The 134,193-nt window shown below is 48.6% G+C and overlaps 7 protein-coding genes and 1 pseudogene across 9 annotated transcripts; 3 read left to right on the top strand and 5 right to left on the bottom strand.

Annotated features, from left to right (window-relative positions):
- Window positions 1–21,342: 21,342 nt before the first annotated feature.
- On the top strand, window positions 21,343–23,980 carry LOC125530632 (endonuclease 4). Its single transcript, XM_048695013.2, has 8 exons — window positions 21,343–21,540; window positions 21,628–21,799; window positions 22,609–22,701; window positions 22,824–22,963; window positions 23,065–23,157; window positions 23,256–23,323; window positions 23,412–23,482; window positions 23,573–23,980. Exons 1-8 carry the CDS (start codon window positions 21,430–21,432, stop codon window positions 23,689–23,691), a joined length of 867 nt encoding a protein of 288 aa, XP_048550970.1. The 5' UTR covers window positions 21,343–21,429; the 3' UTR covers window positions 23,692–23,980.
- Window positions 23,981–27,551: 3,571 nt separating this feature from the next.
- LOC125534268 (endonuclease 4) lies at window positions 27,552–32,421 on the top strand. The gene is made up of 8 exons (XM_087545101.1): window positions 27,552–27,852; window positions 27,980–28,151; window positions 30,797–30,889; window positions 31,255–31,394; window positions 31,507–31,599; window positions 31,699–31,769; window positions 31,871–31,941; window positions 32,067–32,421. The coding sequence occupies exons 1-8, from the start codon at window positions 27,742–27,744 to the stop codon at window positions 32,186–32,188; spliced, it is 873 nt and encodes a 290-aa protein (XP_087401227.1). The 5' UTR covers window positions 27,552–27,741; the 3' UTR covers window positions 32,189–32,421.
- Window positions 32,422–33,201: 780 nt separating this feature from the next.
- On the top strand, window positions 33,202–36,914 carry LOC125539998 (endonuclease 4-like). Its single transcript, XM_048703561.2, has 8 exons — window positions 33,202–33,356; window positions 33,462–33,633; window positions 35,519–35,611; window positions 35,797–35,936; window positions 36,039–36,131; window positions 36,253–36,320; window positions 36,407–36,477; window positions 36,599–36,914. Exons 1-8 carry the CDS (start codon window positions 33,246–33,248, stop codon window positions 36,715–36,717), a joined length of 867 nt encoding a protein of 288 aa, XP_048559518.1. The 5' UTR covers window positions 33,202–33,245; the 3' UTR covers window positions 36,718–36,914.
- Window positions 36,915–37,063: 149 nt separating this feature from the next.
- Window positions 37,064–41,372, bottom strand: LOC125539997 (uncharacterized). Its single transcript, XM_048703560.2, has 7 exons — window positions 40,870–41,372; window positions 40,701–40,759; window positions 38,307–38,366; window positions 38,140–38,209; window positions 37,644–37,713; window positions 37,522–37,548; window positions 37,064–37,416 (listed from the first exon to the last, which is right to left on the bottom strand). Exons 1-7 carry the CDS (start codon window positions 41,257–41,259, stop codon window positions 37,367–37,369), a joined length of 726 nt encoding a protein of 241 aa, XP_048559517.1. The 5' UTR covers window positions 41,260–41,372; the 3' UTR covers window positions 37,064–37,366.
- Window positions 41,373–41,894: 522 nt separating this feature from the next.
- LOC125534272 (uncharacterized) lies at window positions 41,895–103,724 on the bottom strand. Of its 3 annotated transcripts, XM_087545097.1 has the most exons (8): window positions 103,365–103,719; window positions 102,514–102,687; window positions 102,350–102,402; window positions 101,649–101,702; window positions 100,241–100,400; window positions 100,067–100,135; window positions 44,321–44,446; window positions 41,902–43,604 (listed from the first exon to the last, which is right to left on the bottom strand). In XM_087545097.1, exons 1-8 carry the CDS (start codon window positions 103,521–103,523, stop codon window positions 42,633–42,635), a joined length of 1,767 nt encoding a protein of 588 aa, XP_087401223.1. In that variant the 5' UTR covers window positions 103,524–103,719; the 3' UTR covers window positions 41,902–42,632. The 3 variants fall into 3 exon arrangements, with proteins under 3 accessions (XP_087401225.1, XP_087401224.1, XP_087401223.1); XM_087545099.1 differs by lacking the exon at window positions 44,321–44,446 and having other exon boundaries at window positions 41,895–43,604; window positions 103,365–103,724; XM_087545098.1 differs by lacking the exon at window positions 101,649–101,702 and having other exon boundaries at window positions 41,896–43,604; window positions 103,365–103,723.
- Window positions 103,725–112,324: 8,600 nt separating this feature from the next.
- Window positions 112,325–114,144, bottom strand: LOC147987085 (heat shock cognate 70 kDa protein-like). Its single transcript, XM_087540245.1, has one exon. The coding sequence runs from the start codon at window positions 113,292–113,294 to the stop codon at window positions 112,413–112,415; it is 882 nt and encodes a 293-aa protein (XP_087396371.1). The 5' UTR covers window positions 113,295–114,144; the 3' UTR covers window positions 112,325–112,412.
- On the bottom strand, window positions 113,412–115,656 carry LOC125534271 (heat shock cognate 70 kDa protein-like). The gene is made up of 3 exons (XM_087542272.1): window positions 115,443–115,656; window positions 113,504–114,018; window positions 113,412–113,453 (listed from the first exon to the last, which is right to left on the bottom strand). Exons 1-3 carry the CDS (start codon window positions 115,654–115,656, stop codon window positions 113,412–113,414), a joined length of 771 nt encoding a protein of 256 aa, XP_087398398.1.
- A 13,002-nt stretch (window positions 115,657–128,658) lies between these two features.
- LOC125534270 (heat shock cognate 70 kDa protein-like) lies at window positions 128,659–132,616 on the bottom strand (annotated as a pseudogene).
- Window positions 132,617–134,193: the final 1,577 nt, after the last annotated feature.

Raw genomic sequence — 134,193 nt, 5'->3', positions numbered from 1 at the left:
TACTTCCGCTGATGAAGGAAGAAGCCATCCGGACGGCGCACCACCTCGACACCGAGGAAGTAGTGCAAAGGACCCAAGTCCTTGATGGTGAACTCGGCGCGAAGACGAGCCGTGAGCTGACTGAGGAGATCAACTGTACATGCCGTCAGGATGATGTCGTCGACATAGAGCAGCAAGTAGGCCATGTCAGAGCCCTGATGATAGACAAAGAGCGAGGCGTCCGAGCGGGTAGAGCGGAACCCAAGCTGGTGGAGAAACGCCGCGATGCGCTGGTACCAAGCGTGCGGAGCCTGCTTGAGTCCGTACAAGGACCACGAAAGCAGGCACACGTGGTCGGGAAGCGTCGGGTCAACAAACCCAGTGGGCTGCTGGCAGAAGACCTGCTCCTCGAGGTGACCATGGAGGAAGGCGTTGGAGACATCCATCTGGTGCACAGGCCAAGCACGGGAGACCGCAAGGTGGAGAACCGTGCGTATCGTGTCGGGTTTGACGACTGGAGCGAAGGTGTCGGTGAAGTCGATGCCAGCACGTTGTCGGAAGCCACAAACGACCCAGCGCGCTTTGTGGCGATCCAGGGTACCATCAGGACGGAGCTTGTGTTTAAAGTCCCACTTCCCGGTAATCACGTGGCGTGCCGGGGACGGGGAACAAGCTGCCACTTCCGGTTGCGCAACAGGGCGTCAAACTCCTATTGCATCGCAGCCATCCAGAGCGGGTCACGAAGAGCGGCTCGAATGGAGGACGGCAACGGCGACGGCTCAAAGGTGGACGCCGCATGGACGTAGTCATCCGAGGCATAGCGCGAGCTCGGGCGAAAAACGCCCGTACGGGCGCGGGTGACCGGACCGGCCACAGGCGCCGAGGGGGCCGCGGGCACCGGAGGCGCCGGGGGGGCCGCGGGCACCGGGGGCACCGAGGGCGCCGCGGGCGCCAACGTCGGGGGTGCCGGGGGCACCGCGGGGGCCGCGGGCGCCAACGTCGGGGGCGCTGGGGGCGCCAGCGCCGCGGCTGTAGGAGGCGTCACATGCGGAGAGCGTGCCTCAAAGCCAGACGGCCGGGCCAAGAGAGGCGCGCGAGCGCCCTGGGAGAGGCATCGAGGAGCCCGCATCACCAGTGGCGGGAGGAGCAGCCGGGGGTACCTGGTGAAACGGAAACACATGCTCATCAAAGTAAACGTGCCGGGAAGTGAACACACGGTGGGAGATGGGATCGTAGCACCGATATCCCTTGGAGTTGGAGGGGTACCTGATGAAGATGCAAGCCACAGATCGAGGTGCAAGCTTGTGAGAAGCAGTGTCGGCAGTGCTGGGATAGCAAAGGCACCCAAAAATACGCAAGCCATCATAAGACGGGGGGTACCAAAGAGAAGATGGTGAGGTGCTTAGTTCCACCGTGGGCGGCAAGGTCTAATGTTAAGGAGAAGTGATGCAGTGGCGAGTGCGTCCGGCCAGAAACGAGGCGACACGTTAGCATGAAACAGGAGCGTGCGAACGCAGTCGTTCAGAGTGCGAAGGACGCGTTCGGCTCGATCGTTCTGCTGTGAAGTATACGGGCATGTGAGACGAAAAACTGTGCCGTGATGCGACAGAAAAGTGCGGAAAGCAAGGTTGTCGAACCCTTTTCCATTGTCAGTCTGAAGAGCAAGGATGGAACGCCCAAACTGCATGCTGACATAGGAGTAAAAAGTCGTCAAAGTGGAGAGTGCATCCGACTTTCTGCGCAAAGAAAAAGTCCACACATAATGACAATAATCATTAAGGATAACCAGATAATATAAATAGCCCGAATTACTAGGAATCGAAGAGGTCCACACATCGCTATGAATCAACTGAAAAGGAAAAGAAGCGATGGTGGTGGAGTTATTAAACGGGAGGCGAACATGTGTGCCGACACGACAGGCATGACAGGTGTGATCCTCTATCTTATGGCAACTGAAACTGAAACTCCTAAAAATATGACGAAGTGTGACGGGGTTGGGATGACCCAAACGAGCGTGCCAGAGATCGACGCCGGCGGAGAGAGCAACCGGTGCGGTGATGGAGTTGGACGACGAATGCACCGAATAGAGCTCGTTGAGGCTGTCACATCGGTGAAGTACCATCTTGATGTGAGCGTCCTTGACACAAAACCCAAGCTCGTCAAATTCAGCAATAACAGGATTTTCACGAGTTAAATAATGAACGGAAACAAGATTTTTAATAAGATGAGGTGACACAAGTATGTTAGACAAAGTAATAGCCATGGAATTAGAAGGAAAAGAAGTGTGCCCGACATGTGTGATAGGGAGTGTGGAACCATCACCGACAATGATGCGACGGTCGGTGGTGACGGGAGTGAAGGAGGCAAGATTGTCAGGATGAGCAAACATGTGAGCCGTAGCCCCGGTGTCCATGTACCAATCATAACCTCCGGCGTAGTTGTTCGGCGTAGGAGCGGCATGCAGTGCGGGAAGGAGCACCGGGTCCCAGGGCACCGACGGCAGAGCCGACGAGGGGGACGGAGACGCCATGGGGAGGCTGTAGCCACCGCTCGGCAGTGGCGGTGGGTACTCTCCAGGCGATATGGGAAGCAGCCTTGGCTGCGACTGCGGTGCCAGGTAGGCTGAATGGCCCGCCGAAAAAATCTACTGGCCCGCTGACAGATGCTGCAGGTGCTAGGCGCCATCTGGCTGCGGCCCAGCGGGCGAGTGTTGGCCGGCGGACGACCCCCACCAGTACCCGGGAGCCCCGTATGCCCCATACGTAGGATACCCGTACATGGGAATAGGCGCGTCGAACACCCCACGCGACAGCAAGGGGTCGACAAGCAGAGTCGACACCGACGGTGCGGCGACAATGGACTAACCGGAGAACGCCGGCAGTGGGGGGGCCGCGCCGTAGGGCGCCGGCTGCAAGACGACAGAGGCAGCGACAGACGGGCCGGTGGATGCCATTGCTGGTGTGGGCACGCGGCTGGCGTGCGGGATCGAGACAGCAGGCGGAGGAAACTGATGCGGCTACGCAGGCGTGGCAGCAGCTGCTTGCGGGCGATGCGGCGGGCGGCAAGTGACGCGGGAAGCTGCAGCGCATGAGCGGGCTAAGCGGGCGGGAAGCAGCGGCGATCAGGCACGCGCGTAGTGCAAAGCTAGCACACACACAGGCAGCTGGATGGATTTCCAGCCGTACGTGATCTAGCCCGTACGTACCTCGCATATGTACGTGAGCTAGCTGATCGATTCTATCGATCGTTTCGGCGGAACTCAGATAAACTCAGCGAACTAAGGGCATCTCCCAGGGGTGCCTAAAATCGCCGTCTGGGGGTGAGCCGGTATAAAAATTGGGCCTGGGGGCGAGTTAGACCCTAGCCGCCGGCTCCAGGGCCGCCCCAGGCATGTTTTAAAATAAAAAAAGTTCGGCGAAGTTCGGCTTAAACACGATAAAATTCGGCCAAAAATGATAAATTTGGGCACATTTCGGCGAACTTCGCGGATTTTCATTACATAGCACATATACGTAAACTAATTTAAAGGAAAAACTGACTGAAGTCGCCGCCGTCGGCCTTCTCCTCCTTGACGCGGACGCCCCTGCTGGACCCCTGCCCGGCGTCGCCATGGCGGACTGGTGGCGGCGCATCGTCGTCGTCGTCGCTGTCGCAGATGACAACGACTCCGCCTTCGTCGCGGCCGCGTCGACGCTCCGCGAAGCGAAGCAGGGCGGCGCACTGGCGCTCCTTCGCCTTCTCCAGGCGCTCCTTCTCCATCGCTATGGAGTCCCTGCGCGCCCAGCCGCGTCATCGTCGTCGAGCTCCTTCGTCACCGGCGCGGCCGGCTCCTTCTTCACCGGCGCGAGCCCTGGCTCCGTCTTTGGCTTGACGAAGCGCGGAGGAGGAGCCGACGAGTAGGCGCGCCGGCCGCCCTCGTTGATGACGATGCCGGTGCTGCGAGTGCGCCGGCCGAGCGGCGTCTCCGCCGCGGGCTCGGACTTGACGCCGAGCAGGGCCGGAGTGCCGGAGGAGTGCGATGAAGATAGGGAAGAGGAAGAAGAGGAGGAGGACCCGAACTTCCTTGGCGCCCATGGCCCGGCGCGTCGGTGCTGCGCCGGGGCGGCCGCCAACGGCGGGTCGTTGCCGCCCTTGAGGTACGTCAGCACGCCCTCGAGTGTGCGGCCGGGGACGCCCCACCACAGGTGGCGCCCCTCGCTGTTCTGCCGGCCGCCAACCATCGGCGTGCCGTTGATGGACGCCAAGCGCTGCTGCTGGCGGCGCTTGTCGTGGTTCTAAGTCTGACAGTAATGTAGGGGGGTAAGTATGGAGAGGCGAGGTCTTAGCTATGGAGAGGTTGTAAGGATGCAAGGTTTATGAGTTCAGGCCCTTCTCGGAAGAAGTAAAAGCCCTACGTCTCGGAGCCCAGAGGCGGTCGACTGGATTATGTGTGTATGAGTTACAGAGGTGTGAACCCTTGTCTCGGAGGAGGGGGTGGCTTATATAGAGTGCGCTAGGACCCCGGCCAGCCCACGTTACGAAGGGTTCAATGTACATTAAGGTAGGGCGTTACTGATAACGCTAGTAATAAAGTGCTATGATGACCATAAAAGCTACTTAATGACCGACCGTTAGCGTGCGGAGTAACTTTAGGTCTCCTGGCCGTCGAGTGGTTGGATCTTGGTCGAGTAATTGCTTCTTGGTCGAATGTCTTCGAGTCTGTCGAGTGGAACACCTCCAAGTCGATTGAAAGGTGATTTATTATAGAGGTGTCCTTGGATAGGGCAGTTAGGACAGGTCCGTGACCCTACCCTAGGTACATAGCTTCATCATTAGCCCCCTGAATGGATCGAGGTTTGAGTGGGGAATGAGTTGAGGACTTCTCCGACTCGTTTTCTATGCCGTGAGCATATCTTGTTTCGGATCAACGGACCTGAGTGATGACAGCAACTCCCTTTTCAGTCGCCTTGATCCATTCTTAATTCTTCGCCGAGTGAGTTTCTTTACTTGTAAGGCTCCGAGTGATGGTGTGGAGGAGATCTTTGGTCTGACAAGTTATTTGCTGCCCGCGGATTTAGTGGGATCCAAATTTTGGGAAGCGCGTGGGACGGGGGAGGCTGCAGTAATCGGACGAGATAGAGCGGAGCCGCCTCGATCCCCGCGCCACCTTTTTCGCCACGTATCGCTCGTGCGGTTGTATACGAGATTTGACAAAGCCATCTGGGCCTACCTGTCAGCCACTCGGAAGCGGCCTCATATAAGGCGTTGGACCGGAGTCTCCCGAACAGTGTGCCCCATTATCTCTTCTCCTCCTCACGCCTCTCCTCTGCGCTCGCTCTCGCTCCAGCGCCACCGCGCCACACGCGTCTCGTTGGCGACAATGGTGAAGGATAAGACAGCGGCTCTGGAGTGGGCAAAGAAGGCGACGGCGAGGTCAAAGGGGAAGGCGACGAGCCGGGGCGGATCTTCCTCGCGGACTGGCCTGCCGAAGGGTTGGATCCAGGGCAACTGGATCCACTCGAGGATCTCCCAAGAAGACCTCGACGACCTGGCCGAGGGAGGGCTGATCCCCTACGACTCGGCGTGGCTTCCGGGGAAGGAATCCGAGCCGCAACCCCGGGAGGGTGAGCGCGTTCTTCTTGCCACCCACGTCGAACGTGGGTTTTCCTTGCCCCCTCATCCTTTCTTCCGAGGGTTTCTGAACTTCTTTGGGTCTCAACTCCACCATTTTACCCCCAACTCAATCGTTTATCTTGCCGCGTTCATTTCCTTGTGTGAGAACTTCTTGGGTTGTCGACCTCACTGGGGTCTTTTCAAGCATATTTTCACTTGTCGCTCCCAGACAGTGAAAAAGGCTAATCCAAGTGACGAGAGGACCCAAGTGATCCAGATGTGTGGGGGTCTTGGCATCCAGACGAGGGGAAAAAGCTCCTTTCCGGCCATGATTCTTCCCGATTCAGTTCGCGGATGGCAGTCGACCTGGTTCTACTGCAAAGACCAGTCGACGCCAGGGCAATCGACTGGCCTCCCTCCCTTTACCATGGACCGAGTGGAAAAACCCTCCCCTTGGAAGGTGCTCCCAGAGGAGAAGGCGCGCGTGAAGGTGTTGGTCAACCGAGTGGTCCAGCTCATTCGTGACGGGGTCACTGGTATGGATCTCTTGGAGGTCTTCCTTCAGCGGCGCATCCAGCCTCTCCAAGCCCGAAACCACCCGATGTGGATGTATTCGGGTCTAGAAGACTCCACTCGGATCCACCCGGAGGAGGTCGATGACGACACGCTGGAGAAGTGGCTGTCGAGCATTACCGGGAACAAGGACAATCCCAGAGGAGCCAGGAGAGTTCCCCCATTCGACCAGTCGCGTGCACCAGAGCAGGTCTGATTCTGAGTTTTTGCTTGTAATCTGAATTCACTCGCGCAGCTGTCTGTATTGCGTCGACTGACTTTGTTCTCCCTGCTTTCTTTCAGGCCATTATTGAAATGTATTCGATGCCCAACGGGGAGCAAGAGCAAGCTCTGGAAGGCGAGGCGAGTGGTGGCGAAAGTGGCGAGTGGACTTTCGATGGTGAAGGGGATGGTGGAAGTGACGACTCAAGTGATGGGGAAGAAGTCGAGTCGCCTCCTCGCATAGATAGACGATCCAAGCTTGACCAAGAACGGCCAAGTGCCCGCGACAAGGCAACTGCTCAGGCTGGTCAGTCTTCGAAGCGTCCTCGGGTCTCTTCACCAACCCCGACTGAGAAGGCGCCAAAGCACCCCAAAGTTGCAGAGTCGAAGACTCGGAAGGCGCTGCCGAAGATCAAGATCGATATCCCTGTCGCCTCCGCGTGAGTGTCTCTCCTTGTATTCACTCGACGCTCCGCGCTGTTTGTTTTTCTTGTTTTTAACTGGACGAACTTTGGAATTGTTAGCGCTGCCACTTCCGAGACCTCAGCTTACAGGGATGATGATGAGGTGATGGAGGATGCGGTCACTTCTAATCCGGGTATGATTTCTGCCATACTATCTTTCTTTGGTCGATTCAACTGCATCGTGCATCATTGGGTGACGTGATTTTGGCAATTTGAACTTTGCACATCTCCCAACATTATTGACCTCCCTGATGATGATGAAGAGCCCGAGAGGTCTTTGACGAGGAAGAGTAGGCGAGCTCCTGTAAGTGAGGCGCTACAGTCGACGCCGAGGGCAGAACCAGTCGTTCAGGACACTGGTGACGTCAATCGGGGTTCTGTTACCTTCGCGGAGCCCCTGTCGAGTGCCTTGCCTTCTTCTTCGACTGCTCAGGCCCCTGTCGACCCGCCTTCAGTTTTTGCGACCCATCATGTCCCAGAGGATGAGGTGAATGCTGCTAGGGAAGCCATACGCCAGGCGGGCATTATGATGGAGAAGATGAAGATGGTGCGGGACGCTAGCCAAGCCGCCTATGATGCCAGCTCGGCTCTCCAGAGAAACGTTTAGGTTAGTCGGCTATCTGAAGATTCTTTCCGAAAATCTTTGCGTCTGTACACCCACTGGGTGCGTCGATTGAAGTTTTGGACTAGTGGAGACTATGGTGGACTACTGGCAGTCGACTGTAGTCTTTGTATTTTGGCGAATGTATAAACCAAACTGGTAGTTTGTCTCTTCCACTCGACTTCAGCGGTCCGGTCGAGTGGGATCAGAACCGGTGGGGGCACGCTAAGTGCACCCACTGGGTGTAGTCCCCGAGACTATGGTGGACTGCTGGCAGTCGACTGTAGTCTGAGTTCTACTTTCTTTCTCTCTTTTTTTGGACTCGACTTCGGCGGGCCGGTCGAGTGGGATCAGAACCGGTGGGGGCACGCTAAGTGCACCCACTGGGTGTAGTCCCCTGAGACTATGGTGGACTGCTGGCAGTCGACCGTAGTCTTAGTATTTATTGCCTTTGTTGTTGTTTTTTGCTGTAACGATAACTTCTCCCCTTTGATTTCAAAAATCTTGCGATCTTGGAGCTCGCTTTGCTGACTTGGAGAAGCAGTAGATTCAACTGAACCTTGATTTGGAGCTGGCCAGGACAGAGCTGCAAAAGGTCGGCACCGCAGGTAAGACGATTTTGTCGACTGGTTATTTTAGGCTTGAGTACCCTTCTGCTATTTCCGAATCAATCATCATTTCTTTGCAGAAAAACTAAGAGAAGCTCTGGCAAAGAAGGATCAGGACTTGGCTGCTGCCCGTAAAGAGGCTGACGACAGGACCGCTCTGGCCGAACAGAAGCTGACTTCGGTCGGCCAGTTAGAAGAAGAGAATACCAGGCTGAAGACCGCTCTGAATGAAGCCAACAGGGAGTGTACACGTTGGAAGAAGGATAACCTCAACCTGAACGAAAAGATGGAAGGCATCGCTCGCAGGAGGGACGATCTGGAGAGCTACTTGAGGAGCCTCGCCAAGAAGTTGTACATCAAGCTTGAAGGTGCACATTTAGTTCCGACTGGTGTTTTTTTTGTGTCGACTCAGTGTATGAAAATTGACTTATCCTTGGATCGTGAATGCAGAGTTTTGCCAGAACTTTGAAGAGGAGACTGGGCGGATCGAACCAGGTTTGGATCCAATCAACTCTCCCGTGAAAGATGAAACTGCCATGAATCTTCTCCGACTGGAATCTCGCATTGACGGTGCCGTGGACTACTTGGCTCGACTGAAGGTCGCCATGTCACGGATCGACCCGACACTTTGGCCAGAGGCTACGCTCCAGAACGATCTCGAGTCTCTGATGACTTGACTTAACGGAATCCCTGACCGAGTGCAGGAGTGGAAGAAGTCTTCTGCTCGGTGTGGCGCTGATGTGGCTCTGTCCTCGGTTCATGTCCACTGCAAGGAGGTGCGACAAGACAAGCTGGCAGCAATCAAGGTCGCCAACACCCAGAAGCATGACTTCCGAACCTTTATGGAGACTTTCATCGTTGCAGCCACTCGGATAGCCGACGGCGTCGACCTGGATGAGTTCGTCGAGCCTGCCAGCCCTCCTCCCGTGGAGTGAACAAACTCTTATGTCCCACCTTAAATTTGCCTCGGAATGCTGAGTGGTTTTTGTAACCGTTAAACTTTTTCGGGCTGCATGCCCGAGTACTTCGATCTGTGGTCTGGAACCTTTAGAATTTATCTGAACTTGGTTTACCGTTGAATATCTTTATGAATCTCCTGCTGAGTGAACCCATTCTTCATTCGAGACAACTTTTGCACTCGCAGCGCATTTTCGAAGGAGAGGGAAGCAGTCGACCCATGTCTTGTATTTGTGGCGAAGCTCTCCAGGAGAAGGTGGCAGTCGACCCACCCCTCGTCGTCCTTGAGGATTGAGATGTGTTTCGTACTTAGGCGAGTACTGGACTGCAGCTAAGCCCCCGAGTGGGAGGATCGCTCTCCACTCGGTAGGATTTTTTTCAGACTTACGCGAGTGCCGGACTGTAGCTAAGTCTCCTAGTGAGAGAACCTAGGCGAGTACTGGACTGCAGCTAAGCCCCCGAGTGGGAGGATTGCTCTCCACTCGGTAGGATTTTTTTCGAACTTAGGCGAGTGCCTGACTGCAGCTAAGTCTCTAAGTGGGAGGACTTAGGCGAGTACTGGACTGCGGCTAAGCCCCCGAGTGGGAGGATTGCTCTCCACTCCGTAGGATTTTTTTAAACTTAGGCGAGTGCCTGACTGCAGCTAAGTCTTCTAGTGAGAGAACTTAGGCGAGTACTGGACTGCAGCTAAGCCCCCGAGTGGGAGGGTTGCTCTCCACTCGGTAGGATTTTTTCAAATATAGGCGAGTGCCTGACTGCAGCTAAGTCTTCTAGTGAGAGAACTTAGGCGAATACTGGACTGCAGCTAAGCCCCCGAGTGGGAGGATTGCTCTCCACTCGGTAGGATTTTTTCAAACTTAGGCGAGTGCCTGACTGCAGCTAAGTCTTCTAGTGAGATAACTTAGGCGAGTACTGGACTGCAGCTAAGCCCCCGAGTGAGAGGATTGCTCTCCACTCGGTAGGATTTTTTCAAACTTAGGCGAGTGCCTGACTGCAGCTAAGTCTCCAAGTGAGAGAACTTAGGCGAGTACTGGACTGCGGCTAAGCCCCCGAGTGGGAGGATTGCTCTCCACTCGGTAGGATTTTTTCAAACTTAGGCGAGTGCCTGACTGTAGCTAAGTCTTCTAGTGAGAGAACTTAGGCGATTACTGGACTGCAGCTAAGACCTCGAGTGGGAGGGTTGCTCTCCACTCGGTAGGGTTTTTTCAAACTTAGGCGAGTGCCTGACTGCAGCTAAGTCTTCTAGTGAGAGAACTTAGGTGAATACTGGACTGCAGCTAAGCCCCCGAGTGGGAGGATTGTTCTCCACTCAGTAGGATTTTTTCAAACTTAGGCAAGTGCCCGACTGTAGCTAAGTCTTCTAGTGAGAGAACTTAGGCGAGTACTGGACTGCAGCTAAGCCCCCGAGTGGGAGGATTGCTCTCCACTCGGTAGGATTTTTTCAAACTTAGGCGAGTGCCTGACTGCAGCTAAGTCTCCAAGTGAGAAAACTTAGGCGAGTACTGGACTGCAGCTAAGCCCCCGAGTGGGAGGATGGCTCTCCACTCGGTAGGATTTTTTCAAACTTAGGCGAGTGCCTGACTGCAGCTAAGTCTCCAAGCGAGAGAACTTAGGCGAGTACTGGACTGCAGCTAAGCCCCCGAGTGGGAGGATTGCTCTCCACTCGATAGGATTTTTTCAAACTTAGGCGAGTGCCTGACTGCAGCTAAGTCTCCAAGTGAGAGAACTTAGGCGAGTACTGGACTGCAGCTAAGCCCCCGAGTGGGAGGATTGCTCTCCACTCGATAGGATTTTTTCAAACTTAGGCGAGTGCCTGACTGCAGCTAAGTCTCCAAGTGAGAGAACTTAGGCGAGTACTGGACTGCAGCTAAGCCCCCGAGTGGGAGGATGGCTCTCCACTTGGTAGGATTTTTTCAAACTTAGGCGAGTGTCTGACTGCAGCTAAGCCCCCGAGTGGGAGGATGGCTCTCCACTTGGTAGGATTTTTTTAAACTTAGGCGAGTGCCTGACTGCAGCTAAGTCTCCAAGCGAGAGAACTTAGGCGAGTACTGGACTGCAGCTAAGCCCCCGAGTGGGAGGATTGCTCTCCAGTCGGTAGGATTTTTTCAAACTTGGGCGAGTGCCTGACTGCAGCTAAGTCTCCAAGCGAGAGAATTTAGGCGAGTACTGGACTGCAGCTAAGCCCCCGAGTGGGAGGATTGCTCTCTACTCAGTAGGATTTTTTCAAACTTAGGCGAAACGGATTCGCAGCTAAGCCCCCGAGTGGGAGGCTGGCTCGCCACTCGGTAGGAAATTGTTTTTACAAACTTAGGCGAAGCGGATTCGCAGCTAAGCCACCCACTGGGGGATTTCTTACACAAACAAAAACAATAATAATCACTGGGGAAATTATAACGCTCTTGTCTTTGATAAATAAACTACAGGAGTTTTTCTTATTACATCTCATCCGAGTGAGAATTCAAGTATAAAAGGGGCGGAGTAGCTCCGCATTCCAGGCTCGTGGCTCATCAATCTGGCGATCGACATTGTAGAGGCGGTATGCTCCATTGTGGAGAACTCTGGTGACTATGAAGGGGCCTTCCCAAGTAGGAGCGAGCTTGTGTGGTTTCTGCTGATCCACTCGGAGGACTAAGTCTCCTTCTTGGAAGGCTCGGCTCTTCACGTTTCTGGCATGGAATCGACGCAAGTCTTGCTGATAGATGGTCGATCGAATCAAGGCCATTTCTCTTTCTTCTTCTAGGAGGTCGACTGCGTCCTGCCGGGCTTATTCTGCCTCATCTTCTGAGTAGAGCTCGACTCTGGGAGCGTTGTGAAGCAGGTCACTCGGTAAGACTGCCTCGGCTCCATAGACCAGAAAGAATGGGGTTCTTCCGGTCGATCGATTCGGGGTTTTGTCCTCAATCCCCGAAGGACTGATGGAAGCTCGTCGACCCATGCACCTGCTGCGTGCTTGAGATCGCGCATCAATCGGGGTTTCAGTCCTTTGAGAATTAGGTTGTTTGCTCTTTCTGCTTGCCCATTCGACTGGGGGTGAGCGACTGAAGCGTAGTCGACCCGAGTGCCCTGAGAGGCGCAGAAGGCCCTGAATTTGTCGGAATCGAAGTTTGACCCGTTGTCGATGATGATGCTGTGTGGAACTCCATATCTGAATATCAACTCTCTGATGAAACTGATGGCGGTGCAAGCATCAAGATTCTTGATAGGCTTGGCTTCAATCCATTTGGTGAACTTGTCGACTGCTACCAGCACATGAGTGAAGCCGCTCCTGCCTGTTCTCAGTGGTCCAACCATGTCCAACCCCCAAACAACGAAGGGCCAAACGAGTGGAATGGTTTTCAGGGCTGACGCGGGCTTGTGCGGCATATTGGAGTAATACTGACATCCTTCACATTTGTCGACTATCTCTTTCGCCATCTCATTGGCTCTTGGCCAGTAGAACCCCGCTCGGTATGCTTTAGCCACAATGGTCCGAGAGGACGCATGATGACCACAGGTCCCCGAGTGGATATCGTTAAGGATCATCTGACCTTCTTCTGGTGTAACACACTTCTGGCCGACCCCAATCGCGCTTTCTCTATATAATTGTCCCTTTATGACTTTAAAGGCCTTGGATCGACGGATGATCTGTCGAGCCTCTTCTTCGTCTTCTGGGAGTTCTTTCCTTAGGATGTACGCGATGTACGGTTCTGTCCAGACGGGAGTGATAACCAAGACTTCCATGACCAGGTCGACCACAGCTGGAACTTCAACTTCACTCTGATCCGTGGCACTTTTTGGCTGCGGGGCCTCTTCAGCGAAGGGATCCTCCTGGACTGATGGTTTGTGGATATGTTCCGGAAACACATTGCTGGGAATGGCTTCTCTTTTGGAACCTATTTTTGCCAGATCATCAGCTGCTTGATTTTTCAGTCAGGGTATGTGGTGAAGCTCTAACCCCTCGAATTTTTTCTCCAGCTTTCCCACTGCATTGCAATAACTAGTCATGGATGGACTTCTGACGTTCCATTCCTTCATCACTTGATTGACCACCAAATCTGAGTCGCCATAGACCATGAGGCGACGGACGTCGAGTGAAATGGCCATGCGCAACCCATATAAAATTGCTTCGTATTCTGCCTCGTTGTTAGAGGAATCAAAGTGGATTTGAAGAACATATCTGAGTTTATCTCCTCTGGGGGAGATCAACACCACTTCGGCGCCGGAACCATTTAGCATCTTGGAACCATCAAAGAACATGGTCCAATGCTCCGAGTGAACCTGAGTCGGCAGTTGTTATTCAATCCACTCGGCGACGAAATCCGCGATTGCTTGGGACTTCATAGCTTTCTTTGCCTCAAACTTGATATCTAGGGGAAGGAGTTCGATCGCCCATTTTGCCACTCGACCGGTTGCATCCCTGTTATGCAGGATCTCTGACAATGGAGCGTCGCTGACGACTGTAATGGAATGATCAGAGAAGTAGTGAGCAACTTTCTTGGTGGTCATATAAATCCCATATACAAGCTTCTGATAGTGAGGATATCTTTGCTTCGATGGGGTCAAGACTTCAGAAATATAATATACTGGGCGCTGAAATTTTAAGGTTTTCCCTTCTTCTTCCCGCTCGACCGTAAGTACCGTACTGACGACTTGTCCTGTGGCTGCAATGTAAAGCAGCAAAGGCTCTTTGCTGATTGGGGCAGCAAGCACCGGCTGGGTGGAGAGCAGAGCTTTGAGCTCTGCAAACGCTGCATCAGCTTCAGGAGTCCACTCGAACTTGTCGGACTTCTTCATCAATCGGTAAATAGGTAATGCCTTTTCACCGAGACGAGATATGAATCGACTTAGGGCGGCCAAACAACCAGTAAGCTTCTGGACGTCGTGCACTCGCACAGGGCTTTTCATTCGGAGTATAGTGCCAACTTTTTCTGGATTGGCGTCGATTCCCCATTCGGAAACAAGAAAGCCGAGTAACTTTCCGCCAGGGACTCCGAATGTACACTTTGATGGATTAAGCTTGATATCGTACCTCCTGAGGTTGGCAAAGGTTTCGGCAAGGTCAGTCAGCAGGTCGGAACCCTTCCGTGACTTGACCACAATATCATCTATGTATGCTTCCACGTTCCGACTGATTTGAGTGAGTAAACACTTCTGAATCATCCTCATGAATGTGGCTCCGGCATTCTTGAGGCCGAACGGCATGGTAACATAACAGAAGCACCCGAATGGAGTGATGAAAGCTGTCTTGATCTCGTCAGGTCCATACAGACGGATCTGATGGTACCCGAAATAGGCGTCTAAGAAATATAGTCGCTCACATCCCGCAGTCGAGTCGACTATCTGGTCGATGCGGGGGAGAGGAAAATGATCTTTCGGGCAGGCCCGATTGATATGTTTAAAGTCAATGCACATGCGAAGTGACTTGTCCTTCTTGGGGACCATGACAACGTTGGCGAGCCACTCAGAGTGGTAGATTTCTCGGATGAACTCCACTGCTAAGAGCCGATCCACCTCGTCACCAATAGCTTTTCTCTTTTGGACGGCGGACCGTCGAAGATGTTCCTTGACAGGTTTTACTTTTGAGTCGACTCTCAGGCGATGCTCAGCCAGCTCCCTGGGAACACCTGGCATGTTAGAAGGCTTCCATGCGAAGATGTCCCAGTTCTCACGGAGGAACTGGATGAGCGCTTCTTCCTATTTGGAGTCGAGTGTTGTCGAGATATGAGTCGGGGCGGCGCTGGGGTCGGTCGGGTGGATGTGAGCTGTCTTCGTGTCGCCAGTCGACTGGAAAACTGACTCTGTAGCGGGCTTCTTGGCTCGCAACAGATCACTCGGGTCTGCAGTCTTCTGGTATTCCTGCAACTCCACCACTGCCATCTGTGCGTCGGCGATCTTCAAACCCTTCTGAAAACATTCTTCCGCTTTCTTCCGATTGCCCGTAATGGTGATCACACCTTTGGGGCCAGGCATCTTCAATTTGAGATACACGTAACATGGTCGGGCCATGAAGCGTGCATAAGCCGGCCTGCCCAAAATAGCGTGATAGGCACTCTGGAAGTCTACAACTTCAAATGTCAACTTTTCTTTGCGGTAATTCTTGGAATCACCGAAAACCACATCAAGAGCAATCTGACCGAGTGATTCAGCCTTCTTCCCAGGAATGACTCCATGGAAACTCATGTTGTTGGCGCTGAGTCTGGACATCGGAATGCCCATCCCCTTAAACGTCTCAGCGTATAATATGTTCAAACCACTGCCACCATCCATCAGGACTTTGGTCAGTCGAGTGCCTTCAACAACTGGGTCGACCACCAAAGCTTGCCTCCCAGGGGTGGCGATGTGCGTTGGGTGGTCGGACTAGTCAAATGTTATGGCAGTCTGAGACCATTTCAGGTAACTAGGTGTCGCCGGAGCGACCATATTCACCTCTCGGTTAATAACTTTCAGTCGGCTTTTGCTCTCAACATCAGCAAAAATCATCAGGGTGGAATTGACTTGAGGGTATCCGTCATCACTGTCCTCTTTGTCCTCGACCTTGTCTGACTCCTTTTCCTTACCCTTGGGCTGCTTGCCCTGGAACTGCTGGATCAAGAGTCGACACTGCCGAGTGGTATGTTTCGGGTAAATAAAATTACCCTCTTCATCTTTCTTCGTGTGGACGAGACACGGTAAGTCCAACACATTATTTCCCTCCTGGTCTTTAACCTTTTTGGGGTTCCAAGGCCCTTTAGGTTTCCCTTTAGACTTTCCTTGGGCCAAAGCTAAGGCTTCCCCGGGAGCCGCTGGCTCGGCTTTCCGCTTCTGTTTCTGATTGGAATTGCCTCCGGTTTCTTGGGCGACTGACTTGAGCTTGCCACTCCTGAGTCGATCCTTATCTTCGCCATTAGCGTACTTGGTGGCAATCTCCATCATCCGATTCAGGGAAATATCTCCGGTTCGACCGAATTTCAAATTCAGTTCTCTGTACTTGACGCCTTCCTTGAAGGCACAAACTGCTTGGTGGTCAGGCACATTCTCCACCGAGTGATGTAACGTGATCCATCTCTGGATGTAATCCCTCAAAGTTTCATTCGGCTTTTGCACACAGGACCGCAGTTCCGTCAGTCCCGCCGGTCGCTTGCATGTGCCTTCAAATGTGGTGACAAACACTCAGGAGAGATATTCCCAAGTGTAAATGCTGCTAGGTGCTAACTGGTTTAACCACGCTCTGGCCGAGCCCTCCAACATGAGAGGCAGGTGCTTCATGGCCACTTCATCATTGCCGCCGCCAATCTGGACGGCCACTCGGTAGTCCTCAAGCCAAGTATCGGGCTTGGACTCGCCAGTGAACTTACTGACTCCAGTCGCCAACCTGAAATTGGAAGGAATCACAGCAGCCCTGATGGCTCTACTAAAGCACTCTAGCCCCGAAACATGTACTCTGCTGCTGGCAGGCGCATCTCTGTCGTGTCCTTCTCGGTGAGCCCTGTTCCTGTCGACCAGACCTTGGACGAGGATGGATCTCGCGTCAAAGCCTGGCCCTCTGGGGTCGACTAGAATCCTTCGCCCACCACTATGAGGGCGCCTGTCATCCTGCTGGTGAGGCACATACGACCCGCTCCTTGGGGGAGGCGTGGGCACTCGACGTCGACTGTCACGATCGATTTGGTGATCATACTGCTCATGGTTCCCATACTGGTCACGCCGGTCTCCACGTCCCTCACGCCTCGGGGGTGATCTCGGGCTGTGAGCCGACTGGACTGTGTCCGCAGCAACGGATCTGCTGTGAATTCTGTTCCGCGACTGAGAAATGGCAGAATTCTGATCTCCTGCTGCCCGGAGTAACGCTCTGATCTGCAGCAAGCCTCTGCCAGCCTCCGACTAGGAAGGCTGAATTGACTCCGCTATACGGGCCGCAGCTGCTAAATTCTGAATCGGAGTCCGATATACCTGCGGGGGCGGGAAGAGCTGACGTCGACTGGACTCGGGAACCCGTTGTCGCGCCCGCTCGTTGAGTGCTCGCTAGAGGTTCTCCAGTCGAGTGTGCTCGGCCAAGTTTGCCAGGCGCACGTCCTCCAAGGCGCGAGCCTCGGGGGTTTCTCCAACGATAGGAGTGTGCAGCGCATCCATGTTCCGGCGGCGAAGTTTTTCTCTCTGCAGCGACGTGAGAGGCTCGGGAAGATACTCCTCATGGGGACGCGACGGGTCGCCTCCTCCTGCGCCTCCGTCGGTGCGGGTAAAACCGGGGGGACTGGGCGGTCCATCGACCATCAAAACCTCCGCCGCCGGATCGCTGCTGTCGCACTCAGATGCAGTCTCTTCAGAGCCAGTCGACAGGTCGAACAGGCCGTAGAGGGATTCGTCGGGCTCGATCGCCGCGACTTGAGGGGTGGCCGACTGACGGACCACCGCGTGTCTCACCCACCGCCGAAGCCTCGACCGACCGGAGCGCTTGCACCGGCGGGAAGCGGGGAGGGAGGACAACACAGGAGCCGACCGGTAGGGGGTCGACGGTTGCCGCAGGAGAACGCCGCGGACGCACGCGCTAAAGTGCGTTGCCCCGCGGACAGGGAGCGCGTCCACGTCGAGCGGAGCCTCCTGAAGCCAGGTGGAGTCGTCGGCGATGAACGTGAGCGCGCCGAGACGGATCTCGTGGCCCTCCACCAAAACTTCGTCGAAAACCATGATGATTCGGGTCGGAAAAGATCGCAACTCCTCCAACAAAACGCTAAAACACCGGCCCCAAGGTGGGCGCCAACTGTCGTGGTTCTAAGTCTGACAGTAATGTAGGGGGGTAAGTATGGAGAGGCGAGGTCTTAGCTATGGAGAGGTTGTAAGGACGCAAGGTTTACGAGTTCAGGCCCTTCTCGGAAGAAGTAAAAGCCCTACGTCTCGGAGCCCGGAGGCGGTCGACTGGATTATGTGTGTATGAGTTACAGAGGTGCGAACCCTTGTCTCAGAGGAGGGGGTGGCTTATATAGAGTGCGCCAGGACCCCGGCCAGCCCACGTTACGAAGGGTTCAATGTACATTAAGGTAGGGCGTTACTGATAACGCTAGTAATAAAGTGCTATGATGACCATAAAAGCTACTTAATGACCGACCGTTAGTGTGCGGAGTGACTTTAGGTCTCCTAGCCATCGAGTGGTTGGATCTTGGTCGAGTAATTGCTTCTTGGTCGAATGTCTTCGAGTCTGTCGAGTGGAATACCTCCAAGTCGATTGAAAGGTGATTTATTCTAGAGGTGTCCTTGGGTAGGGCAGTTAGGACAGGTCCGTGACCCTACCCTAGGTCCATAGCTTCATCAGCGCTCGAAATACACCGCCCAAGCCGCGTGGTTGTCGGCGGCGTACTGGGGGAGGGAGAGTTGGGCGTCGGTGAGGGAGGCGCGCACCACCTCGACTTCCTCGGCAAAGTACTTCGGCTTCGCCACGGCGTCGGGCAACGGGGGAATGGGCACTCCCCCGGCGCTGAGCCTCCACCCCGTCGGCCTGGCGCGCATGTTCGGCGGCGCCGGGATGTTCGCCTGGAACAGGAGCCAGGACTCCTGTTCGTGGAGTGAACGGCGCCGAAGCCGTTGGCCGCCGCCTCGTCTCCGGGGAAGCGTTCCGCCATGGCGACGGGCTCGGGAGAGGTAGAGAGATAGAGGGAGGGGCTGGGCGGCGGCGCTCGGGAGAGGTAGGGAGAGGGAGGAGCTGGGCGGCGGCGAGGGGCGGGGCTGGTGTGGGCATAAGCGAGTGCAGGCCACCGGCTATATAGCCGCGCCGCACCCATGTGTATGCGTGCGAGGGAGGGGAGGCGTCGGCTCGCCGTCCCGTGATGCGCCGCCCGTGAGGAATCAATGGCAAGGCTGACCGGCGGCAGCCTTGGCATTGATTCCCCGCGGGAACCGAGGCCGTTGGGGGAAGACGAGGCGCCGTGTCGCTAACGCGGCGGGCCCGCGGCTGTTTCGCGCCAAAACAGTTCGCCCCGGCGCCCCCGGGCGCCCCCCAGCGCGCCGGGTTCCGCCTGGGTCCGCCGACGCTGTTTTCGGCCTAGGCCGGCGAAAATCGGGCTCCTGGGGGCGCGACTGGGCCGTTTTTTTTTGGCGCCGGCGTGAAAAAATCGCCTGAGGAGGCATTCCTGGGGGCGCGGCTGGAGATGCCCTAAGAAAACAGATCGGTAGTAGCTCGCGGGAAGCAACGGCTAGAGGAGCACGCGCGCAGGGAGTCGAAGGAGCGGCGGCCGGCACAGGAGGCGCGCGAACGGCGGCGACAGCGCGGAGGAGACGCACGGCGGCGGCGGCGGCACGGAGGAGACGCGCGGACGGCGGCGGAGGAGGCGGAAGCGAGAAAGAGACCTAGGAAACTGATACCATATATGAGATATGATTACACGATGTATTGCTCTCGTGCATAGACACGTATATATGATGTATAAAGATGGGCCACGGACTTTAAATATATAAGGAAATAAGAGACGGACCCAATACACAATATGCACATAACATATATACTCAACACATTAGATCTTACCGGCTCTAATTGACTGCACAAAAATCGAAAAGAATGTGGTGTTACACCTGCCGTTGCATCTGGCAATCCTACGGCTGCTGTTTAAGGCATTCGCCATGAGGCCCACCATCCGGCTGCCGCCTGCCATATGACCACGCTTCAGTCCAGATCATTCTACTGTGAGCTAGACTGCACAGTACACACATGCTGCTCTCAACAATAAAAAAATCCTACGCGCACGCACCTGGTAGAAGCGTGCATGTCAGCCTAGCAATTACAGTGTTGTATGTGTGGTGACCTTCTTTTGTTGTTGTGAAACAATTAGCAGTAGGGTACTTAGGATAATTAGAATGAGAAAAAAGTGCGTGAGCCTAGAAAGAGCAGGTTTGACTCCTTTTATTTTCTTAGTTGACATGAGTTTGAGAAGGTGAAATTATATTATTAATCAGACTTCTTTTTTTTGCTTCATTTTTTCCAAAAAATGAGTTTGAATTTTATAAACTAATGGACTTCGTAAAAACCTTTCTTTAAATAAGTAGGCAAAGCCTTCGCCTAATTTGTCATAAAGAAAATCAATGACATTTGTGGAATCTTTTTGCGAGATAGTTGTATTGCTTTTGTGTGAAGCACAAAAATGATTCCACTAATACGTACTGAAAATCTCCTGTTCAAAACTTCTAAGAAATTTATCACACAGGTTCTTTACTTAAAAGTAATAATCTACTACCATGCTGTTACATAATAAGATGACGTGCAAAGCACGTACAAATTACTAGTATGATAAAAATCATAAAACTTTCTTGGCCATGCATGTTAGTTTCATCAGATCACAAATCACGGTTATTAACTGTATTAATCAGTACGTACGGCTGTTGTCAGGCCCAGTGTTTTTGTTTTGGAGTAATTTTAACATTTGCTCGTGCCTGTTTTGTTTTCGTCCATGTTGTTCCGATCCAAAACTGGAATTAACTACCAGCGTGCAGATCATGCGTGTATTGTCCTTGATGCTGTTCTCAGATTGTTTAGGACGGACGAGCTGAGCAGCCATCAACCGGTGCTTCCCAGACACTTCCTTTAGTCGTCGTTTGTTGCTGCTGAGCAAGTACCAAGTCAGCATTCAGAAACCGGATCATGTAGCGTTGGTTGGGAGTGGACAAGGAGTGGCACTGTGGCAGGCTAGCTCGATCTGATCTAACTTGCTCTGATTTAGCAATTGCGACCCGGCCCGGGGGAGACGACACTTGTAAAATATAGGGGAAACACTGCAAACACTGTCTGACGGAATATATATACAGCATATGCTGCCTGTTGTTGGTGAAATGCGTCAGTCCTTATCCTCAGATTGTTTACGACGAGCAGCGATCGATCGGTGCTTTGTTTAATTATTAGTCGTCGATCGTCAAGTCGTTCATCTATAGTTTTGTTTCATGCAACCGATCGGGGGAGAGAGATCGATCGTTGGGAGCTCTGAAACTCGACGAATCTCGCACGCACGGCACGTACACACCATGCCGCCAATCAGAATTCAGAAACCGGCCGGAGCAGTAGGCGTTCGTCCGTTGGGAGTGGGCAAGAAGAAGCGCGCTGCGCGCGTGGCAGCAGCTGCTCTGCTCTGATCCTTCCTTGACATTGCCATTGCAATGTGTGAAACGGAGCCAGCGGATAGGGATGGGAGCTTGTTGCGTGCCGCACATGTGAACCACGCCGGCATAATTGCGCATCATGACCGGAGATGCTCACATGGCGCAAGCAACTCCAGCCATCAGCTCACATGGATGTACGACCTTCAGGGCTTCAAACTCCTCTGGTTGTTGTTGCCTTGTTGGGACAAAAGGCATCGGATCGGATGAAGGAATCTTCCAAGTCCAGAACGCGGCCATTGGTTGGCAGGTTGTTGTAAGTATAAATAGACGAGCAGTACACAAGGCAGATGAGACAAGAAAGAAAGCAACACATCAACAAGAGACGCAGAAAGAGAGAGGGCGAAGCTTGAGCTGAGCTAGGATGGGGTTGCTCCTGCTGCTTCACGTCCTGCTCGTCGCGGCGGCGGCGAGGGCCCCGGCGGCGCTGGCGTGGGGCAAGGAGGGCCACTACATGACCTGCAAGATCGCCGACGTACGTGAACCGCCGACCCGTCGTCTTTTTCCACCGCCGCCGGAGGTAGAGGCCGCCAAGCTGAGCTGAGGTGCCGTTTCCGTGCAGGGTTTCCTGACGAGCGAGGCGTCGACGGGGGTGAAGGCTCTCCTCCCGTCGTGGGCCAACGGCGAGCTCGCGGAGGTGTGCTCGTGGGCGGACAGCCAGCGCTTCCGGTACCGGTGGTCCAGCCCCCTCCACTTCGCCGACACCCCCGGCGACTGCGAGTTCAGCTACGCCAGTACGTGCTCTCTCTCTCTCTCTCTCTCATGTTTGCTCTGAACCTTCCATGCATGCATGGCGCCGGGCATATGCATGCATCGATCGATACAACTTCAGCTGTTGTTTACTTTTATTTACTCTCACAACAACCAAATACGGTAATTTTTAAACTTTTGTACTACCCTAGTAACAGCATGCAGCATGTCACGATCGGTAGTTAAGGCGCGCTTTGACCTTTGAGCCCGTACGTACTACGTGCCTAATTAGAGGCCCGTCCCGATGGACACGTTACGTGCGTCCACCTGCTACTGAGCTAGCAACCCATCCATCCATCCATCCATCCATGTGTCTGGTGAGTGGCGGTTAGAGCTAACTGCATCAACATCGTTCAAATAAAAAGGCATATGCCAACAGTTCCCATCTTTGATGGATCGCATCGCATCTCACAAGGAATATTATCATGCATTTGGGGCGAGTCATTATCAGCTTGACTGGACGGTGAAATGTTTTTTTTAGGGAATGGACGGTGAAATGTTGACTGGTGGCTGTCCTGCCAATCGGGTATGGGTTTGCTTGGCTGATTGGGCAAGGGAGTTGGTAGGTGGTGGTAGGTCCTCGTCACCGAATGACAGTTAGAGTGCATGCACCACAAGCTAATGTAACAGTCCTGGAGTTCCACACCGTCGGCGTCGTGGCAGCATAGCAAGATGCGGCTAGCTAGAGTTCCACAAGCAACAACAACTACTGAAAGCCAAGCACATACATGATCGCATATGAGAATTACACACGTGTCTCACGTTATGCTTCGATTGCACTGATTTTGGACAGGGGACTGTCATGACACCAAGGGTAACAAGAACGTGTGCGTGGTCGGGGCCATCAACAACTACACCGCCGCGCTCCAGGACTCGTCAAGCCCATGTAAGCATCACTGATCGACACCCCGTGTTCATCAGTTAGTAACATGCATGCTGGTAGCTAGAATGCCATGGATGATCTTCCCGGCCTCATGCATGCGTTGTATACATTGCCATCGATGGCAGTTGACCCGACGGAGAGCCTGATGTTCCTGGCGCACTTCGTGGGCGACGTGCACCAGCCGCTGCACTGCGGCCACGTCGACGACCTCGGCGGCAACACCATCAAACTCCGCTGGTACAAGAGGAAGAGCAACCTGCACCACGTACGCATACCAGGACACTCGTCTCAGCTCCATGCATGATTCAATCCTAGCTACTCACTGTCCAGCTAATTGACTTGGGTGTTGTGTTTCCAAACTACTAGGTGTGGGACTCGGACGTGATCACGCAGGCCATGAAGGACTTCTTCGACAAGGACCAGGACGCCATGATCGAGTCCATCCAGCGCAACATCACCGTAAGCTACCTCACTAGTCACCTCTGCACCGCATTTCACTCCATTGCTTCAGCTTAATTTCACCTCGAGCAACTTTTGATTGAGTTGATCTCTTGCAGGACGACTGGTCCAGCGAGGAGAAGCAGTGGGAGACGTGCCGCAGCAAAACCACCACCTGCGCTGAAAAGTAAGCTCAACAGTCATCACGATGATGCAATCCAATCTGGTATGTTCAGAGGCTGAATCTGACGGCTGAGAACGACCGAATGCTGCAGGTACGCCCAGGAGAGCGCGTTGCTGGCATGCGACGCGTACGAGGGCGTCGAGCAGGACGACACCCTAGGAGGTACACCAGATTAATAAGATTAGATTAGATGCTTATATGCGTGATTCTTTGGGATAAGTGTGATGAGATCTCCTTGAAACTGGACTGCAGATGAGTACTACTTCAAGGCGCTGCCGGTCGTTCAGAAGAGGCTCGCCCAGGGGGGCGTGAGGCTGGCGGCGATCCTCAACCGGATTTTCAGCGGGAACGGCAGGCTGCAGAGCATCTGATCGACACAGTTTCGAAGAAATTGAGGAAGAATAATAATAAGATCATCGTGTTTGACCAGCGTTATATCTTCGGCAAAATCACCGAATTCACGATTAGATTTGTATTTGTTATCGGTCCACCAAAGCAGCTTAGAGTCGCTGCTGCAGGCCTGCAGCAAATCATTGTATCTGTATGTATGCACGTATATGCCGGTGTCTTGAACTCTTGATTAACTACATTGTATCCTCTTGGTCGAAGGGGCTTAGAGTTGCGGCAGCGAATCATTGTATGTATTATTGATTGACACCATCTTGTCATCTTCGTTTCCTCTGTACGATAGCGATCTACTTTCATGTGATTGTGACCTTTTCGTTTATGCTAAAATAATCTACTTGAGCTACACAAAAGACTGTCGCCGACGTGTCGCATCATAGCCAGTTGGATAGATTGGTCTCTATTTCAAGCAAAAGGCAAGGCAAATACCCAGCTATGCTATGAGTTAGCCGGTAGATAAAACCGTGTCCATAATCCAGACTTGCATTCAGAGTGCAAAAGCAGGTAAGAGGTCAGTTCAGATCAATAACACTAGAGTCACGGACAATCATGGGCGTTTTACGGGGCTTTTACGGGGCTTGCTTCTAACAAATCTCTCTGCCCCCCCCCCCCTCCCCCCTGATTTTCAGGGGTGTGTGGGGCCTTCCCCTCCTAATCTGCAATTCTACTGGTCCACCTCATGTAGCCCGTGAATCCCGTATTAAAACACCCCGTTGATGTAGCATTGTTCAGATAGATTGTTCATGAAGGAAAACACAACATTTATCCTTTTCATGTCTACAGGGTTAAAGATTGACTTTCATAAAAGCGAATTGTTCTATTTTGAAAGAGCTAATGACGAACAAGATGCGTACAAACAAATGTTCAGGTGCGAATTGGGGGCTTTACCTTTCACGTATTTGGGTACACCAATCCATCATCGTAAGCTGACAAACAGAGAATGGAAGTGCATTGAAGATCGATTTGAGAAGAAACTGAGCCACTGGAAGGGCAAGCTGATGTCATACGAAGGCCGATTAATTCTCATTAATTCGGTTCTCACGAGTATGCCCATGTTTCTCTTGTCCTTTTTCGAGGTCCCAATTGGAGTTCGGAAAAGGCTTGACTTCTATTGATCACATTTCTTCTAGCAAGTAATTGTGCTGACAAGTAATTAAGCTCTCGTCATCATAATCCCTGATCTACATGCATGGATCTACTCATGGAAACTGCATACAATTCTAAATCTTCAGTCCACGTGTCTTTTCTTTAAAGGACTTTTATAACTATCAAACGTTCGGATTTTAGCAATAGGCAAGAGCGATTTTTACTTCACTCTAATTATATACATGCATGCATTACAATGACTAATTTTTCTTTCACGTGCACTCCTCCCTCTAATTACATGCATATATGCACTAAAGGACGAAAAACTGATGTTATCCTAGATTCTTTCTTTTTTCAAACTTTAAAATGTTTTGTAGCTCCGCCGCTCCGATTGAAAAACCGTCTTCACAAAAAAAATCGTCTCAACGAGATTTTCAAAATTAGATCCCATGTTGATATGTTTTGATAAATTTTTTTTCGAACCAAAAGTTACCACATCTGGTCTACGTAAGTTATCTTGTCTGTAATACATTAATTACCGTGTCATTTACACAAAGTTTCTCGTGGTATGTTTTCAACAAACTTTTATCCCAGGGTTAAAAAATGATTATGATGTTTGCAGTGAGTTATCAGCTTTGTTGTTTATATTACCATGTTCCGCAAAAGTTATCGAGGTATGTTTTTCAACAATATCCATTCCCTCGGTCAAAAAATTACCGCGATATTTGTATATGAGTCATCAACTCTCATGTGCGTGTATTATTATATTGTTTACACATGAGTTATTGGGAGGCATTTTTTAACAACATTTTTCCTTGGTATATTCTGATGACTTTTTTTGGACAAAAAGTTATCATGCCCATACTACGTAAATTATCACATCTTTGGTACATAAGTTATCAGCTTGTTACCACAAAAACTACCAGGGCATAAAAATGATTTCTCTTACCTTCTCCCCACATGCATGCATACACTAGAGGACATAAAAAGCTAATGTCGTCCTACATTCTCCTATTTCGAAACTCAATTTTTTACCTCAAAAAACGTTGGTCTGATCAAAAAGCCGTTTCAACATAAAAAATTTGACGCGGCCAGAAATTCGAAAGTAGGTCCCATGTTGGTATATCCCCGATGAGTTTTTTTGGTCAAAAAGTTATCAGGCTTGGGTTAAGTAATTTATTAGCTCTATTGTCCGTATATTACCATGTTATTTACACGTGAGCTATCATGAAGTTTTTTACAACTTCTTTTCAGATCAAAAAGTTACCACGCCTTGGCTAAGTAAGTTATCAGCTCTGTTGTGCTTATATTATCATGCTAGTACACATGAGTTATCGAGGGTGTTTTTCAATAACTTTTTCCCGAGTCAAATAGTTACCACATATTACTCTGCTAGTACACATGGGTCACTGGGTTTTTTTTTCAATAATTTTTTTTCCATGAGTCAAAATAGTTACCACGCCTGGGCTAAGTAAGTTATCAGCTCTGATGTGCGTATATTACCATGCTAATACACATGAGTTATCAGCTCTATTTCAACAACACCCCCTCCCTCCTTCAAAGTTATCACAATATTTGTACCTAAGTTATCAGTCTTGTTGTGCGTAAATTATCATCATATTTACAAAAAGAAGTTATGTAAGTCTAGGAGGCGAAACATTTATATAGGAGGCGAAACACTTATGTCTTTAAAATTTGATCATCGGTACAAAAAATTAGACAAGTACAAAAACACAGCACATCGTTCCTTAAAAAACTTGGTCCAGATGGTTCTTCTCATTGTGGAAAGCATTGTTGTTTTCCCACTTTCGAATAAAGTATAAATATCAGCTAACCTATAGCTAAAACAAAAGAGGCAGGCTTAGCCGAGGTGGTAGTGCATTGGTATCGAACAGCAGTCAGATTGTTCCGATCTATTCCCTAAATCCGAACGTTCGGAATTTACAAATTCCGTTCTTTAAAACATTGTTCTGTGATTGTTTAGGACGAGCAGCCATCAATCGTCGACCCATGGTTCGTAGACACTTCGTCGTCCGTTGCGGCTGAGGAAGTGCCAACTCAGAAATTGGAGCACGTAGCGTTGGTTGGGAGTGGACGAGGAGCGCGCGGGGATGGCAGGCATGCTCTCCGTTGGTTTGGCGGCTGCAACGGAGCGGCAGCAGCGACCCGGGGGAGGCGGCGCTTGTTGCGTCACACACATGTAGTAAATGACTAACCACTGCGTGCAAACACTGTCGACGGAATATATTACACGAGGCATTGGGTATATGCTGCCTGTCGTCGTTGGTGAAGGCGTCAACCCTTATCTTCCGATCGTCTAGGACGAGCAGCTATCGGTGGTTTGTGTAAGTGGTCGTCGTCAAGCCGATCATTTATTCATGGTTTTTGTTTGGTTGGGAACCCTGAGTCTGAAGCTCCACGAATCTTGCACGCCTGTGCCAGCCTACCGACCATTCGGAGTTCAGAGGCCGGCCGGAGCCGTAGGCGCTCGTTGGGGGTGAGCAAGAATCAAGCGCGCACGCGGCGTGCAGGAGCTGATCGGCCGGTCGGCCAATTCTGCGGCGGAGCTAGCGGATGGCGACCAGAGTTTGTTGCGTGCTGCACATGTGAACCACGGCGACATAGTTTGCACATCATGGCTGCAAAGCTGGGTGAGGCGCAAGCAACCCCGTCCGTCAGTCTCACATGGAATGGAAGTACCGCTCCCTTGAAGGCTTCAAACTCCTCCGGACATAAAAGCATCGCGGATCAGAACAAGGAATCTTCCAAGTCCAAAACCCGGCCATCTGTTGGCCGGTGGCCGTCTGTATAAATAGGGGAGCAGTACACAACGTGCATGAGACAAGGAAGGAAAGCAACACAATTACACAACACTACAGAAAGACACGAAGAAGCAGAGAGAGAGCAAAGTAAGCTCGAGCTAAGCTAGGATGGGGTTGCTGCTGCTGCTTCAGGTGCTCCTGGCAGCGGCGGCGGCGAGGGCCCCGGCGGCGCAGGCGTGGGGCAAGGAGGGGCACTACATGACCTGCAAGATCACCGACGTACGTGAACCACCCACCGATCGTCGTCCCACGTGATCGATCGATCAATTCTGCTGTACATATCTCCGCCGTAGAGCTAGCTAGGTAAGCTGAAATGAACTGGAGTTTTTCTTCTTCTTACGTGCAGGGTTTCCTGACGAGCGAGGCGTCGGCGGCGGTGAAGGAGCTCCTGCCGTCGTGGGCCAACGGCGAGCTCGCGGAGGTGTGCGCGTGGGCGGACAAGCAGCGCTTCCGGTACCGGTGGTCCAGCCCCCTCCACTTCGCCGACACCCCCGGCGACTGCAACTTCAGCTACGCCAGTACTTACGCTCTACCATCATGCTTGTTCTGAATCAACCTGCCAACCATTTACAATTTCAGCGCCAACCATCATGCTGTTTCTAGGTTTCACCCATGCACACAGCGAAAAAAACACTTATTTTTGTAACTTAGAGAAGAAAGAAAACTTGTTTAGATAGATAGATAGTTTGCTAGGGCTACTGCGCTAGTAACAGCAGCATGTCGCGATCGGAGGTTAAGCCGCGCTTTGACTTTGAGCCCGTGCGTGCTTAATTAGAGGTTCGCCACCACACGTTATTTGCCGTGCTCACATTACTTGCGTCCACCTATTAGACACCTGCTACTGAAGCAACCGGTCCATCTGTTTGGTCAGTGGCAGTTCAGATAACTGCATCAGCATCGTTCAGATAAAAAGGCCGGCATATATGCCAACAACTTCCCTCTTTGATTTTTTTTAAAAAAATTGACAAAGAGTTTCCCTCCTTGATGGATCGTCTCCGAGTCTCCAAATTATCTGGGGCGAGTCATTATCAGCTTCATTGGACGGTGACATGCCTGGCCCGCCAATCAAGCAAGACCTTGTACGATGCAAGATATTTAGGGGAGGTGTTTGGTAAAATAAATTGAGTTTTTCTCAAGCATCACTGCTTATCTCCACAGTAGAGCTACACGTGTGCGGAAGGGAAAGATAGCTACACAAGATCCCCTTTCCTCTGCTCGCCCGAGCCGCTCTCGTGGGCGGCAGGGCGAAAACCTAGCCGCCGCCCGCCAGCTCCCCCTCCCCGCCGCCGCCGGAGGGCGCCACCGGGCGAAGCCCGGCTGGCGTCGGTGGCGGCGGGGTTCCTCTCCCACCTCCCCTGGGGCCCTGTGGCGCGAGACACATGGGTCAGGCGAGGTGCGCGGCGCTGGCGCAGGGCGGCGCGGCGGCGCCCCGGGCTGCTGCGCGACGGGTGCAGCGGGTCGACGGCGCGGCGGCGGCTGCGTGGACCTGGTGGCGGGGCGTGCTGGCTTGGGGGCGGCGGGGCAGCAGTGGCTGCTCCGTCGGATCCGGTGGCCGGCGACGAGGGCTGCGGCGGCGCGGGCTGGGGGCGGCTGCCGGCTTGGCTGGGCCGGCCCCTGGCGTGGTGGAGCTGCTCATCCATGGGGTGGCTGCGTCGGGCGGATCGCGCGGGATGGCCCCGGTTGGATCCCGCGGGATCTGGTGCTGGGGTTCCTTCCAGCGGCGAGGGCTGGGGTCAGCAGGAGCCGCGGGCGGCCGGCGTTGCCGTGCTTAGGAGTGGCAGTGCTGGTGGCATGGTTGTGGCGGTGGCGGGGCGTGTGCGTCCTGGGGTCCGGCCAGGTCTCCTTCCCGGCTTGGGCGTGCGGCGCGGGCAGGCTATTTGTGGCTCTTCCTTGGATGCGGTGGCGGCGGTTCTCTCCCCTTCTTCGACGGACGCACGCTGTCAGTGGCCTCTCGCTAGTTGGTGCCAATCGCCGTGGTGGGGCGAAGCAGAGTGCTTCGGGTGGGAAGGCCGGTAGGATGGGGGCTTCGACGAGGTCGAGCCGCCCGTCGCCGGTCGGGGCCGTGGGCCGCTCCTTCCTTCCCACTTCCCCAACCTGGTGCTTGTTGGTTGCTGACTCGGTGTTCTGAGGCGGTCGTTGCAGTTTTCGGCGATGGTTGGGGTTTGCACTGGCCAAAGCTTGCTCCTTTGATGATTCCAGGACGGTCTGGATGCAGGGCGGCGGTGGGAGGCGTGTTGATCTTGGGCGGATTGCGCGGCTCGGGTGCGGGCGGGCAGACATGGCTGCTCGGGCGGCATGGATGCGGGTGGTTGGCGGAGTGAGGTTGCGTTGGAGGGATTGGTACACCGGGGTACATCACTTGTCCAGTCTCTGTACTGGCCGACGGTGGCAGCGTTCGTGGACGTCGTACCCTCCCTGCAGGCTCCGTCGCGGTGCTCCCTCTCCCTTCAGGTTACTCCGGGTGAAAACTTGATCCGCCGGATCGGACGGTGGCGGCTTTGGTCGTTCCCTTGTTGGAGGCATCGTTTTGGAGTCCTCACTCCGCCGTTGGCCGTCTCATTTCTCTTCGGTGGATTGCTCATGGTGATCTCCGTCGGCTCTAAGCGACGCTTCTTTGTTCATCTTTTTGGTGCTTTGTAGTCGTTGGAGTGGTGGGTTGATGCCCGGCACCCTTGTATCTAGCCTTGGGTGTGTGGTGTGTGTAGTGGGGTGTGTGTTTGTATCGGCTCGCGGTTGTAATCGGTGGTGCTTTATAATATAAAGCGGGGGAAAACCCTTTTTTGTATCTCCACAGTAGAGGCGTTTAATAAAACGTCTACCATCTATAAATAACCATCGATGCTTAAGAAAAAATAACTTATTTCTCTAAATACCTTCCCTAAACGCCTCATATTGTACCAGGCCTAAGTATATAGGTTTGCTTGGGCAAGGGAGTTAGTAGGCCCTCGTCAGCTGCCGACTGAGAGAGTAAGAAGGCATGCACGACAAGCTAAGTTTCACAGGTTAGAGTTTCACAAGCAAGAACAACAACTGATAAAGCCCAACACGTCAATACATATTCCTTTTTACCCGCAAGAAAAAAACACCAGAATTATACAGCCGTCTTAGTTACATAGTACGTCATGCGTGCTTCGATGCCCCTACTGATTTTGATTTTGGGCAGGGGACTGCCACGACACCAAGGGGAACAAGGACGTGTGCGTGGTTGGAGCCATCAACAATTACACCGCCGCGCTGGAGGACCCGTCCAGCCCATGTAAGTACTCCCTCTGTTCACAAATATACGATGTTCTAGTACAGTAACTTTTTTCCTATACTGATGTACTCCCTCTGTAAAAAAATATAAAAGCGTTTAGATCACTACTCTTATATTTATTTACGGAGGGAGTATATAGTTGCTTTTTAGTGTGTTTGTTCGTTCATTTCAGTCTATATGCAGTTCATAATGAAATATTAAAAACATCTCATATTTGTAAACAGAGGGAGTAGTACATACGTGCATGTACGTAGTATCATTTTCTTCACGCATGGTATTGTGTACTGAACATAGAACGTGCACATGCACTGAATGGTATGTATGTATGTATGTATGCATGTATAAATTGTATGTGTATCATCCAGATGATCGGACGGAGAGCCTGATGTTCCTGGCGCACTTCGTGGGTGACGTCCACCAGCCGCTGCACTGCGGCCACGTCGACGACCTCGGCGGCAACACCATCAAACTCCGCTGGTACAGGAGGAAGAGCAACCTGCACCACGTACGTCCTACAGTTCCCGATCGATCACCATTTAGACTTATTAGACCCACTGATCGATCTGTATTAACTGTTCACTGTCTAATCAAACGTTGGTGTGTCTTTCCAAACCTAGGTGTGGGACTCTGACGTGATCACACAGGCCATGAAGGACTTTTACAACAGGGACCAAGACACCATGATCGAGGCCATCCAGCGCAACATCACCGTAAGCTACCTAGCAATTCCTGCACTGTCTTGACTTGCAGTCCATTACCTCGGCTTAATTTCACCCTGAGTAAACTCTGATTATGTTGATCTCTTGCAGGAGGAGTGGTCCAGCGAGGAGAAGCAGTGGGAGGCCTGCGGCAGCCAAACCAAGATCACCTGCGCCGAAAAGTGAGCTTCAAGATCACGATGATGATGAGCCAATCCAACCGCAAAACTGAAAATGTGTATATTCAGAGCTGGATCTGACGGCTGAGAATGGTCGAATGCAGGTACGCCAAGGAGAGCGCATTGCTGGCCTGCGACGCGTACGAGGGCGTCGAGGAAGGCGACACCTTAAGAGGTAGGCGTTGTATGAGATTAATAACTCTAAATCATATGTTTCTTGTCTTGTGTAAGCTTAATTAGTAGTTGGTTAGGGTTCCATTGCAACAAGTGTGACGAGATCTTTTCGACACTAAACTGCAGACGAATATTACTTCCGGGCGCTGCCGGTTGTTGAGAAGAGGATCGCTCAGGGGGGCGTGAGGCTGGCGGTGATCCTTAACCAGATCTTCAGTGGGAAGAATAGCAGGCTGCAGAGCATGTGATTGATACACTGTAGTAGTAGAAGAAGAAATAAAAGAACCGGCTACACAAAAATCACGAATTCGCGATTAATTTTTTTATATCAGTCCACCAAAGCGGCTTAGACTCGCTGTGGTGGCAAATCATTGTATTTGTATGTATGTATGTATGTGGTGTTGTATTTATTGACACCATTGTATCATCTTCATTTCCTCAGTGGGATAATACTAGTGATCTAACCTTCTTGTGATTGTAACTATTTTGTTTCATCAAAGTGATGTGTGCATTAGAACCAGTTGGATAGATTGGTTTGCTTTTCAAGCAAATTCGGAAGAAAAAAACGTGGCATTAACCCAGCCTTGCATCCAGAGTTGGAGAGACGCGCGAGTTTGCGCCATCTCTGTGGTTTCCCATGCATCGTCCGAGTCTGCCTGAGGGGAAATGGCTGAATCAGCCGTTCCTAACGGGCATGGCTGAGAGGTGCTTTAAAGTTCCTGCTATGCAAGCAAACACATCCATTATCTATGTTCGTAATGTTGAAATATATTGTCCACCTTTCTTCATTAGTTTGGATTTTTGGATGAGTTGATTGGTGCATGAATTCAATATAGTATCCGAGCGAAGAGGTCTTGAGTTCAAGACCCTGCCAACGCATCTGCGGCCTACATCCAGCCCACGTCTAAGGACTAAAATAGTTAGACTAAAATAGCCTAGATATAAGGGGGAGTGTTGAAATATATTGCCCTCCATCAGTTTGGATTTTTTGATGAGTTGGCAGGTGCATGAATTCAATACGTAAGATCTTCACACCGGACGCGTCATACAAACTATATATATCCCCATAAGAAGCTTTAGTTCCACTTTAATATCAATAAATAAATAGCTTAACACCATATATAGAGTATTTTCCTGCTAATGTCAATAAATAAATGCTACCGGTTCAGACAAAAAGCAGAACGCGGCCATGGGTTGGCCGGTGGCTGTTTGTATAAATATAGGGGAGCAGTACACAAGGAGACATGAGACAAGACGGAAAGCAGCACAACAACAAGACACGGAGAAGGAGAGAGCTAAGCTAGGATGGGCTTGCTGCTGCTGCTTCACGTCGTCCTGGTCGCGGCGGCGGCAGGAGTCCCAGCGGCGCAGGCGTGGGGCAAGGAGGGGCACTACATGACCTGCAAGATCGCCGACGTACGTAAACCACCGATCCGTCGTCTGCCCAGCACTAGTGATCGATTCCATCTGTTTTCACCGGCGCCGGCCGTAGATCAACTCAGCTGATGTTTATCAATGCAGGGTTTCCTGACCAAGGAGGCGTTGGCGGGGGTGAAGGCTCTCCTCCCGTCGTCGGCCAACGGCGAGCTCGCGGAGGTGTGCTCGTGGGCGGACACGCAGCGCTTCCGCTACCGGTGGTCGAGCCCCCTGCATTTTGCCGACACCCCAGAAGACTGCAAGTTCAGCTACGCCAGTATGTACGCCGGATCTCTCTCTCTCTCTCTCTCTCTCTCTCTCTCTCTCTCTCTCTCTCTCTCTCTATCTATCTATCTATCTCTCTCTCTCTCTCTCATGCAGTCAAGCTTGCTCCAAATCTGCCTAGTACTTCCTCTGTTCCAAAATGTAGGTAGTTTTAGCTTGCTACAACGACATGATGCATCTGCACAATCTCAGCTGTTGCTTAGTTTTATTCTCACAGCATAAAGCACTTAATTCTAAAAAAAGGATGCTAAATAATAGGGTGCATCGATCGCTCTCCCGAGATCCCAATGCGACTAACCGTTCACGCGCTAGCGCTCCCCATGACAGAGTGATCAGCGCTACGCTGTTCGCGCGTCAAGCAACCCCCCCTCCCCCGATCTCTTTCTTCATCCTTCCCGTGCTGCCTGATCTATGGTGTACAAAATCTACATAAAGTTGCCATGTGAACTTTACAAAAAGATTGCCATGTGAGCAGTACAAAAATGTCTAAAGTTGTCGTGTGACCAGTAAATACATTTGTAAAAGTTGACATGATTGTGGAGAACAAAATTATTTGAAGTTGTCATGTCGCGATTACAAAATCTCTACAAACTGCCATGGTTTTAGCAAACACAAAATAGTAATTTTTTGCTACATTAGTTTTTTTTTGAATTTTTTTGGCTACATTAGTCATGATCTAGAGAGGAAAAATTTGTAGAGTTGCCATATGACCAGTACTAAAAATTTATATATCTTCCGTGAATTATAGAATGAATTTGTAAAAATTTCCATGATATGTAAAAATGATGATGATGTATGTATAGCTGCCATGGGGTTATACGGTTACATTCTATGGTAAAAAAAAAGAGTTCATGCACAAAACATAGAGAAGTTGCCATGGTATAAAAAAACTAGGAGACGGGGGGAGGTGGAGTTGCAATTAGGTAGATAATAATTTTCCATGTGATAAGAACAAATATTTTCAAAAATTGATATGTTTTAGATAGAAAAATCGTAAATTTACCATGTGAATATTACAAAAACAATATGTCAATTTGCCATCATTTTGGAGCGAAAGTTTTCTAAAGTGCCATGTGACCAGTACAAACATTTTCTAAATATATAAATTTGCCGTCATTTAGGGACCAAAAGTTTATACTTGATTTTTCATGTTTTAAGGAGCTAAAAATCATAAATTTGCCATGTGACCATTAGATATTTACAAAAAAAATGTTGTCATGTTTCATAGAACAAAATTCCTAAACTTGCCAGGTGAACATTTCAAATTTTTCTAGATTTGCCTTGTTGTAGAAAATAAATTTGTAATTTCCATGTGACCATTATAGTTTTTCTAAATTTGTCATGTTTTGGGAAACAAAAAATTCTGATTTTTCATGTGACCATTACAAACATTTTTGAAAAACTTCCGTGTTTTCGAGAAACACCTTTTCTTAAAACTGCCTCTCGTGCGTCCACCTGCTACTGAAGCAACCAACCTATCCATGTGTCTGGTGAGTGGGCGGTTACAGATAACTGAATCATCATCATTCATTCAGATAAAAAGGCCGGCAGTTTCCCTCTTTGATGGAGAAGGAATATTATCATTTGGGGCGAGTTATTATTAGCTTGACTGGACGGTGGCATGCAATCGAGTATAGGTTCGCTCGTCTGATTGGGCAAAGGGAGTTATGCCCTCGTCACCCGCTCAAGCTTGGAGGCATGCATGCACGACGCGTTTGCCTGAGCAATCGTTGATGCCGCCAAGCTAATGTAACAGTTGTAGAGTTTCACGAGCAAGGACAACTAAACGCCCAACACAAGATCTCATCAGAATTTATGCAATTGGTCTTATTATTATGCCATGCTTCGATGCTCCTTTTGATTTTGATTTGTGGCAGGGGACTGCCACGACACCAAGGGGAACAAGAACGTGTGCGTGGTCGGGGCCATCAACAACTACACCGCTGCGCTGCAGGACTCGTCAAGCCCGTGTAAGCAATATAAGAGCATTTAGATCACTGTAGTGCATTATCAATTTCTTCACAGGTGGCGTATATTGGTTTTTTCAATAACGCTTGATAAGTGTATCATTGCATTGATAGAGGGAAACGGGGGCATATATTGGAGTATATGCAAGTACTAATACTGGATGCATGGCATGTATATCCTCGTCCAGATAATCGGACGGAGAGCCTGATGTTCCTAGCACACTTCGTCGGCGACGTGCACCAGCCGCTCCACTGCGGCCACGTGGAAGACCTCGGCGGCAACACCATCCTCGTCCGCTGGTACAGGAGGAAGAGCAACCTGCACCACGTACGTAACGTACCACCACTAACAGTCGTCTCATCTCCATCCACGATGATTCATAGTAGAATCATCAATAATCATATGCTTACCTGACTATATAATCACTAGGTGTGGGACGTGGACGTCATCGAGCAGGCCATGAAGGACTTCTACGGCAAAGACCAGGACGCCATGGTCAAGGCCATCCAGCGCAACATCACCGTAAGCCAAAGCCAGCAGCTTCTGCACTGCACTGCACTGTCTTGCACTGAATTGCAGCATCACTTCAGCGTAATTTCACCTTGAGTGATTTTGACTGAGCTGTTCTCTTTCTTACCCACAGGAGGACTGGTCCAGAGAGGAGAAGCAGTGGGAGGCGTGCCGCAGCAAAACCAAGACCTGCGCTGACAAGTAGGCTCATCAGTCATGACGATGATCCATTCCAGATGCAAAACCGAATATAGGTTCAGAGGCTGACGGCTTGAAAATGAGTGCAGGTACGCTCAGGAGAGTGCGGTGCTCGCCTGCGACGCGTACAAGGGCGTCAAGCAGGACTCCACCTTAGGAGGTACCGTAGGAGATCGTCAATAAGAATGAATTAGATACATACTTTCGTATGCTTAACTAGTGATTGATTGTGGTTCATTTGGAACGAGTGCGATGAGATCTTTGTTGGAACTGAACTGCAGATGACTACTACTCCGCGGCGCTGCCGGTTGTTGAGAAGAGGATCGCTCAGGGCGGCGTCAGGCTGGCGGCGATCCTCAACCGGATCTTCAGCGGGAACGGCGAGCTGCAGAGCATCTGATCGATGCAATTTCGTCGAAATTAAGGGGGGGAGAATACATCCTGCACTGTCTGACCATGTTATAGCTTCACCAAAATCACGAATTCGCAATTATATTTGGTATATATCCATCCACCAAAGCGCCTTCGAGTCGCTGCTGCAGCAAATCATTGTATCCGTATGAACAGACGTATATGGTGGTGTACTGATTAACACCATTGTATTGTATTGTGTTGTATCCTCTTCACTTTCAGTATAAGTACTATGGTGATCTACTACTTCCAGTGTGCAAAATCAGACAAGAGAGTTCAGATAGTTTTTATTTTTCCTTTTCTTTTTTGTTTTGAAGGAGTTCACAAAGTTCATGGAAGGGAAACACCACATTTATCCTTTTCAGATTTGTATCCTACACATGGAGAACGGTTCATTAACTACTCTGCCCCAAATCCAGAGAAAATTTACTTAAATCAGAGAGGTCTCCAAAGACAGCAGTCGTCGATACAAGTAAAAGTGGACAAAACCTCCTTCCAAACAAATCCTGGAAGAACGATATCAAGTAAACCAACAAAGCCAAGGTTCATTCTTCAGCAGGAGACCAGTGGAAGTATCATCGCTTGCAAAATTCCAGCATTGCTCTTTGAACTCCTATGTTTGAGATGTTGAAGTGGTGTTATAAGAGCTTCAGACCACCAGTGACATCGTCAACCATGTCAGCCGGCCCTGCTCAAATGAAACAGCACAATCAGCAGCGAGATATCAGCTCACTACAAGCCCACAAATTCTGAAAAACATGATACACTTGTGAAAATCATGCATGTAACTTACCAAGTATAGCCATGACTGTTCTGGAATCTACAGGATCGCAAGACAAAAAACAATTCAAGTCATAAACAGACATAATTAAACTGGATGAAGATAATTGAACAAATGAAGGTGAAAGAACTCACTAGGTGCAATCTGTGTTCTTCCAGCATCAATGGTAATGTGAGTTGGCAGATTCATAGATTTTGCTCTCCCCTGCACCCAAAAGTGGGCCCACATGTGATGGGACAAATAACATTGTTCCAAATGATAAGCATGTTTAAGATATAACCGCAAACTTACTTCCATTTTGTTTTAAATACATAGATTAAATAAACGATTTGTAAAGCAAGAAAATGGAGGATAAGACCAAGTAAGAATCAAATGTTTCAAGTTTCTGAAAAAATGGGAAGTGATGAAATTGTTGTTGATGTTTCAGGACAGGACACATTGACCTACAAAATTTCCAGTTTTTGTAAGATGTTTTTTTAATACTATCTTTTTAGTAATTTTAATTCCTCTGATAATTGTTTAAATGGAGATTATCTGATAAGAGCAAATTGTTTAATGACTGGTTTCGTTGATATACCCAAGGTGGTTCCAAGATTAATGTGCCAGTGAACAATAACGCAGAATACTTACTTGTAAAACAAGCATATCTTCCTCGCTTTCTACTTTCACAACCACCTTAACTTGGCCACACCTCTCCCATCTGTACAAGATAAAAATGAACGGAAATTTGTTTTCCCGTTTAGGACACTTGATTATGTACTAGTACAAACAGCAGAAGTAGCTACTGATAACGATACCTTCGTAATGACTTTGGTGCTCTCTGCTGGAGTTTTTTAAACAAGCCCAGTGTTGCATGGCTGAGCAAACAGAAAAAGGAAACAACCAACCATAATTAGCCCACCACTCCCTTGTATTGAAAATAACAAAAAGCATAGTAAAATAAAAAGTGATCACTCATCCACTTCTAAAAACACTCTGAAGCAAAGATACACATGCTTTCTTAATTGAAATGCCACATGTTTTCATATACAGCATGTTTACCATTGTTCAAATATGTTGAATAACCATGATGAGTTCAAGCAACCACCTAGTGTTAGATTGTTAGGTTAACTGTTTCTAGTTCTAGACGAGTAGTCGAGTAGTCCCAATGAGGATTGGTGAATGCCATCATAGGGGTGAAAAATGAGTTTACTTTGGTACCTAGAGTGCTCCCTCACTGTCTGGCCAATCAAATCTGATGGAAACTATATTGGCTTGTTGGCATGGGTACAGAGATCAACATTTGGACATTGCAAAGGTTATAACGCAATAAGCATTAAATTTGCCATGATTTTTGGAGCACCAAATGAAACCTTATCTTTGATAAAGAAGTAAAGCTGGCTTAGGTATTACGGGAGACACTATAGAATATACCATCTATCTATTTTTCAAAAGAAAATGACAATTCCAGTTTGGGATTAGGAGAAGCAGCCAGCTGGTTTGGGCATCAGATCAAACCAAAATAGTCTTCCATTCCCTCACCCCCTCCATCTATATGCCTTTTTTACGTAAGACGTAAGGAATACAGATCACATTCATGGATTGTATACTAAAGCTGCAGGATATATCAGAGTCTTGGACGTAACCTATCCGTCTTTCTGGTCAGTGGCAGTTACAGCTAACTGCTTCATCATTCAGATAAAAAGGTATATGCCAACAGTTTCTCTCTTTGGTGGATCACATCTCACAAGGAATATTATCATTTCAGGTGAGCCATTATCATCTTGACTGGATGTCGACATGCTGACTGGCCTGCCAATCGGGTATAGTTTTGCTTGTCTGATCAGGCAAGGGAGTTAGGCCCTCGTCGCCTACTCAAGAGAGCATGCACGACACATTTGCCCGAGCAATGATGTCCAAGCTCTCCCTGATAAGTGTTGATGCCGTCAAGATAATGTAACGGTCGTATACGTGCTTTTCTTTCCCCTCTTGTAAGGTGACTAGGGCAAAGCCTTCCTCCCCTTGATCTCTGCCGATGAGCCGTGGATTCGCCTCCCATCTACATGCCTCTCCGGCGGCCGGTGGCGGGGAGGGGAATCCTGGTACCTCAGCTTTGGCGCGGCTAGTAGATATGCAGTGTTTCCTTGCTGTCTGATCAAGGAAATCTGATGGAAAATATATAGGGTGGTTGGTATGAGTACAAAGATCAACATCGGGACATCGCAAAAGTTCTACCGCAATAAGCATTCATGCAGCCATGATAAATTTTTGCCTCGGTTTTTGGGAGGACTGAATACTGGTGATCAGAAACCTTGGGTGTGTTTGGATGGTGGCCAAAATCAACCCTACTAAAAAAATCATGACCAAAATTTTGGTCTATATTTGGATGGCAACCAACTTTTTGGCATGCCAATACTTCTTTTACCAATCTAGTTCACTTTTCTTGCCAATGTCGGCCAATTCGTGGGCAAGCAAAAAACTCCACCAAAATTTTGGCCACCCAACTATATGCTAGGGTAAAGCTAGGCTAAAAGCAAACATACCCCTTGTCTTGGATAAAGAAGCCAGCTGGCTTAAGTGTTATGGAAAATACTACCATCTAGTTTTCAAAACAAATAGCAATTGCGAAGAATTAGGTGAGGCGGCTACCTGGTTTGAGCATCAGGCCAAACCAAAATAGTCTTCCATTCCTTGAACCCCTACACCCCAATACTTTTTGTAATGTAAAAGTAAGATGTAAAGAATGCCAATTGCAGTCATGAACTGTGTACTATAGCTGCAGGATAGTTCTAAGAAAGGACATGACATGCACCATTGGCACTTAGCAGACATGTTCATAGAAAACAAGTAGCAAGAAAAATAACAGATTGCCACATGGCTTTGGCATGAACAATTTGTGTGCAACTGCATTCATTCCAGAAAAACATCTATATTAACAGAAAGGGAAATTTTGTCTATTTCATAATCATTGTTCAATTTGAAGCTCATAAAAATATGTCATGATCAGCTGTAACAACAATCTAAAGTGTCAAACAGGTATGCCAGCCCAATATCGCCTGTTGTAAACAGTAAACATGGGCAAACTTAACAAGACATCAACTCTTAACAACATGATACACTGACCATTTCATCACTCTGTGTTAACCATCGATATCGGTTCCCAATCTAGTAAGTTTCTATTCTTAGCCAATCCTGATACTGAAATGTGTTACCTGCATTGCGCAGCGATTTTCCCCTTTCCCATCTTTAGGTCGTTTCTCACCACAAGCACCTGCACCAGCAAGAACATCAGCCAAGTTATTTCCCATTCCCTCCCCCAAATGAAAATTACCAAAATCCGAGTAAAGGGAAGAAGTGTTGGCTAGAAAGAAACTCCAATACCATCTTGAAATCCTCTATTATCTTGGCGAGGTTCTCGATCTCCAGGGGGGCGGCGGCGGTCTGGACCTGCGCCCTCTCGGCTTCCCTGGCGGAGTCGGACTTGGTCACCACGTTCCGGGACCAGAACAGCAGCCTGAGCCCGGTCCGCTTCCGCCCGGCGGCTCGCTTCGCCGGCCGGGCGCGGCCGGAATTTTCGTCATCATCTTCGTCCGAGTCGTCCTCGGAATCGTCGTCGCCGGAGTCGGGGGCGGCGGCGGCGTGGATGGGGAGGCGGGCGAGGGCGAGGAAGTAGCCGAGCGCGAAGCAGCCGGCGGCGCCCGCGATAGCGGTGGCCGCGCCAGGGAAGGAGACGGCCACGGGAAGAGATAGGACGGAGGCGGAGGCGCCCATCGGGGTCGCCGTCGCCGGTGGCGGCGGCGGCGGCGGCGGGGCGATGGGGCGAGGGGTAGGGGAGAGAGGAGTGGGAGGTGGTTTGGGTGTTACGACACCGTGGGGTTTGGGGATTGGTGGTTTTGGCGAGGTGAAGCTGACACGCGGGGCCCACGGTTCAGTGGGTGTGTCCTGCCCAGCGGCGTGGTTTTTTTTTTACAGGAAAAAAAAACAAAGCCGCTGGGCAGGACACACGGTTCAGTGGGTGTGTCCTGCCCAGCGACATGGTTTGGTGAACGCGCCGCATTGATCGATTGAAAATTTGTAATTAAGTGTTCGATGTTGTTTTTCTTTGGACAGCGAGCGTGCAACGCTGCTTGATTTTGCTTGTCAATTTTTGATAAGCTTAGAAAATGCCAAATGTTTTTGGCATCAGTCATGCTCTCAGCACTACATAATACTAGTTGGTTGTTTTTCACGTTAAGATGTGTATTGTCAGAGTCCTTATTTTTAGAAAAAGACATCGTCCGAGCCTAAGAAAAGGCTCAAACCTAGCCCGACTTACAATTACCAAAACCCCAGACAGAATTACAATGATCAACCACTTACAAGCATCAGAAAGAAATAAAAAAGAAACCATGATCAAACAACCTCAGACGACAGATGCATGCTGCAAATAAGTTTGTGCACAGACCGAATACAACACAAGCAACTACCAAGATGAACCAAGGAAATGAACTTGATTCGTCGGGGTCTTCGTCCGCTAAAGCAGCTAGCACTAGACAAGCAGCACAAAACTTGTTGGGGGCTCCAATGTGAAAGGTGACGGCCCAAGTCCATTCCTGAATGATGAATAACATGGGCACATTGACATCCTTCCGGATCAAAAGGATGCCGCACCATCGGAAGGAGAAGTGGTTCCCCCAAGAATCCGAATGGACGTGTGGCAACCGGGAGCACCATGGGAGGGCCACAAACAAGCAGGTCACAGTTAGCTCCACCAGAGGTCTGCCGACGCCATTGCACGACCACGAACCCGCACTTCAGAAAAGGAACGCGAACCAAATCGACACGGCGAGAAAGGTCGACACCGCCACATTATCAACCCTGAAGAACGAAGCCGCATAATATAATGATAGGAGTAAACATACATACTGACGGATCAAGGCGAAATAGTGTGGAGACCCCCTCCAATAGGGGTGGATCAATACGATAGAATTAAATGTCATTATATTATTTATAGAAAACAAAAGGAAATATGTTCGGGTGAAACACAAAATGCCACGTGATTATAGATTATATAATATATAGTTTTTTTTTTAATTTGTAGCAACACATGCTGTTGTTGAACTTGTATATGTAGGCAATAGCTTAAATTCAACACATAGTTGTGTCTATTCATAATGACCCTTTGGTGGAGGCGCCGAAGATGTCGTTGCGGTCGTTTTTATCCGCCACACAGTGGGTTTTTTCACGCCAGAGTCTTTGGTTGGAGTTGCCGATGGGGTCTCCACAGTTTGTTCATTCTTCTTGTGACTTATGCCTTGTAATTTCCCCTTCACGTTTTCGACTCCAACGGTTTCCAATCCCTTATCTGGCAAAGTAGCTCCCTCCTCCCCCTTCTTATCCAAATCCATGTTTACGGCTAGAACACTTTGCAATTTCCTTTTACTATTATTAGCAAAGGCGGTAATCTCTTTATTTAACTTATTTAATTTTTGAATCTGACCGCTTAGTTTCACATTGTCATCCAGAACAGTTTTCATCTCCTTCTCTGTCTCCTTGGCTTGCTCCTCGGACATTTTATTCTTCTCCTCTGAACCCTCCAGCTTATGGTGCAAAACTATGTTTACACTTGCAACCTTTTCACAAAAAAATTTCAGCTTCACTGCTTGGCCCTCTACTACCTGGAGCTGATCGTTCAATTTCCTGTTCTCAGCCACAACACTCTCCATTTCACTTTCTGCCTCCTTTGCTCGGTCCTCGGCCTTTTTATTCTCATTTTCTAAAACCTCAATCTTATTGTGCAAATCCATGTTTACAGCTGCAACACTTCCTGAGAAGAAATCCAACTGTAAAACTCGGTCCTCGGCCTCCTTTTTATTAATTTCAGATTCCTGGAGCTGAGCATTCAGCTTCATGTTGTCAGCCACAGCACTTTCCATTTCCTTTTCTGCCTTCCTAGCACGTTCCTCAGCCTCCTTCTTATCTCTCTTTAACTCCTGGACCTGATCGTGTAGTTTCATGTTCTCAGACACAAATTTTTCCAAACTCCCTTTCCATTTCCTACCCAGATCCTCCATATCTTTCATTATCAGCAATGGTAGAGCTATACTGCTCTCATTGACCTGGTTCTGCGGTTCTACCTGCAAGAAATTTAATTAGCCGTAAAACAATCTGTTGGACTATCTACAAGTGCATTATGAACACATAGAAATAACGTACAATTTATTTATTTTTGAACCATGCACGAGGACTCTATGTGAATACTCCCTCCGTCTCATAATATAAGAATGTTTTCCAAGCTAACATAGTTTGAAAAACGTTCTTATATTAGGGAACAGAGGGAGTAGATAGAAACATAAAGTCAGATTACAAGCGACCCAAGGAGAAACGAAAACAGGCTCTTTGAAGACTGCTAATCTAGCTACAACCAAAGTAGAAGAGCAGTTGCACAGCAGGGAAGAAGTAGCATGTCATTGGCTAGCACCTAAATGTTGAAAAACATGCTGATCTAACTACCTGCTTGTAACAACAGAGCATGCTGAAAAACCCGCCACTATCCAATACCCTGCTTGTTACTAACTGAAAAACCCGCCACTTATTCACAAACTAGAAGTTGCTACCAGGGACTTTATGTTCGCCACATGGGTGGCGTTTTAGACATAGTCTCTATTCTTCCTGGTTATTTCAGGCACCCTATTTGTTAACATTCTTATCACTATGAAACTACGAACAATCCTAAACTGTTGGATGTGCATCTATCCAAAAAGCCAAAGAGCGCGCATCTGGGTGAAGCTCTTGGTAACCTCACGCCAAAACCATGCTCTTGGATCATTAAAGAACGGGAATTTTCGCTAACCTGAATGTCATCTGCATTCCCCTTCTTGTTGTCGATGCGTGGATTATCTCTCCTCCAAATCCATGGTTTCTGTGGTTTATCTAACGACCAAAGCCCTCGGCGTGCCTTTTTCGCCTCTCTCTGCCACTGAACAAAACAATTGATTAAAATGTGAGCCAGAAACTCATGCCATGTATAATTAAGGATGAGAAAATCACACATTATAGGCATTCGCTTTGGAGTTTTTTTTTTAGGATACACACAAGCGTGTGTATCATATATTATAAAGAGGAAAAGGGGTAAAGAGCCCCATCCGCCAGAGTCTTACATGCCGTTACAATACATGCCGACTCCTCATCCACCCACAAGCTAACCAACTATTCACCCGCTACCCACCTAGCTAGGGACCCAAGGAAGGAGGAGAGGTCGCCTTTTAGCAAACCAGCCGCACTCCAAGCCCTGGCCTCACACTCGATCCTAGCAATCACCACCGCGGCAGAAGGGGTCACCCTTTCAAAGACGATCGCATTCCGATGCTTCCAGAGCTCCCAGAAAACTAGCGACGCCATGGTCCGCATATCCTTCGCTTCCTTCCTGGAGGGGGTTCTCTGGGCGCAGGCATTGCACCACTCCACCATCGTATCGCCAGCCTCCGGAGTGAGCTCTGGTGTGCCAAGCGCGACAAACACCCGATGCCACACAACTCTAGTGAAAACGCATTGTACAAGCACATGGTTCAAAGTTTCCGGCTCTTGGTCGCACAGGGGGCAAGCTGCCTGGTGGGGCAGGCCACGGCGAGCTAGACGGTCGGAGGTCCAGCATCTATTTCTTCCCGCCAGCTAGGCAAAAAATCGTCACTGCCTCGGCGCTTTCGAGGTCCATGCCATCTCCGCAAACGAAGCAGTTTCCATTCCCCAAAACTTGGCCGCATATGCCGATCGGGCAGAGTATGTGCCGCTCGCCTCCCAGGCCCATGCAATTGAATCATCTAAGGCAGGCCAGAACTCCACCTCCGTGACTCTCCCCCAAAGCTCAAACACCTCAGCGAGCAGCGCAGGGTCTAAGTCTGGCCCAATATCCTGGGCCCATGCCCCATTGCTCATAGCTTCAGGGACGGTGCGAGTAGCACAGACCTTCTTGCGCACCCGCTTGTATAGGCCTGGCGTGAGATCCTGCACCCTCATGCCCTGGATCCACCTGTCTTCCCAGAACAACGCATTGTTGCCATTGCCAACTCTCGTGATCGTCGCGGCCTGAAAGATCTGGCGGGCCTCAGAGGAAACCTCAATGTCAAACTCCGCCCATGGTCGTGAGTCGTCTGTGCACTGAAGCCATGGCCAGTGTGCTTGGAGGGCATAGTTGAGCCATGAGAGGTCCGGAATGCCAAGCCCTCCCACCCACTTGGGCGCACAAACCGAATTCCACGCAACCTTGCATTGACCACCATTAGCCTCTGCTTTCCCGCACCAAAGAAAGCCCCGACAAATCTTGGAAATGGCCTTTATCGTCTTCCGCGGTAAGTTGAGTGCCAGCATCGCATAAATCGGGATGGCACAAAGGATAGACTTGATGAGCATAAGCCGGCTACTTATGGGCAGCGTCGCCCCCTTCCAGTGGGGCAGCATGCGTGCCACTTGGTGGACCAAGTCAAGTAGCTGTGAGGCCGACAACTTTCGGATGCTCAGCGGAAGACCCAAGTACTTGCATGGGAAGGCCCCCATCTTGCATCCCAAAGAAGCTGCAATGAGTTGTGAATCATCCTCTGAGCATCTTATTGGCACGTCCGAGGTCTTGGCCAGATTCACTTGAAGGCCCGACGCGTGTCCAAAGGCGTCCAACAGATCTACACAGAGCCGCATCTCGTTCTCCACCGGCTTGATGAAAAGAATGACGTCGTCCGCAAAGATTGCCATTCTCTGGTGCAGTCCGGATCGCGCAAGGGGGGCGAGTAAGCCTTTTTCAGCGGCAAGGGAGAATAGCCGTTGCAGCGGCTCCATCATCAGGATGAATAGCATGGGAGAGAGAGGCCCACCCTGTCTGAAACCTCTTCTATTGCAAATCTGCGTGCCCGGCACCCCATTCACAAGCACCCGCATGGAGGAGGTAGAGAGCAAACCAATGATCCAATCAATCCACCTACGTCCAAAACCCAGAGAGGAGAGCACCTCCATAGCAAAGGGCCACTGCACCGTGTCAAAGGCTTTGGAAATGTCGAGCTTGACCATGACAGAGGCATTCTTGAGAGTGTACAGTTTCCTTATGGTCCCTTGAACCATCATGAAGTTATCGTGAATCGAGCGCCCACGGACAAAAGCACTTTGGTGACATCCCACGAGCTTGGGCAGATCGTCTGTAAGCCGGACCGATAGGATCTTATCAAAGATCTTTGCCGCGCCATGCACCAAGCTGACAGGGTGAAAATCCTTGATCTCTTCTGCGCCATCCTTCTTTGGGATGAGCGTGACGTATGCCCTATTGATGGCCGCCAGCCCACGCATGTCCCCTCTATGGAAGCTATCCAAAGCTCGCATAAAATCTCCTTTGATGATGTCCCAACAGCTGGCATAAAACCGTCCCGTGAAACCATCCGGCCCCGGCGCCTTGTCCCTTGGCATAGATTTGATTATCTTCGCAACCTCATCTTCAAGAAATGGCAGCTCAAGGTGCACGAGCTCTAAACGTGGGAGGCCCAGAAGGTCGAGGTTGAGCCCATGAGCACGCTGCGGGGCCAGGCCAAGGATCTCCTCATAGTAACCATCTACCACCTCCGCAATTTCCTCCTGGCCCGATAAGAAATTGCCATTGCACTTGAGACTCATAATGGTATTGCAACGCCTCATGTGGCTGGCGTGCTGTTTGAAAAACGTCAAACTAGCATCTCCATCACGAAGCCACGTCAACCTGGAGCGGTGGCGCGCGATGGACCTCTCCAGAGAGCACAAGCCGAGGAGCTTTCTCTTCATGGTCCATCTAAGGGCAATTTCCCCTTCCGAGAGTGACCTCGTCTCCATCGCCACATCCAACCGGAGGATAACCTCAAGAGCCAACACAATCTGTAGCTTAACGTTTCCAATCCACCTATCACTCCAGCTTTGCAAAGCTTTCGCAGTTGCTCTGAGCTTGCGATCGAGAACCACATAGGGGTTGCCCACAGAGGGCACTGAATTCCACGCCTTTTGCACCACATTGCGAAACCCCTCGGCCTTCGGCCAAAAGGCTTCAAAGCGAAAGCGCTTGCCCACCTTAAAATCAGCATGCAGGTCCAACAGAAGAGGACAGTGATCCGAGACAGCCGAACCCAAAGCTGAGAGGAAACAAGACGGGTGCAGCTCCTCCCAGTCCACGGTGGTGAAGATATGATCTAGCTTCTCAAGGGTGGCCTGCCCACGCTCATTCGACCACGTATACCTCCGACCATTGAGGTACACCTCCTTCAGCTCAAGGGAGTTGAGCTTAGACCGGAACCGCGCCATCATGCGCCTGTTAATGTGATCGTTGCTTTTGTCCTCCGGGTTCATAATGAGGTTGAAGTCTCCCAAAACCGCCCACGGCCCGGCAATGAGCTCGCGAATGTCAGCCAGCTCTTGCAAGAACTCAACCTTTTGCGCATCCAGAGTAGGGCCATACACCCCAGAGATCCACCAATGCGAGGATGTCCCGACCGGCGTGACGAGCGTAGTGACCGCGTTCTCCGTGTAGTGCGGATTGGAGAGTTGGACCACGAGTGGGTCCCAGGCCAAAAGAATCCCACCACGAGTACTAGAGGCCGGGAGATAATAAAAATTCACTAGTTTATTGCCCAAACAATGCGCCACCACGCCCTGAGATACAACTTCCATCTTCGTCTCCTGAAAACACACTATGCTAGGGTTGGCCGCCGTGACCACCTGGTAAATCACGCCACTCCTAACCGGGTCATTAAGACCGCGGACGTTCCACACCAGCACCTTGATGAGGTGTGTAGCCATGGGAAATGCCTGCACCGCACCCCACTTGCTGCCACAGCTCAAGCCGATGCCTCCTCTAGCGCCGGCAACTCCACCATTGGCAGCACCGAAGGCTCCCAACCAAACAGTGCCAAGATGGCAGCAATGTGGGCCTCCGCCAAAGGCCTATTGAACAAGTCGACGTGCATCTTCAACGCCTCCTCCCCGATCATCTCTCCTTCATTAGCTAGGCAGAATTTGCGAATGAGAACTTGTTGCTGCTTGGAGGCCACTGAGGGCCTTTTGCTCTTAGCAATTCTGGCGCTTCGCCGTGGGGAACCTGCCTGGACGTTGCGCTTCCGCGGCCGGTGTGACTTGGGGGCCTCAGGGGCGGCCAGGATGGGAGAAATCTGCCTCTGAATTTCCTCACAAAAGGCATGCGCCGCTGCCCTGGGCGACACAGGGAGAGGGGTAGACGACCGGGCCCATCCGCATGCGCATGCAAGACAGCACCGCTCGGCGAACCCCCACAGGCCTCAACAGGGCCGCCGCCTGGACCTGGTGCATGAGCCAGAGGGATCCTCTCCCTCTCTACCAGCTGGGCTCCACCTTGTTCCGGCCCCAGGACCGCATGTGGGGAACTGCATGGGAGTAGGCCCAGCGTGGGGCTGGCCGGCACACGCGGGCCCTCATCCGGTTCTGGCGACAGACTGACCAAGAACCAATCCCCAGAGGATTGATCCGATCCCACCCCCTGTCTCTGCGGCACGCCCGCCTCGGAAGGCGAGAAAGCCGACCACGGGGTCAAAGAAAGGGACCGCGGGGTCAAAAAGCCTCCTTCAGAAAGCGATCGACCACTCCTGGCCAAGACAACCGGGGTCCCCGACAGAATCTCCACCGAGCCAATGAGGAGCGGCCCACTCCCCCAATCTCCGCCAACACCCAATTGAAGGAAATATGCCCTAGAGGCAATAATAAAGTTATTATTTATTTCCTTATATCATGATAAATGTTTATTATTCATGCTAGAATTGTATTAACCGGAAACATAATACATGTGTGCATACATAGACAAACAGAGTGTCACTAGTATGCCTCTACTTGACTAGCTCGTTAATCAAAGATGGTTATGTTTCCTAGCCATAGACATGAGTTGTCATTTGATTAACGGGATCACATCATTAGGATAATGATGTGATTGACATGACCCATTCCATTAGCTTAGCACCCGATCGTTTAGTATGTTGCTATTGCTTTCTTCATGACTTATACATGTTCCTATGACTATGAGATTATGCAACTCCCGTTTACCGGAGGAACACTTTGTGTGCTACCAAACGTCACAACGTAACTGGGTGATTATAAAGGTGCTCTACACGTGTCTCCAAAGGTACATGTTGGGTTGGCGTATTTCGAGATTAGGATTTGTCGCTCCGATTGTCGGAGAGGTATCTCCGGGCCCTCTCGGTAATGCACATCACTTAAGTCTTGCAAGCAATGCAACTAATAAGTTAGTTGCAAGATGATGTATTACGGAACGAGTAAAGAGACTTGCCGGTAATGAGATTGAACTAGGTATTGAGATACCGACGATCGAATCTCGGGCAAGTAACATACCGATGACAAAGGGAACAACGTATGTTGTTATGCGGTCTGACCGATAAAGATCTTTGTAGAATATGTAGGAGCCAATATGAGCATCCAGGTTCCGCTATTGGTTATTAACCGGAGACGTGTCTCGGTCATGTCTACATTGTTCTCGAACCCGTAGGGTCCGCACGCTTAACGTTACGATGACAGTTTCATTATGAGTTTATATATTTTGATGTACCGAAGGTTGTTCGGAGTCCTGGATGTGATCACGGACTTGACGAGGAGTCTCGAAATGGTCGAGACATAAAGATTGATATATTAGACGACCATATTTGGACACCGGAAAGGTTCCGGGTGAGATTGGGACAATACCGGATCACCGGGAGGTTATCGGAACCCCCCGGGAGGTATATGGGCCTTATTGGGCCTTAGTGGAAAGGAGGGGAAAGGAGCAAGGGAGGGGGCGCGCCCCCAAGCCCAATCCGAATTGGGAGGGGGGCCGGCCCCCCTTTCCTTCCTCCCTCCTTCCTCTTCCTTCCCTCTCCTACTCCTAATAGGAGAAGGGGGAGTCCTACTCCCGGTGGGAGTTGGACTCCCCCCCCTTGGGCGCGCCACCCTCCTTGGCCGGCCCCCTCCTCCACTCCTTTATATACGGGGGCAGGGGGGCACCCCAGAGACACAACAATTGATCATTGATCTCTTAGCCGTGTGCGGTGCCCCCCTCCACCATAGTCCTCGATAATATTGTAGCGGTGCTTAGGCGAAGCCCTGCGACAGTAGAACATCAAGATCGTCACCACGCCATCGTGCTGACGGAATTCATCCCCGATACTTTGCTGGATCGGAGTCCGGGGATCGCCATCAAGCTGAACGTGTGCAAAAACTCGGAGGTGCCGTAGTTTCGGTGCTTGATCGGTCGGGCCGTGAAGACGTATGACTACATCAACCGCGTTGTTATAACGCTTCCGCTTCCGGTCTACGAGGGTACGTAGACAACACTCTCCCCTCTCGTAGTTGTGCATCACCATGATCTTGCATGTGCGTAGGAAATTTTTTGAAATTACTACGTTCCTCAACAGTGGCATCCGAGCCTAGGTTTTATGTGTTGATGTTATATGCACGAGTAGAACACAAGTGAGTTGTGGGCGATATAAGTCATACTGCTTACCAGCATGTCATACTTTGGTTCGGCGGTATTGTTGGATGAAGCGGCCCGGACCGACATTACGCGTACGCTTACACGAGACTGGTTCTACCGACGTGCTTTGCACACAGGTGGCTGGCGGGTGTCAGTTTCTCCAACTTTAGTTGAATCGAGTGTGGCTACGCCCGGTCCTTGCGAAGGTTAAAACAGCACCAACTTGACAAACTATCGTTGTGGTTTTTGATGCGTAGGTAAGATTGGTTCTTGCTAAGCCCATAGCAGCCACGTAAAACTTGCAACAAACAAAGTAGAGGACGTCTAACTTGTTTTTGCAGGGCATGTTGTGATGTGATATGGTCAAGGCATGATGCTAAATTTTATTGTATGAGATGATCATGTTTTGTAACCAAGTTATCGGCAACTGGCAGGAGCCATATGGTTGTCGCTTTATTGTATGCAATGCAATCGCCCTGTAATGCTTTACTTTATCACTAAGCGGTAGCGATAGTTGTAGAAGCATAAGATTGGCAAGACGACAACGATGCTACGATGGAGATCAAGGTGTCGCGCCGGTGACGATGGTGATCCTGACGATGCTTCGGAGATGGAGATCACAAGCACAAGATGATGATGGCCATATCATATCACTTATATTGATTGCATGTGATGTTTATCTTTTATGCATCTTATATTGCTTTGATTGACGGTAGCATTATAAGATGATCTCTCACTAAATTTCAAGATAAAAGTGTTCTCCCTGAGTATGCACCGTTGCCAAAGTTCGTCGTGCCCAGACACCACGTGATGATCGGGTGTGATAAGCTCTACGTGCATCTACAACGGGTGCAAGCCAGTTTTGCACACGCAGAATACTCAGGTTAAACTTGACGAGCCTAGCATATGCAGATATGGCCTCGGAACACTGAGACCGAAAGGTCGAGCGTGAATCATATAGTAGATATGATCAACATAGTGATGTTCACCATTGAAAACTACTCCATTTCATGTGATGATCGGTTATGGTTTAGTTGATTTGGATCACGTGATCACTTAGAAGATTAGAGGGATGTCTTTCTAAGTGGGAGTTCTTAAGTAATATGATTAATTGAACTTAAATTTATCATGAACTTAGTCCTGGTAGTATTAGCATATCTATGTTGTAGATCAATAGCTCGCGATGTTGCTCCCCATTTAATTTTTATATGTTCCTAGAGAAAACTAAGTTGAAAAATGTTAGTAGCAATGATGCGGATTGGATCCGTGATCTGAGGATTATCCTCATTGTTGCACAAAAGAATTATGTCCTTGATGAACCGCTAGGTGACAGACCTATTGCAGGAGCAGATGCAACATTATGAACGTTTGGCTAGCTCAATATGATGACTACTTGATAGTTTAGTGCACAATGCTTAACGGCTTAGAATCGGGGCTTCAAAGACGTTTTGAACGCCATGGAGCATATAAGATGTTCCAAGAGTTGAAATTGGTATTTCATACTCATGCTCGTGTCGAGAGGTATGACACCTCTAACAGTACTTTGCCTACAAGATGGAGGAGAATAGCTCAACCGGTGAGCATGTGCTCAGATTATCTGAGTACTAAAATTGCTTGAATCAAGTGGGAGTTAATCTTCCAGATAAGAGAGTAATTGACAAAGTTCTCTAGTCACTATCACCGAGTTACTAGAACTTAGTGATGAACTATAATATGCAAGGGATGACAAAAGTAATTCCCAAGCTCTTCATGATGCTGAAATCGACGAAGGTAGAAATCAAGAAAAGCATCAAGTGTTGATGGTTGACAAAGACCACTAGTTTCAAAAAGGGCAAAGGGAAGAAAGGGAACTTCAAGAAGAACGGCAAGCAAGTTGCTACTCAAGTGAAGAAGCCCAAGTCTGGACCTAAGCCTGAGACTGGGTGCTTCTACTGCAAAGGGACTGGTCACTAGAAGCGGAACTGCCCCAAGTATTTGGCGGATAAGAAGGATGGTAAGGTGAACAAAGGTATATGTGATATACATGTTATTGATGTGTACTTTACTAGTGTTTATAGCAACCCCTCGGTATTTGATACTAGTTCAGTTGCTAAGAGTAGTAACTCGAAACGGGAGTTGCAAAATAAACAGAGACTAGTTAAGGGTGAAGTGACGATGTGTGTTGGAAGTGGTTCCAAGATTGATATGATCATCATCGCACACTCCCTATACTTTCGGGATTAGTGTTGAACCTAAATAAATGTTATTTGGTGTTTGCGTTAAGCATAAATATGATTGGATCATGTTTATTGCAATACGATTATTCATGTAAGTCAGAGAATAATTGTTGTTCTGTTTACATGAATAAAACCTTCTATGGTCATACACCCAATGAAAATGGTTTGTTGGATCTCGATCGTGGTAATACACATTTTCATAATATTGAAGCCAAAAGATGCAAAGTTAATAATGATAGTGCAACTTATTTGTGGCACTGCCGCTTAGGTCATATTGGTGTAAAGCGCATGAAGAAAATCCATGCTGATGGGCTTTTGGAATCACTTGATTATGAATCAGTTGATGCTTGCGAACCATGCCTCATGGGCAAGATGACTAAGACTCCGTTCTCCGGAACAATGGAGCAAGCAAAAGATTTGTTGGAAATCATACATACTAATGTATGTGGTCCGATGAATATTGAGGCTCGCGGCAGGTATCATTATTTTCTGATCTTCACAGATGATTTGAGTAGATATGAGTATATCTACTTGATGAAACACAAGTCTGAAATATTTGAAAAGTTCAAAGAATTTCAGAGTGAAGTGGAGAATCATCGTAACAAAAATAAAATTTCTACGATATGATCGCAGAAGTAAAATATTTGAGTTACGAGTTTGGCCTTCAGTTAAAACAATGTGAAATAGTTTCACTACTCATGCCACCTGGAACACCACAGTGTAATGGTGTGTCCGAACGTCGTAACCGTGCTTTATTAGATATGGTGCGATCTATGATGTCTCTTACCGATTACCACTATTGTTTTGGGGTTATGCATTAGAGACAGTTACATTCACGTTAAATAGGGCACCATCTAAATCCATTGTGACGACGCCGTATGAACTATGGTTTGGCGAGAAACCTAAGCTGTCGTTTCTTAAAGTTTGGGACTGCGATGCTTATGTGAAAAAGTTCCAACTTGATAAGCTCGAACCCAAATTGGAGAAGTAAATCTTCATAGGATACCCAAAAGAAAATGTTGGGTACACCTTCTATCACAGATCCGAAGGCAAGATATTCATTGCTGAGAATGGATCCTTTCTAGAGAAGGAGTTTCTCTCGAAAGAAGTGAGTGGGAGGAAAGTAGAACTTGATGAGGTAATTGTACCTGCTCCCTTATTGGAAAGTAGTTCATCACAGAAATCTGTTCCTGTGACTACTACACCAATTAGTGAGGAAGCTAATGGTGATGATCATGTAACTTCAGCTCAAGTTACTACCGAACCTCGTAGGTAAACCAGAGTGAGATCTGCACCAGAGTGGTACGGTAATCCTGTTCTGGAAGTCATGTTACTAGACCATGATGAACTTGCGAACTATGAGGAAGCGATGATGAGCCCAGATTCCGCGAAATGGTTTGAGGCCATGAAATCTGAGATGAGATCCATGTATGAGAACAAAGTATGGACTTTGATTGACTTGCCCAATGATCGGCGAGTCATTGAGATTAAATGGATCTTCAAGAGGAAGACAGATGCTGATAGTAGTGTTACTATCTACAAAGCTAGAATTGTCGCAAAAAGGTTTTCGACAAGTTCAAGGTGTTGACTACGATGAGAGTTTCTCACTCGTATCTATGCTTAAGTCTGTCCGAATCATGTTAGCAATTGCCGCATTTTATGAAATCTGGAAAATGGATAAACAAAACTGCATTCCTTAATGGATTTATTAAAGAAGAGTTGTATATGATGCAACCAGAAGGTTTTGTCAATCCTAAAGGTACTAACAAAATATGCAAGCTCCAGCGATCCATCTATGGACTGGTGCAAGCATCTCGGAGTTGGAATATACGCTTTGATAAGTTAATCAAAGCATATAGTTTTATACAGACTTGCGGTGAAGCCTGTATTTACAAGAAAGTGAGTGGGAGCACTATAGCATTTCTGATAAGTATATGTGTATGACATATTGTTGATCAGAAATAATGTAGAATTATTCTGTAAAGCATAAAGGAGTGTTTGAAAGGAGTTTTTCAAAGAAAAACCTCGGTGAAGCTACTTACATATTGAGCATCAAGATCTATAGAGATAGATCAAGACGCTTGATAAGTTTTCAATAAGTACATACCTTGACAAGTTTTTGAAGTAGTTCAAAATGGAATAGTCAAAGAAAGAGTTCTTGCCTGTGTTACAAGGTGTGAAATTGAGTAAGACTCAAAGCCCGACCACGGCAGAAGATAGAGAGAGAATGAAAGTCATTCCCTATGCCTCAGCCATAGGTTCTATAAAGTATGCCATGTTGTGTACCAGACCTATTGTATACCCTGCCCTGAGTTTGGCAAGGGAGTACAATAGTGATCTAGGAGTAGATCACTGGACATTGGTTAAAATTATCCTTAGTGGGATAAGGATATGTTTCTCGATTATGGAGGTGACAAAAGGTTCGTCGTAAAGGGTTACGTAGATGCAAATTTTGACACTGATCCAGATGACTCTAAATCTCAATTTGGATACATATTGAAAGAGGGAGCAATTAGCTAGAGTAGCTCCGTGCAGAGCATTGTTGACATAGAAATTTGCAAAATACTTGCGGATCTGAATGTGGCAGACCCGTTGACTAAACTTCTCTCACAAGAAAAACATGATTACACCTTAGTACTCTTTGGGTATTAATCACATAGCGATGTGAACTAGATTATTGAATCTAGTAAACCCTTTGGGTGTTGGTCACATGTCGATGTGAACTATGGGTGTTAATCACATGGCGATGTGAACTATTAGTATTAAATCACGTGGTGATGTGAACTAGATTATTGACTCTAGTGCAAGTGGGAGACTGAAGGAAATATGCCCTAGAGGCAATAATAAAGTTATTATTTATTTCCTTATATCATGATAAATGTTTATTATTCATGCTAGAATTGTATTAACCGGAAACATAATACATGTGTGAATACATAGACAAACAGAGTGTCACTAGTATGCCTCTACTTGACTAGCTCGTTAATAAAAGATGGTTATGTTTCCTAGCCATAGACATGAGTTGTCATTTGATTAACGGGATCACATCATTAGGAGAATGATGTGATTGACATGACCCATTCCATTAGCTTAGCACCCGATCGTTTAGTATGTTGCTATTGCTTTCTTCATGACTTATACATGTTCCTATGACTATGAGATTATGCAACTCCCATTTACCGGAGGAACACTTTGTGTGCTACCAAACGTCACAACGTAACTGGGTGATTACAAAGGTGCTCTACAGGTGTCTCCAAAGGTACATGTTGGGTTGGCGTATTTCGGGATTAGGATTTGTCGCTCCGATTGTCGGAGAGGTATCTCTGGGCCCTCTCGATAATGCACATCACTTAAGCCTTGCAAGCAATGCAACTAATAAGTTAGTTGCAAGATGATGTATTACGGAACGAGTAAAGAGACTTGCCGGTAACGAGATTGAACTAGGTATTGAGATACCGACGATCGAATCTCGGGCAAGTAACATATTGATGACAAAGGGAACAATGTATGTTGTTATGCGGTCTGACCGATAAAGATCTTCGTAGAATATGTAGGAGCCAATATGAGCATCCAGGTTCGCTATTGGTTATTGACCGGAGACGTGTCTCGGTCATGTCTACATTGTTCTCGAACCCGTAGGGTCCGCACACTTAACGTTACGATGACAGTTTCATTATGAGTTTATATATTTTGATGTACTGAAGGTTGTTCGGAGTCCCGGATGTGATCACGGACTTGACGAGGAGTCTCGAAATGGTCGAGACATAAAGATCGATATATTGGACGACTATATTTGGACACCGGAAAGGTTCCGGGTGAGATTGGGACAATACCGGATCACCGGGAGGTTATCGGAACCCCCCGGGAGGTATATGGGCCTTATTGGGCCTTAGTGGAAAGGAGGGGAAAGGAGCAAGGGAGGGGCCCGCCCCGCCCAAGCCCAATCTGAATTGGGAGGGGGGCCGGCCCCCCTTTCCTTCCTCCCTCCTTCCTCTTCCTTCCCTCTCCTACTCCTAATAGGAAAAGGGGGAATCCTACTCCCGGTGGGAGTTGGACTCCCCCCCTTGGGAGCGCCACCCTCCTTGGCCGGCCCCCTCCTCCACTCCTTTATATACGGGGGTAGGGGGGCACCCCGGAGACACAACAATTGATCATTGATCTCTTAGCCGTGTGCGGAGCCCCCCTCCACCATAATCCTCGATAATATTGTAGCGGTGCTTAGGTGAAGCCCTGCGACAGTAGAACATCAAGATCGTCACCATGCCGTCGTGCTGACGGAACTCATCCCCGACACTTTGCTGGATCAGAGTCCAGGGATCGTCATCGAGCTGAACGTGTGCAAAAACTCGGAGGTGCCGTAGTTTCGGTGCTTGATCGGTCGGGCCGTGAAGACGTACGACTACATCAACCGAGTTGTTATAACGGTTCCGCTTCCGGTCTACAAGGGTACATAGACAACACTCTCCCCTCTCGTTGCTGTGCATCACCATGATCTTGCGTGTGCGTAGGAATTTTTTTGAAATTACTATGTTCCCCAACACCAATGGACGAGCGCTGTCATCGCAAGCCGTTGCCTCGGATCCTGCCCAGCGGGCCAGGCAGACCGAAGCGGGCGACCGGTCCAGCAGCAGCTGTTGCGGATCCTGAGACACCGCCGTGGCCCCAGGTCTGAAAAGTTGCGCAGGAGCTTGGGGCGACCGCACCTCCACCGTCCTGGATGCCAGCCCATCGTGGCAGAGCATATCCTCCTCGACTGCCTCACCAACCGCACTTTCCACCTGTCGCTCCACGATAGGATCCTCCGCCATGTCCGAAGCAGCGACGTCAGGGGTGGCCCGGACCTGCGTCAGCGCATGCAGGGGTGTCGCCTCTCCAACCCTAGTTTGAAACTGTGTCTGCCTGACCGCCGCCGGCGCCGCCGCCGGTGCCGCCACTGGCGCGGAGGAGCCAACATCGCCCGCCCCCGCACAGTCAGCGCCTCCGAACCTAGACCGCCTTGCCGAGCCAGAGCCCGGCGAACGCCCACGCCCAGGCCCCGAGTCCTCCTCCGACGGCGGCGAGGCAGGCGGCGGAAACGTCGCCTGAGGCTCATCACCATCCACCAGAACGGGCTTGTAACGCACGGGTAATTAGGCTACAGTAAAAATCTCCTAATGATGCCATGTCATTGGTGATTACTGTTGCTAAACCTTCGTTAGTTCAAACCGATCCAAAAATCAATTCAGAAAAATGGCAAACAACAAAATTTTTTAAAAGTTGAAACAAAAATGTTCGGTGGGTGCCAAATATTGCACTGGTAATTATGGTCTAGAGGACACAATTTTACAAAATACCTAAGTGCCCTAAACTAAATAAAACAGAGAAAAGAAAAGAAATAAAAGGAAGAAGTGAAAATAAAACGAAAGGAGAACCCCCCTCCCCACTGGGCCAATCAGCCCAGCTTCTAGCCAGGCCGGTCCCAAACCGGCCAACCCACCCGCACGGCCACAGCTCCTGCCCCCCTGGCCCGCAACCAGCCTGGTCGGCCCAGCCGGCCCAGCTCCCCGCACCGCACCCCCCTTCCCGTTCCTCGGTCGTGCGCCGCTACAGGGCGCGGTCGCCACCGGACCCGCTCGCCGGCGTCGAGGTGGATAAGGACGCCGACGCCGCGCCCCCTCGGGCTCCCCTCTCACTCGCCCCACTCTCGCCTCGGTTCCTGTGCCTTCCCCCCTCAGATCCACCGCGCCTCTCCCCCCTCGTTCCCCTCCGCTTCTGAGCGCCACTGACGCCATGTCTCCGGCCTAGCCATGGCCACCGAGCCCACCTCGCCGCCCCACGGTGTCTCCAAGGGCCGCCGTCGTCCGCTGCTTCGACTGGTGCAACCCGTTGGAGACCGGAGCCACTGCAACGCCCCGACGCCGCCGTCTTCCTCCTCTGCTCCGACGAGACGTGTCGCCATTGTTCACCAACTCCGGCGACGCCCCAGCAGCTACTAAACCCCCAAGGGCCACCGTGTTTGCCGCTCGGTGAGCCCCCGCTTCCTCCCCTCTCTTTCCCGAGCATTTCCGCCACCGTAGCTCCTTCCCCACCTCGTGCCCGAACGCGGATCCGCCCGAGCTCGTCGTCGGCGTGGCTCCGGCGACCAAGTGGTCACGAGCCCGTGCGCAACGTGTTCCCCGCAACGCGTAGGACCTCCCCCCCTTTAGTTCGCCCGTCTGCACCCTGCTGCCGCCGTTCGCTACTCACCCGGCTGTGCCGCCGCCTGCGCGCGTCACCGGCGCCCTTCCGGTGACCAAATGGTCACGGGGCCGAGCCCTTTGTGCTCAGCGCGTCGCGCAGCTCCCCCTAGCCTTCCCATTAGCCCCGAAGCGCGCCGCGTCGCCGTCTTCGTCTCACGCCCGAACCACCTCACCGCCGATGAGCTCGCCGCGCTCGAATCCGGCCACCACTGCCCGCGTAACCACCACCAACCGACGCGTCATCGTCTCGCCGTTCTAACGCGCCCGGCCGCGCTCGTTTTGGTGCCCCGTAGACGAAACCCGACGCTCGCCCGAGCCGCGCCGTCGCGTTTTGCCTCACCGGCGTCGTTCCGGCGCCGTCCGCCGACGTGGCTAGGCGGGCACCACCTCTGTGTCTCTGGCCAGTGGGCCCTGGTGGCCCAGTTGACTGGGTTGACCCAGTCAATTGCTGACTAGGCAGCCCAGTGGCACTGACATGCGGGCCCCATGCAATAAAACGAATAAAAAGAAATAGATAAGCTGCTAATTAATTAAATTAATTAGTTAAAACCTAATCTCTCACTGACTACTGGGCCCCCACCTACTAATTAACCCAGATTAGTTAGACTAAACCCCCTGTTAGTGGCCCAGACAATGACATGTGGGTCCCATTGGACCCACCTGTCTGGTTTGACTGGTCAACCGACTAGTTGACCTGCTGACATCACTCTGATGTCATGCCTACGTCATCATTCACTGTTTTGGATAATGTTAGAATTAAATAACTAATTAAAATCAAAAAATGATTTAAATCTTTAGAAAATCATAACTTTTAATCCGTAACTCGAATGAAAATACTTTCTACATGAAAGTTGCTCAGAACGACGAGACGAACCCGGATACGCAACCCGTTCGTCCGCCACGCATCCCTAGCATACCAAACACGCAACTTTCCCCCTCCTGTTCATCTGTCTGAAAACACGAAACACCGGGAATACTTTCCCGGATGTTTTCCCCCTTCACCGATACCACCTCGTACCGCGTTACGGCACACCTAGCATCACGCTTTGTCATGTCATGCATCGTCATGCATTTGTTTGCAATATATTTATTGTTTCTTCCCCCTCTTCTCTCGCTAGACACCGAGACCGACGCCGCTGCTACCCAGTACGACTACGGAGTTGACGACCCCTCTCTCTTGCCAGAGCAACCAGGCAAGCCCCCCCTTGATCACCAGATATCGCCTACTCTTCTCTATACTGCTTGCATTAGAGTAGTGTAGCATGTTACTGCTTTCCGTTAATCCTATCCTGATGCATAGCCTGTTATTGTTGCTACAACTGTTGTTACCTTTACCTGCAATCCTAATGCTTAGTATAGGATGCTAGTTTATCATCAGTGGCCCTTCATTCTTGTCCGTCTGCCATGCTATACAATCGGGCCGTGATCACTCGGGAGGTGATCACGAGTATATACTATGTACTTTATATATGATACTTGAGGTGACTAAAGACGGGTCGGCTCGTAGGAGTACCCGCGAGTGATCCACAGATTGGGTCCGAAAGGACGTTTGTCCCGACGGCCCTCTGAGTGGATCTTTGTGGCGAAGCGACAAGGCAGGTTGAGATCACCTAGGAGAGAGGTGGGCCTGGCCCTGGTCGGCGTTCGCGGTTATTTCAAAATGACACGTTTAACGAGATCTTGGTATTTGATCTGAGTCTGGTTACTGGCCTATACGCACTAACCATCTACACGGGGACAGTTATGGGCACTCGACGTCGTGGTATCAGCCGAAGCCTTCGTGACGTCAGCAACTGAGCGGCGCGCGCCGGATTGGACTGGAACGCCTGCTAGGCTAGGTCTACTCATGGTCGCCCACGCAACGTGCATGTGTGCTAAGGGCGATGGGCCCAAACCCCTGTGCGCTTAGGTTTAGACCGGCGTGCTGACCTCTCTGTTGGTCTAGGTCGGGCTGCGACGTGTTGATCTTCCGAGGCCGGGCATGACCCAGGAAAGTGTGTCCGCCAAATGGGATCGAGCGTGTTGGGTTATGTGGTGCACCCCTGCAGGGAAGTTAAACTATTCGAATAGCCGTGATCTTCGGTAACAGGACGACTTGGAGTTGTACCTTGACCTTATGACAACTAGAACCGGATACTTAATAAAACACACCCTTCCAAGTGCCAGATACAACCGGTGATCGCTCTCTCACAGGGCGACGAGGGGAGGATCATCGGTTAGGGTTATGCTATGCGATGCTACTTGGAGGACTTCAGTCTACTCTCTTCTACATGCTGCAAGACGGAGGCTGCCAGAAGCGTAGTCTTCGACAGGATTAGCTATCCCCCTCTTATTCTGGCATTCTGCAGTTCAGTCCACCGATATGGCCTTTACACATATACCCATGCATATGTAGTGTAGCTCCTTGCTTGCGAGTACTTTGGATGAGTACTCACGGTTGCTTTCTCCTTCTTTTCCCCCTATCCCTTCTACCTGGTTGTCGCAACCAGATGTTGGAGCCCAGGAGCCAGACGCCACCATCGACGACGACTACTACTACTCGGAGGTGCCTACTACTACGTGCAGCCCGCTGACGGCGACTAGGAGTAGTTTAGGAGGATCCCAGGCAGGAGGCCTGCGCCTCTTTTGATCTGTATCCTAGTTTGTGCTAGCCTTCTTAAGGCAAACTTGTTTAACTTATGTCTGTACTCAGATATTGTTGCTTCCGCTGACTCGTCTATGATCGAGCTCTTGTATTCGAGCCTTCGAGGCCCCTGGCTTGTAATATGATGCTTGTATGACTTATTTTATTTGTAGAGCTGTGTTGTGATATCTTCCCGTGAGTCCCTGATCTTGATCGTACACGTTTGCGTGTATGATTAGTGTACGATTGAATCGGGGGCATCACAAGTTGGTATAAGAGCCGACTGCCTGTAGGAATCCCCCTTCCACACTCCTTGGCCGAAGTTGAGTCTAGACATTACAAAACTTTTACTAACATGGCTGTGTGCCTTACAGGCCCACGTCGCCATCTGGGTGGTATTAGGATCTTTTACTCCTCGATCCTTACTCTGGGACTCTGAACTCTCTCCTACTCGGGTTAAACGATTTTACTAACTCTAACACTAGGATCCAGTGACCACGTTCACCCCAAAGTTGGATAAGCCCTAGTTATTCTTTAGAGTAGTATTTGAACATTATCCACATTGTCATTTGACTCCTGTGAAAACATCTTTGTTTTCAGATGGAACCCACGAGGCAGGTCGTGCGCCACACAACGGCCATTGGTGCCTCAGGATCACCTGCTGTGTTGGTTGAGATGATGACCTATCTGGGTTATCGCTGTCACCCTGAGTACACGGTCTATGAGGAGTACCAGGACTTCAACCAGGAGCAGTACCGTGCCATCGTCCACCTCTACTCTCGAGAGTATGACTCCACTACCGTGCTGCACACTGCTCATTGTGTTGGAGTGACCATCGACATGGCGGTCCACGATGCTGCTTATGCTGCTCTAACACGTCTTCGCAGAGAGTATCAGGAGTTGGACACCTCCCCCTTCAGGCACATTGCTATCGCATCTGATGTTGGTGCGGAGGGATACTACACTGCTACCTACTCCAGCATCACCCGAGAGCCCTTCTACCATCAGAACCTGGTTCTGCATGCTAATGGGATGGATAGAGCTAACCGAGCTCTTCGCCACGAGTTGTACACCACCCGTCAGCACCTGTACCGTGCTCTGACGCTGTTGCACCCCTCTGTCCGATCTGGTGATCTGTCGCGTTCTGCGATCTACCCTGCCAGGACCGTGATGCCCTAGGGCGTCGGCTGGCCAGATGTGGGAGGCTACTCTCCTGCACTTGGTCCTCTCCTGCCACCTGCGCATCGGGTTCCACACCAGAGTATCCGCGGACCCTAGGCTACTCGCGTGGAGGTCTTCCCTTCGCGTCACTACCAGCTGTCAGGCTACACCTACCTCCACAGTTCCTCCTGGGACTGATGTAGGCTTGCTTGTTAGTGTTTGCTGCATTCGCCACGAGCCTGCGTGCCACCTATGATGTATTAGTCTATGTACTGATCTCTGTGTACCGAACTCTATGCATGATCTCTTTTGTAAGATATGCCGACTACTATGTAGTATCTATCGTGCTGCTTTCATTGTGCATGTTTCATCATGAATGATTCTTGTCTTTGCAAATTTCTCAATGCTGAACTACCCCTGTTATATATTAGCAGGATGGTTAGACCAGGTGGTCGTGGACGTGGTGGCAACCTCCCACCACCGCCTGAGTACCTGGCTGGTATGATCCAACAGCTTGAGATGAATCGCCAGTTCATGGAGAATATGATGGCTCAGTTTCCTCGCCCCAATATGAACCAGCAGCCAACCCAAGTGACTCTGCAGGATTTCATGCGCCTCAACCCAACTGTGTACCGCAGCTCAACTCAGCCTCTGGATGCGGATGACTGGCTCCGTGACATCACCTATGAGATGGAGTCTGCTGATGTAGCCCCTGCCAGCTATGTCACCTTTGCTTCCTTCTTCCTGAAAGGACCCGCATCTCAATGGTGGGATAGCCACAGGCGTACTCTGCCAGCTGGAACAATCATCACCTGGCAAGACTTCCAAGCTGCCTTCCGTGCTCGCTTCATTCCTCAGGGAGTCATGGACTATAAGAAGCGCGAGTTTCGCAATCTCACCCAAGGCAACAAGACTGTTGAAGCTTACCAGCGGGAGTTTCTTGACTTGTCCCGCTATGCTGAAGAAGACATTGCAACTGATGCACGCAGACAGGAGAAGTTCCGTGATGGCCTTCAAGCTGACATCAAGCTCGGACTTCTAGTGCACAACTTTACTGATTTTGCCACCTTGGTGAACAAGGCCATCAATGTCGAAACTGGTCTGCAGGAATACCAGAGCTCTCATAGGCGCAACCGTGACACGGGCTCATCTTCGGGCCCGTCCTCGCAGAAGCGCAAGATATGGATTCCCAACAGCATGTACCAGCCGGATGCACCTGCCCCAAGGCAGACCTATGCCGCACCTCGTCTGCCTGCTCCTCCAACTAGGCAGCCAAGACTTCCAGCTCCACCACCACAAGCTCCTGTTCCCACTCCCAATAATGGGTTGTGCTTCAGGTGTGGACAACCAGGGCACCGTGCTAGGGAATGCAACCAGAACCAGAATCAACTGGCCCTTCCAGCAACTGGCCATGGAAGCAACCAGCCCCGCAGCAACAATGCCAAGTCTTATGGTCGTTGAGGGAGTCCTGGATTAGGGGGTGTCCGGATGGCCGGACTATACCTTCAGCCGGACTCCTGGACTATGAAGATACAAGATTGAAGACTTCGTCCCATGTCCGGAAGGAACTTTCCTTGGCGTGGAAGGCAAGCTTGGCGATACGGATATACAGATCTCCTACCATTGTAACCGACTTTGTGTAACCCTAACCCTCTCCGGTGTCTATATAAACCGGAGGGTTTTAGTCCGTAGGACAACATAGACAACATACAATCATACCATAGGCTAGCTTCTAGGGTTTAGTCTCTCCGATCTCATGGTAGATCTATTCTTGTACTACCCATATCATCAATATTAATCAAGAAGGACGTAGGGTTTTACCTCCATCGAGAGGGCCCGAACCTGGGTAAAACTTTGTGTCCCTTGCCTCCTGTTACCATCCGGCCTAGACGCACAGTTCGGGACCCCCTACCCGAGATCCGCCGGTTTTGACACCGACATTGGTGCTTTCATTGAGAGTTCCTCTGTGACGTCGCCGTCAGGCTTGATGGCTCCCACGATCATCAATGGCGATGCAGTCCAGGGTGAGACCTTCCTCCCCGGACAGATCTTCGTCTTCGGCGGCTTCGTATTGCGGGCCAATTCACTTGGCCATCTGGAGCAGATCGAAAGCTACGCCCCTGACCATCAGGTCAGATTTGGAAGTTTAAACTACACGGCTGACATCCGCGGGGACTTGATCTTCGACGGATTCGAGCCACTGCCGAGCGCGCCGCACTGTCCCGACGAGCATGATCTAGCTCTGCCGCCGGACAATGCCCTGGAGGCCGCACCCGCATCGGCCTCGACCCTTAATTTGGAGCCAACTGCGCCGATCGAGGATGGGCGGTTGGACGCCGCCTCGGGGGCTGCGATCCCAATGGTGATTGAGCCGAACACCAGCCCCGCACTCCGCGAGACTCGTGACTCCAAGGAGCCGGACTCCTCTCCGGACTCCGAACCCTCCGCGCCCCTACCGATCGAATCCGATTGGGCGTCGATCATGGAGTTTACTGCCGCGGACATCTTTCAGCACTCGCCTTTCGGCGATATTCTGAAGACACTGAAGTCTCTCTCTTTATCAGGAGAGTCCTGGCTGGACTACTGTCAGCAAGGTTGGGATTCGAACGATGAAGAAATTCAAAGCCCACCCACCACCCACTTTGTAGCCACTGTCGACGATTTAACCGACATGCTCGACTTCGACTCCGAAGACATCGACGGTATGGACGCCGATGAAGGAGATGATGAAGAACCAGCGCCTACTAGGCCCTGGAAAGCCACCTCATCATATGACATATACATGATGGACACCCCAAAAGAAGGAGATGGCGACGGAACAGCGGAGGATGACCCCTCCAAGAAACAGCCTAAGCACCAGCGTCAGCGGCGCCGCTCAAAATCCTGCCAAAACAAATGTGGCGATTCCAGCACGGGAGATAATAATACTCCAGAAAGCGCCAAAGAAAACCCCCTCCAGCAAGATTTAGCACAGGAGGATGGAGAAACCAGCCCTCATGAGAGAGCGGCTGACAGAGAGGTCGAGGACGATAATTATATGCCTCCCTCCGAAGACGAGGCAAGCCTCGACGACGACGAATTCGTCGTGCCAGAGGATCCCATCGAACAAGAGCATTTTCAACGCAGGCTTATGGCCACGGCAAGAAGCCTCAAGAAAAAGCAGCAACAGCTTAAAGCTGATCAAGATTTGCTTGTCGACAGATGGACTGAAGTCCTTGCGGCCGAAGAGCATAAACTCGAACGCCCCTCCAAGAGTTACCCAAAGCGCAGGTTGCTACCCCGATTAGAGGAGGAAGCACTTGATGCGGCCGACCGGCCACCTCGTGGCCGCGACAAAGAGGCCTCTCGGCCCTCCACACAAGCCGCACCCCGTTCCAAAACACGGGAATATGCGCCAGACTTACGAGATATGTTGGTGGACAAGGCAAGGCAAACAAGATCGATCTACGGATCGCGTGGGCGCCCCACGGCTCGAGACGGTAACCGTCACGCCAGTCACAAATTCGGCAAGGCCGAACACAATAGACAAAGCTCATTGGAGCTACGCCATGATATAGCACAGTACAGAGGCGCCGCACACCCACTATGCGTCACAGACGAAATAATGGATCATCAAATCCCCGAGGGTTTCAAACCCGTAAACATTGAATCATATGATGGCACAACAGATCCTGCGGTATGGATCGAGGATTATCTCCTTCATATCCACATGGCCCGCGGCGACGATTTCCACGCCATCAAATACCTCCCACTCAAGCTTAAAGGACTAGCTCGGCATTGGCTTAACAACTTGCCAACAGGATCAATTAGTTGTTGGGAGGACCTGGAAGCCGCATTCCTCGACAATTTCCAGGGCACTTATGTGCGACCCCCAGACACCGATGACCTAAGCCACGTAATTCAACAGCCAAATGAATCAGCCAGGCAATTCTGGACACGGTTCCTAACAAAGAAAAATCAAATAGTCGACTGTCCGGACGTAGAGGCCCTGGCAGCCTTCAAGCACAATATCCGTGACGAGTGGCTTGCCCGGCACCTAGGACAGGAAAAGCCGAAATCTATGGCAGCACTCACGACACTCATGACCCGCTTTTGCGCGGGAGAAGACAGCTGGCTTGCTCGTAGCAACAATATGACCAAGAACCCTGGTAATTCGGATGCTAGAGACAGTAGTGGCAGGTCGCGTCGCAACAAGCAGAAGCGCCGCATTAACGGCGACAATGCTGAGGATACGACAGTTAATGCCAGATTCAGAGGCTCTAAATCCGGTCAGCGGAAAAACCATTCAAAAGGAATCCTAGGGGCCCGTCCAGTTTGGACCGAATACTCGACCGCTTGTGCCAAATACATGGCACCCCCGAAAAGCCGGCCAATCACACCAACAGGGATTGTTGGGTGTTCAAGCAGGCAGGCAAGTTAAACACTGAAAATGAAGATAAGGGGCTGCACAGCGACGACGACGAGGAGCCCCAGCCGCCGAACAAAAGTGGACAGAAGGGTTTCCCCCCACAAGTGCGGACGGTGAACATGATATACGCAACCCACGTCCCCAAAAGGGAGCGGAAGCGCGCGTTAAGGGACGTATACGCGGTAGAGCCAGTCGCCCCAAAGTTCAACCCATGGTCCTCCTGCCCGATCACCTTTGATCGGAGGGACCATCCCACTAGCATCCGTCATGGCGGATTCGCCGCATTGGTTCTAGACCCAATTATTGACGGATTTCACCTCACTAGAGTCCTTATGGACGGCGGCAGCAGCCTGAACCTGCTTTACCAGGATACAGTGCGGAAAATGGGCATAGATCCCTCGAGGATTAAGCCCACCAAAATGACCTTTAAAGGCGTAATACCAGGTGTAGAAGCCAACTGTACAGGCTCAGTCACACTTTAAGTGGTCTTCGGATCTCTGGATAATTTCTGAAGCAAGGAGTTAATCTTCGACATAGTCCCATTCCGCAGTGGCTATCATGCACTGCTCGGGCGAACCGCATTCGCCAAGTTCAATGCGGTCCCGCACTACGCATACTTAAGCTCAAGATGCCAGGCCCTCGAGGAGTGATTACGGTCAATGGAAACACCGAACGCTCCCTCTGAATGGAGGAGCAAACGGCGGCCCTTGCAGCGGAAGTACAAAGCAGCCTCTCCAGGCAGTTCTCCAGTCCGGCCACTAAACGTCCGGACACCGTCAAGCGCGCCTGGAGTAACCTACAACAAGACCGCCTGGCACCTTCCGAGCAGGCATAGCAATGCGGCCCCAACCCCAACCCTCGCAAAAAGGCGACGCTAGTACTTCACGTACATAACTACGCTCTAAAAATACCATGGGTATAGGGGGAGGGGCACCATCACGGCATACCCGAAACACGGCTTAAACCGCACCAGGGGCTGCCGATTTCTTAATTTTCTCTTACTTTCAGGACTCCATTCTTCGGAAGGCCTGTTCGGCAGTTCAATTGCCGCATAAACGATGCAAGAACCAGGGAGGCAAACAAGCCACGCTGCATTACGGAACTCACAGGTGGTCTCTATCACGAGCAGTTTACCTGTTTCGCATACTATTTCGCAGCTTGCCCCTGGAGCAGACATGTTAAATAGTCCAACTTTTTGTTTATCGCATTGTTGGTATCGTTCTTCTTTGATCGCAGCTATTTTTAATAAACAATGCATAGCTTTTGTCTATTTTTGCATTACCCTTTTTTTATATATATGTTCCTTAACGACATGTTGCACCCGTACAATTTGGTACAGCCAAAATACGCCAGGGGCTTTATTACCCCTCAATATGGTGTGAGAAGTCCGAACACTTTCACAAGTGCGGCACCCCAAACTTATAGCATTATATGCATCGGCTCCGAATCATGTCTTGGGTCAATAGTTGGTTTTCCCCGCTGCTATGTTTTGGTGCCTTACGTTCCGCTATATCGGCTAAGGTAGCACTAGGAGAACCACTGCGATTGTGCCCCAGTTGAGCTGGGCCGAGCACCTCAGTGGAGAAAGCTAAAACTGACTGTCATGATGAAGCGAGAGCTGGTCGCTGTTCGAGAGGTTTTTTCGAGTCCCTAAAGACTTATGCCGCTTAGGGCGAGGAGTCGGCTCTGTCTGGCCAAGGAGTGGATGGCGCCCTGAACTCTGTCTTTCGAATACTAGGGGCTTCGCCGAAATTTAAAATTATAGAATTCTATGGCTAAGTGAGAGTGTTCACGCGTTATAGTCCGATTGCCTTGTTCGTTGGGCTGAGCGCCTCCCTCGAAGGACCCAAACATGGGAAAAAGAGCGCTCAGGTTTATCCCCGAACACCCCAGCACTAGCGGCACAGGGGCAGAAGCCGACGACTCGCCATCTCTCAGAATTGATAAACAGCCGCACAGAAGGTAATATTTTAAATTCAAACAGCATTTCTCAGCGCATATGAACAAGTTTTCAGTGCATAGGACAAAAACGAGCAAGTTTTACTCAAAAATTACATCCCTAGAACATTCATCCGCCACAAGGCAGGCACCCTTCAGAACATCCTTATAGTAATTCTCGAGCTTGCGATGCTCTTTCCCTGGCGGTGGCCCGTCCTTCACAAGCTTCTCAGCATCCAGCTTGCCCCAGTGCACCTTAGCACGGGCAAGGGCCCTACGGGCACCTTCAATGCAGACAGAGCGCTTGATGACTTCGAGCCTTGGACAGGCCTCCACCAGCCGCCGCACCAGCCCGAAATAGCTCCTAGGCGAAGCCTCTCCAGGCCACAGCCGGACCAAGAGGCCCTTCATGGCCTGTTCGGCCGCCTTGTGGAGCTCGACCAGCTGCTTCAGCTAGTCGCTCAGGGGTACGGGTTGACCGGCCTCAGCATACTGAGACCAGAACACCTTCTCTGTCGAGCTGCCCTCCTCGGCTCGATAGAATGCGGCGGCATCGGACACACTTCGGGGAAGATTTGCGAACGCTCCTGGAGAGCTCCGGATTCGGGTAAGTAACAAGTAACTCACGTTTATATGTTTGCTTTGCATAAAGAATGCCTTACCCGCCGCTATCTTCTTCACCTCATCCAACTCCTGGAGGGTCTTCTGGGATTCGGCCTTGGCAGACTTGGCATTTTCAATAGCCGCCGTGAGCTCGGACGCTCGCGTCTTCGAGTCAAGCTCCAAACTCTCATGTTTCTTCATGAGAACCTGGAGCTCTTGCCGCACTTTGCCAACCTCGGCCTCATACTTCTCCCGCTCGGTGCGCTCCGTGGCCGCCCTCTTCTCGGCCTCGGCCAGTGCCTGCTTCAGGGTCGCCACCTCAGACGTGGCCCCTACAATAGCAACGATAGTCCTGTCATTTTTTGCAATTGCACCTTTTTTATACATATTCAAACAAGGTATTTCTTACCTTCCTTCTCCTCGAGCTGCTTCTTGGCACGCCCGAGCTCTTGCTCGGACTTCTCGAGGCTCTGCTTCAGCGTGTCCACTTCCGCAGCCAGTGCGGCGGACGCCAGCAGAGAAGCCTACATACGCATATTGACTCCTTTTGTTAGACTCCTGCGAATTCTTTGATCCTCTATTCGGCTTTTCTTCCTGAACGCCCAACAGAGCATCCGGCGCTACTGTCTATGCGGTAATATTATTCACACATCCTTTACTTACCTCAAAGCCTGTTAAAAGGCTAGCACAAGCTTCAGTCAGTCCGCTCTTGGCGGACTGAACCTTCTGGACCACCGCACTCATAATAGCGCGGTGCTCCTCGTCGATGGAGGCGCCTTGGAGCGCCTCCAACATATTGTCCGGCGCCTCCGGTTGGACGGGGGTCACCGGCGTGGTGGGCTTGCTCCTCTTGGAAGGAGGTCCCTCGCCGGAATCTGGAACCTTTGAAGGTTCCGGAGCGGTGTCCGGCCTGGAGCCGGACTTGGAGCCCTGGGGGGTTTCATCCCCTTTACTCCCGGGGTCCGGGAGGTCGCCTTGCGTCGCCTCCAGGACCACCTCCTCCCGGCTTGGGACCTTCCGGGACAACACTTCGGTGTCGTCCGTAGGGCAAGGGGAGGAAGCCGTCGGAAGCGAGTTCACATCCAACGAATCTAGTGAGCCGCTCGATGATGCGTCGAGCCGGTCTTTGGGCGGGCTGCATAAACGTATTCGGCGTAAGGGAAAGCTGTGCAATAAACGAATACTATGAATTACTCCGGTGTCCGGATACTTACGATTTTGCCAGGGGCTTGGCCCTGGGCTGCCACTCCTCTTCGCCGTCGTCGGCGTCGGTGGAGTAGTCCGGAGGAAGGGTTTTCCCCTCCTTGGACCCTCCGGCCTCCCCAGAGAGGGCGGCCTTCCTTTTCTTCTCTCCTCCCGCTGGAGGAGGAGAGGTCTCTTCTTCTTCCTTCTCGTCTTCACGAGAGGAATGCGCCTCGGAACCACCGGATGATGGATCCGACACCTCCTGGCGCCGGGCACTCTTTCAAGTCCCCGTGGCCTTTTTTGTGGACTTCTTCTCCGGCACCACATAGGGTGCCGGAACCAGCAGCTTCGCCAAGCGAGCGTCCGCGGGGCCTTCGGGCAAAGGAGCCGGACAGTTGATCTGTCCGGACGTCACCTGCCAATCCTGTCAAAGGTAAGGGAGCTTAGATCCCGCATGGAGTCAAACTATGAAAAACTGATACCCTGTAAAAGAAAAAAACAGCTTACCGCGAGAGCGTGACGCTGCGCACTGAATCCGCGATCCTCGGTAGCGGATGCGGGAGCCTCGGCGCCTTTGAAAAGCACCTTCCAGGCATCTTCGTACGTCGTGTCGAAGAGCCTGCTCAGAGTTTGGTGCCGCGCCGGGTCGAACTCCCACAAGTTGAAAGCCCGTTGTTGGCACGGGAGGATCAGGCGGATGAGCATAACCTGGACTACGTTGACAAGTTTGAGCTTCTTGTCCGCCAGGGTTTGGATGCATGTTTGGAGTCCGGTCAGCTCTCCTTTTTTACCCCAAGACAGGCATGTCTCCTTCCAGGAGGTGAGCCGTGTAGGGGGTCCGGATCGGAACTCGGGGGGTGCGACCCATTCGGCGTCGCGTGGCTCGGTGATGTAAAACCCCCCTATTGCCACCCCTTCAGGGTCTCCAGAAAGGAGCCCTTGAGCCATAAGACGTTGGCCATCTTGCCAACCATGGCGCCTCCGCACTCCGCCTGGTTGCCGCGCACCACCTTCAGCTTGACGTTGAAAGTCTTGAGCCATAGGCCGAAATGGGGGCAGATGCGGAGGAAAGCCTCACACACGACGATAAACGCCGAGATGTTGAGGACGAAGTTCGGGGCCAGATCGTGGAAATCCAGGCCGTAGTAGAACATGAGCCCCCGGACAAATGGGTGAAGAGGGAAGCCCAGTCCATGGAGGAAATGGGGGAGGAACACCACCCTCTCATGGGGCCTAGGGGTGGGGATGAGCTGCCCCTTTACGGGAAGTCGGTATGCGATGTCGTTAGACAGGTATCCGGCCTTCCTCAGCTTTTTGATGTGACCCTCCATGACGGAGGAGACCATCCACTTGCCTCCTGCTCCAGACATGGCTGGAGAAGATTGAGGTTTGAGTGCGGACTGGGGCGCTGGAGCTCGAGTGCGCAAGAATGGATAGGCAAAGGAGGAAGAAGGCGTAGGTGGAAAGGTGGATCCTTATCCCCTTATATGGGTGGACGCAACTACATGTCCCCACCAGCCTGGTAAAACTCGCTTATCTCCAAGCGCCGTAATCAATGGCGCGGTTGGGTTACCCACGCCTGTATTGATGAGAATCCCGGAATAAGGGGACACGATCTCTGCTTTGACAAGACGTGCCAAGGAAACCACCTCTCATAACACGCTGAGGTGGGATAATGAAACGACTCGGATAAAGGCTTGGCCGTGGTGTGTCGCACTACGAAATACGTCAGCAGATTAAATTGTGTAAATGTTGTTCTCTCTATGGCAATATGTGGAAACTTATTTTGCAGAGTCGGACACTATCTTTGTGTTCAAAATCTTCTATGAAGTACTTGGAGGAGGAACCTGCCTTGCAATGCCGAAGACAAACTGCGCACCGGACTCGTCGTCATTGAAGCCTGGTTCAGGGGCTACTGAGGGAGTCCTGGATTAGGGGGTGTCCGGATGGCCGGACTATACCTTTAGCCGGACTCCTGGACTATGAAGATACAAGATTGAAGACTTCGTCCCGTGTCCGGAAGGAACTTTCCTTGGCGTGGAAGGCAAGCTTGGCGATACGGATATATAGATCTCCTACCATTGTAACCGACTTTGTGTAACCCTAACCCTCTCCGGTGTCTATATAAACCGGAGGGTTTTAGTCCGTAGGACAACATAGACAACATACAATCATACCATAGGCTAGCTTCTAGGGTTTAGCCTCTCCGATCTCGTGGTAGATCTACTCTTGTACTACCCATATCATCAATATTAATCAAGCAGGATGTAGGGTTTTACCTCCATCGAGAGGGCCCGAACCTGGGTAAAACTTCGTGTCCCTTGCCTCCTGTTACCATCCGGCCTAGACGCACAGTTCGGGACCCCCTACCCGAGATCCGCCGGTTTTGACACCGATAGTCGTGTTCATGCCAACCACGTTGATCTGAACAAAGCTCAAGACCAGCCTGCTACTATGATGGGTACACTCCTCGTAAATTCAGTACCAGCATCCGTTTTATTTGATACAGGTGCATCGCATTCATTCATGTCAGAAGATTTTGCATGCTTGCACGACATTAAATGTGAGGACATGAATGCTTCACTATTAGTACACACCCCTGCGGGCTAATGTCGAACCTCCATGATTTGCAACAATGTCCCTGTAGAAATCAAAGGACTAGAATTCCTTGTCTCTCCCATCGTACTGAAGTCCTGTAGCATTGATCTCATTCTGGGAATGAATTGGTTAAAAGCGCATACTGCTTCTATAGTTACTTACCAAGCTCATCTGGTGCAAAACGTCGAGGCACGGCTTTATGCCTTGAATGCGTTGAACGCTGCACCACTCGAGGGCATTGAAAACATTCCCGTCGTTCGTGAATTCCAAGATGTCTTCCCAGAAGAACTTCCAAGGATTCCCCCTGCTAGAGCTGTTGAATTCATCATCGACTTGAAACCCGACACCACCCCTATAGCTAAACTACAAGATGCCGCCTCATGAACTCATTGAGCTTAAGGAGGAAATCGACAAATCTCTTGTCAAAGGTTTCATTCGCCCAAGTTGCTCTCCTTGGGGAGCACCTTCTCTCTTTGTTAAGAAGAAGGATGGGACAAGCCGATTAGTCCAAGACTACCGTCCTATAAACCAAGCTACCATTCAAAATAAATATCCTCTTCCTCGGATCAATGATCTTTACGATCAACTGGCTGGCTCATCAGTGTTCTCCAAACTCGACTTGAGGTTGGGTTACCACTAGATCCGTGTTCGTGAAGAGGATATCCCAAAAACCGCCTTCGTGACTCAGTATGGATCATACGAGTACACCGTCATGTCATTCGGCTTAACGAATGCTCCCGCCACCTTCTCTCGTCTGATGAACTATATATTCATGGATTACCTCGACAAGTTTGTCGTGGTTTATCTGGACGATATCCTTGTATTTTCCAAGAACGAAGAAGAACATGCTGAACATCTTCGTCTTGTGCTGGAAAAGCTTCGAGAGCATCAACTGTATGCTAAGTATTCCAAGTGTGAATTCTGGCTCCCCGAAGTAACCTATCTTGGGCATGTCATCTCCAAGGATGGTATTGCCGTCAACCCTGAACGAGTTCAGGCAATTCTCGATTGGACTCCTCCGAAGAATGTGAAGCAAGTCCGAAGTTTTCTCGGTCTCGCCAGCTATTGCCGTCGATTCGTCGATAACTTCTCCAAGATTGTCAGGCCCCTAACTAATCTGTTGCATAAGGGTGTCAAGTTCGAATGGACAGACAAGTGTCAGGAAAGTTTCCAGGCGCTCAAAGACAAGTTGACTTTTGCCCCCGTGCTTGCTCCACCTGATACTAAGAAGGACTTCGTCATTTACTACGACGCTTCCCGTCAAGGATTAGGCTGTGTCCTAATGCAAGAGCGCAGAGTGATTGCTTAGGCCTCTCGTCAACTGCGCCCTCACGAAGAAAACTACCCAGTTCACGACCTCGAGCTTGCTGCTGTCATTCATGCACTGAAGCAGTGGCGACATTACCTTCTCGGTAATCGTTGCGAAATCTTCACCGACCACCAAAGTCTGAAGTATCTGTTTACTCAGCCAGATCTGAACCTCCGTCAGCAAAGATGGATGGAGACTATTGCAGACTTTGACGTGGGTATATCCTATACCCCCGGCAAGGCTAATGTAATGGCTGATGCCTTGAGCCGCAAGTCTTACTGCAACCACCTCCAGGTTCACAAAGTTCAGCCCTCGCTTGTCGAAGAATTTAGAAAGCTAAACCTCCATATTGTTCCTCCTGGAGCACTCGCTCCCCCTCCCCCGAAGATCCGCAAGATGAATCTTCTTGTTGTTACTAAGGGTTCTCTAAATACCCTGGCTGTTGTACCAGATCTCATAACTGGTATAAAGAATATTCAAGGTTACGACTCTGAAGTCCATAAGATTAAACACCATCTAGCAGAAGGAAAGCCCTCATTCTTCACTATCGCCGACGATGGCACCTTGTACTTCAAAGGCTGCCTAGTGGTACCATGTTCGAAGAAAAACCTGGATAAGACTAAAAGGGTTATGCAAGAAGCTCATGATACGCCTATGTCCATCCATCCTGGTAGTACCAAGACGTACCAGGATATTCGTCAAAGATTCTAGTGGTCTAATATGAAGTAGGACATTGCTCATTATGTTGCTGAGTGTGACGTTTGTCGCCGTATCAAAGCAGAGCATCAAAGGCCTGCTGGAACTCTGCAACCTATCTCTATTCCTGAATGGAAATGGGACCATGTTGAAATGGACTTCGTCACTGGATTTCCCAAATCGTAGAAAGGTACTGATGCTATTCTTGTCATCATTGACCAGCTTTCTAAAGTTGCACATTTTCTGGCGGTCAAAGAGACAATCACTGCTAGTCAGCTTGCTACTCTCTACATGGCCAGAATTGTTTCACGTCACGGTATTCCACTGGTTATCAGTTCAGACCGTGGCAGTTTATTCACTTCAAGGTTTTGGGCGAGTTTCCAAGAAGCTATGGGAACGCACCTGTCGTTTAGTACTGCGTTTCATCCTCAGTCGCAAGGACAGGTTGAACGTGTCAACCAAGTTCTCGAAGACATGCTTCGAGCTTGTGTAATTTCCTTCAGCAAGAAATGGGAGGAATCTCTTCCATATGCCGAGTTCTCTTATAATAATAGCTATCAAGCTAGTCTGAAGATGTCCCCCTTCGAAGTGTTATATGGGCGAAAGTGCCGAACCCCTCTGAAATGGTCAGAAACTGGGGAACGTCCACTCTTTGGTCCGGATATTATCCAACAGGCCAAAGAACAAGTTCGCATTATTCGCGAGAATCTCAAGACTGCTCAGTCACGTCAGAAGAGTCAGTATGACCGTCATCATAAAGACATAGTCTATCAACCTGGCGAAAAGGTGTTGGAAATATGCCCTAGAGGCAATAATAAATTATTTATTATTATATTTCCTTGTTCATGATAATCGTTTATTATCCATGCTATAATTGTATTGATAGGAAACTCAGATACATGTGTGGATACATAGACAACACCATGTCCCTAGTAAGCCTCTTGTTGACTAGCTCGTTGATCAATAGATGGTTACGGTTTCCTGACCATGGACATTGGATGTCATTGATAACGGGATCACATCATTAGGAGAATGATGTGATGGAAAATACCCAATTCTAAGCCTAGCACAAAGATCGTGTAGTTCATATGCTATAGCTTTTCTAATGTCAAGTATCATTTCCTTAGACCATGAGATTGTGCAACTCCCGGGTACCGTAGGAATGCTTTGGGTGTATCAAACGTCACAACATAACTGGGTGACTATAAAGGTGCATTACGGGTATCTCCGAAAGTATCTGTTGGGTTGGCACGAATCGAGACTGGGATTTGTCACTCCGTGTAAATGGAGAGGTATCTCTGGGCCCACTCGGTAGGACATCATCATATGCGCAATGTGACCAAGGAGTTGATCACGGGATGATGTGTTACGGAACGAGTAAAGAGACTTGCCGGTAACGAGATTGAACAAGGTATCGGGATACCGACGATCGAATCTCGGGCAAGTAACATACCGATAGACAAAGGGAATTGTATACGGGATTGATTGAGTCCTTGACATCGTGGTTCATCCGATGAGATCATCGTGGAACATGTGGGAGCCATCATGGGTATCCAGATCCCGCTTTTGGTTATTGACCGGAGAACGTCTCGGTCATGTCTGCATGTCTCCCGAACCCGTAGGGTCTACACACTTAAGGTTCGGTGACGCTAGGATTGTAGAGATATTAGTATGCGGTAACCCGAATGTTGTTCGGAGTCCCGGATGAGATCCCGGACATCACGAGGAGTTCCGGAATGGTCCGGAGGTAAAGAATTATATATAGGAAGTGCTATTTCGGCCATCGGAACAAGTTTCGGGGTCACCGGTATTGTACCGGGACCACCGGAAGGGTCCCGGGGGTCCACCGGGTGGGGCCACCTGCCCTGGGGGGCCACATGGGCTGTAAGGGGAGTGCCTTGGCCTATATGGGCCAAGGGCACCAGCCCCAAGAGGCCCATGCGCCAAGAGATGGGAAAAAGGGGAGAGTCCTAAAAGGGGAAGGCACCTCTGAGGTGCCTTGGGGAGGATGGACTCCTCCCCACCCTTGGCCGCACCCTTCCTTGGAGGAAGGGGCAAGGGCTGCGCCTCCCCCTCTCCCTTGGCCCTATATATAGTGGGGAAAAAGGAGGAGCAAACGAATCTAAGGCCTGGCGCCTCCCTCTCCCTCCCGTGACACATCTTCCTCCTCCCGCAGCGCTTAGCGAAGCCCTGTTGGAATCCCGCTACTTCCACCACGCCGTCGTGCTGCTGGATCTCCATCAACCTCTCCCTCCTCCTTGCTGGATGAAGGCATGGGAGACGTCTCCGTTCCGTACGTGTGTTGAACGCGGAGGTGCCGTCCGTTCGGCGCTAGGATCATCGGTGATTTGGATCACGACGAGTACGACTCCATCAACCCCGTTCTCTTGAACGCTTCCGCGCGCGATCTACAAGGGTATGTAGATCCACTCCTCCCTCGTTGCTAGATGACTCCATAGATTGATCTTGGTGACACGTAGGAAAATTTTGAATTTATGCTACGTTCCCCAACAGTGGCATCATGAGCTAGGTCTATGCGTAGTTTCTATGCACGAGTAGAACACAAAGTAGTTGTGGGCGTTGATTTTGTTCAATATGCTTGCCGTTACTAGTCTTATCTTGATTCGGCGGCATCGTGGGATGAAGCGGCCCGGACCAAACTTACACGTACTCTTACGTGAGACCGGTTCCACCGACAAACATGCACTAGTTGCATAAGGTGGCTAGCGGGTGTCTGTCTCTCCTACTTTAGTCGGATCGGATTCGATGAAAAGGGTCCTTATGAAGGGTAAATAGCAATTGGCATATCACGTTGTGGTCTTTGCGTAGGTAAGAAACGTTCTTGCTAGAAACCCATAGAAGCCACGTAAAACATGCAACAACAATTAGAGGACGTCTAACTTGTTTTTGCAGGGTATGCTATGTGATGTGATATGGCCAAAGGATGTGATGTATGAGATTGATCATGTTCTTGTAATAGGAATCACGACTTGCATGTCGATGAGTATGACAACCGGCAGGAGCCATAGGAGTTGTCTTTATTTATTCATGACCTGCGTGTCAACATAAACGTCATGTAATTACTTTACTTTATTGCTAACCGTTAGCTATAGTAGTAGAAGTAATAGATGACGTGACAACTTCATGAAGACACGATGATGGAGATCATGATGATGGAGATCATGGTGTCATGCCGGTGACGATGATGATCATGGAGCCCCGAAGATGGAGATCAAAAGGAGCAATATGATATTGGCCATATCATGTCACTATTTGATTGCATGTGATGTTTATCATGTTTATACATCTTATTTGCTTAGAACGGCGGTAGTAAATAAGATGATCCCTCATAACAATTTCAAGAAGTGTTCTCCCCTAACTGTGCACCGTTCCTAAAGTTCATCGTTTCTAAGCACGCCGTGATGATCAGGTGTGATGGATCCTTACGTTCACATACAACGGGTGTTGACGAGCCTAGCATGTACAGACATGGCCTCGGAACACATGCAAAACACTTAGGGTTAACTTGACGAGCCTAGCATGTACAGACATGGCCTCGGAACACAGAAGACCGAAAGGTCGAGCATGAGTCGTATAGAAGATACGATCAACATGAAGATGTTCACCGACGTTGACTAGTCCGTCTCACGTGATGATCGGACACGGCCTAGTTCACTCGGATCATGTAATCACTTAGATGACTAGAGGGATGTCTATCTAAGTGGGAGTTCATAAGATGAACTTAATTATCCTGAACATAGTCAAAAGGATTTTGCAATTTATGTCGTAGCTCGCGCTTTAGTTCTACTGTTTAGATATGTTCCTAGAGAAAAATTAGTTGAAAGTTGATAGTAGCAATTATGCGGACTAGGTCCGTAAACTGAGGATTGTCCTCATTGCTTCTTAGAAGGCTTATGTCCTTAATGCACCGCTCGGTGTGCTGAACCTCGAACGTTGTCTGTGGATGTTGCGAACATCTGACATACACATTTTGATAACTACGTGATAGTTCAGTTAAACGGTTTAGAGTTGAGGCACCAAAGACATTTTTGAAACGTCACGAAACATATGAGATGTTTTGAGGGCTGAAATTGGAATTTCAGGCTCGTGCCCACGTCAAGAGGTATAAGACCTCCGACGATTTTCTTAACCTGCAAACTAAGGGAGAAAAGCTCAATTGTTGAGCTTGTGCTCAGATTGTCTGAGTACAACAATCATTTGAATCGAGTGGGAGTTGATCTTACAGATAAGATAGTGATGTTTCTCCGAAGTCATTACCACCAAGCTGCTAGAGCTTCGTGATGAACTATAATATATCGGGGACATGTATGATGATCCTTGAGATGTTCGTGATGTTTGACACCACAAAAGTAGAAATCAACAAGGAGCATCAATTGTTGATGGTTGGTGAAACCACTAGTTTCAAGAAGGGCAAGGGCACGAAGGGATACTTCATAAAACGGTAATTCAGCTGCTGCTCTAGTGAAGAAACCCAAGGTTGAACCCAAACCCGAGACTAAGTGCTTCTGTAATAAAGGGAACAGCCACTGGAGCAGAATTACCCTAGATACTTGGTAGATTAGAAGGCTGGCAAGGTCGATAGAAGTATATTGGATATACATTGTGTTGATGTGTACTTTACTAGTACTCCTAGTAGCACTAGGGTATTAGATACCGGTTCGGTTGCTAAGTGTTAGTAACTCGAAATAAAAGCTACGGAATAAACGGAGACTAGCTAAAGGTGAGCTGATGATATGTGTTGGAAGTGTTTCCAATGTTGATATAATCAAATATCGTACGCTCCTTCTACCATCGAGATTGGTGTTTGTGTTGAGCATAGACATGATTGGATTATGTCTATCGCAATACGGTTATTCATTTAAGGAGAATAATGGTTACTCTGTTTATTTGAATAATACCTTCAATGGTCTTACACCTAAAATGAATGGTTTATTGAATCTCGATCGTAGTGATACACATGTTCATGCCAAAAGATAGTAATGATAGTACCACCTACTTGTGGCACAGCCACGTAAGTCATATCGGTATAAAACGCATGAAGAAGCTCCATGTTGATGGATCTTTGGACTCAATCATTTTTGAAAAGTTTGAGACATGCGAACCATGTCTATTGGTGTGTATGCATGAAGAAACTCCATGCAAATGGACCGTTTGAACTCACTTGATTTTGAATCACTTGAGACATGCAAATCATACCACATGGGCAAGATGACTGAAAGCCTCTTTTTCAGTAAAATGGAACTAGAAAGCAAATTATTGGAAGTAATACATTTTGATGTGTGCAGTCCAATGAGTGCTGAGGCATGTAGTGGATATCGTTATGTTCTTTCTTCACAGATGATTTGAGTAGATGTTGAGTACATTTACTTGATGAATCACGAGTCTGAATTATTGAAAGGTTCAAGTAATTTCAGGGTGAAGTTGAAAGATCGTCGTGATAAGAGGATAAAAATATCTATGATATGATCATAGAGATGAATATCTGAATTACGAGTTTGGCACAGAATTAAGACATTGTGGAAATTGTTTCACAACTGATACAGCCTAGAACACCATAGTGTGATGGTGTGTCCGAACATCATAACTGCACCCTATTGGATATGATGCATACCATGATGTCTCTTATCAAATTACCACAATAGTTTATGGGTTAGGCATTAGAGACAACCACATTCACTTTAAATAGGGCACCACGTAATTCCGATGAGATGACACCGTATGAACTATGGTTTAGAGAAACCTAAGCTGTCATTTCTTAAAAGTTTGGGGCTGCGACGCTTATGTGAAAAAGTTTCAGGTTGATAAGCTCGAACCCAAAGTGGATAAATGCATCTTCATAGGACACCCAAAACAGTTGGGTATACCTCCTGTCTCAGATCCTAAAGCAATAAGGGATTGTTTCTAGAATCGGGTCCTTTCTCGAGGAAAAGTTTCTTTCGAAAGAATTGAGTGGGAGGGTGGTGGAGACTTGATGAGGTTATTGAACTGTCTCTTCAACTAGTGTGTGGCAGGGCACAGGAAGTTGTTCCTGTGGCAACTACACCAATTGAAGTGGAAGCTTATGATAGTGATCATTAAACTTCAGATCAAGTCACTAACAAACCTCGTGGGATGACAAGGATGCGTACTACTTCAGAGTGGTACGTAGTCCTGTCTTGGAAGTCATGTTGCTAGACAACAATGAACCTACGAGCTATGGAGAAGTGATGGTGGGCCCGGATTCCGATAAATGGCTCGAGGCCATATAATCCGAGAGAGGATCCATATATGAAAACAAAGTGTAGACTTTGGAAGAACTACTTGATGGTCGTAAGGCTGTTGAGTACAGATGGATTTTAAAAGGAAGACGGACAATGATGGTAAATATCACCATTAAGAAAGCTCGACTTGTCGTTAAGATGTTTTCCGACAAGTTCAAGGAGTTGACTACGATGAGACTTTCTCACTCGTAGCGATGCTAAGAGTCTGTTGGAATTATATTAGCAATTACTGCATTATTTATGAAATCTTGCAGATAGGATGTCAAAACATTGTTTCCTCGATGTTTCTTGAGGAAAGGTTGTATGTGATACAACCGGAAGGTTTTGTCAATCCTGAAATATGCTAATAAGTATGCAAAGCTCCAGCAATCCTTCTGAGGACTGGAGTAAGCATCTCGGAGTTGGAATGTACGCTTTGATGAGATGATCAAAGGTTTTGGGTTTATATAAAGTTTATGAGAAACTTGTATTTCCAAAGAAGTGAGTGGGAGCACTATAGAATTTCGGATAAGTATATGTTGACATATTGTTGATCAGAAATGACGTAGAATTTCTGGAAAGCATATAGGGTTATTTGGAAAGTGTTTTCAATGGAAAGCCTGGATTAAGCTACTTGAACATTGAGCATCAAGATCTATAAGGATAGATCAAAACGCTTAAAAGTACTTTCAAATGAGCACATACCTTGACATGATCTTGAAGGTGTTCAAGATGGATCAGTCAAAGAAGGAGTTCTTGCCTGAGTTGTAAGGTATGAAGTTAAGACTTAAAGCTCGACCACGGCAGAATAGAGAGAAAGGACGAAGGTCGTCCCCTATGCTTAAGACATAGGCTCTACAGTATGCTATGCTGTGTACCGCACCTGAAGTGTGCCTTGCCGTGAGTCAGTCAAGGGGTACAAGAGTGATCCAAGAATGGATCACAGGACAGTGGTCAAGTTATCCTTAGTAACTAGTGGACTAAGGAATTTTCTCGATTATGGAGGTGGTAAAAGAGTTCGTCGTAAAGGGTTACGTCGATGCAAGCTTAACACCTATCCGGATAGCTCTGAGTAGAGATACCGGATACATATAATGGAGCAACAATTTAGAATAGCTCCAAGTAGAACAGTTATTTGGAATAGCTCCAAATAGAGCGTGGTAGCTACATCTAGGAGATGACATAGAGATTTGTAAAGCACACACGGATCTGAAAGGTTCGGACCCGTTGACTAAAACCTCTCTCACAAGCAACATGATCAAACCTAAAACTCATTGACTGTTAATCACATAGTGATGTGAACTAGACTACTGACTCAGGTAAACTCTTGGGTGTTAGTCACATGGCGATGTGACCTGTGAGTGTTAATCACATGGCGATGTGAACTAGATTATTGACTCTAGTGCAAGTGGGAGACTGTTGGAAATATGCCCTAGAGGCAATAATAAATTAGTTATTATTATATTTCCTTGTTCATGATAATCGTTTATTATCCATGCTATAATTGTATTGATAGGAAACTCAGATACATGTGTGGATACATAGACAACACCATGTCCCTAGTAAGCCTCTAGTTGACTAGCTCGTTGATCAATAGATGGTTACGGTTTCCTGACCATGGACATTGGATGTCATTGATAACGGGATCACATCATTAGGAGAATGATGTGATGGACAAGACCCAATTCTAAGCCTAGCACAAAGATCGTGTAGTTCATATGCTATAGCTTTTCTAATGTCAAGTATCATTTCCTTAGACCATGAGATTGTGCAACTCCCGGGTACCGTAGGAATGCTTTGGGTGTATCAAACGTCACAACGTAACTGGGTGACTATAAAGGTGCATTACGGGTATCTCCGAAAGTATCTGTTGGGTTGGCACGAATCGAGACTGGGATTTGTCACTCCGTGTAAACGGAGAGGTATCTCTGGGCCCACTCGGTAGGACATCATCATATGCGCAATGTGACCAAGGAGTTGATCACGGGATGATGTGTTACGGAACGAGTAAAGAGACTTGCCGGTAACGAGATTGAACAAGGTATCGGGATACCGACGATCGAATCTCGGGCAAGTAACATACCGATAGACAAAGGGAATTGTATACGGGATTGATTGAGTCCTTGACATCGTGGTTCATCCGATGAGATCATCGTGGAACATGTGGGAGCCATCATGGGTATCCAGATCCCGCTGTTGGTTATTGACCGGAGAACGTCTCGGTCATGTCTGCATGTCTCCCGAACCCGTAGGGTCTACACACTTAAGGTTCGGTGACGCTAGGATTGTAGAGATATTAGTATGCGGTAACCCGAATGTTGTTCGGAGTCCCGGATGAGATCCCGGACATCACGAGGAGTTCCGGAATGGTCCGGAGGTAAAGAATTATATATAGGAAGTGCTATTTCGGCCATCGGGACAAGTTTCGGGGTCACCGGTATTGTACCGGGACAATCGGAAGGGTCCCGGGGGTCCATCGGGTGGGGCCACCTGCCCCGGGGGGCCACATGGGCTGTAAGGGGAGTGCCTTGGCCTATATGGGCCAAGGGCACCAGCCCCAAGAGGCCCATGCGCCAAGAGATGGGAAAAAGGGGAGAGTCCTAAAAGGGGAAGGCACCTCTGAGGTGCCTTGGGGAGGATGGACTCCTCCCCACCCTTGGCCGCACCCTTCCTTGGAGGAAGGGGCAAGGGCTGCGCCTCCCCCTCTCCCTTGGCCCTATATATAGTGGGGAAAAAGGAGGAGCAAACGAATCTAAGGCCTGGCGCCTCCCTCTCCCTCCCGTGACACATCTTCCTCCTCCCGCAGCGCTTAGCGAAGCCCTGTTGGAATCCCGCTACTTCCACCACGCCGTCGTGCTGCTGGATCTCCATCAACCTCTCCCTCCTCCTTGCTGGATCAAGGCATGGGAGACGTCTCCGTTCCGTACGTGTGTTGAACGCGGAGGTGCCGTCCGTTCGGCGCTAGGATCATCGGTGATTTGGATCACGACGAGTACGACTCCATCAACCCCGTTCTCTTGAACGCTTCCGCGCGCGATCTACAAGGGTATGTAGATCCACTCCTCCCTCGTTGCTAGATGACTCCATAGATTGATCTTGGTGACACGTAGGAAAATTTTGAATTTATGCTACGTTCCCCAACAAAAGGCCTATCTTCGAGTTACACCAATGAAGGGTGCTCACCACTTCGCGATCAAAGGAAAGCTAGCTCCCCGCTATATTGGTCCTTTCACTATTCTCGAGAGGTGTGGAAAAGTGGCATATCAACTGGAGCTTCCACCGAACCTTTCTCAGGTTCACGATGTGTTCCACGTGTCACAGCTCCGCCGATGCTTCAAGGACCCAATCCGAGCAGTGGATCATGAAGTGCTTGAATTGCAACAGGATCTCTCCTATAAAGAGCATCCGGTCCGCATTCTCGACCAAGCTGAACGCCGCACACGTCAGAAGGCGATCAAGTTCCTCAAGGTCCAGTGGTCGAATCACTCTGAAGACGAAGCTACCTGGGAATGCGAGGATCGTCTTCGAGATGAATACCCCGCACTGTTTCCTTCTACCTCCTAAATCTCAGGACGCGATTTCTTGTAGTGGAGGAGATTTGTAACGCCCAGATAATTAGGCTACAGTAAAACTCTCCTAATGATGCCATGTCATCGGTGATTACTGTTGCTAAACCTTCGTTAGTTCAAACCGATCCAAAAATCAATTCAGAAAAATGGCAAACAACAAAAGTTTTTAAAAGTTGAAACAAAAATGTTCGGTGGGTGCCAAATATAGCACTGGTAATTATGGTGTAGAGGACACAATTTTACAAAATACCTAAGTGCCCTAAACTAAATAAAACAGAGAAAAGAAAATAAATAAAAGGAAGAAGTGAAAATAAAACAAAAGGATAACCCCCTCTCCCCACTGGGCCAATCGGCCCAGCTGCTAGCCAAGCCGGTCCCAAACCGGCCAACCCACCCGCACGGCCATAGCTCCTGCCCCCCTGGCCCGCAACCAGCCTGGTCGGCCCAGCCGGTGTTGGAAATATGCCCTAGAGGCAATAATAAATTAGTTATTATTATATTTCCTTGTTCATGATAATCGTTTATTATCCATGCTAGAATTGTATTGATAGGAAACTCAGATACATGTGTGGATACATAGACAACACCATGTCCCTAGTAAGCCTCTAGTTGACTAGCTCGTTGATCAATAGATGGTTACGGTTTCCTGACCATGGACATTGGATGTCGTTGATAATGGGATCACATCATTAGGAGAATGATGTGATGGACAAGACCCAATCCTAAGCCTAGCACAAAGATCGCGTAGTTCGTATGCTAAAGCTTTTCTAATGTCAAGTATCATTTCCTTAGACCATGAGATTGTGCAACTCCCGGATACCGTAGGAATACTTTGGGTGTGCCAAACGTCACAACGTAACTGGGTGGCTATAAAGGTGCACTACGGGTATCTCCGAAAGTGTCTGTTGGGTTGGCACGAATCGAGACTGGGATTTGTCACTCCGTGTGACGGAGAGGTATCTCTGGGCCCACTCGGTAGGACATCATCATAATGTGCACAATGTGATCAAGGAGTTGATCACGGGATGATGTGTTACGAAACGAGTAAAGATACTTGCCGGCAACGAGATTGAACAAGGTATCGGGATACCGACGATCGAATCTCGGGCAAGTATCGTACCGCTAGACAAAGGGAATTGTATACGGGATTGATTAAGTCCTTGACATCGTGGTTCATCCGATGAGATCATCATGGAACATGTGGGAGCCAACATGGGTATCCAGATCCCGCTGTTAGTTATTGACCGGAGAGTCATCTCGGTCATGTCTGCATGTCTCCCGAACCCGTAGGGTCTACACACTTAAGGTTCGGTGACGCTAGGGTTATAGAGATATTAGTATGTGGTAACCCGAAAGTTGTTCGGAGTCCCGGATGAGATCCCGGACGTCACGAGGAGTTCCGGAATGGTCCGGAGGTAAAGAATTATATATAGGAAGTGCTATTTCGGCCATCGGGACAAGTTTCGGGGTCACCGGTATTGTACCGGGACCACCGGAAGGGTCCCGGGGGTCCACCGGGTGGGGCCACCTGCCCCGGGGGGCCACATGGGCTGTAGGGGGTACGTTTGGCCTATATGGGCCAAGGGAACCAGCCCCAAGAGGCCCATGCGCCAAGAGAAGAGGGAAAGGAAGAGTCCTAAAGGGGGAAGGCACCTCCGAGGTGCCTTGGGGAGGAGGGACTCCTCCCTGGCCGCACCCTTCCTTGGAGGAAGGGCCAAGGCTGCGCCCCCCCTCTCCCTTGGCCCTATATATAGTGGGGGGAAGGGAGGGCAACCATACCTAAGCCCTGGCGCCTCCCTCTCCCTCCCATGACACATCTCCCTCCTCCCGCAGCGCTTGGCGAAACCCTGTTGGAATCCCGCTACTTCCACCACCACGCCGTCGTGCTGCTGGATCTCCATCAACCTCTCCTCCCCCCTTGCTGGATCAAGAAGGAGGAGACGTCGCTGCTCCGTACGTGTGTTGAACGCGGAGGTGCCGTCCGTTCGGCGCTAGGATCATCGGTGATTTGGATCACGACGAGTACGACTCCATCAACCCCGTTCTCTTGAACGCTTCCGCGCGCGATCTACAAGGGTATGTAGATCCGCTCCTCCCTCGTTGCTAGATGACTCCATAGATAGATCTTGGTGACACGTAGGAAAATTTTGAATTTCTGCTACGTTCCCCAATAGTGGCATCATGAGCTAGGTTTATGCATAGTTTCTATGCACGAGTAGAACACAAAGTAGTTGTGGGCGTTGATTTTGTTCAATATGCTTGCCGTTACTAGTCCAATCTTGATTCGGTGGCATTGTGGGATGAAGCGGCCCGGACCGACCTTACACGTACTCTTACGTGAGACTGGTTCCACCGACTGACATGCACTAGTTGCATAAGGTGGCTAGCGGGTGTCTGTCTCTCCCACTTTAGTCGGATCGGATTCGATGAAAAGGGTCCTTATGAAGGGTAAATAGCAACTGGCATATCACGTTGTGGTTTTTGCGTAGGTAAGAAACGTTCTTGCTAGAAACCCATAGCAGCCACGTAAAACATGCAAACAACAATTAGAGGACGTCTAACTTGTTTTTGCAGGGTATGCTATGTGATGTGATATGGCCAAAAGGATGTGATGAATGATATATGTGATGTATGAGATTGATCATGTTCTTGTAATAGGAAACGACTTGCATGTCGATGAGTATGACAACCGGCAGGAGCCATAGGAGTTGTCTTAATTTATTTATGACCTGCGTGTCAACATAAACGTCATGTAATTACTTTACTTTATTGCTAACCGTTAGCTGTAGTAGTAGAAGTAATAGTTGATGAGACAACTTCATGAAGACACGATGATGGAGATCATGATGATGGAGATCATGGTGTCATGCCGGTGACGATGATGATCATGGAGCCCCGAAGATGGAGATCAAGAGGAGCAAAGTGATGATGGCCATATCATGTCACTATTTGATTGCATGTGATGTTTATCATGTTTATGCATCTTATTTGCTTAGAACGACGGTAGTAAATAAGATGATCCCTCACTAAAATTTCAAGAAGGTGTTCCCCCTAACTGTGCACCGTTGCGAAAGTTCGTCGTTTCGAAGCACCACGTGATGATCGGGTGTGATAGATTCTTACATTCACATACAACGGGTGTAAGACAGATTTACACACGTGAAACACTTAGGTTGACTTCACGAGCCTAGCATGTACAGACATGGCCTCGGAACACAAGAGACCGAAAGGTCGAGCATGAGTCGTATGGTAGATACGATCAACATGAAGATGTTCACCGATGTTGACTAGTCCGTCTCACGTGATGATCGGACACGGCCTAGTTGACTCGGATCATGTAATCACTTAGATGACTAGAGGGATGTCTATCTGAGTGGGAGTTCATAAGATGAACTTAATTATCCTGAACATAGTCAAAAGTTCTTCGCAAATTATGTCGAAGCTCGCGCTTTAGTTCTACTGTTTAGATATGTTCCTAGAGAAAATTTAGTTGAAAGTTGATAGTAGCAATTATGCGGACTAGGTCCGTAGACTGAAGATTGTCCTCATTGCTTCATAGAAGGCTTATGTCCTTAATGCACCGCTCAGTGTGCTGAACCTCGAATGTCGTCTGTGGATGTTGCGAACATCTGACATACACATTTTGATAACTACGTGATAGTTTAGTTAAACGGTTTAGAATTGAGGCACCAAAGACGTTTTTGAAACATCGCAGAACATATGAGATGTTCCAAGGACTGAAATTGGGATTTCAGGCTCGTGCCCATGTCAAGAGGTATAAGACCTCCAACGATTTTCTTAGCCTGCAAACTAAGGGAGAAAAGCTCAATTGTTGAGCTTGTGCTCAGATTGTCTGAGTACAACAATCATTTGAATCGAGTGGGAGTTGATCTTCCAGATGAGATAGTGATGTTTCTCCGAAGTCATTACCACCAAGCTGCTAGAGCTTCGTGATGAACTATAATATATCGGGGACATATATGATGATCCTTGAGATATTCGCGATGTTTGACACCACAAAAGTAGAAATCAAGAAGGAGCATCAATTGTTGATGGTTGGTGAAACAACTAGTTTCAAGAAGGGCAAGGGCAAGAAGGGATACTTCATGAAATGGGAAATCGGCTGCTGCTCTAGTGAAGAAACCCAAGGTTGAACCCAAAACCGAGACTAAGTGCTTCTGTAATAAGGGGAACAGCCACTGGAGCAGAATTACCCTAGATACTTGGTAGATGAGAAGGCTGGCAAGGTCGATAGAAGTATATTGGATATACATTGTGTTGATGTGTACTTTACTAGTACTCCTAGTAGCACCAGGGTATTAGATACCGGTTCGGTTACTAAGTGTTAGTAACTCGAAATAAAAGCTACGGAATAAACGGAGACTAGCTAAAGGTGAGCTGACGATATGTGTTGGAAGTGTTTCCAATGTTGATATGATCAAGCATCGCATGCTCCCTCTACCATCGATATTGGTGTTTGCGTTGAGCATAGACATGATTGGATTATGTCTATCGCAATACGGTTATTCATTTAAGGAGAATAATGGTTACTCTGTTTATTTGAATAATACCTTCAATGGTCTTGCACCTAAAATGAATGGTTCATTGAATCTCGATCATAGTGATACACATGTTCATGCCAAAAGATATAAGATAGTAATGATAGTACCACCTACTTGTGGCACTGCCACTGAAGTCATATCGGTATAAAACGCATGAAGAGGCTCCATGTTGATGGATCTTTGGACTCACTCATTTTTGAAAAGTTTGAGACATGCGAACCATGTCTATTGGTGTATATGCATGAAGAAACTCCATGCAAATGGACCGTTTTGACTCACTTGATTTTGAATCACTTGAGACATGCAAATCATACCACATGGGCAAGATGACTGAAAGCCTCGTTTTCAGTAAAATGGAACTAGAAAGCAACTTGTTGGAAGTAATACATTTTGATGTGTGCAATCCAATGAGTGCTGAGGCATGTAGTGGATATCGTTATGTTCTTACTTCACAGATGATTTGAGTAGATGTTGAGTATATTTGCTTGATGAATCATGAGTCTGAATTATTGAAAGGTTCAAGTAATTTCAGGGTGAAGTCGAAAGATCGTCGTGACAAGAGGATAAAATATCTATGATATGATCATAGAGATGAATATCTGAATTACGAGTTTGGCACAGAATTAAGACATTGTGGAAATTGTGTCACAACTAATACGGCCTGGAACACCATAGTGTGATGGTGTGTCCGAACATCATAACTGCACCCTATTGGATATGATGCATACCATGATGTCTCTTATCGAATTACCACGATAGTTTATGGGCTAGGCATTAGAGACAACCGCATTCACTTTAAATAGGGCACCACGTAATTCCGATGAGATGACACCGTATGAACTATGGTTTAGAGAAACCTAAGCTGTCATTTCTTAGAAGTTTGGGGCTGCGACGCTTATGTGAAAAGTTTCAGACTGATAAGCTCGAATCCAGAGCGGATAAATGCATCTTCATAGGACACCCAAAACAATTGGGTATACCTCCTGTCTCAGATTCGAAAGTAATAAGGGATTGTTTCTAGAATCGGGTCCTTTCTCGAGGAAAAGTTTCTCTCAAAAGAATTGAGTGGGAGGATGGTGGAGACTTGATGAGGTTATTGAACCGTCTCTTCAACTAGTGTGTGGCAGGGCACAGGAGTTGTTCCTGTGGCACCTACACCAATTGAAGTGGAAGCTTATGATAGTGATCATGAAACTTCAGATCAAGTCACTACCAAACCTCGTGGGATGACAAGGATGCGTACTACTTCAGAGTGGTACGTGATCCTGTCTTAGAAGTCATGTTGCTAGACAACAATGAACCTACGAGCCATGGAGAAGCGATGGTGGGCCCAGATTCCGATAAATGGCTCGAGGCCATAAAATCCGAGATAGGATCCATGTATGAAAACAAAGTGTAGACTTTGGAAGAACTACTTGATGGTCGTGAGGCTGTTAGGTACATATGGATTTTAAAAGGAAGACGGACAATGATGGTAAGTATCACCATTAAGAAAGCTCGACTTGTCGTTAAGATGTTTTCCGACAAGTTCAAGGAGTTGACTACGATGAGACTTTCTCACTTGTAGCGATGCTAAGAGTCTGTTGGAATTATATTAGCGATTGCTGCAATCTTGCAGATAGGATGTCAAAACATTGTTTCCTCGACGATTTTCTTGAGGAAAGGTTGTATGTGATACAACCGGAAGGTTTTGTCAATCCTGAAAGATGCTAATAAGTATGCAAAGCTCCAGCAATCCTTCTAAGGACTGGAGTAAGCATCTCGGAGTTGGAATGTATGCTTTGATGAGATGATCAAAGATTTTGGGTGTATACAAAGTTTATGAGAAACTTGTATTTCCAAAGAAGTGAGTGGGAGCACTATAGAATTTCTGATGAGTATATGTTGTTAACATATTATGGATCAGAAATGATGTAGAATTTCTGGAAAGCATATAGGGTTATTTGGAAAGTGTTTTTCAATGAAAAGCCTGGATCAAGCTACTTGAACATTGAGCATCAAGATCTATAAGGATAGATCAAAACGCTTAATGGTACTTTCAAATGAGCACATACCTTGACATGATCTTGAAGGTGTTCAAGATGGATCAGTCAAAGAAGGAGTTCTTGCCTGAGTTGTAGGGTATGAAGTTAAGACTTAAAGCTCGACCACGGCAGAATAGAGAGAAAGGTCGAAGGTCGTCCCCTATGCTTAAGACATAGGCTCTACAGTATGCTATGCTGTGTACTGCACCTAAAATGTGCCTTGCCATGAGTCAGTCAAGGGGTACAAGAGTGATCTAAGAATGGATCACATGATAGCGGTCAAAGTTATCCTTAGTAACTTGTGGACTAAGGAATTTTTCTCGATTATGGAGGTGGTAAAAGAGTTCGACGTAAAGAGTTACGTCGATGCAAGCTTAACACCTATCCGGATAGCTCTGAGTAGAGATACCGGATACGTATAATGGAGCAACAATTTAGAATAGCTCCAAGTAGAACAGTTATTTGAAATGGCTCCAAATATAGCGTAGTAGTTGCATCTACAAGATGACATAGAAATTTGCGAAGTACATACGGATCTGAAAGATTCAGACCCGTTGACTATAACATATCTCACAAGCATAACATGATCAAACCCAGAACTCATCGAGTGTTAATCACATATCGATGTGAACTAGATTATGGACTCTAGTAAACTCTTTGGGTGTTAGTCACATGGGGATGTGACCTTGAGTGTTAATCACATATCGATGTGAACTGGATTATTGACTCTAGTGCAAGTGGGAGACTGTTGGAAATATGCCCTAGAGGCAATAATAAATTAGTTATTATTATATTTCCTTGTTCATGATAATCGTTTATTATCCATGCTAGAATTGTATTGATAGGAAACTCAGATACATGTGTGGATACATAGACAACACCATGTCCCTAGTAAGCCTCTAGTTGACTAGCTCGTTGATCAATAGATGGTTACGGTTTCCTGACCATGGACATTGGATGTCGTTGATAACGGGATCACATCATTAGGAGAATGATGTGATGGACAAGACCCAATCCTAAGCCTAGCACAAAGATCGCGTAGTTCGTATGCTAAAGCTTTTCTAATGTCAAGTATCATTTCCTTAGACCATGAGATTGTGCAACTCCCGGATACCGTAGGAATACTTTGGGTGTGCCAAACGTCACAACGTAACTGGGTGGCTATAAAGGTGCACTACGGGTATCTCCGAAAGTGTCTGTTGGGTTGGCACGAATCGAGACTGGGATTTGTCACTCCGTGTGACGGAGAGGTATCTCTGGGCCCACTCGGTAGGACATCATCATAATGTGCACAATGTGATCAAGGAGTTGATCACGGGATGATGTGTTACGAAACGAGTAAAGTGACTTGCCGGTAAAGAGATTGAACAAGGTATCGGGATACCAACGATCGAATCTCGGGCAAGTATCGTACCGCTAGACAAAGGGAATTGTATACGGGATTGATTAAGTCCTTGACATCGTGGTTCATCCGATGAGATCATCGTGGAACATGTGGGAGCCAACATGGGTATCCAGATCCCGTTGTTGGTTATTGACCGGAGAGTCATCTCGGTCATGTCTGCATGTCTCCCGAACCCGTAGGGTCTACACACTTAAGGTTCGGTGACGCTAGGGTTATAGAGATATTAGTATGCGGTAACCCAAAAGTTGTTCGGAGTCCCGGATGAGATCCCGGACGTCACGAGGAGTTCCGGAATGGTCCGGAGGTAAAGAATTATATATAGGAAGTGCTATTTCGGCCATCGGGATAAGTTTCGGGGTCACCGGTATTGTACCGGGACCACCGGAAGGGTCCCGGGGGTCCACCGGGTGGGGCCACCTGCCCCGGGGGGCCACATGGGCTGTAGGGGGTGCACCTTGGCCTATATGGGCCAAGGGAACCAGCCCCAAGAGGCCCATGCGCCAAGAGAAGAGGGAAAGGAAGAGTCCTAAAGGGGGAAGGCACCTCTGAGGTGCCTTGGGGAGGAGGGACTCCTCCCTGGCCGCACCCTTCCTTGGAGGAAGGGCCAAGGCTGCGCCCCCCTCTCCCTTGGCCCTATATATAGTGGGGGGAAGGGAGGGCAACCATACCTAAGCCCTGGCGCCTCCCTCTCCCTCCCATGACACGTCTCCCTCCTCCCGCAGCGCTTGGCGAAGCCCTGTTGGAATCCCGCTACTTCCACCACCACGCCGTCATGCTGCTGGATCTCCATCAACCTCTCCTCCCCCCTTGCTGGATCAAGAAGGAGGAGACGTCGCTGCTCCGTACGTGTGTTGAACGCGGAGGTGCCGTCCGTTCGGCGCTAGGATCATCGGTGATTTGGATCACGACGAGTACGACTCCATCAACCCCGTTCTCTTGAACGCTTCCGCGCGCGATCTACAAGGGTATGTAGATCCACTCCTCCCTCGTTGCTAGATGACTCCATAGATAGATCTTGGTGACACGTAGGAAAATTTTGAATTTCTGCTACGTTCCCCAACAGCCGGCCCAGCTCCCCGCACCGCACCCCCCTTCCTGTTCCTCGGTCGCGCGCCGCTACAGGGGGCAGTCGCCACCGGACCCGCTCCCCGGCGTCGAGGTGGATAAGGACGCCGACGCCGCGCCCCCTCGGGCTCCCCTCTCACTCGCCCCACTCTCGCCTCGGTTCCTGCGCCTTCCCCCCCTCAGATCCATCGCGCCTCTCCCCCCTCGTTCCCCTCCGCTTCCGAGCGCCACCGACGCCATGTCTCCGGCCTAGCCACGGCCACCGAGCCCACCTCGCCGCCCCACGGTGTCTCCAAGGGCCGTCGTCGTCTGTTGCTTCGACTGGTGCAACCCGTTGGAGACTGGAGCCACCGCAATGCCCCGACACCGCCGTCTTCCTCCTCTTCTCCGACGAGACGTGTCGCCGTTCTTCACCAACTCCGGCGACGCCCCTGTAGCTACTAAACCCCCAAGGGCCACCGTGTGTGCCGCTCGGTGAGCCCCCGCTTCCCCCCCTCTCTTTCCCAAGCATTTCCGCCACCGTAGCTCCTTCCCCACCTCGTGCCCGAACGCGGCTCTGCCCGAGCTCGTCGTCGGCCTGGCTCCGGCGACCAAGTGGTCACGAGCCCGTGCGCAACGTGTTCCCCACAACGCGTAGGACCTCCCCCCTTTAGTTCGCCCGTCTGCACCCTGCTGCCGCCGTTCGCCACTCACCCGACCGTGCTGCCGCCTGCGCGCGTCGCCGGCGCCCTTCCGGTGACCAAATGGTCATGGGGCCGAGCCCTTTGTGCTCAGCGCGTCGCGCAGCTCCCCCCTAGCCTTCCCGTTAGCCCCGAAGCGCGCTGCGTCGCCGTCTTCGTCTCACGCCCGAACCACCTCACCGCCGATGAGCTCGCCGCGCTCGATTCCGGCCACCACTGCCCGCGTAACCACCACCAACCGACGCGTCATCGTCTCGTCGTTCTAACGCGCCCGGCCGCGCTCGTTTTGGTGCCCCGTAGACGAAACCCGACGCTCGCCCGAGCCGCGCCGTCGCGTTTTGCCTCACCGGCGTCGTTCCGGCGCTGTCCGCCGACGTGGCTAGGCGGGCCCCACCTCTGTGTCGCTGCCAGTGGGCCCTGGTGGCCCAGTTGACTGGGTTGACCCAGCCAACTGCTGACTGGGCAGCCCAGTGGCACTGACATGCGGGCCCCATGCAATAAAACGAATAAAAAGAAATAGATAAACTGCTAATTAATTAAATTAATTAGTTAAAACCTAATCTCTCACTAACTACTGGGCCCCCACCTACTAATTAACCCAGATTAGTTAGACTAAACCCCCTGTTAGTGGCCCAGACAATGACATGTGGGTCCCACTGGACCCACCTGTCTGGTTTGACTGGTCAACCGACCAGTTGACCTGCTGACATCACTCTGATGTCATGCCTACGTCATCATTCACTGTTTTGGATAATGTTAGAATTAAATAACTAATTAAAATCAGAAAATGATTTAAATCTTTAGAAAATCATATCTTTTAATCCGTAACTCGGATGAAAATACTTTCTACATGAAAGTTGCTCAGAACGACGAGACGAACTCGGATACGCAACCCGTTCGTCTGCCACGCATCCCTAGCATACCGAACACGCAACTTTCCCCCTCCAGTTCATCTGTCCAAAAACGCGAAACACCGGGAATACTTTCCCGGATGTTTTTCCCCTTCACCGGTACCACCTCGTACCGCGTTAGGGCACACCTAGCATCACGCTTTGTCATGTCATGTATCGTCATGCATTTGTTTGCAATATATTTATTGTTTCTTCCCCCTCTTCTCTCGCTAGACACCGAGACCGACGTCGCTGCTACCCAATACGACTACGGAGTTGACGACCCCTCTCTCTTGCCAGAGCAACCAGGCAAGCCCCCCCCCCCCTTGATCACCAGATATCGCCTACTCTCCTCTATACTGCTTGCATTAGAGTAGTGTAGCATGTTACTGCTTTCCGTTAATCCTATCCTGATGCATAGCCTGTCATTGTTGCTACAACTGTTGTTACCTTTACCTGCAATCCTAATGCTTAGTATAGGATGCTAGTTTATCATCAGTGGCTCTTCATTCTTGTCTGTCTGCCATGCTATACAATCAGGCCGTGATCACTCAGGAGGTGATCAAGGGTATATACTATATACTTTATATATGATACTTGAGGTGACTAAAGACGGGTCGGCTCATAGGAGTACCCGCGAGTGATCCACGGATTGGGTCCGAAAGGACGTTTGTCCCGACGGCCCTCTGAGTGGATCTTTGTGGCGAAGCGACAGGGCAGGTTGAGACCACCTAGGAGAGAGGTGGGCCTGGCCCTGGTCGGCGTTCGCGGTTATTTCAAAATGACACGTTTAACGAGATCTTGGTATTTGATCTAAGTCTGGCTACTGGCCTATACGCACTAACCATCTACGCGGGGACAGTTATGGGCACTCGACGTCGTGGTATCAGCCAAAGCCTTCGTGACGTCAGCAACTAAGCGGCGCCCGCCGGATTGGACTGGAACGCCTGCTAGGCTAGGTCTACTTCCGGCCGCCCACGCAACGTGCAGGTGTGCTAAGGGCGATGGGCCCAGACCCCTGTGCGCTTAGGTTTAGACCGGCGTGCTGACCTCTCTGTTGGTCTAGGTGGGGCTGCGACGTGTTGATCTTCTGAGGCTGGGCATGACCCAGGAAAGTGTGTCCGGCCAAATGGGATCGAGCGTGTTGGGTTATGTGGTGCACCCCTGCAGGGAAGTTAAACTATTAGAATAGCCGTGATCTTCGGTAACAGGATGACTTGGAGTTGTACCTTGACCTTATGACAACTAGAACCGGATACTCAATAAAACACACCCTTCCAAGTGCCAGATACAACCGGTGATCGCTCTCTCACAGGGCGACGAGGGGAGGATCATCGGTTAGGGTTATGCTATGCGATGCTACTTGGAGGACTTCAGTCTACTCTCTTCGACATGCTGCAAGACGGAGGCTGCCAGAAGCGTAGTCTTCGATAGGATTAGCTACCCCCCTCTTATTCCGGCATTCTGCAGTTCAGTCCACCGATATGGCCTTTACACATATACCCATGCATATGTAGTGTAGCTCCTTGCTTGCGAGTACTTTGGATAAGTACTCACGGTTGCTTTCTCCTTCTTTTCCCCCTATCCCTTCTACCTAGTTGTCGCAACCAGATGTTGGAGCCCAGGAGCCAGACGCCACCGTCGACTACTACTACTACTACTACTACTACTACTACTACTCGGGAGGTGCCTACTACTACGTGTAGCCCGCTAACGGCGATCAGGAGTAGTTTAGGAGGATCCCAGGCAGGAGGCCTGCGCCTCTTTCGATCTGTATCCCAGTTTGTGTTAGCCTTCTTAAGGCAAACTTGTTTAACTTATGTCTGTACTCAGATATTGTTGCTTCCGCTGACTCGTCTATGATCGAGCTCTTGTATTCAAGCCTTCGAGGCCCCTGGCTTGTAATATGATGCTTGTATGACTTATTTTATTTGTAGAGCTGTGTTGTGATATCTTCCCGTGAGTCCCTGATCTTGATCGTACACGTTTGCGTGTATGATTAGTGTACGATTGAATCGGGGGCGTCACAGGGCTCACCTAGCACCGTGATCTTGATTGGGTACTGCAGCGTATGTGCCAACCTGCCCACCGAGCGTCCACCGTCCGCCTCCGCCGCCCACAGGGTGCGACTCGGCTCGTCGATAAGAAGCAGCCGACGCCGCGGAATCGCCTCGGCCGGTTCGTGCGCAGCCAGACGCGGAAAGCCGCCATGTCATGGCGCCTCGCCGTGGCATCATCCACGCCCACCACGTAGCCAAGGCCCCGCAGGATCGCACCCGCCGTCCTTTGGCACCACGCATGGGCGGGCACACCCCGAAGAGAGATCGACACGAGGTAGGGAAGGAAGACCGTCGTGGCTTGCGCCTGCCGGATCCATGGCCTAAGGGAGAGGTCGAACCAGGAAGAAGACGCCCGACCGGCGCGCACCATGCGGTCCCGAAGCGCACCATCACAGCAAAGCACAAGGAAGTCGTCGGGGAAGAAAGGCCATATGGACATGGCATCTGGACCGACCTCGAACGTCGCATGCAGCGCTTCTGCCGCCGACGCCAAGTCCACCTCCGAGCGCACGCCCGTGACCGACACCAGTACCGCCCGAGAGAGCTCCGCCTCCATCCGCCGGATATCCTTAGAGGCCTCTAAGAAGCATGTCTCCACCGGCTCCGGCGAGCCAAGACCCACCCGCGGCAGGAACGCGCCCTCGCCCCCAAAGGGGGCCAAGAACTCAGGGCCGACGCCGCTCGCCAAGGACTCGGTCGGCCCCTCCGCAGGCGCCTGCACGACATGGCTCCACAGCCGGACAGCCCCGGGCGGAGGGGGGCCAGGGGGTGGGGGAGGCAGGACCACAGGCGAGCTTCGCGGTGGGGAAGCGGCCGGGGTTGCGGGGGCCGCCGCTCTGGAGCGCAGAGCAGGAGGAGGGCGCTACGGCTGGTCGACCGGAGAGGGGCTGCGGGGGCGGGTGCAGCCCCGCGAGATGTGGCCGTGCCCACGGCACCGCACGCAGAAGCTGGGATTCCTGCATTCCACCGAAATGTGCTCGTCGTCGCTACCGCAATTGTAGCAGCACCCATGGAGCTCAGCCGGCACCCGCGAGGTTGGCGGCGGCCGGGGTGCAGCGAGCACGTGTAGCCGGGGGGTTCCGGCGTCGTGGGGGCAGCCGGGACGGACGGCCCCGCGGACGGCGACTCTGCTTCACCTGCCAGCCCACCGCGCCCGGCGGCGGCGGCCCTCCAGCAGGCCCCGCCCCACCACCCTGAACCAGCGGGCCGAAGGCCGTGCCGACCACCGGAGGGACGATGATGGACCGCAGCTGAAGGCGAGCCTGAGGGGGCGGAGAGGGGGCCCGTGGCCGCGCCCGCGACGCCGGCGGGGACGGGAAAGCAGGGGAGGAAGACTCCGAGGGAGAGGAGCCTGAGAGAGAGACCCGCGAAGCCATAGCAACGGGAAAGGGGGCGGTGGCCGCCGTCACCGGAGTGGTGAACGGCGCGGAAAGGGTGGCCGCCGGCACAACAAGGGTTGTGGAGAGCGAACAGGTGGTGCTCGCTTTGGAGTTTTGACCATTGGTTAATAACGAACCAGCATCATGTGCTAAGTTATGGGGTATCAAAAATGCTTGTAAGAATTATGTTGAAGATGCTAGAATGATTTGAGGGGGGTGGGGGGGGGGGTATCAAAAATGGATTGAGATCAGATATCTTACTTTTGCAAATTCAGGACGTTTGTCGCACATTTTGTAGTGCCAGGCAAAGCCCCCTTTCAGCATTTGTTCCTGAAGAATTTAGACACAAACATCACAGAACTGCAGGGGGAAAAAGATGTACAAGCTAGATCATATTTTCTTTTTTTCGATAAAAGATCAGATCTTCTTTCTCACTTGGATAAAGACACCGTCACAGTAGATGTCACCAAGAGATCGTCCATATTTGTCTGGCCCATACACAAGAATCGAAACACGCTTCCCCCCAATAAGCCTCACCAATTCATCCTTTGACTCCATGCCATATTCCATATCCAGCTCCGGTGCATCAATCCCCCTATTGATTCACACAAAGTAAATGCACTCTTCTCTTGAAGCCTATTGTAAAAGCCTATGGCACGACATATGATCATTAATTAATTCTCATAAGACAATACGTAGTAGTTACTATAAACTTTGACAAAATAGATAAAAAGTACGAGTTGTGACTTGAGCCAAATAATTTTGGTTATCGGTAGAGACAAGACCCTAGGTCTGCCCTGGTGGTCAAATCCGGCAACGACGATGTTTGTGCGGTGTTACTTTCAAGAAGGCATTGCTGGTGAAGGCATTGTTGCTAGCATCTTGGGGTGAAAACAGAGTATGTAGTCTTTGTTGGCTGAGTCAGGCAGCGACGAGGCAAGTCTCGATGGAGTTGTTGCTTTATAAATAATATAAAATAACTTTTTATGGGTAGATATAGTCCTAAGGTCAAACACAAGTTAATCAATAAATATAATGAACAAATATGAGTTATTTTGGCCTTGATATTTGAACACTTTTGAAGATGAATTCTACATTATAGGTTTCAAACTATTATGTTATAATTTCTTAATAATTCAAATTTATATTAAATATCCTTTAAAAATTTGTAGCTACAACACTAAAACTACCATTTAATTCTAGAAATAGTACTACGAAGTTTATTGTTTATTAAATATATGTTTCGGCATTTGAAAAGAAGAATGCATTTACATAATTAAAAAATATATTTTATGTACTAAAATTGAAACTCCCAATTACATGTCTACATTTGAAATTTGACAATCTATCAAACACATCTGCCAATTCAATAGACACAATCCTCACTAGTACAAACATGTACTCCCTCTGTAAAGAAACATAAGATCATTTAGATCATCTACTTTAGATCATTTAGATGATCTTATATTTCTTTACAGAGGGAGTACTTAACAAATCCCCTCAAGGATGAGACGCTATCATAGATTGGGATGCTTCCAATATGAATCAGTGTGTCAGTGATAACATGTCAATAGTGACAACTTGCAAGTGTTACCTGCCTATGATGTGTTTGTTGGGAGCGACAGAAGAAAAAAAGCCAACCGACAGTGCTGGTGAATGGCTACAAATTTTGCATGGAATGTCCATTTGGGCTCCATGAGTACTCAAAATGACCATGTGGACAATGGAAATAGGACTAGCTCTATACAATATGCTAGATGTTGCCATTTACAAGGCTAGCTAGTTAGGTACATTGAACTTTAAAAACAATACCATCCATGTAAAGAATTAACAATATACATACTTCATTCTAATTTTGTATTTCGGTGGATCTCGGATGTTTGTATCACCTGCAATCCTGCTCACAGAAATACTGAATGAGACGAGAGAAAAATACTCCCTCCGTTTCTTTTTACTCCGCATATAAGATTTGGTCAAAGTCAAACTACACAAAGTTTGACCAAATTTATATAAAAAAATATGAATATCTACAATACTAAAACTATATAGTATGAAAATATGTTTCATGGTGCATCTGATAATATTGATTTCATATTGTGAATGTTTATACTTTTTAATATAAACTTAGTCAAACTCTACAAAGCTTGACTTTGACCAAACCTTATATGCGAACTAAAAAGAAACGGAGGGAGTATATCATGAAAGCTCGTGTTTCCGTTAACGTAATTGAATTTGAATTTGAATTTAAATCCAACTTTTGCTCAGTTCAGTGAGAGATTTAGATGTTTTCACAAATTCTCTAGATGCATAGTATATTCACATATGCAGCACAATTAAGCATTGTGATTTAATTAGTTTTAGTGAGACCAAATTCACTAAAAAAATATTGTTTACTCTTATCAACAAATATTTCACATGTGCATATTGAAGTAGCTAGTTTTCCAGCGAGGCAGGGAGAGGAAATTAAAGCTAGGTCATATATTTGAAGTGAGGGAGCAGGGACAGGAAACTAAATCTAGCTAGGTTGAGTTAATTTGCATATACCTCTCCTCATAAGCAGTGAAGCCATCGCCGTCTCCAATGCACTTTCGATTAACCTGTGCGCGTGTTTATCCATGCATGTAACAAATTAAGATCACTTTACTAGATGCTGGCGGTAACAAACTAAACTTAATCAGGGTTGTGAATGATGGATTATCGTATCTGACCCGTGACGTTTTGAGCACGGACTGCACACCCTCCGGCAGCGACTGTGGCGGCGGGCATGGATGAGGAGGATCACTGGGTTTTGGGATATTCTGTTCGGTTGCAGGCCCGAGGATATCTATCCTGCTGCCGGTGCCTCCATCTGTAGCAGTACTGTTTGCCTTGCAATTTTCCAACTGCAAGCATGCACAAATTAGACATAGATCAATCACAAAATTTATTGAAAAAAACACTATACTAATTACACACTCCCTAATAATTTCCACGTTGATCAGAGAGAAAAAATTACAAGCCAGCCATCGTGAGGACTAATGTTTTATTTCAGGTTTTAGTCCTACTCCCCTAAAAAAAGGTTTCAGTCATATTGACTTTAAGTGGAATATGAGTGGTGACCGGCCCCTACCTACAACTTTTCAAGTTGCCTACCTCGAGCTTTTAGCAGGTTTTTGGTGAATTCAAGATTCATGTTGAGTGTAGGAAAATCATACAATTAAGATGGGAGCAGGCAAAGGTATTCTTGTGTGAAATTCGATGAAAGATCCTAAACCCAAACTCCTTCAAAAATCCACTCTAACCACCTAAAAATTTTCAGAAGCGTAGTACAGTCTAGTAATGATGCTCAACTTTTGACCACCTGAATTTCATCACAAAACCGACATAATCTCAGCGTTACAAATCAACAAATTTCTTGTATTGTCATCTTCAATGCAGATAATGAAAGAGTTGTTTCATCCAAAAGAAGTTTGACCAGGAATTGAAATAGGTGCAACAGCGATAAACTTCACACGCAAAAAAAATGCTGGCTTGCCGTGGCCGGAGCACAGGTATACGCACTAGGCAAGGAAGCACGTACCATGGAGGTTGCCTCGACGGCATGCCATCCGCCGAGTGGCTGCGGCTGGTCTTCCACAACGCCGGCCTGGAGCTCGAGAACGGAGACCACCTGTAGCTGCTGGTTGTCACCGCCGCCATGGTCATCTTTCTTGACGCCGGCCTGGTGTATGTTCCCCATGAGATCTAATATTAATCAGTGCTATGGGTAGCTCCGTCCTCTATGCTTCTGCTTTGTTTTGTTTCGGGAATCCCGGCTACCTTAAATCTGTGTGCTACTTGGTGGGCAGGTGAAACAGATCATATCGGAAGCAAGTGGTTGGGAGGTGGGGTTGATGTCTCTAATCTAAGAAAGTGGAAAGACTCCATTGCACCCAGCAAAAGCATGGTAGCATCTTCTGCTTTTTGATTGTTTTGCCTGTGGATATAGACATCATGTACTATATATGTACGGGAGGGTATATATATATTAGCCAATTCTTATCCTTCTTCTGTGTTGAGAACGGGTTTGTAAACCAAGGCCTTTTTGATTCGTGGAAACACTCACATGCATGTATACGATTAATTCGTCGAAACACTCGCATGTTTGGGCTTTCAAACATGAAAGAGAACAAAATTTTCTATGAACAATGATTTCATGGAGGTACGTCATTTCATTGCGACTCAATAATGTGAATGAAAGCCGATCGGATTCCTCGCCCCAATCAGATGGATTGCTCTCTTTTGTTCGTACCTTCTGTTGCTTCGTTAGTAAGCAAGCCATGCATGTTCTTTTGTCACGTCAGCTAATCTACAAACTGGACAAACATCTACCGACTGGTCTCAGATCATGTGATCAAATCTAACTTATGATCTCTCTCAAAAACAAGCAATCTAACTTATGATCAGACTCGTCTCTCCAGTCCAGACACACGTGCATCTCTCCAGCTCAAGGTGGAAACAAATATCCTTGATCATTTGGTTAGTTGCTTATTATTGTGCAGTGCCGCACAATTGGAAACCAAATACTGCATGGTGTCGTTTCTTCTCTCTTCCCAAACTCTTTCAGAACCGCCCTATTTTTAACGACATCCTGATTTACAGTTACTGCAAATAGACAACTCGTAACAAAAACATGAAATAGTTAGTCACCAATGTGTGCTTAATACTCCCTCCGTTCCAAAATAGATGACCCAACTTTATACTAAGAGGGAGTATATTGCAAAGAATCCGGACCACGTTTTCGGAAGATGCAAACATAGCGTGTGGCTTCCCAGTCATTTTGCAGGAGTAAAATGCAGTAGCGGCTGCCCAATCCCTTCACAAAGATTGAAGCGCACAAATACAATGGAAAATAGAAACTAAGGAATGTTAGTGGTGAATCTTCCAAAGTAGATGGCATCATGTGCAACAAACTTTAGCCCTTAGCCTTATCTTTAAAAAGAATTTTTAATATTTCCATCATAGTGCTTAACTGCATTTCCTAGACCATCACCTCTGCGAATTGCGATACAATGTTCCCATAGGAATTTGTAAAAAGGTGCCCCTACTCTGTTGTGCGTGGCCATATGTGGCATCGATAATACTAAGGCTGGCCATAGTGGGGAGTAACTTAGACTAGTAGCATGCATATGTTATGCATGTTACTAGTCTATGTTACTACCTCTATAGTGCACAGTATCATAGATTAGTATTATAGATGGTCTCATTTATTGTCATACATGACACATAGTAGCACCACATTTATTATGTTACGGTATCTACCTATGTTACTATAACAATCTATCTCTTCTTTAATTACCTGCCACATAAGCATGTTTGCGAGTCCCAAGTACATGATACTATGTTACCCCCACTATGGCCAGCCTAAAACAAAGGATACTGTGTTTAGCCACTTTTGAAGAAGCTCTCCTGGTTGGCAAGTAGGATCCCCAGGTTGAGAAGTACTCTCTTTGTTCATAAATATAAGATGTTCTGACTTTTTACTGAATTAGATGTATATAGACATGTTTTAGTGTACTTGTTCACTCATTTTAGTCCATATTAAAATATCCAAACATCTTATATTTGTGAATGGAGGGAGTGGTTCAAGAAACCATATTTTCTCTTCTCCTGCAAAATTAAGCATTATGGCAGAATTAATCCATCAGTAACTTTAGCCACACAAACTTAGTGGAGTTCTCTCTAGGTTAAATGTGTTTGTCTTGCCTCTTCATCACCATAACTCATAATAAGAGCACTAAGGAGTAAGGAACGAATGTCCAGGACAATGCTCTGACCATTGATAAGCAAAACTGATCTACGAGGAAGAAATCGCAGTGTGCCATGCATCTTGCTTGACGTCATTGAATTTGGAATCCCACCTAGCGCTCCATGTTCTGCGTGATCAAACCTTCCTTTCGCTCCCCGGCAGCACGTGCGCCACTGCAACACGACCGAAATTAAAAACAGAGATCAGAGGCAACCCAAACCGCTCTGGGCTTCAGGAATGTATGCAGGTGACACAATATGTGCGGTTGTTGAATCTATACATCTATTTTTTGACTGCATTGTTGCAGCGAAGACCGCATTGGCAAAATGCCCTCATTCACATCCAAGGTCGTTGAGGTCGATGGGTTCTCCTGCCGGGCCAAGGGATAGTTTGAACGAACTTGCGGCTGCAACGTGCAGCTGCCAACATGGAGACCGTAGGGCCCATTATACCATGTTCGCACTAGGGCCTCCGAGATGCTAGGGCCGGCCTTAGGATGTTACAAATCTTACTTTCTTGCCAAAAAAGAAAACAAATCTTACTTCCTTGTCTACTAGTGTTGAGTTTCCATATTTCCATGCTTCCTACATTCTTGCTTGTTGTACTGCATTCAACAAACAAGCATTCTTAGTTCTAATGCCTTGCTTCCATACAATTATTTTTCATCAGAAGCGAGTGCATTTGTTTATTTCATCTAATCCATTTTTTCAGATTTGCTAACATATTACATTTCATATGTTCTCAGGTAACAAGCACGGGAACTTCCCAAGAGCCGATATGCGGCTGGTCGGTTAAACGATATTGTCTTAGGTCTTCCCGACATGTGGAAAAACCTCATTTGTGGCAAGCACTGGGGTAATCCATAGCTACATGTACGTCGCCACCGTTCCCTCCGCCGCCGGTTCGATAAGGCAGCATGTCGGCAACCTTCCCATATTTGATTGCCGCGACGCATGTGATCCACTCTCTCGAAGCATCTAGCAGAGAGTTTCGAAGCAATGTTTATACAATCCAAAGCAACTAATATATATATATATATATATATATATATATATATAGGATAAATTTTATCTACAAGCAGTGATAGTTACCATCTAATTATTTAGCCTCCATGTGTCCTCAAACATAGCGGCAAGCGAACGAAGACCTGGGCTATCATTTGCGGGCAGAACCCGCTAACCCATAGGCTGCCGCACTCAACAGGTGGAGAAAATCTATTCCCTAGATATAGCATTCCCTGATTTTTAGGTGGGGAGGTACGTGTAACTTGTCAACCAATCAAGGGTAGAGCTAGCTATAAAGAAGGGGCTGGAGATTATCTTGAATGAATAAGGCTGGTCACAATGGGGAGGAACTTAGACTACCCACAGTAGGAGTAACATAAATAGTAACATCACATATATCTAGATAAAATAGATGATGTGGCAAGTAATAAATGAAAAAAAAGAGGCATATAGTAACATCGCTAATTACTACTAGTATGAGTAACATCATACATATCAAGGCAAGATGAGTCTAAAGCATAATAAATGAAGTATTGCATGTTACCACACATATGTTACTCCCCACTATAGAGGTAGTAACATAGAGTAGTAACATGGGCATGTTACCACTCTATGTTACTACCCATTGTGGCTAGTCTTAGGAGTAACATCACACACTCCAATACAACTTTGCTTATGTGGCACATATTTAATGAAGAGAGAGGTGCTTGTGGTAACTAGCTAAGTTACCGGAACAACACACTCCAAGAAACAATGAGTCTATAACCTAATAAATACATCGTTGCATGACACTATATAGATGTTCCTACCCACTATGGAGGTAGTAACATAGTCTAGGGAAGTGTGTAAGTTACTAGCTTATGTTCTTGCCCATTGTGACCAGCCTAACATGCTCCTCCGATAATTTTTGTTCTCTTAATTAAATAATCCCGCAAGTGACATGCGTTAGTTCAACCACCACCTTTATTTCACGCCTACCTCGAACAACATGTTGATGAGTATATGTACGCTGAACGTGACATTGTGATTTTTCAGTTGGATTGAAAAAACATTTCTACATAGAGTACGTTAGTTTTTTCTAAGAAAATAGTATGGAGTATGTAGCGTGAAGTATGTGCGTTGTGAACAGATAAACAACACATATTGTGGTGCATTTTCTGTGCATGCAAATGTATGTAGTATGTGCGTGCTGGTGGGTTGATTATTTGAATACATGTAGCCTCCTGGGTTGCTCAAATTTACACGTACACTTCCATGTAATACACACAAGATTTTAGGGTTGTAGTAGTAGTATGGTTGTGCATTAGCACTGTAATGTACGTACTTACTTTGCCTCGGCCAAAGAAAATCTTTGTCCATTTCTTTTTTGGAGGAATAAACTTTTTTCCATTTTTGAGGGATAAACCTTTTTCTATTTCGTTTCTTAACGGGATAAGAATGATTATAAACACATTGATTTTGTTGTAATATGGAGTATATGTATGCTCTTTGCTGGGAGTATGAACTCTAATTACGAGTCTCCACATTTCTATTCAGAGTATGGAGTATATAATATACTACTATTCTAGAAATTTGTACTTTGTAGAGTATGTAGTATGAAGTATCTTCAAAAAGGAGTATGAAGTATGGAGTATGTCCAAATGAGGAGTATACTATCCAAAAAAAGGAGTATATTCCCACAAAAATTTGATATATACTCCAAGATGAGAGGAGTATCTCCAGAAAAAAATGTGTACATCTTTTTTTTTCTTGGAGTGGGAAATGCGTACATCTTGATACTGATGAAAGGAGTATATGAGATCAAAGGAGTGTGTGGATTGCAAGTAAAGAGCATATGTAAGAAACGTAGTATGGAGTATAATATGCAAGGCAATATTTAGTATTATTTGTTGGTAGAACAAAGGTAGTATGTAGTAGGTAGTATGTAGTATGTAGTATTATCCCTTGGTATAAGAGTGATGTACATGTACTACACAAAAGCGCAAATAGTTCATCCATGATTTTATGGACTGATCACATACAGTATATTCTCTTGTTTCCATCAGGTCATACGCCCATCTTCTCATCTGTAGAGTTTGTTTAGCAACTATAAATTTGGCTGGTCGTACGTCGGCGCAGCCGCCGCCGCGGTGCTCGAACAGTCACATCCCTCTAAGATGTGCCGCCATAGTTGTTGCCATCGTGATTGATGCATCGAGGTGTCGGAGCAGTACTGACCAATACGTGGTGAAGTGCAAAGCCAACAGAGTCGATGGACGTCGTCGGCAACGGCGACAGCGAGTTTGACCTGCTGAAAAGTTCCAGCAATAACAACGAATAATTAGCACGCTGGCACTCCGGCAGCAATGGCGGGCGTGCGCGCGCGTGGTGCATGGCCGCCGGTCAATGGATGCATCTCTTCTTAATTGGCATCGATTCTAGTATGCATGTACATACGCTAAATCTAGAAACCAGAGAAGGATGGATCAAAGATTAGCCTGCATATTCAAAACAAGATGGATTAATGAATTGAACCACCGTAACCAGTAATACCTTCGGAATGGCCCCTCCCATGAAACATCACACCGGCGGCCGGTGGATATAATTTGAAATCTAGCTTGCTCGTTTGACTGCACGTAGTTATATATGGTAATTATCTGTCCACATAAATCGGGGGGCAGGTGGGGGATACGGCTGATCAGTTTAGCCGGGTAGAGAAAGTCTAGGCACACTCAGAAGTCAGAACCAAACCCGTTAATCAACGCTCGTATCTGAAGGAGATCCGACGGCTGCGAGGGTGGAGGTAACTACCATTAGATGGTAGTATGCATTTTCCATATATATATATATATATATATATATATATATATATATATATATATATATGATTGACTATTCGTCACCTTGGGTGAAAAATAGTTATTCTTCACCCACCTCTATTTTAACATATATGCACCGTAATTTTACGTTTCATAAATTTTGTCTTATTTTAGACATAGAAATAGAACATAAGAAAACCTACAATCGTCGTAAAAAATATTTTATGTTATGCAAATTACAAATGTAAAAACATAGTGTAAAATGTACATAAAATACAATTTTTGACCTATATTTTTTTTGTTATGCCAAATTTTATGCAGTAAATCAATACGAATGTAACTATTTGTATTTCAAATGTAATTTATATTTATGAAATGATCGTAAAAATACCTCGGGTGAGGAATAATTTATTCTGCATCCTGGGTGATGAATAGTAACACCTAAGAGCCCAGGCACCTTATGTACCCGCCGTTAGATTGCTTTAGGATACGTGCTAATATAGTAAGCATGCATGTTTATAGTACCTTATATTTGGAAAGAATATGTAGTGCTGCCATCAATCAGCACTATTTAAATTCGTGATTACTTGCCTTTTTAATGAGGTATTAATCTGATTGGTCCACGACAATAAGGAAATAAATATCTCCCTAATTTTGGACGTGCATTAACTACATGACTCGTATATGGAAATAGTCGTATGGACACTCCACGTATATGCCAAACTAATAAAATCATATTTCCTAGCACGTCATATATATCTTCAATTTTTTTGGAATGCGGCCTTTTCTTGTGTCTGAGGTTGTATTTCCTAGTACGTGCATGTATAACCTTTTTAAAAACAAAGGTATCTAGAAATATATTGGATATTCTCATGTTTCACGCATCCAAAAATATAAAATACCCAAAAAGTAAATGTGCACATCGTTTTAAGTTTATTGTACGTGGATAAGCTAGTTGTAGGTACATATTAATAAATATCGCATATACCCAAAAATATTTTGGGTATAAACATACCCGAGAATATCTTTTTTACTAAAAAAGTTCACATACCCACAAATTTATTTGAGGTATCTGCATACTCATGAAATTTCTGGGTATATACATTGTGTCTCGTTAGCAGCTATTTGATACCTCAGGCATGTGTCAACGCTTTGGAGTATGCACACCATTTAGATATATACATACCAAATTTAAGTACATACTCATGATATTCTCGAGGTATCTACATACTCATGATATTTCGGGTATGTGTATATTCTTAGTACATATAATAGCATGGGTATATGTATATTTTTATTAAGTAATATTTACGGTATGTGTATATTTTCATTAGATATAATAGCCTGCGTATATGTATATTTTTATTAGGTATAATACTCAACATAATATTTGGAAAAGGATTATTGCTAGGAAATCAGCATAATATATTTTTGGAAAGTAATCATTGACCGTTGAGTGTACTAGTGCATGCAAATGAAAAATGGGAAAATTCATTGATTACACGTCATGCACTAATAAAAATGGCTTGCCATGTTTGAGCCTAGGTGCCCAGGCACCTAGGTGCCCCAAACATTTTACCTGGATTAGGAATAGTTATTCTTCAGCCCCCCTCTATTTTACCATCAGTGCATCGTAATTTTACGTTCCGTAAGTTTTATCTTATTTCTGACGAAAAAGAGACCGTAAGAAAATATATAATCACCGTAAAAAATATTTTATGTTATGTAAAATTACAAACGTAAAAACATAGTCTAAAATACACATAAACTGTAAATTTTCTTGTCTTATGGCCTATATTTTTATTTTTTATGTCAAATTTTACATAATGAATCAATAGGAATGTAACTATTTGAATTCGAAACATAATTTAATTATGAAATGATGGTAAGATTATCTCAGATGAAGAATAACTTATTCTGCACCCTATATATACACTGCATATGCGTTGGTCTGCCATCGCAGAAAATACTGAGATACGGCAAAGCTTGTGTAACCAAAGCATTGAATGATAAGCAATGAATCTTTACTAATTTCTGTATGAAGCAAATTGAATCACACATCGGATGATAAGCAATGAAGCTCTATTACATTTTGTGGAAAATATTGAGTATGAAGCACCGACGTGAAGAAGTGTTTCATTGACACTGAAAAATATTTCCATTACAAAACATAAGTATGTGCCCATTGGTTGAAAAAATGTTTGCACCAATAACTTCAATGGAATGTGACAAATTGTTTTCATCAATAGCTACATAAATTGTTTACATCAATAGCTACATAAATTGTTTTCATCTCATGAAAAAATGTTTCCATTGCAATTCAAAAAAAGAAAGGAAAATGCTTCCATTGCCATATGTGTTACGGAATAGAAACAATCAGGAAGATTTTGGAGATTCGTCACCTACAGTAGAAGCATCATCTATGGGGGTTATACCTTAGAATTTAGTGGTTATGTTTCCTAAAAGATCAGATGTAGTGATTCTCACAAGTAATGCTTCCATCATCGTTGGTGCTTGAACCTGCTAACCTAGCGTGCTTTAAGAAAGCAATGCAACAAGGAAGCAACGTCTTAGGGAAAAAGAAACAGATGGAGAGAGATAATAACCTGAGCGTGGGTTACCGGAGCAGTTAGGAAGCATTCAATTAGCGGCTACAACTAATCTCACGCGGGCCTACAGTAGTAGATCCAACATACATCCTGCTTCTAATCCAAATATCCAATGGCTAATGACTAGTGATACTCCCTCCGTCCTATAATATAAGAGCATTTTTGACACTCGACACTGACGAGTCTGTTGAGTGTCAAAAATGCTCTTATATTATAGGTCAATGTCAAAAATGCTCTTATATTATAGGACGGAGGGAGTAGAATATAAAAACATCAGTATTCTGATGCCCATAAAACGCATAAGACTGATATATAGATAAACGATTAGTCAATGTCAGTACCAGTACTAACTGCTAAGCATGCATTAGTAAAAGCAGTAGGATTGCAGAACACATCGCCTTCCTCTTTCATGTAATTAGTTTAAGGGCATTATGGGCCTCCGACTTCCTGCTTTATTTGCTTCCTATGCTTCTTTGCATGCTGCACCGTCCGCTCAAACTCCTCCTTGCTCAGCCAACCCTCATCGTCTTCCATCTTTATTTTCTTCACTTGCTTCTTGCCATTCTGCACTGTCCTCTCAAAATCCGCCTTGCTCAGCCAGCCCTCCTCGTCTTCCTTCTTCATTTTCATTATCCTCTTCCTGTCCTCCGACCTGTACTTCTCGGCGTCCTTCACCATGCGTTCGATCTCCTCCTTGCTCAGCCCGCCCTTGTCCGTGGTGATGTTGATGCTCTTCTTGTTTCCAGTTGTGATGTCCTCCGCCGTCACTTTGAGGATGCCGTTTGCTTCGACTTCAATGGTTTCAATCAACTTCGGCACGCCCCTTGGGGCTGGGGTGATGCCGGTAAGCGCAAACGTGCCCAGGAGCCTGTTGTCCTTGGTCAACTCCCCTTCACCCTCATACACCTTGATGAGCACGCTCGTCTGGTTGTCGAATTTTGTCGTGTATGGCCCCTCCCTCTTAACCGGGATGGTGCTGTTCCGGGGAACCAGCACACTCATGATACCAGGCACAACCTCGACTCCGAGCGAGAGCGGAGTGACGTCCAGCAGGAGGAAGTCCTGCCCCTTGCGGTCACACTCGCCACTGAGGACGGCAGCTTGGACAGCGGCGCCGTAGGCAACGGCCTCGTCAGGGTTGATGCTCTTGCAGAGCGTCTTCCCATCGAAGAAATCCTGGAGCAGCTGCTGCACCTTGGGGATCCGGGTGGAGCCGCCCACAAGCACGACGTCGTGGATCCTAGACTTGTCCATCTTGGCATCGCGGAGGCATTTCTCGACGTGCTCGATGCACTTGCGGAAGAGGTCCATGTTGAGCTCCTCGAAACGGGCACGAGTGATCCTCCCATAGTAGTCAATGCTGTCATGCAGCGAGTCGATCTCGAATTTGGCCTCCACCGTGGTGGACACAGCATCCTCTTGGCCCTCTCACAGGTCGTCCTCAACCGCATGAGCGCCCTCGGGCTGCCTCTGATGTCACTCTTGTGTTTCTTGAGGAAATCTTGCACAAAGTGTTCCACCATCCGGTTGTTGAGATCCTGCCCGCCAAGGTGGGTGTCACCGGACGTGGCCTTGACCGTGAAGACGCCATTTTGTACACTGATAATGGAGACATCCATAGTACCGCCGCCGAGATCAAAGATGAGTACCGTCTTCGCTTCACTGCTGCCGGACATCTTGTCAAGACCATAAGCAATGGCTGCTGCAGAGGGCTCGTTGATGATACGCATGACGTTGAGGCCAGCAATCACACCGGCGTCAATGGTGGCCTGGCGTTGGGAGTCGTTGAAGTAGACCGGGACAGTGATGACGGTGTTCTTCACCGACGTCCCGAGGTAGGCCTCGGCAGTCTCCTTCATCTTAACGAGTATCATGGAGGAGATCTCTTCTGCCGTGAATTTCTTCTCCTGGCCCATGTACTGCACCACGATCATCGGTCGGTCACAAGGACCTGAAACGACTTTGAAAGGCCATAGCTTCATGTCTCCTTGCACAGACGCATCACTGAATTTCCTGCCAATCAGTCGCTTCGCATCTGAAGAAATCGCAGTAGTTCGTTACAGAAGTGCAACATATCAAAATATTGTTACACCATATTTAGGGACAAGATGCATCACACAATACATATTTCAAAGCAATTTTACAGAACAACTGACTTAAACTAACCCAAGTTGCAATGCATTTCACAAGACAGGAGCACATGCATGTCAGTCAAGGGCTCACAACATCCTAAATCTGCTGCGTATTAAACTTGTAGTTGTGATTTTGTGAAGTTTCCATACAGTTTTCAACACGATTTATTTTCCAACAAAATGGAGTGACATAGGACACCAATCAATCTCAGTATTTGCTTGTACAAAACCTATGAGTTTCCCTGGATACATGTGCATCTTTTTTTTTAGGCAGCAAATCCTTTTTTGTAGTGAAATTGAAATGGCACTCGATGTTTCCTTTGCTAAAAACCAGGGACCATTCCTGTGTATATTCTGTTTATAAGAATAACTGCAGACCTCATAGAAGCTCTCATCGATTATTGATCACAATACGATAGGAAATCTGGATCATGTAATCTTCACCCTATGGCTGACGTGGTATGATGATTAGTATCCATATGCGTGTTGAGAAAGGCCCCTCAACCAAGCTTGGATTTGAATCTGTGCTACAAAGGTATCTTAACCAAACTTGCCACACACAAACACACACAATCATATGGATACGACGCGTAGTAATGTTTGGAGCATACAGAATTACAGATATATAAAATAATCTTGAACCAGAAGACTAGATATATGGAATCGGTCTGGACGACCATCAGCAGAAAAAGAAGTTTACAACAGAGCACATAAACATGTGGGTTACAATTTATGTACATTAAGTAAGCATTTTTTGGAATTAATAGCATTCAAACAAATCCAGCAAAAGATTCTGACATGGAAAACTTCAATCTTAGTGAAACAGTTTTGACAAAGTATACAAATCTGAAGTCATCAGGATGTAACACAACTGAAAAATCATACATATCACTGTATAACATGACCGGAAACCGATTTATCAGAGGCATTGAAGGACCATACATTTCAAATAAAGACTTCTCAATAGTGTGCTTGTGTTTTCACAATATTTCACGCTTTACATATATATTTTGTTTAGAACTAGAACTTCAAGTAATAAGTATACTCATACTACTTGTGGGTTGTGGCCAGCGCACGGGTTGACTGATGACTAGTTGAGGACTTGAGGTAGCTAATTTCTCAGTTTTAATTAAAACCAGGTAATGTTGGTTAAATACTGAACGATGTGGAGTGAAAATCTTAGACATGTACAACAATAGGAGCTAACCAAGGCAAAGAAAAGAATCGATCTATGACAGGGGAACTGAACACGAACCCATCGAGCTGTCAGAGACTAGCGCTGAAAAATCAAGTAAACCAGCAGATCGAGTCGGATCTGTTATTTTACCGAAGACGGTGTTGACGGGGTTCCTTGCGGCTTGGTTGAGAGCCGCGTCGCCGATGAGCCGCCAGGCGTCGGTGAAGGCGACGCGGGACGGCATGGTGAGGTTCCCCTGGTCGTTGGGGATGACCTCGACGCGGTTGTGGGAGGGCCGCCACGCTGCCACGCACGAGTAGGTCGTCCCGAGGTCGACGCCGATCGCCGGCCCGTCGCCGACCATCCTAGGGTCGAGGCAGAGGCGCACGGCGGCTGGATGGAGGAGGGGGCTTTTTTTTTAACCGGATGGAAGTGAAGGCGGCCTTGCTTCCGCGAGGGAAGATGGGCAGGCCAAATGGCTGGAATAAATGTTCGGACAGGCTATCGGGTCAATGTCCGGACGATTTTTTACCCAAATGGATTTTTCATCGCCTGGACTAACCGACACTTCTCATATTCATCCTATGAGATGGATATGTGACGCTCAGACACGTCCATCACGTCAGACTGACTGATAGGGCATGCGTGAGGATACTGAGAGACCGCTAGTCCAACGAGTGCCCCCTCCACTCCACGCCGTGTGGGGCCGCTCCGGCGTGTCGCGCAAGGGAGGAGGCCCGCTATTTAAGCCGGACGGCGGTAGCCGAACCCTATCCGCCCCATTTCCCCTTTCTTCTCTCCACTGCCGCTACTTCCAATCCGTCTGCCGCATCATGCCGAGGCGCCGCATCATCACCTACATCATGCTCACTTCGGAGTGCCGTCCGCAGCTGCTAGAGGTGATTCGGGCAAGCGAGCAGGCCGTTGCGGTGTGGGCCTTCCTCCGGATTCGCCCAAGCCGAAGGAGGACGACGGCAAGGAGGAGGAGGCAAGGGAGGGAGGGGGAGGGTGCAGCCGCCGGGAGCGAAGTCCATGGCGGAGGAGGAGGAGCTGACTGCGGGCTTCACCATGGCGGACACGCAAGCGGAGTACGAGGCCGCCCAAGCGATGAAAATGGCGAAGCAGACCGCCATCCTGGAGTCCATCCAGAGTGAGGGCTACGTCGAGGCCAATCGATGGTTCATCCTGCAAGAACAGACAGTGACAGACGCGATGTTCGTCGAATTGGATGCAGAGGCAGAAGGGATGGAGGAGCCGGAGCCTCCGCAGGCGCAAGAGTTGCCGCACTTGCCTGTCTACCCGACGCCAGGAATGGAGATCATCGACGTCTCCGATGATGCGTAGTTTTAGCTATGTATGTAGTACGTAGGTTTTTATCTACACGACTAGTATGGATTTGAGACATAAAGTTTGAGATTCATGGCTGTGGCGGAAAATTTTGGTGTGCTCCCCATCACTATCCATGGACGCGTTTACGCGTGTTCACTGGCGTTTTAGGGCCGCCGGATTTTTGTGTTTGCAGTTGTAGATGCTCTTTTTTTTAGAACGAAGGTTCGCGAAGAGCCCGGCTTTGAATTAACAAAGCCATCAACCGGCCAGGAATTACAGCAGACAACCCAACTTACAAAGGTCAGAACAATACAACGGAGAACACTGGAAAGACTACTCACTACAACCTCCACAAGCCACAAACAGCTAGTAAAGGCTGAGCACTCCACACTAAGATCATATGTAGCAGAAACGGAGCAGCGCATCAGGACATAGCCGACCTTCGAGGATGGACTGTGTGTTGGGGAACGTTGCAGAAAACAAAAATTTTCCTACTCGTTTCACCAAGATCCATCTAGGAGTTCATATAACAACGAGCCATCGGATGCATCTACATACCTTTGTAGATCGCGTGCGGAAGCGTTCAAAGAACGGTGATGATGTAGTCGAACACGACGTGATCCAAATCACCGATGACCAAGCGCCGAACGGACGGCACCTCCGCGTTCAACACACGTACGGGACGGGAGACGTCTCCTCCTTCTTGATCCAGCAAGGGGAAGGAGAGGTTGACGAAGATCCAGCAGCACGACGGCGTGGTGGTGGATGCAGGGCGTCACAGTAGCAGGGCTTCGCCTATACTACGAGAGAGAGACGTAACGGGGAGAGAGGGAGGCGCCAGGGGCTGGTGTATCAAGTCCCTCCTCTCCCCCACTATATATAGGAGGGCCAAGGGGGGGGTGCGCAGCCTAGGAGATCCAATCTCCTAGGTGCGGCGGCCAAGGGGAGGTTTCCCTCCCCCCCCAAGGCACCTAGGGGTGCCTTCCACTAGTGGGACTCCTCCCCCATGGAAACCCTAGGCGCATGGGCCTATAGGGGCTGGTGCCCTTGGCCCATCTAGGCCAAGGCGCACCCCCTACAGCCCATGTGGCCCCCCGGGACAGGTGGCCCCACCCGGTGGGCCCCAGGGACCCCTCCGGTGGTCCCGGTACAATACCGATAACCCCGAAACTTGTCCCGATGGCTGAAACAGCACTTCCTATATATAATTCTTTACCTCCGGACCATTCCGGAACTCCTCGTGACGTCCGGGATCTCATCCGGGACTCCGAACAATATTCGGGTTACTGCATATTCATATCTTCACAACCCTAGCGTCACCGAACCTTAAGTGTGTAGACCCTACGGGTTCGGGAGACAAGCAGACATGACCGAGACGACTCTCCGGTCAATAACCAACAGCGGGATCTGGATACCCATGTTGGCTCCCACATGCTCCACGATGATCTCATCGGATGAACCACGATGTCGAGGATTCAATCAACCCCGTATGCAATTCCCTTTGTCAATCGATATGTTACTTGCCCGAGATTCGATCGTCGGTATCCCAATACCTCGTTCAATCTCGTTACCGGCAAGTCACTTTACTCGTACCGTAATGCATGATCCCGTGACCAGACACTTGGTCACTTTGAGCTCATTATGATGATGCATTACCGAGTGGGCCCAGTGATACCTCTCCGTCATACGGAGTGACAAATCCCAGTCTTGATCCGTGTCAACCCAACAGACACTTTCGGAGATACCCGTAGTCTACCTTTATAGTCACCCAGTTACGTTGTGACGTTTGGTAGACCCAAAGCACTCCTACGGTATCCGGGAGTTACACGATCTCATGGTCTAGGGAAAAGATACTTTGACATTGGAAAACTCTAGCAAACGAACTATACGATCTTGTGCTATGTTTAGGATTGGGTCTTGTCCATCACATCATTCTCCTAATGATGTGATCTCGTTATCAATGACATCCAATGTCCATAGTCAGGAAACCATGACTATCTGTTGATCAACGAGCTAGTCAACTAGAGGCTTACTAGGGACATGTTGGTGTCTGTTATTCACACATGTATTACGATTTCCGGATAACACAATTATAGCATGAATAAAGACAATTATCATGAACAAGGAAATATAATAATAATGCTTTTATTATTGCCTCTAGGGCATATTTCCAACAGTCTCCCACTTGCACTAAAGTCAATAATCTAGTTACATTGTGATGAATCGAACACCCATGGAATTCTGGTGTTGATCATGTTTTGCTCTAGGGAGAGGTTTAGTCAACGGATCTGCTACATCCAGGTCCGTATGTACTTTACAAATCTCTATGTCTCCATCTTGAACATTTTCACGAATGAAGTTGAAGCGACGCTTGATGTGCCTTGTCTTCTTGTGAAACCTGGGCTCCTTGGCAAGTGCAATAGCTCCAGTGTTGTCACAAAAGAGTTTGATTGGCCCCGACGCATTGGGTATGACTCCTAGGTCGGTGATGAACTCCTTCACCCATATTGCTTCATGTGCTGCCTCCGAGGCTGCCATATACTCCGCTTCACATGTAGATCCCGCCACGACGCTCTGCTTGCAACTGCACCAGCTTACTGCCCCACCATTCAAAATATACACGTATCCGGTTTGTGACTTAGAGTCATCCAGATCTGTGTCGAAGCTAGCGTCGACGTAACCCTTTACGACGAGCTCTTCGTCACCTCCATAAACGAGAAACATTTCCTTAGTCCTTTTCAGGTACTTCAGGATATTCTTGACCGCTGTCCAGTGTTCCTTGCCGGGATTACTTTGGTACCTTCCTACCAAACTTACGGCAAGGTTTACATCAGGTCTGGTACACAGCATGGCATACATAATAGAACCTATGGCTGATGCATAGGGGATGACGCTCATCTCTTCTATATCTTCTGCCGTGGTCGGACATTGAGCTGAGCTCAATTTCATACCTTGTAACACAGGCAAGAACCCCTTCTTAGATTGATCCATATTGAACTTCTTCAATATCTTATCAAGGTATGTGCTTTGTGAAAGACCTATGAGGCGTCTCAATCTATCTCTATAGATTTTGATGCCTAATATATAAGCAGCTTCTCCAAGGTCCTTCATTGAAAAACTCTTATTCAAGTAGGCCTTGATGCTATCCAAGAGTTCTATATCATTTCCCATCAATAGTATGTCATCTACATATAATATGAGAAATGCTACAGAGCTCCCACTCACTTTCTTGTAAACGCAGGCTTCTCCATAAGTCTGCGTGAACCCAAACGCTTTGATCATCTCATCAAAGCGAATGTTCCAACTCCGAGATGCTTGCACCAGCCCATAGATCGAGCGTTGGAGCTTGCACACCTTGTCAGCATTCTTAGGATCGACAAAACCTTCCGGCTGCATCATATACAATTCTTCCTTAAGGAAACCATTAAGGAATGCCGTTTTGACGTCCATTTGCCATATCTCATAATCGTAGAATGCGGCAATTGCTAACATGATTCGGACGGACTTTAGCTTCGCTACCGGTGAGAAAGTCTCATCGTAGTCAACCCCTTGAACTTGTCGATAACCCTTAGCGACAAGCCTAGCTTTATAGATGGTCACATTACCATCCGCGTCTGTCTTCTTCTTAAAGATCCATTTATTTTCTATGGCTCGCCGTTCAACGGGCAAGTCAGTCAAAGTCCATACTTCATTTTCATACATGGATCCTATCTCGGATTTCATGGCTTCTAGCCATTTGTCGGAATCCGGGCCCGCCATCGCTTCTTCATAGTTCGAAGGTTCACCGTTGTCTAACAACATGATTTCCAAGACAGGGTTGCCGTACCACTCTGGTGCGGAACGTGTCCTTGTGGACCTTCGAATTTCAGTAGGAGCTTGATCAGAAGTATCTTGATCATTATCATTAACTTCCTCTCTAGTCGGTGCAGGCACCTCAGGAACATTTTCTTGAGTTGCGCCATTTTCCGGTTCAAGAGGTAATACTTCATCAAGCTCTACTTTCCTCCCACTTACTTCTTTCGAGAGAAACTCTTTCTCTAGAAAGAGTCCGTTCTTGGCAACAAAGATCTTGCCTTCGGATCTGAGGTAGAAGGTATACCCAATAGTTTCTTTAGGGTATCCTATGAAGACGCATTTTTCCGACTTGGGTTCGAGCTTCTCAGGTTGAAGTTTCTTGACATAAGCATCGCATCCCCAAACTTTTAGAAACGACAGCTTAGGTTTCTTCCCAAAACATAATTCATACGGTGTCGTCTCAACGGATTTCGTCGGAGCCCTATTTAAAGTGAATGCAGCAGTCTCTAAAGCATAGCCCCAAAAAGATAGCGGTAAATCGGTAAGAGACATCATAGATCGCACCATATCTAATAAAGTGCGATTACGACGTCCGGACACACCATTACGCTGAGGTGTTCCAAGCGGCGTGAGTTGTGAAACTATTCCACATTTTCTTAAGTGTGTGCCAAACTCGTGACTCAAGTATTCTCCTCCACGATCTGATCGTAGAAACTTGATTTTCCTGTCACGTTGATTTTCAACCTCACTCTGAAATTCCTTGAACTTTTCAAAGGTTTCAGACTTGTGTTTCATTAAGTAGACATACCCATATCTACTCAAGTCATCAGTGAGGGTGAGAATATAACGATAGCCACCGCGAGCCTCAACACTCATTGGACCGCACACATCAGTATGTATGATTTCCAATAAGTTGGTTGCTCGCTCCATTGTTCCTGATAACGGAGTCTTGGTCATTTTACCCATGAGGCATGGTTCGCACGTGTCAAATGATTCATAATCAAGAGACTCTAAAAGTCCATCTACATGGAGCTTCTTCATGCGTTTGACACCTATGTGACCAAGGCGGCAGTGCCACAAGTATGTGGGACTATCATTATCAACCTTACATCTTTTGGTACTCACACTATGAATATGTGTAGCAATACGCTCGAGATTCATTAAGAATAAACCATTTACCATAGGAGCATGACCATAAAACATATCTCTCATATAAATGGAACAACCATTATTCTCAGATTTAAATGAGTAGCCATCTCGAATTAAACGAGATCCCGATACAATGTTCATGCTCAAAGCTGGCACTAAATAACAATTATTGAGGTTTAAAACTAATCCCGTAGGTAAATGTAGAGGCAGCGTGCCGACGGCGATCACATCGACCTTGGAACCATTCCCGACGCGCATCGTCACCTCGTCCTTCGCCAGTCTCCGTTTATTCCGCAGCTCCTGCTGTGAGTTACAAATATGAGCAACGGCACCGGTATCAAATACCCAGGAGTCACTACGAGTACTGGTAAGGTACACATCAATTACATGTATATCAAATATACCTTTGGTGTTGCCGGCCTTCTTGTCCGCTAAGTATTTGGGGCAGTTCCGTTTCCAGTGACCCTTCCCTTTGCAATAAAAGCACTCAGTCTCGGGCTTGGGTCCATTCTTTGGCTTCTTCCCGGCAGCTTGCTTGCCGGGCGCGACAACCTCCTTGCCGTCCTTCTTGAAGTTCTTTTTACCCTTGCCTTTCTGAACTTAGTGGTTTTATTGACCATCAACACTTGATGTTCCTTCTTGACTTCTACCTCCGCTGATTTCAGCATAGAGAACAACTCAGGAATGGTCTTTTGCATCCCTTGCATGTTGAAGTTCATCACAAAGCTCTTGTAGCTTGGTGGAAGCGACTGGAGGATTCTGTCAATGACCGCATCATCCGGGAGATTAACTCCCAGCTGAGATAAGCGGTTATGTAACCCAGACATAGTGAGTATGTGCTCACTGACAGAACTATTTTCCTCCATCTTACAGCTGAAGAACTTATCGGAGACTTCATATCTCTCGATCCGGGCATGAGCTTGAAAAACCATTTTCAGCTCTTCGAACATCTCATATGCTCCATGTCTCTCAAAACGCTTTTGGAGCCCCGGATCTAAGCTGTAAAGCATGCCGCACTGAACGAGGGAGTAGTCGTCAACACGTGTCTGCCAAGCGTTCATAACGTCTTGGTTCTGTGGGACGGGTGGATCACCTAGCGGTGCTTGTAGGACATAATCTTTCTTGGCAGCTATGAGGATGATCCTCAGGTTTCGGACCCAGTCCGTATAGTTGCTGCCATCGTCTTTCAGCTTGGTTTTCTCTAGGAACGCGTTGAAGTTGAGGACTACGTTGGCCATTTGATCTACAAGACATATTGCAAAGATTTTAGACTAAGTTCATGATAATTAAGTTCATCTAATCAAATTATTAATGAACTCCCACTTAGATTAGACATCCCTCTAGTCATCTAAGTATTACATGATCCGAGTTAACTAGACCGTGTCCGATCATCATGTGAGACGGACTAGTCAACGTCGGTGAACATCTTCATGTTGATCGTATCTTCTATACGACTCATGCTCGACCTTTCGGTCTTCTGTGTTCCGAGGCCATGTCTGTACATGCTAGGCTCGTCAAGTTAACCCTAAGTGTTTTGCATGTGTAAAACTGTCTTACACCCGTTGTATGTGAACGTAAGGATCTATCACACCCGATCATCACGGCGTGCTTCGAAACGACAAACTTTAGCAACGGTGCACAGTTAGGGGAGAACACTTCTTGAAATTGTTATGAGGGATCATCTTATTTACTACCGTCGTTCTAAGTAAACAAGATGCAAAACATGATAAACATCACATGCAATCAAATAATAAACGTGACATGATATGGCCAATATCACATAGCTCCTTTGATCTCCATCTTGGGGCTCCATGATCATCTTGTCACCGGCTTGACACCATGATCTCCATCATCATGATCTCCATCATCGTGTCTCCATGAAGTTGCTCGCCAACTATTACTTCTACTACTATGGCTAACGTGTTTAGCAATAAAGTAAAGTAATTTACATGGCGTTTCTTAATGACACGCAGGTCATATAAAAGAATAAAGACAACTCCTATGGCTCCTGCCGGTTGTCATACTCATCGACATGCAAGTCGTGATTCCTATTACAATAGCATGAACATCTCATACATCACATATAGATCATTCATCATTCATCACAACTTTGGCCATATCATATCACAAACCACTTGCTGCAAAAAACAAGTTAGACGTCCTCTAATTGTTGTTGCAAGTTTTACGTGGCTGAATTAGGGTTCTAGCAAGAACGTCTTCTTACCTACGTTAAAGCCACAACGTGATTTGTCAATTCTATTTACCCTTCATAAGGACCCTGTTCATCGAATCCGCTCCAACTAAAGTGGGAGAGACAGACACCCGCCAGCCACCTTATGCAACTAGTGCATGTTAGTCGGTGGAACCGGTCTCACGTAAGCGTACGTGTAAGGTTGGTCCGGGCCGCTTCATCCCACAATACCGTTGAAGAAAGATAAGACTAGTAGCGGCAAGAAAGTTGACAAATCTACGCCCACAACAAATTGTGTTCTACTCGCGCAAGAAGAACTACGCATAGACCTAGCTCATGATGCCACTTTTGGGGAACGTTGCAGAAAACAAAAATTTTCCTACTCGTTTCACCAAGATCCATCTAGGAGTTCATCTAGCAACGAGCCATCGGATGCATCTACATACCTTTGTAGATCGCGTGCGGAAGCGTTCAAAGAACGGTGATGATGTAGTCGAACACGACGTGATCCAAATCACCGATGACCAAGCGCCGAACGGACGGCACCTCCGCGTTCAACACACGTACGGGACGGGAGACGTCTCCTCCTTCTTGATCTAGCAAGGGGAAGGAGAGGTTGACGAAGATCCAGCAGCACGACGGCGTGGTGGTGGATGCAGGGCGTCACAGTAGCAGGGCTTCGCCTATACTACGAGAGAGAGACGTAACGGGGAGAGAGGGAGGCGCCAGGGGCTGGTGTATCAAGTCCCTCCTCTCCCCCACTATATATAGGAGGGCCAAGGGGGGGTGGTGCGCAGCCTAGGAGATCCAATCTCCTAGGTGCGGCGGCCAAGGGGAGGTTTCCCTCCCCCCCAAGGCACCTAGGGGTGCCTTCCACTAGTGGGACTCCTCCCCCATGGAAACCCTAGGCGCATGGGCCTATAGGGGCTGGTGCCCTTGGCCCATCTAGGCCAAGGCGCACCCCCTACAGCCCATGTGGCCCCCCGGGACAGGTGGCCCCACCCGGTGGGCCCCCGGGACCCCTCCGGTGGTCCCGGTACAATACCGATAACCCCGAAACTTGTCCCGATGGCTGAAACAGCACTTCCTATATATAATTCTTTACCTCCGGACCATTCCGGAACTCCTCGTGACGTCCGGGATCTCATTCGGGACTCCGAACAATATTCGGGTTACTGCATATTCATATCTTCACAACCCTAGCGTCACCGAACCTTAAGTGTGTAGACCCTACGGGTTCGGGAGACAAGCAGACATGACCGAGACGACTCTCCGGTCAATAACCAACAGCGGGATCTGGATACCCATGTTGGCTCCCACATGCTCCACGATGATCTCATCGGATGAACCACGATGTCGAGGATTCAATCAACCCCGTATGCAATTCCCTTTGTCAATCGATATGTTACTTGCCCGAGATTCGATCGTCGGTATCCCAATACCTCGTTCAATCTCGTTACCGGCAAGTCACTTTACTCGTACCGTAATGCATGATCCCGTGACCAGACACTTGGTCACTTTGAGCTCATTATGATGATGCATTACCGAGTGGGCCCAGTGATACCTCTCCGTCATACGGAGTGACAAATCCCAGTCTTGATCCGTGTCAACCCAACAGACACTTTCGGAGATACCCGTAGTCTACCTTTATAGTCACCCAGTTACGTTGTGACGTTTGGTAGACCCAAAGCACTCCTACGGTATCCGGGAGTTACACGATCTCATGGTCTAGGGAAAAGATACTTTGACATTGGAAAACTCTAGCAAACGAACTATACGATCTTGTGCTATGTTTAGGATTGGGTCTTGTCCATCACATCATTCTCCTAATGATGTGATCTCGTTATCAATGACATCCAATGTCCATAGTCAGGAAACCATGACTATCTGTTGATCAACGAGCTAGTCAACTAGAGGCTTACTAGGGACATGTTGGTGTCTGTTATTCACACATGTATTACGATTTCCGGATAACACAATTATAGCATGAATAAAGACAATTATCATGAACAAGGAAATATAATAATAATGCTTTTATTATTGCCTCTAGGGCATATTTCCAACACTGTGCTCCAGGAACACTTAGAGAAGAAAGGAACCAACATCTTCCTTCTCAATCACCGAAGAGGGACCCTTCCCCCTCGCCATGGCTCGTAGGCGTCGCACCGTCGGGATTTCGAGAAGCTCACCCTAGAGCTGGAAGAATGTCGCCCTCGCATCGCAAGGTGGACATGGGATGACCACATCGATTTGGGATATACCTCGCCGGCTGCTCCACCACAGTCCATGCCCAACTAGTTGGAGACAAGCTTCAGGAATCGGACGACGCAAAGGAGGTAGCGCAATCCCTCACCTGCATAACCTCTCGACCGATCCCCACACCCTTGACGACGCCTCCAGCAAGGTCACGACGCGCAAGGCGCCGCCGCCGCCAAATCCGTCGGGGATAAAGGTTTTCACCTGGGCAGGGGGATCGGGGTGGAGAGCAGGGGACCTCGGCTGCGCCCCCATGGAGGAAAGCAGCGCCCTTGGGCGTTGCCGCCGCCGGGCCGGCCGGACCAGCCAAGGTTTCCCCTGGTTCCCTGGCTGACCACCAACACGCACCAACGCCGGAGCCAGACGAAGCTAGCCCACCACGGAGGCGAGAGAGAAGCAGCAGGGGATAGGGATTTCACACCTCCAGATCTGGCGAAGCAGAACACGCCATGGCCGAATTCCACCAGCCACCCGCCGCCCGCACGGCCGGGCACGCTGGCCAGCACCCCCTGCGAACGCCGCCCACCGCCCGACGACGTCGCCTGTCCGGCAAGGGCCGCCGCCCAAGGAACCACAGGCCTCCAAGAGGGGGAGGAGCGCCGAGATCCCCGCCGCCACCTTCACCGGCGTCCGCGCGGGCTTCCCGGCGGCCGCCTCTGGTAGCGGCGAGGGGAAGGAAGGGGGTGGAGGGGGTGGCGGCGGCGGCGGAACCCTAGTCGCCCCCGAGTCGCCCAAGGGGACGACGCGAGGGCCGGGAGGGGAAGTTCTTCTTCGTTGTAGATGCTCTTATAAAGCACGATGCCATGAAGCGAAAGAACGAGATCCTTGTACGCGTATAAGGAAGTACTGCAATGGGCATGGGCTATCGAGAGGATCACTTGGAGATTTCTTCGAGGAGTTTTTTCAAAATTCTATGGAACAGACATTCCCTCATGGGGTGCGGCGGTAGTTTCTGTGTTGGGGTTAGGAACGGGCAATGCATTCAGTTTTGGTCGGCTCATTGAGTTGCCGCTAGGGCTTGTCTGAGTTGGTGGTCTCGCGATTGGGTGGAGCGGCGACGGTTGCATTTTTTGTGGTGACATGGTTGTGAGGTCCGGCGCGGAGAAATGAGGACAAAAACCGACCGACACAATGGACCGGCCCAATTTGCTTCGCAGTTCGTACAACGTCATCGAGGTTTGGGAACTTTCTAGAAGGTTCCTTGAACCGGTTTGTTTTCTTTTGCCGGTTTTCCTTTTTTTCTTATTTTTTTGTCATTTTTCTGTTTCTTTTTCTTCTTAATATTTTTCCTTTTTTGTTTCTTTTTCCTTTTTCAAGTTTATTTTTTCTTTCTTCAATTTTTTTCACATTTTGAACTTTTTTTCGAAAATTCTGAAAAAGTTCAAATTTTAAAAATTGTTCGTGAGTTCAAATTTTGGTCAGAAATTCAGAAAAAAAAACCTTTTAAAATATTTTTTACGATTTTCAAATATTTTCCAGTTATTAGAAAATTGTTCGGCATGTTTTGGTACAAATTTTTTTCACAACTTTTCATAAAATTTCAGAATCTCAAAAAATGTTCGAATTTTCAAAAATTGTTCACAATTTGTTCATGCTTTTGAAAAATGTTCAGATTTTCGAATTTCATTCAGAGTTTTTAATAATTGTTTACAATTCAAAGAATGTTCAGAATTTAATTTTTTTTCTTGTTTTTCAAAATTTGTTCACATATTTCAACAAAAATTCAGAATTTCAAGTTCATAATTATCAGAATTTGTTCAGGTTTTTAAAATTTGCTCCCATTTAAAAAAAATGTTCATGTTTCCAAAAAAATTAGGTGTTCGCACTGAGCTAGAGGTAAGGATTTCGATTCCCACGTCCGACAGATTTTTCGATGTACATCCCCACCGCGCCTAAATGGGCCGGCCCAGTCGGGGCTCCGTGTGTGCGTCACGACGGCAATTTTGACGCAGAACGCGTCACATAGGAGGTCCCATTTCCAATCCGTGTGAGGGCATGTACAATGGTTGATAGGACAGTCTTATCTTAAGTCTGGCATGTATTTTAGAGATGACAAAAAAATATGTCTACAATGGGTTATATCTTAGCCTTATCTTCAATAACTAGCAATTCCTTAAAACATGGCGAGACAAATTATGCTAAGAGATCATCTCTTATCTTATCTTAAATAAGAGAAGACAAGCCTTTCTTATGAGTTCTCTCTCCTCCACCTCATCATTTATTCTACGTGACACTCCTAAGATAGCACAATTGTGCATGCCCTGAAAATCGTAACACTAGAAAGCTCTACGGTACAAGAATATTAGGACCATTTTGCCATGATCTGTAGAGCTTTCCTTTTCTCATTTCTTGATTTCACATAGGTCATAAACAGCTATATATTTTTCAAAAATGTACAAAGAAAAGTTGCTAATAAATATGACTTTCACAAAGTATTAGTAAGTTGGTTCATATATACTTGAGCGATTGATGTAGAGATTTTTTTGGGGTGGGGCAACCCAAGCAAACAGTGCGCATAAAACTTATATAGACGATTACTCCATATTAATAACAGTACTAACTAGGAACTAGTACTAAGCATCCATTCCAGCAAAAGCAGCAGGATTGCTTTACACATTGTATGTGTAGTTTAAGCCTTTAAGGACACTATGGGCCTCCGGCTTCCTCCTTTATGTTCGTCATTTGCTTCTTGGCATGCTGCACTATCCTCTCGAAGTCCTCCTTGCTCAGCCAACCCTCATCGTCTTCCATCTTTATTTTCTTCACTTGCTTCTTGCCATTCTACACTATCCTCTCAAAATCAGCCTTGCTCAGCCAGCCCTCGTCGTCTTCCTTCTTCATTTTCATTATCCTCTTCCTGTCCTCCGACCTATACTTCTCGGCGTCCTTCACCATGCGTTCGATATCCTCCTTGCTCAGCCCGCCCTTGTTGGTCGTGATGTTGATGCTCTTCTTGCTCCCGGTTGTCATGTCCACCGCCGTCACCTTCAGGATGCCGTTCGCTTCGACTTCCATCATTTCAATGATCTTCGGCACGCCCCTTGGCGCCGGGACGAGGCCCTCGAGCATGAACTCTCCCAGAAGCCTGTTGTCCTTGGTCCATTCCCCTTCACCCTCGTACACCTTGATGAGCACGCTCGTCTGGTTGTCGAATCCACTCGTGTATCGCCCCTCCCTCTTAAGAGGGATGGTGGTGTTCCGGGGAACCAGCACGTACGCTCATGACACCAGGTATATAATGGTCCACTCGCCAGTCATATACCTCGACCCCAAGCGAGAGTGGAGTGACGTCCAGCAGGAGGAAGTCCTGCCCCTTGCGGTCACACTCGCCGCTGAGGACGGCAGCTTGGACGGCGGCGCCGTAGGCGACGGCCTCGTCGGGGTTGATGCTCTTGCAGAGCGTCTTCTCATCAAAGAAATCCTGGAGCAGCTGCTGCACCTTGGGGATCCGGGTGGAGCCGCCCACGAGCACGACGTCATGGATCTGAGACTTGTCCATCTTGGCATCGCTGAGGCATTTCTCGACGTGCTTGATGCACTTGCGGAAGAGGTCCATGTTGAGCTCCTCGAAACGGGCACGAGTGATCCTCCCATAGTAGTCAATGCTGTCGTGCAGCGAGTCGATCTCGAATTTGGCCTCAACCGCGGAGGACAGCATCCTCTTGGCCCTCTCGCATGCCGTCCTCAGCCGCATCAGCGCCCTCGGGCTGCCTCTAATGTCACTCCTGTGCTTCTTGAGGAAATCTTGCACAAAGTGTTCCACCATCCGGTTGTTGAGATCCTGCCCGCCCATTTGGGTGTCACCAGACGTGGCCTTGACCGTGAAGACGCCATTTTGTACACTGATGATGGAGACATCCATAGTACCGCCGCCGAGATCAAAGATGAGTACCGTTTTCACTTCACCGCTGCAGGGCATCTTGTCAAGGCCGTAGGCAATGACTGCTGCGGAGGGCTCGTTGATGATGCGCATGACGTTGAGGCCAGCAATCGCACCGGCGTCAATGGTGGCTTGGCGTTGGGAGTCGTTGAAGTAGACAGGGACAGTTATGACGACATTCTTCATCGACGTGCCGAGGTAGGCCTCGGCAGTCTCCTTCATCTTAACGAGTATCATGGAGGAGATCTCTTCTGCCGTGAAATGCTTCTCCTCACCCCCGTACTGAACCGCCATCATCGGTCGGTCAGCAGGGCCTGAAATGACTTTGAAAGGCCATAGCTTGATATCTCCTTGCACAGACGCATCACTGAATTTCCGGCCAATCAGTCGCTTCGCATCTGAAGAAATCATAGCAGTTCGTTACAGCAGTGCAATTTGCAGAAAAAATAATAATAATAATAATAATAATAATAATAATAATAATAATAATAACAAAACATTGTTACACCATATTTAGGGACAAGATGCATCACACAATGACACAATACAACTGAAAAGAATAGCATGCTACAAGATTTAGCGCGGCCCTTCTTCAAATGCTATACAAGTTATAGCGTGCTATATTTGAAAATAACGTTTTGCATAAAAATATCAAATATATCATAAAATTAAAGGCTTCCATAATTACAAGCAAAGGGACACTCTAAATTAAAGAGAAAATCATGCGAGAGGCTCACGGCATGTACACTCCTAATTTCTAAGGAAATGAAACACTCCTAATTAAACAGAGAAGCGTGGGTGGCTGACTTGCCGGAGCCGGCGGCGTGGTTGATATTGGCACTGTCTTGCTGGAGTTGGAGGCATGGCCGACGCCGGTACTTGGATGGGGGATGGATAGAAGCTGTTGCGGCTCACGAACTGCCGCCGCCGCCATTGCCGCCGACCTTGGTCACGAGCCGGTGGAAATTAGTGACAAGTTGGCTAGGTTAGCAGTATGCGTTGCGTTTACGTCTCAGAGAGTGATAGTGAGTTGGACCGATGCAATGCGATGATGCTTGATGGGCTGCAGTGTGTAGTACACGTTAAAACGTTACAACATTATTTCATTTAGCGTCAAAATTGCGCGCTATAGCGCGAATAGCGCCGTAGCGAGCAAATTAGCTAAAATGTAACGTGACCCTTCCAGATATGCTACAGCAATGCTATAACGTCGAAATAGCACGCTATTTTTTCCGTCGCACGATACACATGTCAAAGCCATTTTACATAACTACTGAGTTAAACTAAATATATATCTTAAAAATACAACTTGCAATGCATTTCACAAAACAGGCCCACATGCATGTCATAGTCAAGGGCTCACAACATCCTAAATCTGTCGCGCATTAAACTTGTAGTTGTGAAGTTTCCATACGGTTTTCAACATGATTTATTTTCCAACAAAATGTAGAGACATAGTACACACATCAATCTCAGAGTTTCCTTGTACAAACCGATCGATGAGCTTCCCCAGATATAAGTGCATTTTTTGGCAACAAATCCTTTTGTGTATGTAATTGGAATGGCACTCAATGTCTCCTTTGCTAAAAAAGTAAAAACCTGAAACCATTCCTGCCTATATTATGTTTATAAGGAAGACTGAGATTATCATATTTATGCAGCTTACAAATATTTAATAACTGGAGACCTCATTGATGTTCTCATATATTGTTGATCACAAGACGACGAAATCTGGATCATGTAATCTTCACCCTATGGCTAAGGTGGTATGATCATGCAAGTAGTCATACTTGTGGCCAGCGCACGGGTTGATTGATGACTAGTTGAGGGCTTGAGGTAGCTGATTTCTCAGTTTAAAATAAAACCAGGTAATGTTAGTTGAACACGGAACGATTGTGGAGTGAAGATCTCTAGACGTTTATACCACAGACAAGAATAGCAGCTAAACAAGGCAAAGAAAAGGATCGATCGATGACAGGGAACTGGACCTACGAACCCATCGAGCTGAAAAATCAAGTAAACCAGCAGATCGAGATCGGATCTGGTATTTTACCGAAGACGGTGTTGACGGAGTTCCTTGCGGCTTGGTTGAGAGCCGCGTCGCCGATGAGCCGACCGACGCAGGACGGCGTGGTGAGGTTCCCCTGGTCGTTGGGGACGACCTCGACGCGGTTGTGGGACGGCCGCCACACGGCCACGCACGAGTAGGTCGTGCCGAGGTCGACGCCGATCGCCGGCCCGTCGCCGCCCATCTCCGCGAGGGTGAGGCGGAGGCGCGCGGCGGCTGGATCAAAAAAAAAAAAAAGGAGGCTGAGGCGTTTGAACTTTGGAAGGGGGGAGTTACAGAGGCGGCGATGGGTAGGCCAAAAAGGTTAGGTTATACGGCCACGAAGCGAAGGAACGAGATCCTCGTACGCGTTACACGGAAAGTACTGCAGAGGGAATGGGCTATCGGGAGGGAGGATCTACTCGGAGATTTACTCGAGGATTGTTTTTTGAAAAATCTATGGAGCAGACGTTCCCCACGGGCTGATTTGGCGCCATGATATGTGGTCCGTTGGATGAAGCGCGCTAATCTTGACGCATGGACGCGTCGCCGCCTCAGCTTTTGTGACCGATCGCTCTTCATGGCAACCGCGCGACTGAGCCACCATAACCCCCTGTCATGACCCCACTCCTTTCACTCTCCGCCTGTTCCTATGATTTCATGTGGCGGCTCTCCATCTCCCCGGTGATACGCGCACCATCAATTGCCGGCGTCGAACTCGTCATTTCTGTCACGCCATTGCTCTAGGCTTCGAGGTATGTGCCCACCACCTTTTTGATTGCTTAGGGGGCTTGGGCTAGGGATTTGGGGGAGTGAGTGGGTTTCTTGAGGTGTAGGAGTAGTTTTTGTGTTAGGGTTAGGAACGGGCAATGTATTCAATTTTGGTTGGTGTAACTAAGTTGCCGCTAGGGCTTGTCGGGGTTGATGGTCTCACGGTTGGGTGGAGCGGCGGCGGTTGCATTTTTTGTGGTGACATGGTTCTATGGTTCGTCCGTGGCGGTGGCGTAGTGAAATGAGGACAAAAATCCAACCAGGGGTTCCCTCTGGCGATTTTGGGGCGGCGGTCATCGGCCCATAGCAATTTCACAATGTACACTTGAAGGGGTTGTGAGGCCAACTCCACCGCGCGACCCCATCCTGTCCGGCCCCATCCATTTGGAGTAAAAGGGACAAACCAGAAGGTCCAGCGCGCGGGTGCAAACGGACTTTTGTCCATTTTGTGTCTGCTTTCGACCCATCCCCGGCCCAAGTTTGCGTTGATTTTGGGATCAAACGGACAGCACGCGAACGGGCGGGACGCGCGCGCTTGTCCTTCCCTGGCCCGCCTGTCAGTGACACAAAGCAAAACCCCCCGCCCGCCCATTTGGCGCCATTTGCAGCAAACCCTCCCATGTCCCTCCCGCCACCCCCTCCCTCCCTCGTCCATGGTCGACGCCCAGCCGAATTCCGGCGGCTTGGCCGTCGACCCGCCCGAAAAGGTGAAGAAGAAGGCGGCCAAGGTGCCAAGGAAGCCACGGTCGGAGTGCACGCCGGAGGAGATCGTCAAGTTGGACGCGGAATCGGCAAAGAGGAGGGTGAGGGAGTCCTGGACTAAGGGGTCCTCGGGCGTCCGGCCTGTTATCCATGGGCTGAACTGATGGGCTATGAAGACATGAAGACCGAAGACTATACCTGAGTCCGGATTGGACTCTCCTTAGCGTGGAAGGCAAGCTTGGTGACCGACTATGAGGATTCCTTCTTATGTAACCGACTCTATGTAAACCCTAAATCCCCTCGGTGTCTATATAAACCGGAGGGGATAGTCCGGAAAGGACACATTCATTACCATAGTCATATAGGCTAGGCTTTTAGGATTTAGCCATCACGATCTTGTGGTGGATCAACTCTTGTAACACCCATATTCATCAATATCAATCAAGCAGGACGTAGGGTATTACCTCCATAGAGAGGGCCCGAACCTGAGTAAACATTGTGTCCCCTGTCTCGTGTTACCATCGATCCTATACGCACAGTTCGGGACCCCCTACCCGAGATCCGCCGGTTTTGACACCGACATTGGTGCTTTCATTGAGAGTTCCACTGTGTCGTCCACGAAAGGTTTGATGGCTCCTTCAATCATCTACAACGACGCTGTCCAAGGAGAAACCTTCCTCCCCGGACAAATTTTTGTGTTCGGTGGCTTCGTACTGCGGGCCAACTCGCTTGGCCATCTGGAGCAGATCGACAGCTACGCCCCTGGCCACCAGGTCAGGTT

The sequence above is a fragment of the Triticum urartu genome, chromosome 2A (genome assembly GCF_056163025.1).
Source record: "Triticum urartu cultivar PI428250 chromosome 2A, HENAU_Tu73, whole genome shotgun sequence".
Lineage (NCBI taxonomy): Eukaryota > Viridiplantae > Streptophyta > Magnoliopsida > Poales > Poaceae > Triticum > Triticum urartu.
This window is presented reverse-complemented; position numbering and strand designations above follow the sequence as displayed.

Coding starts and splice junctions, on each gene's coding strand:
- LOC125534272 (XM_087545097.1), bottom strand. CDS start 103,523: ATGGGGAACATACACCAGGCCGGCGTCAAGAAAGATGACCATGGCGGC. Junction 102,403..102,513: donor CCGTGCTCAAAACGTCACGG/GTCAGATACGAT, acceptor ACACGCGCACAG/GTTAATCGAAAGTGCATTGG. Junction 101,703..102,349: donor TTCACTGCTTATGAGGAGAG/GTATATGCAAAT, acceptor TTCTGTGAGCAG/GATTGCAGGTGATACAAACA.
- LOC125530632 (XM_048695013.2), top strand. CDS start 21,430: ATGGGGTTGCTCCTGCTGCTTCACGTCCTGCTCGTCGCGGCGGCGGCG. Junction 22,964..23,064: donor GGAAGAGCAACCTGCACCAC/GTACGCATACCA, acceptor CCAAACTACTAG/GTGTGGGACTCGGACGTGAT. Junction 23,483..23,572: donor GCAGGACGACACCCTAGGAG/GTACACCAGATT, acceptor ACTGGACTGCAG/ATGAGTACTACTTCAAGGCG.
- LOC147987085 (XM_087540245.1), bottom strand. CDS start 113,294: ATGGACCTCTTCCGCAAGTGCATCGAGCACGTCGAGAAATGCCTCCGC.
- LOC125539998 (XM_048703561.2), top strand. CDS start 33,246: ATGGGCTTGCTGCTGCTGCTTCACGTCGTCCTGGTCGCGGCGGCGGCA. Junction 35,612..35,796: donor GCAGGACTCGTCAAGCCCGT/GTAAGCAATATA, acceptor ATCCTCGTCCAG/ATAATCGGACGGAGAGCCTG. Junction 35,937..36,038: donor GGAAGAGCAACCTGCACCAC/GTACGTAACGTA, acceptor TATAATCACTAG/GTGTGGGACGTGGACGTCAT.
- LOC125539997 (XM_048703560.2), bottom strand. CDS start 41,259: ATGGGCGCCTCCGCCTCCGTCCTATCTCTTCCCGTGGCCGTCTCCTTC. Junction 38,210..38,306: donor GCACCAAAGTCATTACGAAG/GTATCGTTATCA, acceptor TATCTTGTACAG/ATGGGAGAGGTGTGGCCAAG. Junction 37,417..37,521: donor AACAGTCATGGCTATACTTG/GTAAGTTACATG, acceptor TCATTTGAGCAG/GGCCGGCTGACATGGTTGAC.
- LOC125534268 (XM_087545101.1), top strand. CDS start 27,742: ATGGGGTTGCTGCTGCTGCTTCAGGTGCTCCTGGCAGCGGCGGCGGCG. Junction 30,890..31,254: donor GGAGGACCCGTCCAGCCCAT/GTAAGTACTCCC, acceptor TGTATCATCCAG/ATGATCGGACGGAGAGCCTG. Junction 31,770..31,870: donor AAGATCACCTGCGCCGAAAA/GTGAGCTTCAAG, acceptor GGTCGAATGCAG/GTACGCCAAGGAGAGCGCAT.
- LOC125534271 (XM_087542272.1), bottom strand. CDS start 115,656: ATGGTCGGCGACGGGCCGGCGATCGGCGTCGACCTCGGGACGACCTAC. Junction 114,019..115,442: donor CCCCGTCAACACCGTCTTCG/GTAAAATAACAG, acceptor CGATTTCTTCAG/ATGCGAAGCGACTGATTGGC. Junction 113,454..113,503: donor AGGATCTCAACAACCGGATG/GTGGAACACTTT, acceptor GAGTGACATCAG/AGGCAGCCCGAGGGCGCTCA.